Source organism: Colias eurytheme, chromosome 16 (genome assembly GCF_061535395.1).
Source record: "Colias eurytheme isolate Ceu_HAF_F1 chromosome 16, ilColEury1 Martin Lab GWU primary, whole genome shotgun sequence".
Lineage (NCBI taxonomy): Eukaryota > Metazoa > Arthropoda > Insecta > Lepidoptera > Pieridae > Colias > Colias eurytheme.
In genome coordinates, this window is record NC_142995.1 from 969,092 (window position 1) to 1,113,270 (window position 144,179).

The window sequence follows — 144,179 nt, forward strand, 5'->3', positions numbered from 1 at the left end:
TAATCCATTGTTCTAATACAAAGCTATGCGTAGCAGCATTGTTGCTATGCCCTTTCAGCATTTTACATGAACATTTTTATATAGGTACATCCAAAGATAAAAACATGTATGTAAATATTTATAATACTCATTCGTTGGATATAAACTCGTGTTTTTTCACTTAAGATAAAACCCAAAGGTTCGAACAACCACGACATATTAATTCAAGTTGGACCTGTCAATGTATAAAAAGAAACCGTTTTTTTGGTCCCTTTTTTGTTGGCTGAACATTGGGACCTACGTGAAAACATACGGGACGATATTTGGAACGTCACTGATACGTTTAACATAGGTACTGTTTCTGAGAGAAATTTGAAAGAAAGAAAAGGAAGATGATTTCAATGACTATCAATTTTAGCCTGTAAGAACAAATTGTGTTTATTTTATTAAAACGTTTTAACACATAATTTCGTAATAGCTCTGCTACACTATCAGTTCTATCCATAAACATAATATTCTATATTTAGTAATGGGCTCAAGAAAAGTTTCAGTATATTAGATACTAGCTTTCCGCCTGCGGCTTCGCCCGCGTTTTCAAAAAAAAACCCGCATAGTTCCCGTTCCCGTGGGATTTCCGGGATAAAACCTAGCCTATGTCACTCAGAAATGATGTAGCTTTCCAACAGTGAAATAATTTTTCAAATCTGCCAAGTAGTTTCGGAGCCTATTCAATTCATACAAACAAACAAACAAACAAAAAATCAAACCTTTCCTCTTTATAATATTTGTATAGACTAAGCATAACTATACGAGTAACCTACAGCCATAAAGCATTCTGTAATCTGTATAATATTATCTGTTACTATCAAACTGTACTGTACCGACCACGATGCGACTCTGTATATCACCAACTCGTTCTCACATTCAGCTCGCGTACACTACAATAGCGGCACGCGGAGATATGCGCACGCGACTGCTCATCACATTTACTAGCTTCTGCCTGACTTGGGCTAAATACTAGTTGTAAAAGAAGCTAGGTAAATATATTTGACAGTTTTACATTCCACTAATAAAACGTGAACGTGAGTAAGTATATCCGTCTTTGCTGAATTTATTGAAAAAAAAGTAGGTAATTAAATATTCAGTGGGTACACCCGAAATGAAGAGGACATTGCTGCTAATAATATTAGTAAGTATCCAACGTAGTTTTGAAAGTAACCATAGATAAGTTACGATAGCGTAGGCCTGCTTCCCATCATGTCGTCGTATGATTTGTTCTACGTGGCAGGGACTAGTAGGTAGAGTATTGTGATATTATATGTGGCAGGGAGCTCCCTGGTTAATCTATACTTATAATAAATCTGTAGAGAGGCCAATTCTGTACATGAAATATATTTAAAAAAAAACTATGAAGGGGTAATAAGGGATCGCTACTGATGCCAAAAATGCAATCAGTAAAATTTTTGTCTGTCTGTCTGTCTGTCTGTCTGTCTGTCTGTCTGTATATTCGTTATAGAAACAAAAACTACCCGACGGATTTTAACTAAATTTGGCACAATTATTCTTCATACTCCTGGGCAGGTTATAGTAAAAGAATCATGTAAATCGGTGTAGAAACACCAAAGTTATACATGAAATACGTTATAAGTCATCGCGCGTGAATACAGAATCATGCCATAAGGATTATTTTTGTGTATCAGTTGCCGCGTTCGACGCGCTGCGCGGCGGGAGCTATAAAAATTAAAAAGGCGGCGGGTCTGCACCCGTTTCGCGTTGTCACGGCATCACGTGTGAATGGCTGAACCGATTTCGATTATTATTTTCTATTATATTCCTTGAAGTACGAGGATGGTTCTTATGTAGAGAAAACGTAAATATGTACCACGGGCGAAGCCGGGGCGGACCGCTAGTAGTTAATAATATGGTTAATAGTTAATAGTTATGCTTAGTATCTAATAAAGTAGCTACTTTAAAATGCAGGTTGATGCAGTCATGTTAGAAATGTATGAAAGACCTTGAGAGAATTATGAATTTATTGAAATTATTGATTTTCCTTACTTTAATTTTATTATTAAATTTTACTTTCAACCTTTTTTAGAAACAAATATTGGAAACCTAGTATTGTGCCTATTATATTAAAGCTAAAGTAAATGATGTCCTACGACTGAAATTATGAGGCAATTAAGCTGCTACACTGTCATATTACAATTATTTATTATTTTATATGGTGATATAGAAATACAATAATTATAATTCCTAAAATGATGTGAAACGTATGCAAAAATGCACAATTGAAAAGCATTCATAAAAACAATAGTTTTCAACTGTTTCGTAAAGCAAAATTATTTTATAGTTAGGTAAATGATGGTTAAATGATTCACTGAGTAACTACCAAATTAGTACAAATTTATATTTACGTACAAAGGCACTAATTTAAAAATAATTTGGAAAATCCAAAAGTGCACGCCTCATAATTTTTTTTAATAAATATTTATTAATTATTATTTTTGTTTATTTAATAACAATTAAACCACATCGAATCAGACCCTGAAAAATGAAAGGGTTCTATTCCTGAGCATACTCAAGCGTAAGAGAAAAAAAAAAAGACTCGATTAGTAAAGTATTTCGGTCGCTATCGTGTTAACAAGAAAAAGGATCCGCACATACAGACACACGGACGTCCAAGACAGAACTTTTTTAAACTGTTTTTTAACTAGTTTAAATAACAAAAATGACATCAAAAATATCATGAACGGTAAAAATAGTGTTTTTTCTTAATATGTGTGTGTATGTATTATCTTACAAGTGCAATGTATGATACATAAAGACATTTTAAGTTTGAAAAATCAGATGTTTTGCGCGAAGTGACAGTAGTACCCACCTCAACGCTTCGCTTATGAGGCGTGCAATAAAGCTTTTTAATGTGGTTTGTTTATATAGCTTTCAGTAAACTTAAGTCGGTTAAGTTACTCATTAAAATGCAGTTAATAGTGTAAAGAAGGCGTATTCTAATTAATTGAGTGAATCATCTCGTTACATCATCCATTCATCTGTGGCGCCCACTGCCCTTTCGACATAGTTACTGCTAATTTTCTGCTAATACCACGATTAATTATAATTATTAATAATATAAAATCTGATAAGTAAATACCTACATAGGTACCTAGCACGTGCACTACGAAAAAGGCGATATAAAAAAAAACGTCAATAGACAATACCTATTACCTATGCTCTATTGTGGCTCTACGGGCTATGAAGTACGAAGTATGATGTACGAAGACGAAGAATAAAATTTGAATTTTGAAAATGGAAGTTTACATTTTACAGTTGACTAGTAGATGAAGTTTAAATGGTACATAAGATAAAATATTATATAGTATCTTCACCGTGTGTGACGCGCTTTAAACTTTAAACAACGTATACCTAACTTCATCATCACTTGTACGGTACCACCTTGTACATAGGAACTTTCCATTATAATTCTTGAAACCTATTAAACCTAATATGAGGTGAACATTAGTTCCCATCATAATAATAATTAATGTAACTCGTAAAATTGCAATGTGTTAACTGCTAAACCATGAATGTTAAAATTATGAAACATATTTATCGAGATTTAAAATTTGACAGCTGTAAATCTTTTGAACAGATCTGAAATTAATAGAGGTTAGAGGATAGAGGTTATTTTATATGTTGATTGCAAATTTTAAGTGCCTGCTATATATAGGCAGTATGTATATTGTAGGGTATAGGCAGACATATATACCTGCCCATAACCTATCTACTGGTACCTACTGTTTAGTTATTGATCCTGCGTGAATATAAATTTTATGCACAAAAAGTAGATTTAAATCATAGTTTTACTACTGCTGCTCTCGAGGACAGCCAAATGGACATTAGCGATAGGCACAGGAATGAGCACAAGATGAAGATGAAGTGTTACTACTGGGTACATTCTATTGTAATGTAATCTCAATCCGCTTAGCTAAGTGTCTTTCATCCAGGCATATTAACTATTTTTATATATTTAAAAAAGCTTTAGAATACAAAAGGCCTAACCGTTAAAACGAAAATAGAATACGGAAATCGCGCAACTTAAATTTGAATCACGCATTTCCGCAATGAACCAAAACTTCACCGGAAACTAACCAGGATGTCCCGTGTTTATGGCCGCTGTCTCTTGCATCCAGGTAGACGCTTTATATATGGCAACTCACTTCGTAGTTGCTGCGCGTGCGACGTTTCCTGCGTGGAAAGGAGCGCTACCAGCCTATTGTTTGTACAAGGGATGTATGCGCATTGCATACAAATGGTATATCGAAATGGTGATTGTCCCATAGTAAAGGCTTTGAGCTACGTTTTGCTGCCTTAAGTATTGGAGTTTTCCAGAAATTATTTGACTACTTACTATAGCGACTATGACGGTTCCTACTTCCTATATCGTCTCGTCGTGTCTTCCTTTATAGACACCAATGATATGCAGATGTAAAGGTAGTACATACGACACGTAAAAAACAACTGTTTTTATAAAGGTTATTGAGTATTAGATATATTTTATTTTCTACACATTCTTGGATCTGACCTGAAAACATATATGCAGCATGGCCTGAAAGCAGACTTAAAATAATAAATTTATGTAATAATAAAATTGACTTTATTCCTTAGCTTTATTCCTCGTTCTTCCTTCGTTGCACCGCATGCGATGTTCAACAAGGAATAAAATGTGTACCTAAATAATAAAAATATGTAAGCAGACATGCAAATTCTATGATTACAGTAATTACAGTTTGAGTTGAAGTTCTCAATTCATGATTTTTTTTAGTCTTTAAAGCGCGTATACCCTCTAAAAAATTTTTAATACTGTAAACATGCAGGATATAAGATATTATGTTTACTTTTGTAGAGGAAACGCATCCTTGGGGTGCGGATAAAGAAGTTAGAACCGATGAAGGGAAGTTTGTTTTATTCGTGAGAAAGTCTTATCTTTTAAATTAACGTATAAAGGTGATATTGTTTTACTTCATCATTGTTTGATCAAAATATTAGGTACCTATATAATATTATAGTTGGATTGGAAATATCTATGTTTGACGATTTCTATGGTAGATGGTGGTTAATTTTGCAAATTTTAGGAATACCTTTATTTTTTCTAACTTCATTGCTTGCCTACTGAAAACTGATATCATCCTGAATTATTTATCTCGCCTGAAATAGCTACATAACTTCAGAATTTCGATGAGAACTGTTTTGTATGTTATTTTTTGTGATACATATAATTTATGAGAGCCAAAATGGTATCCTGAGTCTTTCCTTCCTTCTTTTCTATTACAGGATAGCTACTTTTTTACTCAAAGCTTTTTTTAAAGCAGTACCAAAAAGTCAACCCATTCTCTTCTTTATTGGAAGGTGAATTATGTTCATACATCCATATCTTCCAAAAAACATGTCTTTTATTTTTCCTTTAATGATTTTTATTTTATTTAAATATTATCTCGAGAACGAAGGAACCAAGAATCGCCGCGTCGGTTATATTTGAAATAGACCGTTACAATTAGCTTCCTACAAAGTACTTAGTTACAAATGAAAAACAATGTACACTTTAGTTGTATGTATATAGATTTCCATAGCTACACATAATTATACATAATTTTCAGGGATTACATTTTACGTACATATTTATTATTTAACATGCTAAAAAATTCTATATAATTTATCGGTATAAAAATTTCAGCCGCGTAGTTTTTTCGTGAAAGGTCAGTTCCACCGTAAAATGTGAAAACTGAAATTCGAAAATATTATATGTAAGTAAGTATCATGCAAATAGTATGTTGTTTGTTTTCTCCATAAAATGTCGAGAAATTTAATACAAATTGTGGTTCGTAGATTTCAAAAATCTTGTTCTCCATCCAATAAGACTACACTTCATACAACCACATTGTTTGTACTACATAATAATAAAATCTTATTTAATGTTATTCTATAAGTAAGCAGTAGCATTTTAAACATGTTTAAATAGTATAAAACCTGTATTAAGTACATATTATAGTCAGGCACGGAGCAACGAATACAAGCGATTATGCGTCACCCGTTATGAGTTGGGTGTGACGGTAGCCAGTTTTATAATTCAAAATAGGCTTCACGTGGAAGTTGGTGGAAAAGTACTTCATGGGTTAGGGAGTACCTTACTCCATAAGACACCATCTAATGACAAATACCTACGGTGCGGCTAATTGGTATTCATCTTGCGCGCGTAGACCATGCCGCGGTGGGGAAGGGTTATTAGCCAGCGCCGCCTCCGCGCCCAGGCATATTGTACCGAGTTCTGCCCGCGAGCGCCGCACGCTCGCCCGTCAAACGATAATTTACTCTGTCAATATTTGAACTAATCTAGTGACCGGACCGACGATTTCACTACTCTACAAGCCGGTGGCTGGGAAGGCAAGATGTCGGCATAGCTGATTGAATATTATATACGGCTGTGTCACATCGAGCCAGCTCAATCCATCGGCGTTCTACTAAAGAAGATCGAAGAAGGCAACCGGCAAACGCTCCCGTAATAAATTCGCGTACGATTTTCCGATCGCTCCCGCACCGCGGGGCGGAGGGTGTCTGACAGCTGTCATTGCGTCGCTCTGCACTTTCTCGTGGATGAAACGAAGGAAAACTTTATTTATATCACACACGAATATGTTCCCGTAGAGTGCGACCGGCTCTGTGCGTGAATAACGATACGAAAACACGACGAGATAATGGCGAACGACGAGGTGTTAGGTCCGCGAAAGACGATGTTCGTTTTAGTGATTGTTGTGGGATGTTTCGCAGTGTTGTGGCCCAGAATCCTGTCTCCTCTGATCCTGGGCCACACGCAGGAGCAGCTAAAGCCGAACAAGTTCGACCGGGAGGCAGGTAAATAGGTATTTTTAACTCTAGCTCAATGTCAATATCGCTGCACTGCGACCTAGTGCTAGTGAAGCGTTAGTAAGTCTAATTATACGTCCGTAATTTCGTATTAGAGGCGTAAATTAGACAATAAATTAGCGAAGTTATCGTAATTTTTAGAATAAAATACGTATGTTGAAAATTTCCGAAGCGTTTGTTTACGTATGAAAAGACATAGCTATGCAAATAAGAGTTGCGGTCCAGTTGTTGACTGAGAATTAATGTTTACACGAGATCTGATTGGAATGTGCTAGATAATTGTGTAACTAGGAAAAATCGCACACATAGGTCTTATTCATGTACTTGCCAATGTTTAAAATCACTTTTTATGGTTATTATTATCTAATTAGCTATCCGAACTTGTGAAAAAATTACAACTGCTATGAAATATTTTAAATGATCCATTTGTGGACATTGTTAATGTATGAAATATGATTATACAAGGAAAATAAATTGTAAATTTAAAATTTTAATGACATTAAGCTGTATAGTAGGTTTTAATTAATAGACCACAATTTGTAATGTTATAATTAATAATGTCTTCAATCTGGTTTACTATTAAGTATAGTAATTTTTATTGCATGTTTCATTGCTGAAAAATTGCAAATTTAGGTTTTTCTGTTTTGTGTGCAACAAAATGTTTTATTTATTTAATGAATATAGCTATAAATAACTCAATTACTATAAAAAATAATTGTTAATGAAATATTTAAAAACTTCTTATTCCGTGGATTTTATACCAATTTTAATTTGAATATACAAACATTGTTTTAATATTTACAAAAACAATAGCAATTAGTTATATAAAATAATTTAATTAATAGTCTTTTCACTATAATGTTCAAATCTTAAAGCTATGAACATTTGAAGTTTTAAGTTTTAATAATAATTTTAACATTCATGAAAAACATTTCTATGAGGAATAATGTGTATTTATTTAAGCTAACACCTTCTAATCACGCAATTTAGGCTGCTGTGAAGTGATATTTCAAACGGACGTTGCCATACTCGAGCTAGTGAATGAAGTCTGCAACTCTGCGCTGGGAGTTAGCAAGCCGACACCACAATCTGCTGCGGAATGTCGTAAAGCAGTCAATGAGAGCTGCGGTGTGGATATCGCAGCTTTTCTAAAGAGGGATGAAAACGTCGGCAAGAGTACAAAGAAACTAGTGGAAGCGTTAAAGAATACAAATAGTTCATGCTTGCGGGAACACTTTGGAGTTCCTATCTACAGCCTGAGTCCGCATTCGCCGGTCAACTCATGGACCCTGCAAGACTGTTAGTGGTTTGATTGTATTGAATCGGCATGGTGTTTTGTGACTAATATTTTGTTTGTGATTAACATTTGTGGGAGGGGACGTAACTTCATTTTAAATAATTTATTACTAACATTTGTGTGAAGTATTTTGAGTAGTAAAGGAATATAAGTAACCTATCGCATAAGGTGACAAATTACTTAAAAGGTTTAAAACTTTTCAATACATAATAATATACTTTTTTTCATGAATGAAGAATTCACTCAATTTCGTAATTTAACATTTTGGACCGAATAGATTAATTTGAAAGATAATATCAACATTTAAAATATGAACTTCATTCTTAAAATAAATACATACATGCAAAGGTATTAAAAATTTAAAACGAGCAACCAGTTCGCTCAAGATAACAAAATATGATGCACATAATGATAATGTGTTGTCATGTGATTGTTTTTTGTTTGTGCAGTTTTTAACTCACAAATAAAGATTAAGACTTGGAAAACGGAACTAAATATTGTAGATTTTTAATATAAAAACACACTATTTACATTTTTTAATACACATTTTTTATAAAATTAGGTAGGTATATTGAGATAATTTTTATTTAAAATGTCCCTAAGAATACTAATGAATAAATATAAGGTATAATCTATCTTAGTAGGAACTCATTTAGTGTGCGTTACCCAGGCAAAATGTTTTGCTTTAGAGAGATGAGACTTAAACAAATAATTAGTGTATCATGAGGAGCAATTTGTTTACTAATAGCAAAATTTGTTTGAATTGTAGTTTTTAAGTTATTTAAGAAAAACAAATTTTGCTGGAGTAACGTTTGAAACGTTACCCAGGCAAAATCGTCTTTCAAAAATTAGTTTCAGCACGGAACCAAATACATGAATAGATAGCTTTTGTTGAGTAGTAAATGTTTATAAATAGCAAAATTTGTGTGTGGTATAGTTCTTTAGTTATTTAAGATTTTGCTGCGGTAACGTTTTGGGATTTCCCAGATCTCGAAAACGGCTCAACGCAGAAGTTTGAAAAAAATACCAATAAAAGACCTTAATTTGTTTAAATTTGTTTAATCATTAGTTTTTGATTTGGTTGACGTAAACCAATGTAATTAAATGGTTTCAAAAATCAGAAGAAGCGGGTTTACATGTAAACCAATACACTTATAACCAAATAAACAGCTGTAAAAAATACCCGTGGTTCGACGCTTGTTTACAGCAGACATTTTAGATTTCATACTTTACACGTTAAGAAGATAAAAACAAATTTGATTTATTTTAGACTGGTCGTACTTTAGCGATCGAATACGCAGTTCCCATAACATTAAGAAACATGGCATACTTTAAACAAATTAAAATGATTCATGAAAATTCTTCCCTGTTAATTTCAGCCTTGAATTACGGCTCTAATGAAAGTTATCTCAAAAACAAGAATATGTCAGCAATTCTCTAATAAGCCGACCAAATTGAAAAGGTCACGTAAAAGCGACTGCACCGTACGTACGGGTAATCTTCGCAAATTAGCAGCTTGGTAACCGATGTTTTGTACAGTTAAGCAGAAAAACGTTATTCGTGAAGCCGATTTTTTAATATTTTTTAAGTGCAGTACCATATTACACAATTTTTACTAGTTAATAAAAGTGTAATATCATAGTGTATAATTTATAGTGTGATTTAAAACAATACAAACATATATACATGTAGCTATATTTTTAGTACTTAATTTGTTGTTTCTGTTAAACCAAATGTTTTATTTTGATACCACAACGCAAAGCCACGCTAAAAACGTTTTAACGTTCTTGATGCTAGTCAGAGCAGCGCGCATCGCTGTGTGCAATGCAACGCAACAGCTATATGCCTTGTCTTACTTACTCTTTAGCTGTGAGTAGTTGAGTACGCTCTATCTATGGGTACGCTAGCTCCGACCGAACCAATGAAACAATCAGTCGTGAACCAAGTGTTTTGGAGAGAAGTGCTTGTGGTTTATGTGTGTGTGTACGACAACGTCTTTGAACGATGTGAGTATTAAATGTTTTTATTTTACAGTACAGTTGTGTTTCAGTATGAAGTAAAAATAATTAAAAATCATTAAAAAATAAACGATTTATTTTCAAAATTAAAATAAATTAAAATATTCAAGTAAGACCATAGGAAACGTTATATTCCAATTAGACCTTTTACCCTTACTGTACTATACTGTGGTATTGAAATATGAGCTTTATGTCGTGTTACTTAGAGTGGATATTTCAACATTAAGTTAAAAGAAGGTTACGACGCTTTGACAATGATTGGTTCACGGGTTATCCACCTGTGGCAGTCACATGTAATGTTAAAATATTCACTCTAAGTAACACGTAACAAAACTCAAAAATGTTGATGCTAAGGCAAAGCAATACATATAATTTGTATGAGACTGATTTTTTAAATAAAAATAATGAATCTTAACCATTTTATTATTTTAACTAACCTGACCAGAAAACTTTTGTATTCAACTGTACTAACAAAACATCTATATTATCCTGTTCATTTCAGATGGTTGCGCTTATGTATGGTGCGGTCGCTTTTATGTGACCTTTTCAATTTGGTCGGCTCATTAGAGAATTGCTGACATAATCTTGTTTTTGAGATAACTTTCATTAGAGCCGTAATTCAAAGCTGCAATTAACAGGAAGGAATTTTCAGGAATCATTTTAATTTGTTTAAAGTATGCCATGTTTCTTAATGTTATGGGAACTGCGTATTTGATCGCTAAAGTACGACCAGTCTAAAATAAATCAAATTTGTTTTTATCTTCTTAATGTGTAAAGTATGAAATCTAATATTTCTGATGTAAACAAGCGTCGAACCACGGGTATTTTTTACAGCTGTTTATTTGGTTATAAGTGTATTGGTTTACTTGCAAACCCGTTTCTTCTGATTTTTGAAACCATTTAATTACATTGGTTTACGTCAACCAAATCAAAAACTAATGATTAAACAAATTTAAACAAATTGAGGTCTTTTATTGGTATTTTTTTCAAACTTCTGCGTTGAGCCGTTTTCGAGATCTGGGAAATCCCAAAACGTTACCGCAGCAAAATCTTAAATAACTAAAGAACTATACCACACACAAATTTTGCTATTTATAAACATTTACTACGCAACAAAAGCTATCTATTCATGTATTTGGTTCCGTGCTGAAACTAATTTTTGAAAGACGATTTTGCCTGGGTAACGTTTCAAACGTTACTCCAGCAAAATTTGTTTTTCTTAAATAACTTAAAAACTACAATTCAAACAAATTTTGCTATTAGTAAACAAATTGCTCCTCATGATACACTAATTATTTGTTTAAGTCTCATCTCTCTAAAGCAAAACATTTTGCCTGGGTAACGCACACACTCATTTATTAATCATAAATAGAAACCAAACAGCTTTACAAGTAAATATTTTTATAATAAACATGTTCAAGTTTATCTTAGACATATAATTATATTCTAAGGACATGTTTATATTGTATTATTTAGGTCTCTGTAAATATGTTTGTGAAACGGTGAATTCTTTGGCAACATGTGGGTAAAATCTGTTCAAATAAATACATTAGTTTATTACATTTCACTGTACGTTCAGTTATATAATTAAGCTCAATTATCAGCTGATATATATTGTGTAAACCATACTTGTTACATGCAAATGAAGGTACAAAATAATGTATTTTCAATCGCCTTCTGTTATAAAATAATTACTCAATTAGCAATTTACTACTGCTTGACTTTGCTTCATCTACTGCTTAGCAATGATTAAACTCTCTTTTTATGTAAGGTCTGTATCATTCAGACCTTGTGGTGAAGCTGGGCTTTCAATTTTTAAACTATTACAATGAAAGGTTATGAATAAGTCATTTTTTTGTAATTTCTTGTAATTTCTTAACACGATTTTATTGTAAAACATCGAGATATATTACTAGAGGGGTTATTCCAAACAAAAACATTGCGCGCGGCCGATGTGGTGGGGTACGTGTGGAACGAGCGAGGCGTGGCTTCAAGTTCAAAGATTAAGCAATGCGTGCAGATGCGACACATTGTGCAATCTGTTTACTCGGTACTATCTGGTGGTACTGATACTAGGGAATTAATAAAACGAGGATTTTATATTAAACTATGTATTTTAATTTCCTTTAAATAATATCAATTTATTAAGCTTTTGTCGTTTTGTGTAGTAATCAATAGTTTTATCAGTTTTTGCTTCATGATGTAATTTAAATGGATACGATGATTCAATGTTGATGGCGTTTACGTATAAGAAACTCACATTTTGAAAAATCTCACGCGAGATTCGAGGATGGGGGAGGGGTTGAATAAATTCTCACGACATCTCACCAGGGGGGGAGGGAGGTGCAGAAAATTTAAAAAAACACCTCACGTAATTTATGGACGCCCCCTTACTCGATCACAATTTTTGTAACTTTACTATAAACGGAACTACATTTAAAAATATACTTTATTTATTGAGTTATAAGGTTGCTTCCATTCTGTTTATTTACATTCTCAAAAACATCAATCGCTGCAGAGGTGGCTTGCGACAAAGGCGGCTTGTGTCAAAGGCCTCGGCGATATCATTTAAGAACATAATATTATGTACTTTAGGCAAACTTGTTATAAGATCTATTTTACTTTCTTATTAGTCCATTTGACAAGGATATTGGGTAAGATACCTATTGGAATAATTTTATTATTATGTATGTACTTATTAAATCCGCGAATAAAAAAAATTTTTAGTCGTGAATATAGAAATTGGGTCGCATTTTTTTAATCCGCGAATAGTAAAAACACGAATAAAGGAAGCGCGATTAAGGAACTTTTACTGTATTAGTTTCTGTGAATGTTGTGTTTATTTGTAATTGTTGTGCATAATAATTTATAAATCCTATTGGAACAACTATTGATTAGGCTTTTTTTAATAAATAAAAATAGGTAAATAAATAAATATTACTTAATATAACCTAGTTAAACTTTGCGGGAGCGAGTTGACTTTTTTAAAAAAAATAAAATAAAATTAAAATTAAACTTATTTAATTATTAACTATAACAAGTGGACGATTTGGAGTCACAAATGTTAATGCCAGAATTACATGCAATGATACAATCGATACCTTATTGCGAAATAAATGTTTTTCAATAACTGCAACGCTTATGCTAAATTGCAAGAACTCTCCGGTGGTCTTGCTGAGGCCAGCGGAAGGCTATTGCTCAACCTAATACAGAGGGTTGGGGTGGATGCGTAACTCCTCCCTCCTTAAGTGCGAAATTATCGGTTTGTTCATTTTTAATAACTATCCGATGATTTCGCAGACATGTTACATTTAATATCTTATAACGAAGTAAGTAAAGTAAAAATAGAATTACAAGTACAAAGATTAAAAATAGAGACGTATAGCCTAAAGTAGCACTGAATCTAAAATTTCTTTCACTGTTAACCATTTCACTATCACTGAACACTGATTGCTTTAATATCGTTGACATATATTTAACTTCGTCCAAGTTGATGCCTCGCATTGAGTACACGTGTACTGGATAATATTGGAGTTCTATTCACAGGTAATTGCGGCAAAACTATAATTTTTGTTGGTTCTACAGGATCATTCTCAGTGATTACTTGGTGAGGGCGAATCGTTATATTCTGGATCTCGATGCTACATGGTTCGTCGATGGTCATTATGTATGTGCCCACGACAGGATATTTGCTGACATCACCATTGCAAATTTGAGTCAGAGTATTTCTGTATTTTGAGAAAAGTATCCAACTTATAGGTGTGATTCTTGAAATTCTCGCATTCTCTATATTGATTAGCTGTTGTTCGCAGTGCATTGGGTTTCCTTCAAATTTAAGCAGTTGTTCTATGCAAGTAGTTTCAGGATATGGCGTTTGATTTTGTTCATCGCATAGAAATTGTTCTCCAGCAGCGAGCGATCGGCACGGTTTTACGACCGGTAAGTATTTCATCCCCTTTGCCAACAGGTAAGGATATTTAGGAAAAATGGAAACGGTATTACTATCGGATTCACGGTACATAGGTATAGAGTATAATTTGTAATAGTTATAAGTATAATTATCTGTAATTGGAACCTCCATTATGAACGTAATCTGGTTTTGTTTAATATACGATTTAACATTAATAGTTTCTTCTAGTTTTACTAAATTTGCCTCACTCGCTTTAAACACTAAATTTTCAGTTTGAGATATAAGAATTAAATGTTGCAACAACTCAGTAGAATTAATAATACTTTGATGTAATATGGATACTTTACTAAATGCTAGAGCAGTCTCTATTTCTCCTAATTTTATAAAAATAGAACGAAAATTACTAACAAATAAATTTAAAAGGCTTACAACATAAGTAGTATAAACCCAATGATTATCCTTAGATGCTAATTCCTTAATCATAGATTCTACAATTTTTAAACGCTTATCTAATATATTAGAATTTTGATTTAAGACTTCAGTAGAATTGATAAAACTATCGAGCATTTTAGATATTAAGGTAATTTTATTTCTAATGATAGTCTGATCGTTTTCAAGTTTAGCTGTAAGTTTATCGTATCTAATTGCGTCACTATAGTCTAAATTTCCCGTTATAATTTTAATTAAGGAACCCAGAGGGTTGAGGATACCTCTCTTGACACGTTTGTGTGGAACTAACTGTTCGTATTTCTGAACCGTTATGTCGCGAATATATTCAGCGTGATATTTTGCCACTTGAAAATCGTGTAAGTATGAAATATTCTTATTAATTAAACTATCGAATTCTCTGTATTTGCTAATAATAAAATTTAAATCATCATTTATCTTATCTAAATTTAAAACCTTAATTATAGTCCAATAGTCTGTTTGGAGATATGCTTGCCCTTCTTTCACAGGATAAATCAAGCTCAGAACCTCATAGCCTCATACCTGCATGATAGGATACAAACTGTAGTTGTTAATGGAGAACGTTCTAGCGGTGCGTCAATTAACATTGGTGTTCCACAGGGATCTATTTTAGGACCCTTCTTGTTCTTGGTATATATCAATGATCTACCTTATTATTTACAGGATAGGTGTGAAATAGTTCTGTTTGCAGATGATACCTCATTAATATTTAATGTGGATAGGCATGACCCAAATGTTGACGAAGTGAACAGTGCTCTTTTACACATATCCGACTGGTTTACTGCTAATAATTTATTATTAAATGCCAAAAAAACAACTTGTGTTGAATTTTTACTACCAAACGTTAAAAAGTTAAGCAGAAATATTACCTTGAACGGGGAGGTATTACACCCTACAGAATCGACTGTATTTCTTGGGTTAACATTGGACGAGAAACTACAGTGGGGAGCCCATGTCAACACCGCTGCAGGTAAGCTCAGTTCAGCAGCATATGCAGTCCGAAAGGTAAGACATCTCACCGATGAAGATACAGCTAGATTGGTTTATTTCAGCTACTTTCATAGTATTATGTCCTATGGAATTCTACTATGGGGCAGGGCAGCAGATATAGAAACTATATTTATCTTACAGAAAAGAGCCATTCGTTCTATATATAATTTACGTGCTCGGGACTCACTAAGAGATCTCTTTAAGAATACTGGTATCCTTACTGTACCATCACAGTATATATTTAATAATATTTTGCATGTACACAAAAACGCCGACTTACACACAAGAGTAGGAGATAGACACTGTTATGGCACAAGGAACAGAAATAGAATTGAAATGCCATTTTTCCGATTAGCTAAAGTTAAAAATTCATTTATGGGTCAAGGTATACGCTTTTACAATAGAATTCCTCATAATATTAAAGAGTTTAGTAGTTCTAAATTTAAAACTTATATAAAAAATGTACTAGTTCAGAGAGCGTACTACAGTATTCAGGAATATATGGACGATAAAAACCCATGGAGGGTTGTCGCGTAAAAACCACAGGACAGTTCTTTGGCATGTTATTACAATACTTATATGTTGTTACATATGTATTTTGTAAAATTGTAAAACTGACATGATTTAAAAGAGCAACTATGGAGTTTCTTGCCGGTTCTTCTCCGTAGATACTGCTTTCCGAATCGGTGGTAAATTTTAAAATATGTAATGACGTTTCAAAAGTGCTTCTATATGAAGTCTAATTGAATAAATAAATGTTTGAGTTTGAGTTTGAGTTTGAGTTTGAGTTTGAGTTTGAAATTCCCGGGTTATGTTGAAGAAGTTGTAGTTGAAGGGCCAGCGCGGACTTCATCACTATCAGCCAACACCACAACGCGGAAGGCGTTTTACATTTTTAATAGGGACCATAGTCTTCCTTTTACCAATCTTTATCGATATAACGTTCCTTGAACCTTGACCTATAACCTTAGCTTTATGGAATCGCGGCTTATCCTTGCTTTTTCGCTTATTAACGTCTTTCGCAAATATAATTTTTCCCGAAGGGAGACTGATTTGATCTTCACCACCTCTCCTATCCTTTACTTTTTGCTTTTCACGTGAAAGGTCGTGAACTTGCATTTCGTTCTTAAACCACGTATATACTAAAATTTGATTTGGTTTCGTATCTATTGCTTCATGTAATATAGGTATACCGGACGATTCTACTATATTAGCTGAATGAACTGTATCCGATTTTGACGTTACAGATGGTGACCTGACTGGGTAGTCACATGTTCTAGGAGAACTTAGCGCCGATAGAGTTTCAGAGTCGGGAATAGATATCGTTTCACTAGAATCGCGTTCTGGTATAGTAATTGTACTAGAGTCGTTACGCGCTCTTGGCCTATTGTCTTTATCGCCTATATTAACAACCATAGATTCGTTTTCATTATCGGAATGCGTAGCGTTAACTCTAATTCTAGATAAAGCGTCCGCGTTAAAATTTTGCTTCCCAGTATCAATCATAAATTTGGAATTAGTTTCAGGAATATAATTGTGTGGAAATTTCAGATTTGGATCGCAATTTAATTCTATGATTTTTTCCTTGTAGAGGCTTTCGTTTGAAAATTTTCTTCATCAGACGGAAGCACATTAACGTCTTGATTATCGTCAGTGGGTGTATAAATCTTATTCGCGACGTATTCGTAATTCGTATCGTAAGGATTACAGCCATAATAATTCGTATAGTCGTAAGGATTATAGCCATAGTAATAATTATCATATAGTGAATTGTCATTATGTAAGTCGGTTTCATTCACTCTAAAACCTGGCTGAGTTATATTTTGTGGTCGAGGGGGTGCCGTCCTCATGGAAACGTCAGTAGACTCAAAGCGGTTATTTTGAGGAGGTCTTTGACCGAAATTCTGTGGCGTCATACCAAAAGTTTCAGGAGGCCTATAACCAAATTGTGGGTTTTGATTAAATGTTGGCCTGTAACCAAATTGTGGATTTTGATTTAATGTTGGTCTATAACCAAATTGTGGATTTTGATTGAATGAAGGCCTATACCCGAACTGTGGGTTTTTATTAAACGGTGGCTTATAACCAAATTGTGGATTTTTATTAAACGGTTGCTGGGGTGTGAATTTAAAACCAAATTTTTGAGGTACATTTGGTGTCCCAAAATTAAATCTTTGTTGAGGATTTTGTAAAAATTGGGGCACCGTTGTATTATTATGGGTACGATTGCGCGACTGATATTGTTCGTGAAAATTAACTTCTTCTAACACAACTTCTAGAGCCTGTTCTAATGTATTAGGCGATTTTAGTCTAACAATTCGCACCATGTTTTCGGGCAAATTATACAAGAAAACGTTCAGGGCTGTATGATTATAAATCGCAATTTTCGCGCGTTTAATTTCCGTATCTACCGATAAATTAACCTTCGATATTAGTAACGATCTAATATTCTGTATCCTATTACAAAATTCAAGATAACTTTCCCCGGATTTTATTTTGCAGGACTCGAGCGAGATTTTTATGCAATCCTCACTGCGCGGATCCCCAAAATGTTGTTCTAGTAATTCTTTTAGCGCGGGCCAAGTATTAATATCTTCGCGCTCCGATAATAACGCGGCGGCATCGCCTATTAATCTACTAGTTATTGCATGTAAAACGTAAATATTCTGCTCTTCATGCCCTCTAAATTTATTAATTATATATTCGCATTTTCGAAAGAATAAATTCAAAATTCTTTTGTCTCCACCAAAAAGAGGAATAAGCTTTAACATATCACTCGGAATTGTTATTACGTTTACGCTTTCCATGTTAAATAAGTACAGAGTAATTAAAGTTCTGAAGTCTTTAACCAATTACAATAATTTCGAATTATAAAAATCACACACACAGAAATCAATTTAAAACACAATATAAGTAATAAAAATTCTTAAAATATAGCACAATAAAAGAAATATATGTTATCAATTACTATAAAAATTAAAACTTGAAATAAGTTATAAAATCACATATAAAATATAAAAATCATTAATTGAATTACGATCGATTTTGAGATCAATTAAATCAATTAATATTAATATTTCTTTATGCAAAAATCATTTAATTTTCTAATTTAAAACTTTTAATTAAGTTACACTCTATAGTTAATTAGTCTGTGCAGAGTTTTATGCAAGACAATTCTTAGAATTAAATACGATATTTCTTACGTATAACTAACTAATTACTGATTTAATAGAATTTCATATTAAAACCAGGGGCCTTAGACAAAGTAACAATTACAAAACGATAACGAAGTTAGAAATCGCAAAAATGTATGGGATTGACATTAGATAGACCACGTGATCTAACGCGGCGTATGTCAATCCCATACATTTTTGCGATTTCTAACTTCGTTATCGTTTTGTAATTGTTACTTTGTCTACTGGGCCAGATCCGTTATAATGCGAGACGTTCAATCCCAAAATAACAGTTAAAAATAGTTAAAAGTCAAAATTACACTCTCGTGAAAAGGATATAGGAATATATCAGAAAGGATGGCAAAAAGTTTTACTCACCAACCGATCGTCGATCCCATTATTCCTCGTCGTGGTCGTTTAACAAATTTATTTTTCGGTTCTTTCAGGATAGCACGGCCTTTATAGCAATGTTCTAGGGCTAATTTTGAAGACCTCTAGACATGCAGACCTTATGTGGCTATCCTACCGGCTGCGCCAGTTAAACTTTGCGGGAGCGAGTTGACTTTTTTAAAAAAAAAAAAATAAAATTAAAATTAAACTTATTTAATTATTAACTATAACAAGTGGACGATTTGGAGTCACAAATGTTAATGCCAGAATTACATGCAATGATACAATCGATACCTTATTGCGAAATAAATGTTTTTCAATAACTGCAACGCTTATGCTAAATTGCAAGAACTCTCCGGTGGTCTTGCTGAGGCCAGCGGAAGGCTATTGCTCAACCTAATACAGAGGGTTGGGGTGGATGCGTAACTACCTACCGTTTTACTTTGCGTAGTCGGGTAAAAGTATAAATATTTAGGTACTACACCACGGTAATCTTTCCTAGTAGATATTGTATATACATAGTTAAAAAAATCCAGTTACATTTTTTTAACAGACTCATCGATAGTGTCACGTCTGTGCTGTTAGTCTATGAAAAATGGCGCGAAACGCAGAACGCGTGGTGATTTTTCGCAAAATGATAACAATATTAGTAAAATGCATGACTTACTCATAATAAGGAAACTTACTGGTGAAAAGTCACTCCTCGGGCTTTGTTTGTATTATGGGAACTGTTAAAACAATATCTAAGCAAACACGAAGGCATTTTGAACAGAGCAATAACACGTGTTGACGCGGCAAGCGGGGGGCACAGTCCGACACAGACTAAAGAGACTTGTGATTCTTACCTCTAGCTCGTGTTAAAGAGAGTGTAGTAGCGATCGCCTCTCTAGTACGTAGTACCTTCTATCTCGATGTTGTAAAACAGATTTTTACTTTCGCATTTATAAATTGGATAGACGACTTTAAATGGTATTCACGCTTATGTGATGTTTTTAATAGTTAGATTTAATTATAGTACGCGTTAGCAGATGGTCATGTTACGCAAATCGTTGCTATTACAGATGATCCTCTGAAGTTCTGCGAATTTAATGCCGACATGGTTTCTAGAAAAATCCACATGTGGAAGTAATCTGATTATCAAGCTGGTAGGACTATAGGAATAGATTGAATCTGTTTTAGTTTTATATACTTTTCAAATGTAAAAATATAAATTTTTAAAGAATAGAAAAACATCGATCACGAGGGGGATTCGAACTCGCGTCTTCTGTCTTAACGTTAATAAGTTGTTGCTGGCCACCAGTACCAGTAGGCTGTAGTCTGTGGTCCGTATGCGCCGACCCTAAAAATTCCCGATTTTAGACGTGGACAAAATTTAACTGTATGGCATTTGGGAAGTTATAAAAATAAATAGGATACGTACGGCGTACCTAGATTGTTAGAGACGGTATCATATTAGGTTTAGGTTTCAAATACTGTAGGGTAGGAATTAAAACATTAACTAGTTACCGTTTTTTTTTCAATTTATTTATAGCTTAGTTGAACTTTTGAAAGTCTTTTATAAAATCTTAAACATATTTTGCCCCTTGACGGTGAATCTCCGGTTTTTACTTACATTTCTCAATTGCCATATGCCAGTTTACTTTTTCATTTATTCTAGATTTCATTACCAATTTAATAAAGAGTTTGTCAACATTACAAAACACAATAAACATTGCATATATTTGATAATTTAATTCGTCATTGACGATCCCCGAAGCGTTGCGTAAAGACGCTTGTTAGCTTAGAAACTAGTTTTTAGCGGATTGTTTAATTTAGCCTATTGAATGTATATTTTAAAACAAATACCACTGAAATATTTGATTATATACATCATGCCATAAAGAATAATACGGTCATGAATTTTGTGCGCCTCTATAGCAAATTTCATTGAATTTAGGCAGCGTTTCCATCTGCAAGAAACAGATGGACAGATGGACTTGGCCTTAGAATTTTTTCAACGGTAACGAATTCCATATCAATGGCTATTGCACATTCCTAACTTCTTAGTTCTTACATGATGATGGAATTTTGATGACACTTTGCAGCATAGAATATTATAGGGATTGTAATTTGTATTGACTTTATTAGAAAGCGATTTGGTAAGGAGACTGCATTTAGGCAATACAAACTGTCTTAAATGCCCTAGAACTTTCTCCTGTGAGACAATGGTTTATTTTCTATAGGTATTAACATTCGGGTTCGTCATTCGGCAAAACATTCGTATACGAATGTCGTCGCTGTTCACACATTCATCTTCCCTTTGATTATGCCCGAAAAATTGCACCTTATACGAATAGGTACACAAATTTCAACGCATAAGAAATAACTAATCAGTGCACTGTTTACATTATATGCGTGTTAGTTATTCGCATCGCTTTTCGCACGAGTGTAAAAATGCACCATAAGATGCACAAGTACCACAATTTCTAAAACTTCTAGTGCATTTACAGTATAGACTAAATTGCTATCATCGTGTTATATCAAAGAGCTTTTAGTTGTCGTGTTGTTTGCAAGACCTATGATTGTTGGCGGTCACCCATTGTCACCAAATAAGGTCGTCTAACGGTAAGCGTATGCGACATAGAGCTTGCATGTTATGGTGACACCGTGTCACATTGTTGGAAATGATGGGTGCAGGGTGTGCTTCGTACGGAAGTCAGCTGGTGTAAACGCGCTTTTAATTTTATTAGGTAGTCTGGTCTGGGAGGTAATTATTGAGATTGAAAATTGATAGTTCCTATCGGATATATCGTTAAATCAGATAAACTAGGTTGTGGGACATATCAGGGATTGCTGATTCAAAGCTATATCTTATACAATGATATTTGAAAATGAATACAATTCAGCAGTACAGGATTTGGTAGGTTTCATTTGGGGATTATGTACCTAAGTTCGTTATTAGTGTGGATAATCTTGATTTTTATATATTTATACAAGCTGATATCACTTTTATTTTCTAGGATTATGTGTATAAGTCTCATGAAATTCTACCTGAAATAAAAAAAACCACTATCTAGTTTAGTCCCGTGATTCTGATAAGCACAAATCCCAAGTCGGGTACATCTGAATGTTTCCGACATATTTCTTTTTAAAATCTTCACATGTTCTTTACAGTTTCAGAGATATTTCAGTTAAAATCTTTACATTTTATACTTTAAGTTGTCAAGCACAGTGTGCCAGTTATAGCTGATGTGCTAATGGGTCTAAGTATTCTAAGTGATGTGACACTCGTTTTACCGTGACGAAACCATGAACAGTAAAGCTGGGTATCGACTTCGCGCTCCTGGCGCGCGCGCCATGAATGACCGCGCCGAGAGTGCGTTCCGCGGAGCGCGTTCCAAATAATTGAAGTATAACAACTAAGCGCGCCTGGCGCGCGTGGCAACTGTTCCAGTGTTTGACCGTTCATCATGGAAGCTAGTCGTGTACGAGCAGCAGCAGCATTTTTTTCTTTAACTCCGGCACAGGGACTCCCATTTCACTACTGATTTCTCTCCAACCATTAAATCGCTTAGAGAAGATCTCTAAGCAAATTATTATGATACGAAGAAATTTTACTGTTCCACAAAACTTCTTTCGTACCATATAGCTGAATTAATTTACGGTAACTTTGGTTATTTATATATTATATCCATAATTATTACTCGGAGCGCAACAAACACAAAAAATACGACAAACCCGTCTCCATTGGCGCGCGCGCCACGTTTGATGCGCGGTAAAAAACCGACACCCGACGGAACGGACCGCTCCGTGTTCGACCGCTCCAACGAACATTTTGGCGCGCGTTCCAAACTGGTATCCATTTCACGCGGCTGGAGCGCGCGCCAATGTTCGATCTCTTGGAGCGCGAAGTCGATACTCACCTTTAGATGTTACTAAGTCTTCAAGACTAGCTTTTCTGCAGTGTAATGTCTGATAGAATGCTTTATTTGTACAATCTTTATACGTAGTAATTTAACCAAATATGGCAAATTATTGCTAAAAAGCAATAGTTTCCAACCTTATCTCATTCCTATATTATTGATTGATTTGCATTCAATGTTCAGAATCACATTAAGACGATGGATGTTATCAAAAATTATGGAGATTTTTAATTCGTAGCGTATTGTTTAATTCAATTTTTTGCTGGTATCTTCTCTTTGCACAAATATTATAATTGGGGAAATAGTATTTTTTTATCAGTCTGGTCAGGTCTATTTCAAGGCCTATTCGTTCATCATTATACAGATCTACCTTAGTTCTAAGTTTTTGTTTTCCGTTTCTTTAATTTCTTCTTCCTGTCTTCCTTCAAACATTCTCGTTGTTACTATTTTACTAGCCATCTTCGTTGGTTTGGTAACAGTAATTTTAGAAAGTGTAAATAAAAAAACGAATAAATTGATTGAAATCTTTAAACCTAATTTGTTTAATTCCAAACATCAAAAACCCACGACAATTATTAAAGAGTCACTATAAACTTAAGGCTGCAGTCTAGCAAAATTGCGTTTTCAACAAGTTATTTGACAATTTTTTCCCGGCTAAAGAAATGATAAACTGAATTTTTTTTTCTTGTTTATCAATTAGTGTTATATACGCAATGCGCGTGAATTTTTTCACATTTATAAAGTTACTTTATGTTACCTTAATCAGGCCTTCAAGATAAGTCTCTTTCCCCCAAAATCATTTCGAGCTAAGTTTGTGCACTCACTACGTTGCAACCGATTACAATTTACACAATCTGATCAGCGCATTATTATCCTTATATAGTCGTTATTAAAAACTGCTGAATACAATTGCCGAAAAACTTATGATTTTCTTAATTAGAACGTTATAAATTCATTAAATTTCCCATTTTTTGCCTCACAAAATCGATTGATAAATACTGCTAAAAGTTATTTTTTCCATTAATTTATTCGAGTTGGTTGAAGACCAATGAGTATTAATCCTTTAAAAAAATTTTTTTTTGAATTTTGATAATTCTTTAAATATTAAAAAAATATTTAAAATAATAAGGAAAAATCCTAGCGAATTTCTTTAGTCGCGCTCCTTGGGCCGGAGCGTTCTGACGTGTGCTCTACGCTCGATTTTCCTTCATACCGAAGTGAAAGTTGCTCTACTTCATTAAATTTAATATTTTTGTTAATTGATTATTTTTATCTTAGTTTTGTGCAAATATTCGTATTTTTAAACATTTGATTTCGATATGGAAAATAAACGAAAAAAATACCCGTGTAACTACTAGAAAAAAAATTATCTTCGAACATAAAGTTAATGAAACCAAATAGATTGCAAAGGTGATTGGCAACAATTTCTTTATTTTACGGGGTATCAGTAAAGGGATGTATATTTCTTTAAAACTAAAGTAAGCTCATAAATTTTCTTATAATATAATTTTTTTGAAGTTCCAAAAATGTTTATTTTTCGTTTGAGAAATACGAAATATAATATAAACTTGTATTGAGAACTTGAACTTCCCAAGTTCATCCGGGGAAATCCCCATACGGGGAAAATGATTTGTTTACTCCAAAATTGATCCGAGGTGTTCTTCTAGTCATTTTCAACGTAGCGGCATGTTGTTTGATTATTAATTTTATAACTTAAATACAGGATGTTGGTTTTATATTCTGATCTTACAGACGCGCTGACAAATTTTGTCCACCATTTCTAGTTTAGTCTACCAACTCTAAGTACCAATATTAAAACGAATGGATTATCATCACATCATCAAAATTCAGTGGGGTTGAGAACTAAACAAACAGAAGTAACAGAGACGCGAAGAATAAAAAAAGAGGACGAGAACGATAATTCGTTGATGCTTTCCCTTTTCGACGTATTATTAGGGTACATCACCAATCTGCAAAAAACAAAACTGATGATTCCCAATTGCTGATTAAAAATGAAAAACAAATAATCGACAACAGTGGTGAAAATTTGCTGATCACAATGAAACATCCTTCAGTGGTAGCAGATTTACTCATTTAAAATGTATCGGTGAACAGCGTAAAGGAGAGGAGGACAGGAAATCATTATGAATGTGGATGGTGGATTGTATACAGGGTGTAATCGATAAGTATGTGCAGGCGATTATGACGTTATTATTGCAGGTATCAAAAAACTTAAAACTGATATCGAAATTACTTTACCTAATGAGCAAAATGACAATAATAACTTTTTAAAAGTATAACGAGAAATATCTAAAAAATTTACTTTATACACTCCCGTATCAAAAAGGGAAAATGGAACTAGTAGAAGTTAAATGTCTAATTCCGGCAAAAGACATGAATGCGGTAGATGCAGTTAAAAATAAAAAATTTAATATTTGAAATACAATGCAAAAAATAACACTTTTTTCATAGATAAGAATCATGACTATTTTTTCCAAATTCAGGGACAACTAAACGTTGCAGAAGTCTGCTTATTTGCTGTTTGGACTGGAGTGAATCATTCGTTAAAAATAGAATATATAAAAAAGTATGTAACGTTTAGGCAAAATAAAATGATGGAACATTATCAAGATTTTACATAAATTGCCTACTGTCAGAATTGATTGATTCGAGACTTCAGCATTCGATGCCCATCAAGGACCCATCCTATATCATTCAAGCGATTGAAAAAAAAGAGATAAATCCAGTGCAACCGATAAAGCATCAGAATGCTAGCAAAAGATTTATTAGGTTTATCAATATAAATCTATATATTATACATAATATAATAAATCTGTAGAAGACGCGAAGACTGACATCCGCGCGGACGGAGTCGCGGGCGGAAGCTAGTCAGAAATAAATATCTTTTGTTTTCATTTGCGTATTTTTCTATTTTATAATTTTTTAACACAAACATTACATTTTTTTTATTAAATACAAAATTTGTTTATCCGTTTTATTAGTTAAACTGAACAACTTTCACTAAGAAACTTAGGTCGAAAAAAATGTATAGAGATATGCATTTTGTATGGAAAGCTTATTTTTTTTTATATTTCGTTCAAATTTCTTTGTAAAAGTTGATCAGTTATATAAACATGAAGTTGAAGATATCAATAGAAAGTATTCGCAAATTTTGTGTACTGATAAAACAAAATCACCCGGTGTAATTTTCACGAAAATTGTTTCAAATTGTCATTTTTGGTACTTATTACGAATATTAAATTATACGAATGATTTAATTTTTAAAAATTAAGTGGAGCAACTTTCCCTTAGTACATTTGTATTATTTACATATAGGATGACAGGATGCATTTGTTTGCACTACTAGACCAAGCCCTTAAGGATTTATATTTCTTCCCTTACATTTTACCTACAGTTATCTGCAGGTTCGCTTAAACTACGATAATTTCTTATCTTCACACAGCAATTCATCTCAAACCGTAGCTCTATTTAGACATGAAAGAAGGACATACACACATGAATATTAACGTCTGCTAGGATCTAGGGCGATGAACCGACGAGTGCTCTCAGGCGTTTTGTTATCTCTTCTTTGTGGGAAATGTATTTTTGGCTACGTACAGTACCTACAAAACAAGAGCATGAGTAATGTAAACAGTATTTAGGTACTAATCTGTGGCGTAGTTTGATGAACCACAGATTATGTCAATGACGTTTTATGAATATTGTCTATATGTTTTTCATTGGGACGAAAGGTCTTTTGATGATTAAATATTATTTTTATCTATATTTAGATAACCTTTAAGCCTTAATACCTACATAATTAATGAAGCTTTACTTAATTATTCTTGACTAGCTGTGCCCTGCGGTTTTACCTGCATTGCTTAACTTCCTCGATAAATGGGCTACCTATCTAACATCGAAAGAATTTTTCAAATCGGACCAGTAGTTTCTGAGATTAGCGCGTTCAAACAAACAAACTCTTCAGCTTTATAATATTAGTATAGTATTTTTCACTCATATGGAAGTGATGTCGTTTTGAATCATGATTGGCACTTTTTTGAATCTTTGTAATATGTATTTGGAACTAAGTTTTATTGCTAAAGGAATGGTTATTTAGGCAATACATGTTTAATAGATTATAAATTCATAGGAATATCTAGTAGCTAATACATTTAATATACTCTGTATTGACTTTAAGTATGATTGGAAAAGCTCTTTCATAACATAAAATGGTTATTTAACTAATTTTGTGTACACATTTTAACACATAAAGAATCTATTTTATCACATCTGTTTTATGATTAAAACAAGTGTCTTCAGGACCGCTTATCAAAAGTTTGCTCGAAGTTAAATTTACAATATTCTAAAATCATATTTAATACATACATGATTTCATACTAAGTAACACAATGGAATGAAATAAAAATGGACAAAATATGCTCTTTATCTTATCAGTATGTCTGCATCTACAACGGGTAATTAAAATTTACAATACATATAGATTACATATGCAAGTCGAAATCATAGGAATTTCAGTGTTATTCAGGCAGCTGATGTATGATAATATTTCTTCGAGAATCTTCTAAATTCAAATTGTAGAATCTAGACTTGTATGCGATGCAACTTAGAATAGGATCGACTTAGCGCCATGTTGTGACGTCATAATTGAAAATTCGAATAAATGAATAATGTAAGTTATACATTACTATATAGATAACGCTTGTATTTGATGATTAATTGAAAAAATGCATAGATTTTCTAACGGATCTTTGTTTCCTACTGAATATTACGTAAAAATATATTGACTTTAATTTCGTTCAGGGCATAATCCGGTAATCTATTTACTGGATAATAACTTTAATCTACTTCAATATTATAGTGTTCTCACACTACACATTGGCGTCATGACGTCACAAGTATTAAAATAGATATACAAACATGTGCGTAATGAAAAAATATATTGGCATACAAGGGTATGGTGATGTTTTAACGTGCGAACCTTGGAATCCCATATGGTTTATACACAAATTAGGTAATACGGCAATTGACGAAGTGGGTCAAATTGTGCGCTATGTGGCTTCAAGTCATGAGCGGTAGCGGTTTTAAAAGGCGTTGGCGCATATTATATCTCCTACCTATATTATGGATACTAAATTAGGTTAGCGGTGAAGTTACCTTCCTTTTCTGTATGTAATGCAGGTACTGATATGTACTTTTTCATTATAATTAAATATGGCAGAGGCAGTAAATTTTTACTTTAACTATTGACTGAATAAGCTAATTATTATTGTTGTGAATTTAACATGTACTGTAGTTTGAAATAAATCATGAAATGTTTATATATTGTTATGTATTTGTGTCTACTAATATTGTGTGTGAGATTTTATGTTTATGAAATAACCATGATTTGGTTTTTATGACTAAAACTAGTGTATTATTTTTGAATTGTTATTTTCTAGAAGACGATTAGACGAACCTCTACTAACACTTTCTGTAAATGATATAGATGAATTGAAAATAATAAGCGCTTTAAATTCAAATAACATATAAGCCATTAATATGCAAGACGAGGTTCAGGCGTTAGATTTTATTGTTATATACCTTTGTTCCTATAATTTATTCAGTCCTTCTAGTCTATTGATGCTATTAATCTTCTTAAATGTTCTAGTAGCTTCAATCTGTCTTCAAGTGTTATAAAAAGTTATATATGTACACATACAGACTATAATTTATCTTTGTGCCAAATTTCATTCGGATCGGCTGATTGCAAGTAACAGATATACATCTACCTTCTTAAATTTTCGCATTTGTAAAAGTTGTAAGAATGCATTACAATGCGTGTATGGAAAAATTATACAGCTGAAGATTTAATTTATTTAATGAAAACGCTCATATTAAAAAAGTAATAATTAAAATTTATTTTTGTATTGGATATTGGATACATATATTTATTATGGTCTTAATTAGGTTACCCACGCTACTTAATTTGCTCTAAAAAATATTTTCTTGGTTTAATCTCAATCTAATACTCACTCTTATTATAACAAGACTAAGTATAGACATTTATAATAACTATTATCACACAGCACTAAAACAAGAGCGGCCGCTCCGCGCGATGTCGCCGCACCCAGCGCTGCGCGAGCGGGGCCGCGCGATCCCGCCCACCGCGCCGGCCCGGCAGCAGATGCCGCCGCACGTGCGGGTACGCTCACCACTCTCTGTGTATCTGGAGATCGAGGTCAGTGATGCTGTGTGCTGGTCGAGCTGGTGGTGCTGGTCGTGCTGGTGGAGATGTAGGGGGAGTCCGTTATATCATAGAATATATACTCAAACGCAATAAGAAGTTGGTTATATAGAAAGAAAGATAGGAACCGTTTATTTCAACACATAATATAGGGATGTAAATTCTAAAGCCTCGTTTGTTGAGCAACAGTTGAGATTTTGAGAAACATGTTGCTGGAAATGTTGTGTTACGTTCGTTCATGAGAGACATCTGTTGAGCATTTGATCACCCTTGTTGATAAACTGTTTACAGAGATGATGGGACTGGGACAATTGATCAACAATGTTGCCCTCAACTGTAAATGCTTTTAGGCGAGAAGTTTTTAAGATGGTGTTGTAATCTCTGCAACAGTGTTGCAAGCAATTCCGCAACATGTTTCAACTTTGTTGCTTATTATCAAATGCATTACTGATGCAGCTCTTTGTTCGTGTGAGTTATTTTTTATGATTGTAATGCGGAGTCAATGTTTTATATGTTTTAGTTGAGATCTAGTTCGTAAATAAACATGTAGGTAATAAACCTAATGTAGACTATACAATAGGGAGATCTTTATTAGAAGTACCATTGATATAAAATATTATGTCCGTCTTTTGATTCTTTTTTTTTTGTATATTTCTTGGGTTTCATTTTACAAATAACCTCTAGCTGCAGGCTGTTACGCGTTCAAACAGTTACGATAACCAGAAAGATGTCTTCAATTCAAAGTGAATTCTTAAATCATATCAAGTAGGTACCTACGCTGCTTTAGACTATACTGATATTTAAATGTACACAATGCAAACATAAATTTACTTTCACTAATAGTTAGCTTAATCGGAGACGATTAGGCACTCTGTGTGTGTGTGTGTGTGTGTGTGTGTGTGTGTGTGTGTGTGTGTGTGTGTGTGTGTGTGTGTGTGTGTGTGTGTGTGTGTGTATGTACTTGCTAATTGTACTTGACCGACTTGCCTAAATCGGTGTGTACTCGCTTTAAGCCTACATGAAGATGTGTAAGGTAGCCACTGCGAATAAGCGAAGCGATTAGCGGGTTTATGAGTGGAGCGGATTAGACTACGATCTCGCTATGCCATTTAACTTGGTGATTGGTTTTCATTATGAAAGTATAAAATCGAACTTTGTTTAAATTTCTTAGCGTAACAACGGTGGTAATAATGTTACGCTAAGAAATTAATATTTTCTTATTAGATAAAATCGAGTATATTGACTTTATTTTGTCGTTTCAAACAGCAGTAATTCTTAATATTTTATTAGAAAACATTCACTTTTTATATGTTCTCCAATTGAACATAAAATATTTTTTTCAACAAATTATAAAATTATTGTTTTCATGCGCTGCATATTTTTCAATGAAACTTGTAATATCGTCAAGCGCGATATATTCATCGTGTCTATGACCGTAACCTAAATTAGTTTGTCTGTGGGATGTACTCCTACTTTTATCTAGTCTGTGTTTATATTTGCACAATACACGCTTGGCCAATATATAATTTACGATGATTATTTGATAAGCGATTTTAGTCAACCACTTACTGTATTTAGAAATGAGTTTATAAATGAATAAAAATTAAAATATATATTAGTTTTCCATTGCCCTGTATCCTATCTTATGTCTCTCTTATACTGTGCCCCGCGGTTTTACCCGCAGCTGCAGTGCTCCGTTCTTGTTGATCTAAGCGTGATGATATTATATAGCCTATAGTCTTCGGCCTTCCTCGATATTTTTTTCAAATTGGACCAGTAGTTCCTGAGATTAGCGCGTTCAAACAAACAAACAATCTCTTCAGCTTTATTATATTAAGTATAGATGTATCAAGGCCCGATTTTATCGTTAGCTACTCTTATTTCTTCAAAACAATTACGAATAAGGTTTTTGTTATTATATTCAACAGACACATCAATTTACTTGATTTGTAGGTAATTAATTCTTGATTTTGACATTGACTCTTGCATTATTAAAATAATAATAGTTAAAAAAAAACTAAAAAACACGCTTTTTATAGAAAACCTTAACCTTAAAAAATAGAAAATTTTATCAAATTAGTGTATTGTCATCGGTCCTCAATAAATCTACAAAGTTTGAACGAAATCTGGCCGTTTAAAGTGGGTCAAAATTGCGCCCAAAGAAGTCGGTTACAAACAAACATACAAACATACAGGTGAAGCTAATACAAAGCGTGTAATTAGACATTCCATATAAATTTATTACATTGATATAATATTATAACGGACTCCCGGCATTTTATTAACTCCAGTTCAAGCTTCGCAAATAATGGATAACAACTGAGTGAGTAAAGAATAGATTAAATTAAAAATAAATTTAAATGTGGTGGAAGATGTTCAAAGAAGTCTTAAAAAAGATGAAGATACTCTTGTAAAAAATGGTAAAGGCTAACAATTTTTCCAATTTTTTAGGAACTTGCTAATGTAACCTATATGCTGAGGTTGTAAAGTGAATTGCAACCTCAGCATATAGGTTAGGCCAAATTTAATCTGAATTTGTGCAGCCCTTTATTAGTAACCGACTTTTTTTATTATAAAAATTTATGTTGCGTTGCTAAAAATGGCAATGCTTTGAGTACATTCTATCACAATGTAAAAATGATAAAGCTTATAATTAAATTAAAATATTATAATATTCTAATCATAGCTTTTTAAATTTTTTGACACTGCTCGTAACTCGCAGAAATAAATGTTATTTGTTGTATTTAACTGGCGAAAACAGGTAAGTTACTATTAATTTTTAGTTATTATTTTAAGGAACTCTAAAGGTATTTCAAAATTATTCGTCTTAAGATCTCCGTTATTAGTATAAAATATTCCGACGAAACTGCGTTAAAATTCTGCAGTTACAAAAAATAATAGAAATTGCTTTGCATATTCCTGTATTCCTGTATTCTGTCTGCTAAGGAAGTCGAACTGAAATAAATATTTAATGTTTCAATTTATTTATTAGTTTTTTTAGTCTGTGATTTACAAAGTAGTACTGTCTATAATATTACAACTGTGATTGTGATGGAAAATAACCACCAAAAATAAAAATAAAATAAAACCGGCCAAGTGCGAGTCGGGCTCGCGCACAAAGGGTTCCGTAGCAGCAAATATAATAAATTACAGTTAAATCAACCTATCTCAAAAACTATAAGAGATACTTTGATCAAACCAAAAATCGTTGAAAGAGTTAATTAGCATGCATCACCTCTATTTTTTTTAGAATTTTATACCCCGTAGTTATAAAAATAGAGGGGGGGGGACATACTTTTTACGACTTTGAGAGCTGATATCTCAAAAACCGTTCACTTTAAGAAAAATGTTTTTTAGAAAACTTTATATCATTTTAAAAGACCTTTCCATTGATACCCCACACGGGTATGTACATCGAAAAAAAAAATTTCATCCCTCAGTTACATGTATGGGGGGCCCCACCCCCAATTCTTTTTTTTACTATTTAGTGTCATATTTTTGTAGCGGTTCATACAACACATATTCCCATCAAATTTCATCACTGTAGTACTTATAGTTTCCGAGTAAATCGGCTGTGACAGACGGACAGACGGACAGACGGACAGACGGACATGACGAAACTATAAGGGTTCCGTTTTTGCCATTTTGGCTACGGAACCCTAAAAACGAACCAATAAGACGCTTGTATAAGCAATTTTGCAGATTGGCAATGTCATTTATATAAACGAACGTTACATTTCTAAATTATGCTATAATTCAGTTTAAAATATGATCCCTATAAAGATCTATTTGTCGTCTAATTAGATAAAATTGCAAAAATGTTGAGCATATTAAATCAATCCTCTCGATTCATCAATAGGAACTGGGCCATTACAGATAATCAACAATTGCTTCGATAAATCTTCAGTAATTTTTATTTTTATTTATTTAAATGGTGCACACTACAACTGACAATATTGTCCAAAAAACACTATTTTACTACTACTACTGTGCCTAGCCTTATCCCAGTTCATTTGGGGTCGGCTCTCCTCGTCATTCTTCGCCAGAGACATCGATTCCGGGTCGTCGAATCATTTACTTGAGCTTTCTTCAGGTCTTTGTTGATAACAGACATCCAAGTTTGTAGAGGTCTACCGCGCTTTTTCGGTCCAGAATTTATGGCCAAGACTCGCTTGGTCATGTGCTCTTCAGGTCTTCTCATCACGTGGCCATACCATTGGAGACGTCTTTCCGACAGCTTCTCTTCAATTGGTCTAATCTTGAAGCTTCCACGGATATGAGTGTTTCTCACTTTGTCGGCAAGGGTAACACCTCCAGCCCATCTGAGCATTCTCATTTCCGCTGCGTGTATTTTTGTCGCATGGGCCTGTTTTATGGGCCAGCATTCACTACCATAAATGAGAGCTGGGCGGATCGCTGTTTTATATGCCTTCCCTTTCACACGCACTGGCATCCTGATGTCACAGAGTACGCCGGACAGTTCCCTCCACTTCATCCAGCCAGTGTTGATGCGGTTGGTCACGTCTGCGTCAATGGTACCGTTGTTAGATATAACAGAGCCTAGGTATTTAAACAAAAACACTATTTTACAAAAAACACTATTTTACATAAATTTAAACATATGTTGCGATAAAATGCCAACCTAATTGTATACACGCAGCAAGGCTCGTTGAGAAAAAAAAATAAAATGAAAAATGACCTGTTTTTCAACTGAATTTCCGTAGATTTCATGATTTTTGGGAACAAGCGTTTATTTCATTAACAGATTAGATCTTGCAAAATGATGCTTATGTGATATCGATAAAGTTAGCTCTACAGATCTTGAAGAATTGCTCCTTTCATAGTCCTAACGATCTCTTGACGTCGATTAAGTTGTCCTCCTTGTTGCCCATGAAGTATATTTGTACAAGTTCATGCTCTGCTTCTTCGAGAGGTTGCAAAGATCCAATTCGATGGTGAATCTGTCCTTGTATGTATGAAATTAGAATCACGGTAGAATCATTATTCGCATTATTTCAAAGTATAACTTTTAACGCATGAATTGAGGGAAAAATCATGCATTATTTTCAAGAGGTGATTACATATCTGTCGGGCCACAGTTTCGCGTAGAAAAAGAAAATTATTTAATCATTTAGATAAGATCAGTTCGCATTGTTATTAACAAAAATACCAAAACCTATAATAATTACATACAAAAAATTATTCATTGATAAACATGCAATTCTAAGGTTAGGACTCGAAATGTAACCCAGTTTATGTGCTACCATATATGGATGTACACTAAGATCTAGATTAAGAATTGCTAGTTTATCTGACGGCCGTTTGTTATACCTACATATCCCGAGTTTGATTTTTTTTGTGCAGAAAGATGTATAAATACTTGGTCAGGAGACCTTGATTTGATATGATGATATTGAGTCTTAATAATTAATATTTTACCCAAAATGTTTTTTTTTTGCGAGAAATATTTTTTACTTAAAATACCATAATAGTGTCTTCTTATTCTAGATTCGCACTAATCAGTATTTCTCTGCAGAGTTTTGGAATAAACCATACCAAATTATCTTTCGTCTTTCTTACAGAAAAGGTTTCTTCAGCATAACTTTAAGAACATATCGCCCTATCGAGTATTATTAGAACAGTGGATGTAGAACCCCAGATCCGTAATCTAAGAGCAGAACAAAAAAAATACTAAATAATTGTCTCCAAATATTAAAAAATAAATACATAAAAAAATTTACATATGTAGGAAAAAGACACATAATGTTACACTCAAGTCAATTTTATATAGATGCATCTTGGAGTGTTATAAAATATACGGTTTACGGTTATTATATATAACAGGTCATATAGCTCAATTTCCGCCCTATTTATGAATTTTTAGACACTGCACGTGTGTACTTTCACTGGTTGTATTTTTCTTTTCATAACGTATTTTGATTTTTTCATTATTTTTCCCTTATCAGGAATTATGCGATAAAGTCGATCTTTTTTGGCCTCAATATCCTCATTTTGTTTATCCACTTTTCTCTGAAGAATAGATAGAAAATATAATTAAAGAAATACTGATTCTTTAATTATGTTTTCTATAACGTTAGTTTCTAGGTGAATATTGAACAAGTTACCCTAAATGCATGCCTCTAGCATATCGTGTGTCCACAAATAATTTTTGTTGGTTTATCCAGAACATTGTCACAGGTGGGATAAAAAATATCTCCGGAAAGGTTTCAAGGAATCTACTGCGAATCACTAATGGAGTATTCATTTTGATTGTAGGCATCGGTGCAAATACCTACTTTATCCATAACATACAGACGTGCTTGTCAAAGATGTTAAGTTGAAAAATGTTTTAGGTTGACAAAAAAAAAATCGAATTCATTTGAAACCTACCAACTGGGTGTGTTTCAAATGAAATGTAAAAACAATATCCGTAATGTAAAAACAGAACAAAAAAATACTAAATAATTTTCTCCTAATAATAAAAAACTAAATACATAAAAATATATGTACATATTATGTAGGAAAATATCCACTTAATATTTCACTCCAGTCCTTTTCAACTGAGAAGCTTTGTATTGCTGGAGCTCAAACAGTATGGTCGGTTTCGTCAAATGCCTTACCACTGACATTCGAATTTAACACTTGTCTCGCCTAGGTACAACAAATTTTTGATTGTGCGAGTGTTGATAAACCTCTACAGCCAATTTGGTCTGTTTTTTGCTATAACTACTCCTTATAAATTTGTTCTATCTTCTGTGCCAAAAACTATTCCTCGCGTTGCTGCATTTCGCGATTTATAATCGAGAGATTTAAAAAGCCTTTATTGATTCCAATAGCCTTTACAGGATACAGGTTATGGATAATTTAATTTTGACATTTATGCTAAATATATCAAAAGATTTTCTACAATGCAATTGGCCAAAATTCGAATTTATCAAAGTTTCCTTTTTCCTCCGTATCATAGATGTTCACAACACGGGCAAGGGCATACCTACTTTTTCTGCGCTTGTCTAAAATTTTAAAGCAGCACATACTTATTTTTCCATTAGCAGGAAGTGCGCGATGAAGCCGATCTTTTTTGGCCTCAATATCCTCATTTTGTTTATCCACTTTTCTCTAAAATTCAGTATTTCTTTAATTATATTTTCAATAACTTGTAACTTGGAAGGATCCGTTCATCAGCTATATGCAGTCCCTGATTTCTATCGCTTTCCCAATAGCTTCGTCGTTCTCAAAATAGGTTTCTTGGAATTCATGAATTTGTGTAAAAACTTTTGGGCATTTGAAGATAACACAAGTGAACACAGTGCTTCAGGTTGTTGGGGCTCGACTTTTACCAGTGGCAACGAATATTTTTTTTCAACAGGCGGATAACAGCGGCCCAATAATGAAAGTATTATAGCCATGTATCCTGTCTAGTATGTCTCTGATAAATGAAGTTATTGAACGGAGTAACACTTGAAAAACGATTGGCTTATTTATTTATTTATACATATATGTGCTCTGTACAATTTTCATTGATGTAATTTTATATAGGTGCATCTTGGAGTGTTATAAAATATACGGTTATAATATAACAGCTCATATAGTCATCGGCGTTGTGCACGTAGTTGTGCATGCCTTGCATATTCACAATTTCCGCCCTATCTATGAATTTTTGTACACTTTGCACATGTGTACTTTCACTGGGTGTATTTTTCTTTTCATTACGTATTTTGATTTTTTTCATTATTTTTCCTTTATCAGGAAGTGCGCGATGAAGCCTTTTTCTTTTGGCCTCAATATCCTCATTTTGTTTATAACCTTTTCTCTAAAGTTCAGTATTTCTTTAATTATATTTTCAATCACTTTATGAGTTTCTAGCTGACTATTGAACAGGTTATCCTAAATGCATGTCTCTAGAATATCGTGTGTCCACAAAAATTTGTTGTTGGTTCATCCAGAACATTGTCACGGATAAAAAAATATTTCCGGAAAGGTTTCGAGTAATCTACTGCGAATCACCAATGGAGGATGCATTTTGATTGTATGTGCCTACTTTATCCTTAACAAACAAACGTGCTTGTCATGGAAGTTAGGTTGAAAAATGTCTTAGGTTGACAAAAAATTCGAATTCATTTGAAATCTGCCATCTGGGTAGCCAAATATGGCTTATGCCCTGAACCATTATAGGAGAACTGTATCTCTGTAGAACAAGTATGGGTTGATGATGATGATTATATGTCAGAAAAGCTGATTTGTCCCTAAGACACAGAAAACCGAAAATAGTAGAATACATTCGATTGCTCTGACGGGATCACGGGTGGATGAGTCGTCGAGGCGTCGCGTCGCGTCGCCCGGTAAGACGAAAGATGCGGGTTCGAAACCCGCTTCGTGATCGAATTTTTACTATTCTTTAAAAATATTAGATCTTAATATATTAAATAATACAATGGATATGAATGTACGCCACGCTCGATACATACGTATGTACGGTGGGATTTCAAAATAAAGCGAAGACGTTTGACGGTGCGCCTGTTGTTTAATGTTGGTGGTTTGTGTGGTTCAAATTATAAACTTTGGAGGATTTGTAAACGGATTGTCGAAATTTGATCGAAGGAAGTGTATGGGATAAGTGTGAAAGAATGGTTTGGTGTTATACCTTGAGGCCTTGAAGTATAATGGAAAATTATATATTTGGAAATTTATGGTTCGACCGTTCAGAGACAAATATCGTTTCGAGATTAAATTTAAAATTCCTTTTGTTTGTGTTTCGATTGAAGAAGAAAATTCTTATGGAGGGGGTATTGAAATAATAATTTTCACATAACACCATAAACAAAAAAGTTCATGAATACATATAGGTGCAATGCGTTATGTGTTACTTTACTCGAGGTTTTAATATTGATTTCGTTTCTTTCAAATCGCTCATCTCTCAAGCCTTGTGGACTGGCCACACGAAGAATCCGCTGTACATAATATGATGTCATGCTCATTATTTTTGGACCACGATATTGTGTTAGTACAATTTAACATTGTGACTTTGTGTCATTCCATTCAACTGAGTGTTTAGTTACTTTATTTTATGTACATTTCTTATTTTTTAAAGTAAGTGGTAATTTGTAGTAGACTTTGTTAGGAATCGAATTTCTCATTACCTGGTACTTGGTAAATATCTTCTTCCTCATTCGTCATCTTATTGTGGTTATTATTACGTAAATTTCTTTTCGAATTTATCTGTGCTTAGGATATTATTAGTTTATTTATTCTAACTTCTATAGTTAACACTAAAAGTTGAAGATCGTTTACATTTACACAGATTATCGTCATAAAATTCACAAGCGTTACCTATCATACTTAAATTGCGAAAGTCAGATTACATGCAAACATACAAAATTTCTCATTTTCTCTCAAACTCTTGAGACACTTCAGAAATGGGATTGGCTCGGAAAATTTGTTTTCACCGACCTGTCATGTGTAACTCAGTGGATTCGCAAACAGAAATACTGCAGTTAAATCAATACTTAAAGACAAACAATAAACAATTTAAATAAGGTAGTGAGTTGTAATGATCGATGGAATTAGGGTTGTTTTCTGATGTTGAATTTGGTAAACTATAGTTTGTACATATTTACTATCAGAAATAATCATACTAAAAATTCTTAAGTCGTTTGGTATTTTGATAATATTGGCATTAGGCTTCTGTGGATATACGGTACTATAGGTATACGTTGCAGGTTGCTTGATGAACAATTAACTAAGAATCTTGATTGCCATCCCACATATATATTAAAATTTGTATGCGAAATTTCATTGCAAACGTAACGTTTTGGCTACAATGTGGTATGCAACACCTGAATAATATATGGTCACGAGGAGAATTCTGACAAAATGATGGACTGTTCCTAGGGTTGGGCATATCGAATTGTCTTCAGCCAAGTTTATAGATGCGCTAGTTAACATTCTAAGCCCTGCTGGTGTTCATGACTCAATCAAGTGTAACATGCAGTTGGCAGTTATTCAAAGGGCGATAGTAAATCGATTAGGTGACGCAAGCGGTGTGTGCAGCATTGTTAAGTTGACGCCGCTGACTTAATGGGGACGGCGTTCGGCTGAAGGACCGCCTGCACATTCGCGATTGCATTGTTTGACCTGATTAGAGAAGATTGGCAGGGTTAAACATATGTCTAGAAACTGTGTAAGGCTTTCGCGTAATTGTAGGCAAAGATAGTAGAGTTATCTAGTGAGACATTGTATGCTTAATTGGATCACTATTATTATCGATCTGGATTGTTCTAGTCAGAAATGGTTTACCAAAATTTTTGATAGATTAGGTGATTGTTGGAATGTTGATTGAATCATCGAATGAAATATTTGATTACTAGTTTAGAAGTACTAATTAGATTAGAAGTACGGATTACAGTATTAGAAGGAGGATACAATTGGTAGCTCCATAAAGTTGTCTTTCACAGTATAGACTATATTTTGTGCGTCAGTTATGATTTACTCCTTAAATACAACTACAAAAAGCAACCATACAGGTGGCTTAATCTAATAGACCAACCGAGAAAGAAGATACTTTATTATTCCGTTTTCTACAATAACCAAAACCAAACAAAACTAGACATTCAAGGCATACACCGGTTCATGTTTTTACATAACATTAGCCGACTCAAATCCCATTACGGAGGTTAAGTGTAACACAAGATGGTCATTTGCTTGACATGTCGAATTAGCATGAGAACGGTGTGGACAGATAACGGTACACGGGTTTACTCGTCTTTTGTGATGCTATGTGACTATTTGGTACGTTATAGAGCTTTTGTCTTAGGTCGGATGGGTTTTAGCCAAATTAGTAATGTACGCTTTCTTTGTACATATTCTTTCTCAGAAATGCTTTTCTAAATGTGAGTTATTTTTATAGTTTAAGAAGGCGAACTACATTATGCTATACTATTCTATCAAGTCTTAAGGTGTTATAAAATATAAAGTCCCATGAACTCAATTGATGAACTTAATTAAAATATGAACTCCAATATAGCATGATTCGTTTCAGAAATGTAACCTGAAACACATAGTTTACACGAGCTTTCGTGAGCTTTTTAATAGACTCGGAGATACATTTGATTGATTCCACACCTGTTTCTTATTTATTTTGTCCTATACACTACATGAAGATATGAGTGGCAATAACGTGAACAATGCGTCAGTTTAATGTTTCGTTTTATAGGTGGTAGTTAGTGTGTTTGAAGTTAATGAGTTTCTTCTACATAAGTACTTATTTGTTTTTTACAAAGCAAAAGCCATCCATTTTTATGCAATAGGCATTTACCGACAAATACAGGTTCTACTGGTTTCAGTTACCACTTTCACCCTCAAACCCAAAAAGACCAGTAGCAAAAATCTTGATACTCAATCTGAAAGGCTTAACACTTAATGTTGTAACCAGCGCGACTAATCTTGATCGTTGACATTGGTAACGACCCACATTGCCGGCCTAGACACACATGACTCAAATAGACACTCCCGCGCATCACTCTAAATAGATGACGTTATGTAATGTTGTTGTTTCGATTGTGGCCTTTTTTCCTTTTGCAGTAGGGGTGAAAGTCCTTTGGTGGAGTGATGGAAATTGTTAAATGGTAATAAAGGAGATCTGTGCTGGGATGTTTTAAATTCTCCCTAGTTTAATGGGATAAGTAATGATTTTAATTATGTATTTAGTAATTTAATTCGTTCAAACTCAAAGATTTATTTATTCAATTAGACTTCTTCTAGAAGCGCTTTTGAATCGTCATTACAATATATTTTTAACATTTATATTTTACCACCGATTCTTTGTTCATTGCAAAATGTTCAGCAATTGAATAATGAAGGAATAAATAATTATTTATATTATAATAATAATAACATGGTATGAAAGTGGGCATTCTAAATATTTACATATTTGGTCATGGTATTCAATCGCGACTGAGACTAGCCAACTGTGTATAAGATAGGTAATAGGTATACAAGTACTCTCCATATACCTCCCTATGTCATTAAAGTCATAAAAGCACTCGTGGAGAGAAATCAATAGGTGATCAAATCAAATCTCCTTAATGTACAGAATTAAGTAAAACAATCTGACATCAGAAGGGCACAACAGGCAGCCCCATCGATCAACCAGCGATCTCTTCCAGACAACTGGATCCTGGAATTCTTTTGTAGTATGGAAAAAAAGAAAATATTTTGTATTATCCCACATTCGAATCTTGATCTTCAGAAGTGTAGTCGAGCACCTCACTAGTACGCCTCTTAAATATATGCTTGTATAAGCTGGGTTGAAGTGAGTGCTAAAACCGAACACTCAAATAAATATTTCTTTGAATATTTCAAGCCGGTACTAATGGAGTCTCACCGGCTCGTCCAAACAGATCCGCATTGCACTGAAGCTTCTTCGAATTATGTAAATCTTAGATCTGGCAATGGTAGACGTGCGACTTTTTCAGGAGTTGAAATAGACAATGTACCTATTATCGGTCGTTGGGGACGTTAGGTACATGTGGTGCTGTTGTAATATGTTTTTTATAAGAACATAATAAATATTACCTGATGCAAACTTTCAGATGTTTACGTTTGTTAACGTATGTGTACACTGCATGAGATGCTGCTTCCTGTTGTGATATGCAGCTGCTACACCATCGATCCCATTATATTAATATAAATATTTATGTGCATTTCATATTAAAAAATATCAGGTATATTTTCCGAGTTTTCTTATGAAATCACTCATAATGTTTTCCTCATAAAAGTATAAAAATTCACACTAATTCCCATAAATCTATAAGGTCTCATTTAATTCTGTCTCAGTTTCATTTAATTTTTTTCACAATAGGATTCTCTGACAGATATAGTTGATAAAATCATTCACTGTTCAATGTTTAGTTCTTGCGACTAAAAGTCGCATACTTATCGCGCGTCTGCGCTACCCCCAAAACCGGAAAGCATAAACCGCGACGTCGTAAACAACTACCGGTGTTTATTAATCCAATTCAGTTCGATCTTCGTCATTTCGACCGGCGCGCGTAAAATATAATCATTTTATCTTATCACTACGGAGTTGAAAATCGCCCGTTTGCAATTGTTGTTAGTTATGGATAAATCGAAAGCTATGGTATGTAATAAATATAAGTGAAAATATCGATAAATAAACAGTAATGAATATGAGTTGTTTCGTAAGTTTAGTTAATCTCGGCAAGAGATTAAATCACTTCTACATTGGATTATGATAGTAATCATTTTTTAATTTCAATATCATACGGTTTGCTTAATATTTCTCAGCGATTTTATCTTTATTACCGATACGGTGTTGAGATGTGCGGTAGAGTGTTATTAAGATTAAGACTAATTCGTACTATTTGATTTGATGAAAATCGCCATTTTGTTCAATTAAAACTATGTTATATTCATTTTATATCCTTTATGAACTAAACCTTTTATAGTCCGTTTCTACATTGATTGCGGGTAGTCTAAACACCATCAATACCTTATACTGTTACTCAATACCTTTATTTATCTATCTATTTTCTACTCTATTAATATGAACACTATCAACACTATATTTAATTACCCTTATTTATATATATTTATGTATATATTTTCAGCCTCCACCAATCCCCGGCATGCGTCCACCGCTAGGCTCTCCCGGCGGTCCGGTGGCTGCACCGAAATCGTCCATGGGCTTCGTCATGCCAATCTACACTATATGCATTATTGTCTTCTTCGTGTATACGCTTAGTAAGGTGAGTCTGGGTTGATCTGTTTAAAAAATTATGGGTGTATAGTAATTGGTCTATTACATGATAGGAGGTTTATTATAAATGTTTGTAAAATGAATCAAGAGAAAACAGAAAAGGTATAAAATATTACGAGGAAATCATATACCATCAAACAAGCTTGAAACTACAATTATTATAGTGCCTTTAATGTCCACTTAAAAGTGTTGTTCAATGAAGAAAAATACACATTGTGCACTTTATTAAATATCTGGGTTAAAATTCACCAATTCACAATGAAACATATTTACCCCTATTGAAAAGGGGCATCTACTTTAAATACATGAAAAATACATCAAGTCAACAATCCAATATATGCCTCTTGAAGATACATAAAGTAGAAGACAACTAAAAATTAAATAGACATTTAAAAACATCAAAACGTATTAAGACACCCTGATACTCCTTGCAGATCTTATTCAAACGCACGGGCGTACCCTACGAGCCGGTGACTCCGGACCCTCAGTTCAGACGACGAGTGTTCCGAGATGACTCCAGAACTACCCCGGATAAACTTGGTAAGTTAATAAAAAAATGTTGTGTGGTTTTATGAAACCACGGTAAAAGTGAAACTGTTCGAACGGTTCCGAACACTGCTTTGTGTAGCGCATGTCGCGTGACGGTCGGCTGCCGAGTAGGTATACCTACTCGGCAGCCGCGATACACGCGACATGCGCTACACAGACCAAAAAGTTTGAGACGATGTAATAAAAGTTTCACTTTAATAATAATATAATATTTTGCATAATGTGTGTACAAAGGTATCAATCAGTAAAACAGTTGGTAAAGCTAAGCTGGATCATATCACTATGCAGTGGTGTTGCCTAAAATTTTGGATGATCTGACTATCGAGATAGAACTTCTTTCATAGATAGAGAAATTGTTTTCTCTTCCTTTCGTATTTCGTTCATCATTGGGACAAAATCTGGTCATATCATAGCATAGATTCTCATCATGATAAATGTAAAAGGGTGTAAAATTTGAATTTTGTAAAAGTGTGTTGGATGTATTTTCTAGAATTCATCATCATGTCAATCAAGCGATTAGATACACTCTGAAAATATTTTTTGGAGACGATATGCGCTTATAAATAGCGGTAATTCCAATAAATAAATTCCTATTCGATCACACACGAAGCAAAAATTGGTTCGAAATCCATATATCGTGTATTGTATTCTCAAATAGCTTAGCTCTGGTAATCAGTCTAATTAAATTTACACGATCTTTCCGTTAACACGCAAACAGGACACAAAGAGGCCGACACAAGTGAGTATATCGGTATATTTCATATTTTTATGTTTATGGCGAATGACGTAAACAGGAAGACCTCGATAATGGACGGAAAAGTTAATTAGTTTGTTAGAAGTTGATTAATGTAGACCTATTTAATGAAGCTATTAATACTGATAACGAACCAATTCTTAAATGTGAGCTTAATCGCGGCCGTTATTAATATTGTGACAATAATTGGACAGTAAATAATACAATTCGATCGATGATAGGATATTTTTAGAATTATTTTTTAAGGCGTCAGTTTAAGTATAAAGTACCTAATGAATATTATTTTAGCTCATAGTATCCCTGACCCTAGATTTTGCAATTAGCGATCTGCTATCCTATTTTTTTCCCTGGAGTGCCTTATCAAAGTTTGCTATGTATCTCTTATACCCGGATGAATTTGGTCCTATGTAGTGGCGTTTTGCTACGTAATATTATTCCCTGGATTGCTTTGCCTCCTAAGAAGTGGCGTTACATTGTCAATGTCCAGGGGATGTCGAGATCGCGGCACTGCGAGCGCGTTTAGAGGAGACGGAGCGCGCGATGCAACGTATCGTCGGTCAGCTCGCGCAACGCGATGCGGTACTTGTCTCCCATTGGTCAGACCGCGGGACGACCAATGGAATGCGTGGATTTGAATGGCGCGTTCCTATTGGTCGGATTCGCTTGACGTGGAAGTGTTAGATGCGATGGGCTAGGGGTTGATGAAGAAGAGATACATTTTGTCGTATCGGGATTCTTAATGCATAAGATGATTTGTTAAATTAAAAGACAGTCGTTATAGAATAGCAAACATAAAATAATGTTCTTCCTCATAAAAATCATCAATCGAGATTCAATTACCTGTACTCATAAACGTTGTAAAATGGTATATGTTCCATTTCAACATCGCTCTGCCACCTATTTCATTGAAACTTTGTAACTAAAACTCTATCAAAGAGATAGTTTTCTTAAATGATGTACATTAAGCATTATTGGCTTAATATATCGATTGCTAAGCATCTTGAATCATCTCTAAATAGATCTGTTGCAATGCGCCAAGTTACAACATTGCCCTATTTGTAACTATTAATAGCCATCTGTTATTGTAAATACAAATTAATAGGCCGATCATCGCATCTAATATTTTCATGCTTCAAAATTCGGCAAGGATTCTCTGTCTCTTTCATATTTGATGAGGTCAATTGAGACAGTTGATCCGATTGTGGTTAGATTTAATTTGCGTGGTCCTTTAGTTATTAGGCGTTTGGTATAGATGCTTGCGGCATGGTGACGGTATTTTTGATGCTTGAAGGACAGAAGGGTGTTAAGAAGGGATTTGGAGCGCTATAAAATGATAAAAATGAACCAAATTGGAAACATTGAGAGAATTGACCTTGACTAAAAGTTATAGGAAATTTAAAAGTTACGCTTTTGTTAAAAAGTTGAGTTGAGTTGTTTGAACAAAAGATATGCTTTTCGTCGCAATGTCCATATTTAATTTATCGGCTTATAATTGTTTTCTATACCCATTTCTAGCGTTATAGTTAAACAAAAACCGATCAATAATTCCAAAAATGAAAATAGACATTTTATACCTTCTTCACTCTTCTGTTTCGTCTTACACAACAATGTGTTATGACGATGTTGCATTTGGTTTCAGCAATAAAATTATAAATGTATTTGTACCCAAACCAATTAATACGTACGTATCCTTAGTTGTAACCTATTTTATTAGACACCCGCTCAACCCGACTCTACAATGACGTCACGAATTTGTCCATACTACAGAAACATATGCAAACAAATGCTTGGTCCAAAATTATATTCTGATGCTAAAATTAAAGATGGTAACGTTGTTAACAAAACAGCTGAATTAGTTCATACGACAAGTGATTTTTTTATATAGCGAGGAATATGATCTATGATACAAAATGTTTATAAAGATAATTGGAATATAAAGTAAACTGATGTTTTGGCCGCATTCCAGGATGCAAGCGTGGTCGATCGTCTGTACGAACTATTTTAGACGCGTCCTTCACAATTATTTGTTTGATTATAGTTTATTTTTAATGAACTAAATTTTGCATTTGCGTACTTGGAGAATCATTCATGAATTTTCGAAGTGCTTTCGAACCGGAATACAATCAAATACACTACTGCTGACATAAGATCTTATTTTTAAACAAAAACACGCATATTCAATAATACTTGCCAGATATGTTACAATAATTGAAATAGTTATTAACTGCTTGGATTGTTTTTGTTTTGGGATGAATTATTATCTTTCCCAAACAATGTAACAAACGCAAGCATGACCCATTAAATATTATTGGTTTTAATAATTATGTCGAATGTTAATTCGAATAATTAAGTATTGTGTGCTAATTATGTCTTATTTCGTATAATTGTATAGAATTAACGTTTAAATTAATGAAATAGATGCAATTGAAGCTATAAGCACACATAACGATTGTCTATAATCTGTATTATGATATACGAGAGATACAAAATGAACTGTGGTTCAAAAGATTATAATGATGACAAATAATACAAAGGCTGATGTTAAAATTATTGGTCACAGTTGTCACGGCCATATCTGGCCTGGTAGCGGAGGTGCAACAACAGATGGAGGCGAGCCAGCAGAGACAGGTCTTGCATGATGTGCATATGTGTATCGGAAGTTTTGTTTTGTTCCCCTTCATTGCCATTGATTCGCTTTTCTTTTGCGTTCTAGTTTGAGATTTGAGATTCAATGTTTAGTGAATTTTTTTTTTATAATTTTGATAGTAAATGTCAATCATGTATATATTATATAGCATTGGCCCAAGAACAGTGCCCGGGGCACTCCTTTTTTGTTCAATTTAATCCATCAATTATATTATTTCTCTTTATTTATAGTACATCTATATTTTGGGTTTTTTTGAACTCATCTCATCTTTTCTTTTGCCACCACTATATTACTTCAATTGTTTCATCGCCTTTCAGTCTATCACTTTTACCATTCGATGTTTTAATCATTTATTCATTCCGTCTACCATCTGTCTGTTTACCAAGCTACCTCGCCCGAAATAACCCAAACGTCTTAAAGTGATTTATGTAACATTAACGAAAACCATCAGACTTCCTAATAATGATTTATTTTCCTTAGCTTGGCTTTAACCTATATTATTGTTAGTATCTGCTTGATTTCGGTAATCGTTTTTATAGTTAGATGTAGTATTTTTGATTAATAATAGTTATTTTATCGTGAGAGTTATTGACGTTTTACTACTTGCTTTTCAGGATTTTGTTTGAAATGCTTCGAATTTTGTAGTAGGCATTAGATAGATTGATTACCTATGCGTTTTATTGAATGTAGTGTTATTTTTATAAACCTGACAGTTTGCGTAGTGATTGTTTTCTATGCTCTAAAAATATTGTTGTAGTTGATTGACATCTAATTATAATTTTTATTAAAATTACATTACTCAATTCCAGGAATCCCAAGATAATCACACCCGTCCGTACACAAATGGAACAATATTAGTTAACTCTGGTCCAGTTCAAATCGTGACTAGTGAGTACCAGGAGCCAAAGCCAAACGCAGAATTGGCGAAATCTAAGGAAAATTTGTCTGAACGTAAGGAATCATCCTCTGAAAATGAATTACCTGACGATAAAGAGTCAATTCATAATGTGCATGATCATACAAAACAGACAGAACTAACACCTATTCACGAAGAAACAGTTCAAACAAAAGAATCTACTCAATCAAATAACGTTGAAATACAAAGCGATACACAAAAACCACAAGACACAACGGACATTAACCTTTCTCAGTTAGAACAAACACAATCTTCTAAAGAGCAAGAGGAGTCTTCCACTGAACTTAAAGAACACAATGGAGATGAAATCTCATCACAATTCATTCAAAAAGAGTCCTCGTTAGAAAAAGAACAGTTATCTGACGATCAAGCGCAACCTCCATCTCCATCGTCCATAGAAAATAAAGAACCTTTGTCAAAACCAAAGGAATCTTCTATTGAGCAAGAAGATATTCCATCAAAACTAACATCCAATTTACAGGATCAGTTGTCATCAGATGCATGTGTAGATGACAAAACTGATTCTGAAAGTACTTTACAACAAAAAGAATCCTCAATAGAACAAGATGGATTAATTAATAAGCATGGAGATTCTCCACAACCCTTGTTAACAGAAAATTACTCTTTGATACTTAAAGAGGCATCCATAGAGCATGATTCATCTGAATCACCCATAGAACATATTGAACTACCTACAGAATCAAAAGAGTTAGAATCTATCGAAAAAGAAACCTCTGTTGAGCCAAAAGAACCTAGTGAAGAAAAAGAATTGTCCTCTGATGCACCTTTAGTAAAACAAAAGGAATCTGAATCTAAAGAAGCATCTATTGAAAAAGAATTAACTCCAGATCCTAATACATCTTTGCCAATCCAAAAAGAAACATCCTTAGAACAGGAATCTATTTTGGAACCAAAAGACGTTTCTACGGAGGAAATCTCAATGAAAGATAACTTAGAATCGAACGAAACTTCACTACCAAAAACACGTTCCTCACCAGAGCATAAATCATTAGTTATTAAAGATGACTCTGATTTTGAAACAGATGACGCAGACAAAGAATTTACAAAAGAACCTACACCAGTAACATCTGAAGAAGAATTAGATGATATTTCAGATAAAGAAGACAAACCAGTAAAAGCTAAAGAAGCAGTGATCAAAGAAAATGACGAACCTAAAGAATCAAAGCCGGTTGAAGAAATTACGCCCAAAAAGCCAGAAAGCATAGATATAAAACAAGATGCAATAGTAAAAACAGAAGAATTTCTAAAGGAAGAGAGAGACGTTGCGACGAAAGATGGTCCAACAACACCGGAGCTGTTGGCTGAGGCGCTGAAAGAAGATTCTCCTGCAGAAACAATTGATAATGAGAACTCTAGTGTTAAGGTAAGTACACTTTTATGTTATTTTTTTCTAATGTAAATGATAACATATGAGTTTCTTTAAACAAACATAGAGAGTAAAACAAAAAATATGTGGAATTCATATTCATTGGTCTACAACTGCTAATATCTTTTTTGTAAATTCTCCGGAAATATATTATCTTCAGTTTCATATTAGTTTACAGCTAAATTAAGGTTCACCGATTCTCCTAAGCTTATTTTTATAATAATTTATTTTCCTTGAACACACACATTAAAAAAAATTGGTTGTCTGTAAAGTCGGTTTACTGACGATAGTTGAACGTGACAACGTCCGATTGTGCTTCTTTGTCGCTCGTTCCGCGCTCTCGCTTGCACTTCAAGCCTTACATGGAACGCCTCAGAGCGAGGTAACGCCGCATGAGTCATGTTTTTTCGTGCGTGCAGACGGCTTTATCGAATTATAAGACGTTGTCACGTCAATAAATACAATTATAATTTAACAGATAATGGGTATGGAGGTAACAGCGCACCCGGCGGATGGCAGCACGATGCCCGCGCGGCCGCCGCTCGCGAGCCACCCGCCTGCTCAACCTGCGGTGAGATTTGATATTAGACACTACATATGTATGATACACTTACCATATATTACTTACCAATAAACAATGCTTATTAAGAGGAGGCTCCCTAAATTTTATGTGAATTTGCATTAATATTCTGAAACAAAACATACAATCAAAATGGAACTTTAGTATATGATTTATTGGGTCTTTTTCTTTCCATGTACAAGACAGTTATGTAATTGTAACATTTTCGCTCGATTCGTTTTTTATTCAAAAATTATGCCTTTTTTAAAGATTATTACATTTTTTTAAAGATTTACTTGGACTTTATGTCTAAAATAAATGTTAATAGTAAGAAAATATAGTTTACTATCCAATCCCAAGATATTTTTTCTCTAGATCAATTATTACTTTAGTTATAAACGAAATAAGAATTGAGACTTGCGAGATTTAGTTTCGAGCTCGAACGCGATCAAAGAGCGCACGCGATATTCAACTTTATTACGGCTGTGTTAGCGTCTAGCACCGTAGCGGTCTAACCGGTCTCTCAGTGACAGAAATTATGTTAGGGAGCCTCCTCTTTACGTTTTATCATTTACACACTATCCGGCTAATCATACTGGTCAAATTGGAAAAGGTCCTAATGAATTATCTGCCCTTAATGTTTGTTAATAAAAGTAGATAACAAGATTTCTTGTATAAGTTAATCAGTTATTCACAACTTGTTACATCTTACCACAATTTACTTATGACCTACTATTGGTTACTTATCATCTTATTATAATATTTATATTATCATTTGTTAACAGTAACATTATTTAGTGCAAATATGTTAAATTCAAGAACGGCTCGACCAATTCGGCAATTTTTTCAACGTTTTTGTTAATACACTGGCAGATTCTTATGGAGAGAAAACGCGAAATAGGGCCAATAGGGCAGAACAACGTCTGCTGGGGCAGCTAGTTTCTAATATATTTATCACTAGCCGCTCCGCGCGGTTTCACCCCCGTGGCTCCTCTCCTGTTGGTCGTAGCGTGATGATATATAGCCTATAGCCTTCCTCGATAAATGAGCTATCTAACACCGAAAGAATTTTTTAAATCGGACCAGTAGTTCCCGAGATTAGCGCGTTCTAACAAACAAACAAACTCTTCAGCTTTATAATATTAGTATAAATTAAATCCACCTTAAAACAGGCCATTTTGACTTACACCAACATTACTACATAATACAATTCTATATTTTCTGATATAATGACCATAAATTCCAGCATAAAGCAGAGGACGTGAAGTCGATATTCCTAGAGACGGAGATCCCGCAGCAGTCCCGCGTGCTCGTCGCCGACTTCCAGGATAGCGCTGATGTGCAGAAACCCACCAAGAATGCGCCGGTATTTATTTATTTATTAACTATGTAAACAGATATATTGTTGGATGTGTAGATAATTTTCAAAAAAAATTGATAATTTTTGTTCCATTCCCATATCTAAACATAAATTTCAATGTTTTCTTGTCTCTATTTTTTTAAGAAATTGAATTTATTGTTAAAAAACTATAACAAATACAGTTTTAAAAATATTAATAAAAGAAATTGGTGTGAAAGGCTAAGCCAACTTACCAATCGAAAAATCGAATAATCGATCATCGAAATGCACAAGATTTCATCATATTAATAACTAGTGGTCCGCCTCGGCTTCGCCCGTGGTACCTACATGTTTAAACTATCCTATCTCTCAAGTTGGATCGAACTGCACATGGTGTGCGAATTTTATTATAATCGGTTAAGTGGTTTAGGAGTCCATTGAGGACAAACATTGTGACACGAGATTTATATATATTAAGATTTACGTAATATGAACTAGGTACTTATTTTATTATTTCAGTTGGTGGTGAGCGGTAAGATGACGCTGTCTCTGATACAAGATGCGCCGCGAGACTCGCCTGAACGAGATCCAGGTAATAACATTAGTATGAATTATTTGTTCTTTTGTTATATAGAAAAATATTGCCATAAGACGGATGTCTATTGAATTTAAATTGTACTGCATTTATTTTTGGTAACATATTATATCTCTGAATGTTTTAATGCGGCCAGCAAGCGGTAAGAGAGATGTCCTAGGTAAGATTTCCAGTAATAAAAAATCACTCTACTTTTTAACAAGTCAATAACTGCGTTAAAAACAACCGACTTCAAACTTGCACTTGCAACATTTACAAATACAGACAAAAATGCTCATAAAATAAAAACTACTGGGCCTATCCGAATAAAATTTTTATGGGACCAATTCGACACCATCCCGCATCGAACAAAAAAAGAATCACGTAAATCGGTTCAGAAACCTCGGAGTAATCGGTGTACATACATAAAAAAAAAAAAACATACCGGCCGAATTGATAACCTCCTCCTTTTTTTGAAGTCGGTTAAAAATCATAATGTATGTCTTTACTAGCTTTGAACCTTTGAACTTTTAAGTAGAAAAATCCCATGGGAATGAGATGTTTCACTGCGGTAAAAAAGTATCCTAAATTACTTTCTAGTTCACACATACATAAAAATAAATATCATAAAATTGCATTTTAATGTGAAAGAAGGTCAAGCAAACACACATTCACATTATAATATTAGTATAAATAGATTAAAATAAGGATTGAATATAATTGAAATGTTTCAGAATCTACAATAACCGAGTATACGACAGCGAGTGCCATGACACAACCAGCAGCCGGGGTATGATTTCTCTTACTTATATTAAAACTATTAATTTCAATATATTATGTAGTTGCGTATTTTATGAATGAAAAAAGCAGCAAAAATATGATGTTGCAAAGTTTAAAATATATCCTGGTCATCGATTAATTGTCGAAAAATTGAATTTCTCAGGACAAAGCAACAAATTCTTCAAATTTTGATTCAAATTATTAAAACGACTACTGGCAATATAAAAAGTTGACATTTTATTTAAAGAGTTCATCATATCAGCATATAAAATCAATTTTATTGACAATAATTTAACCCACTTTTACAGAAGGACGACGATCTCTCCGAAGATGAAATCGAAGAAGAGATAGAAGAAGAAGAGGAAGAGATAGAAGAGTTGGAAGAAGAGGAAGAAGAAATAGAGTTAGGCGGGAACAAGACAGGTTTAAAGTGATAATCGATAGTATTAGACGTGCTAAGGACCCTTAAGTAGATTTCATACAATTTTCAATCTAAACCTATTTTAACACATTTCTTCGTAGATATTATAATAATTTAATAAAGCATTTTAAACAAATTCGAGTATTTTTCGTCCTTAGCACATTAAGTATTAATTGTGGATATTTTTTATCTGTATCATTCGTCTATCGTCTATGGTTCATTTTAAAGAGATCTGTGAATTATTAATTTTATGTGTTACTAGTTTGTTTTTGTTCCAAAGATATTTATTAAATAATACGAAAAAGGGGCTGAAATTTGCTAAACTTTCTTTCTTAGGCTCTGCTCACTTTTAAATATCTTTGGTTCATGCAAAAGTATTATATTGTAGAATATTTTTCAATGATACATTTGTAATTTTGTAAACGATTGGTGTTCGTATTTATGTGCCAAATTTTCTTAAAGCGTATCATAATTTTATTTGGTAAAATTTTACAACCATTATACAGTATATTTTGAATTTATTGTATTAATTTTCGCGTAAATGTATTTGATTTTCGCGAATATACGAAAATAAATTGCCAAATTTTAAACATTAGTTTTGTATCTATATTGTACTTCAATTGACCCTTTTTGTTTGTTTCGTAATTTACATCTAGAATCGAATTATTTATTGATTAAATTGTTATTTAATATTTAATTATACAGTTGTATGCACCGGCGTGTTGTATGAAATTGTTTGCATTTATGCGGTTTTTGTTGTCTGTGGTCACTGCTTTTTATGCTTTACAGATTATAAATTATTGACGTTTTAAAATAAATATCAAGTTGCGTGTTTTTAATGAATTATTTGCAATACAATCTATTTTTGAGCTCGCCATCTCGTCTATTTAAATGAAAAGGGAGGACATTTTATTACACTCTAACATTCCTTTTCAAATATATTTATTTATAGAGAAATTTATTTTTATTTGCACAGTTGATACATATTATAACTAATTTACTAAGTTAGCATTTTAATGTAGATTGCTTGTGGAGTTTTGTTGATTTGATAGTTGTAACAATAAATGATTGAAATTATGCCTCGTTTTATTTATTATCCTGATGTTCTTTTTTTACACGTACCATTACCATATGGTAAAACATACAATGTTAAATATTATAAGTCCGCCTGCCTCCGAAACTTCAATGATTCGTCACTTATTACACGTAACCAGATACTACCATATTTTAGTGTAAATATTAAATACTTATTGAAAAAATAGTCAATAGAGACATTTTCTTTTATACAAATGTAAAAAAAAATTAATGGAAACACATTTAATCTGTTTATATTATTAACTAGCGGTCCGCCCCGGCTTCGCCCGTGGTACATATTTACGTTTTCTCTACATAAAAACCATCCTCGTACTTCAAGAAATATAATAAAAAAAGAATTATCGAAATCGGTTCAGCCGTTCTCGAGTTATGCGCTTACCAACACATTTTGCGATTCATTTTTATATATAAGATTACTAAATGTGCACAATTTTTTATGCAGCGCCATCTATCGGAATTTATAAATTTCAAATGCGCAACATAAATAGATCTTCCCAAGGGAATGAGATGTTCATGGCATGGCGGTATAAAGTATTTCTTTGGCCTCCCAACTTACCCAAACATCATACCATAAAATAGCACTATTTTAGCGATACTATATTATTAGTAAAGATATTTATTAGTTAAAATCAAAAGATACTTTACGAATTTTCTTAGTTTTCAACTTTCATTTTCATCAACAAGTGATTATAACCGCTCATATGCTTTGCGCAACTACAGTTGCAAAAATAAAATACGCTAAATAGCTTGCAAAAAAAATAAAGGTAGCCTACTTTGCTAGTGCTCTGGAACGTGCGCCGCGCGTTCGACGCACCGCTATTAAAACTTAATTTATGACTGCCGCGAGAGGAGTACTTCAAATATATTGACTGTAATCGATTGCTATTGTAATAATACTATACAAAACTGTGTTATTTTTACAATATATGATTACCGTATACCTTAAAAAGTTATGAAATCGTCTAAAGTCTACTAACTTTTAAAGTCGTCTTTATTACATATTTATTACAACGGTCACTAAAATATTACTTTATAACAATAAAACACATGTTAGAGAATAATCTGGTAAGTAAACACGAGTAGAAATCAATAAAATACAACAATTACGGCATATTTTAACACTTCCTTGTAAGACACGTAAGATACAAACTAAGATATTCCCAAAATTCTGTTTGAAAGGTTGGTACAGGTAAATTAGCTTGGAGAAATTTTTGCGTTTGTAGTAGTGTATGGTCAGCAAATAAAATAAAACAACATTTTATTTTTAGTTTTTATTTTATACAGGGTTACTTGTAAAACACCAGCAACCTCGCAGGACAAGATAGCTAACATCATAAATAACAACATTTGTTCTACGACTTTTGGCATAACGCAATAAATTATTTTTAAATGATTTTTTAAACTTTTATTGTACTCTCCTTACATTTGTAAGTCTATGTTCTATTAATTATCGGATGGACGACGCGACGCCCCCTTCCCCCTCTCGTTCGCTTTTTGTTTACGTAATTTTTGGGAGGCGTAGAGTTTATAATATTCAGACGGAAAATTAAATGAATATTTATTTTTGTATGAAAATAAAATCTAACAAATTATCAAAAGTCGAAATGTTGTTACTTATGATGTTAGCTATCTTCTCCTGCGAGGTTGCCGGTGTTTTACAAGTAACCCTGTATATATAAGGGATTTTAAATTAAACTATATGTGTTTCTCCTCTGAAAAAGATGAGACTTTATTTTAATATTTGCACATTTAACATACATATAACTTTTACATTAACAATGTTACTAAAATGAAAAATTTACTAACCTGAAAAAGAAACGACATTTAAAGTTTAATTCTTTAGTTTGAGAAGTCAAAGGCTTGCCTCGACCATGTTTTAACACTGGAGCCATATTGAATTAACAATATAAAGTTACAACACTTACACACAAATTAAACACTAGTTATGGCCCTGCCTTCATACAAAACTGCTGAATACGCCGTTCGCACGGGAATAGAATGTGGATGCGATTTCCCTTATAGCATCCAAGCTTACGTCTTTATAATTATTAAACTGTATAAATTCATTCTTTAACTCCGGTCTGCATCGTGCAGACATGGGTGTAAAAGTCTCATTTTAGCTATTAAATGTAGTTTTTAAGTACATCTGAGTTTTCATTTGGGGCCTCCGGCTGCGGGACATGTAATTCACTTCAACAAATATTATAACAATAATAACAAATAATAACAACAATCAACAAATACAAAATTTATCAATTAAACTACGTACATAATAATTATAATTTTTGAATGAAATGTGCTTTATGTTCTAACGCTACCAAACGACTGCACGTGGCACCTGCGGACAGCGTAAACTGGTTTATTCTGGTTTTGTGCGTGTTTCCACTTTCCACTATCAAGTGACGATTTATTTATTTGTTTTGTTTCGTAATTATTATGGTCAAATATTAATTATGAAACAAATTATTATGGACACGATATTTTATTGTTTCACGGTAGTCGCCTTGTCGTTTGCTCAAGGACGTAAAATTGAATGATATATTTTTTTTTATAAAGTCAAAACCATTTTCTTTCAAATAAAAACTTGTTTTTATTGAAAACAAAAGTGTTGCTAGGAATAAGTATAAAGTTAAATAGTAATGTTAGGATATCGAAACATTTTTGTATAGGCCAGAACGATATAGTGGAAACGCGCTCTAAGATCTGAGTAATATACACACCACTACATATGCAAAAATTTCTCCAAGCTAATTTACCTGTAGTACTGGGGAGAAATAGACGAATCAATTAGTTGTCTTTGGTTTAAATACGTAAAAATTAGACTCTGAGAGTATGAAATAGAGTTTATAATCAATTGAAATAAGAAAGTCGCTTTGCAACCACAGTTGCGCGAAACAAGATTCTCGATCGTGTTTTTGCAACTGTGGTTGCGCGTAGCTAAGTAAGGGGTCATTTTTTTTTTCTCAAGCATATGAGCGGCTAAGGAAGGTGTTATATTTTTCTTTCTTTCATATTTATGTATTACGAAGTGTTGGCCCATGTGTGATGTACTTAAAGGCTAAAGCTAAAAGCATTATAATATTATGTTCTAAGGTTATGTACGAAGCTATTTAAGATTTGTATCACTACATTTGTATGTAGGTATATATGTATAATCACAAGCACGAAAACTATCGTCAAAGTCATGTCAAAGTATTCGTATCGGATTGGTATCAACATCGAGAGCATGACGTCATCTATACTTATAATAAATCTGTAGAGAGGCCAATTCTGTACATGAAATATATTTAAAAAAAAACTATGAAGGGGTGATAAGGGATCGCTACTGATGCCAAAAATGCAATCAGTAAAATTTTTGTCTGTCTGTCTGTATATTCGTTATAGAAACAAAAACTACAGGACGGATTTTAACCAAATTTGACACAATTATTCTTCATACTCCTGGGCAGGTTATAGTAAAAGAATCATGTAAATCGGTGTAGAAACACCAAAGTTATACATGAAATACGCTATAAGTCATCGCGCGTGAATACAGAATCATGCAGCCATAAGGATTATTTTTGTGTATCAGTTGCCGCGTTCGACGCGCTTCGCGGCGGGAGCTATAAAAAGGCGGCGGGTCTGCACCCGTTTCGCGTTGTCATGGCATCACGTGTGAACGGCTGAACCGATTTCGATAATTCTTTTCTATTATATTCCTTGAAGTACGAGGATGGTTTTTATGTAGAGAAAACGTAAATATGTACCACGGGCGAAGCCGGTCGGACCGCTAGTTAGTACATATAAAAATATGTAGTTTCTTTTTCGCACGGCAGGGGCGCTTTTCACATTCCCATATGTATGCGCTTGTCTTGACGATAGTAGTTCTCATGCCATTGCGGTTCTGAATCACTACATAGTCGTTATAATTCAAGATACAATGGGCTGTTTTGTATTATGTTTCGGAATTTATCATGCAAGTTGGGAAATAAAACTATGGTAGTTTCCCCGGGCTGTGTTGTTACACATTTATTATACCTACTTAGCCATTTACTTCTTAAAAATATACATATTGTAGGTAATGATTGTTTATAATACATAATTGTTGTTACTTTTACTACTGTTTACTGTTTAATATTTGTTGTGAAGATATTTTGTTCCAAGTTCCTAACTGTAAACATGAAACTTTTGTATCTTGACAGAGGGAGCGAGGGCTAAATAAAAGTACTACATTTAGTAATTATGATTTATTACTCTTAAATAATATTGATTTTTATTTACACTACTTCCATTTCAATTTTCTTTCACGCGAAATCTAGTTGGAACCTGGAAAGAAAAAGAATGATTTAAAAATATTTAATGAAAAATGTAATTTTCAAGAGATTTCAGAGAATTTCTCTATTAACTTGATTTTAAAAATAAAAAAACATAGTAGGAGCATCAATTAATTTGTAAAGAAATTAAGATATTTTAAGTAGTTGGTGTGATATGCATTAGATTTGGTGTTTAGATGATATGCTTTAAATGTATATAAATTTATAAAGAATATAAAAAATTCGATCACGAGTCCCGCCTCTCGACTCGTGATCGAATTTTTCACCCCAATCCAGGGCCGGATGCCTGACCAACTCAGCCACCCGTGACCCGCCAGGACAATCGAATTTATTCTATTCTTTTAATTTTATGTGTCTAAGGGATACACCGCGCGCCATCTATTGTGATGATTAAAATGTTTATCTCAGAAATTGCGCATAATATTTCATATTCTATTTATATTATGCTAATGGTTAGGCAAAAACAAAGCAAAATTTAACAATATACACTGTACATTGTTACAAACAAGTACTTATTGAATTATATCACACTACGCATTCCACTAAACATTTTCAATTTTTATTCTTTTACTAGCTGTGCCTGCGGTTTTACCCGCAGTGCTCCGCTCCTGTTGGTCTTAGCATGATGATATATAGCCTATAGCACTCCTCGATAAATGGACTATCTAACACTGAAATAATTTTTCAAATCAGACCATTAGTTCCTGAGATTACCGTGTTCAAACAAATAAACCAACTCTTCAGCTTTATAATATTATTAGTGTGAAAATATAACACAGTAAGAGTTTGTTTCAAGTTATTTCTCTCACCCAATATAAAAAGAAAATAAATTAAGCTTTACTAAGAATTAAGAAATAATGTAGCTTTCTACTGGGGAACTTATTTTACAAATCAGTCCAGTAGTTTTTGATTCATTTCTAATAAACAAACACATTAAAATCTCACATTATTATACTATAACACATTACCAGTTGTCCATGTTTTCAATTCTTCAATATCCTTGGCGATAGACCAATCGTTCCTTGCTGACCAGGCGTTTTTGGTTGCCATCTGAATTTTAGGGAAGAAAATGTGGCCTTCATCAATACCCTCTTTCTTTGCTACCGCTGCACATCCCAGGACTATGCTCATCGGTAAAGTTAACAGAGGTATTTTGCGCAATGCTGAGAACACCATACCAGCTGCTGCGCCACCCATGAAGTAGTTTAATCTGTCGTTTTTGCCTGAAAATTTATAGATATAATTTTTAGGTTGTCATGATTGGGTGATGAGATGATAAAAATTGACACATTTTTAATTATGTTCTTAACTGACCAAATAAAATAAAATTTATTTATGTTTCAGATAAGAATTAAGAACTTAGATGATTTTTTCATTTTTATTATCATATTCAAAAGGCTAACATTATTAATGTTAGCCTTTTGAATATGATTTTTTTTCCATATTTTAATAGAATCAAACATTTGTGATGCTGATGCTAGTAGGTAAATTGCTTAAGAATTAGTGAAGTGAACTGCAATACTAAGCAATAGGCTATCATTCGGTTTATTCTCCTGTTAGATATAAACTTGATAATAAAACTACTCCTTGATCCTTATTTTCCTTACCATGTCGAAATATGGAAGGAATATGTGGAAATAAGGATCAAGGAGTAGTTGCTGCAGAACAAAAAGCACATGACTGATTGAATTAAGGTGAAACCAAAATGTAAATATGTATAAATTGGATAGAATTGAATGAATGGTGTGGGAAGTTTACAAGAAATTTAAGTATACCTCGAACGTTCTGGGCAATATTGGTAGTAAGGGTAAAAGCCGTTGCCATCCCTACGGCTGTGCCGAAGTAGGATCCATAACGTAAAGCCGTGTTGAAGAAGCCCTTGGGATGAGAATACAACAGCACGTCAAACGTAGCTAGTGGGATACTAGCTAAGACAGCATTTTTGGATGTTGCAATTGTTTTCTTAAAAATGTCCTGCCCCTCAGGAGTGTCGTAATATTTATATGTCAACAACGAAGACATTGTAGACATTGTTAATATATTATAACGCCGAAATATTAAATTTTAATCGGTCTTCAGAGTTACACAACCAGGGCTACATTTGATTTTGTAAAAATGACATTAGTTTTGACAACTGACATTGACTGTTGGTTAGATCATTTTACAGACTCTACAAATATAAAGATAAAAAATAATATTAAAAATGTATGAATTTCATTTTCAATAATAAAATAAAAATGTTTCACACACATCTCCACAGATTGATGATTAAGGATGATTAGACTGTTGTGTTGAATATTATCCAAATGATGAAAAAACGGCCGAAATTCATCCATAAATAAGATATTATATTATATTTCAAAATCTTCTAGTTATCTTCTAGTTTGATTGAATGTAGCACGATATGTTTATTGTATGTGTACTTTAATATGTATTTCTATACTAGTAGATGAACATTTCTATATTATTATCTCGAATAATTGCACGCCTCATAAGCGAAGCGTTGAGGTGGGCCGTGGGTACTACTGTCACTTCGTGTTTTGTAATGTTGACAAAATCTTTATTAAATTGGTAATGAAATCTAGAATAGATGAAAAAGTAAACTGGCATACGGCAATTGAGAAAATATGTAAGTTTAAAAACCGGAGATTCACCGACAGGGTCAAAATATGTTTAGATTTGAAAAAAGACTTAAAATAAGTTCAAGCTATAAATAAATTGAAAAAACGGTAGTTAATGTTTTCATTCCTACCCAGTATTTGAATTTGAAACCTAAACCTAATATGATACCGTCTCTAACAATCTAGGTACGCCGTAGCCCGTACGTATCCTATTGCACGCCTCATAAGCGAAGCGTTGAGGTGGGTACTACTGTCACTTTGCGCAAAACATCTGATTTTTCAAACTTAAAATGTCTTTATGTATCATACATTGCACTTGTAAGATAATACATACACACACATATTAAGAAAAAACACTATTTTTAACGTTCATGATATTTTTGATGTCATTTTTGTTATTTAAACTAGTTAAAAAACAGTTTAAAAAAGTTCTGTCTTGGACGTCCGTGTGTCTGTATGTGCGGATCCTTTTTCTTGTTAACACGATAGCGACCGAAATACTTTACTAATCGAGTCTTTTTTTTTCTCTTACGCTTGAGTATGCTCAGGAATAGAACCCTTTCATTTTTCAGGGTCTGATTCGATGTGGTTTAATTGTTATTAAATAAACCTCGGACCAATTATCAAGCCTGGAGAAGTAACAATTAATTGAACAATAAAGCACTAGTTTGGCCTTTTTGGCTTATGGCAAAATGTCATGCGAAAAAAGAGGACAGATATATGTCAGTTCGACAGTTTGAAATGACATGTAGCCATTTCAATTTGTTTTAGTGACCAGTCTGGTCACTAACGCATGGTGATTTTAATTATTGTTTTTGAAGTGAAAAACGTGTTTTCTAGTTTCATATGTTATTTTTTGAAAAGATAATTTACTAAAGATTACATGGCTTGTGTTGTTCACGGCTGTAAAAGCCGTAGTACTGGAAAATCGGATGAAGATTGGAATTTGTCTTTTCACAGGTTAGTGTTTTGATCAATTTTTTTGTTAATTGTATTATAAATAAGTTAATTTACGTTATTTTCATAATCATCTATGTATTATCTAACCGTAATCATTGAAATGAAATCATAATCAGCTTAGTTTTTAGAAAAAATGCAAAATATAACTTCCATAGTGTTGTGCAATTATCGATACTTGAGTAGGTACGAAGTACTTCATTGATAATGACTGCTTTAGGTTAGGAGAAAAAAAAATGTATTTAAGTATGGGTTTTATTGTTATTTGCAGGTTTCTGGCTTGAGAAAAATTAAAAGATGTTTGGGTTAAAGCTATAGCGCAGGGAAAATTGGAAGCCTTCAAAACATTCTCGGCCTTGTTCAAATCATTTCGAATCAGACGGGAAGAAAAGTACAGTGCTTTGCAGAGATGCTGTGCCACAAGTTTAAGGTGGCATCTATTTTAAATAATAAATATTGTAATTTGTTAATTAAGTATCGAAATAAAATGTTGTAAAAAAAAATTAAATTTTATTTGTTTTATTTGAAGCAATTTATTTTAAACTTTTACCAATTTTTTCCTGTGGGAATGAGTTATTTTCCCGCGGTAAATTGAAGCCTATATGTTATTCTGATGTTTAATCTATAATATGTATAATTGTAAAGTTCCATAAAAACTCATTCAGTAGTTTTTTCGTGAAAGAATATCAAATGTCCATTCTTATATATTTTTGCTTTTATAATATTAGTAGGATACGATTATTGATTTGTAAAAAGATCAACCAGGTGGAAGTCAGAATCGCGCACGAAGGGTTCCGTATAATTCTATGAATTGATCTATGAAAACAGGAAAAAATACGTACCTTTTTACGAAACCATAAAAAACAACCTAAACCGAAATACCTAATAATATTTTTTTATAAATACCACTACCATACAATGCAAGGCAGTCAATACGCATCGTAAATGAATTATTCCAAATTAAACGAATCTTAAAATTTGGAATTACCTATCCATAATTCAAAATTAAAAGAATCTTAAATTATCTTCAAGCAATTTTATAACTTAATTTTTTTATTTATCGATATTTTAGTACTCGATAAAGTGGCAAGCACTACCTTTTTAGAACAAAAAGTGGCTACACTTGGCTACATGTGGATTTGAATGCCAAGCCGATAACAGTGTGTTGTCTCTTTCTATCGCATTAATTAGGGTATTGAATAAAAGAGAGCCACTATATAAGAAACGTTCAATTAATTGTTACTTCTCCAGGCTTGTTAATTGCTCCGAGAAATAAACAAAAATAATTATTAAAAAAAAATTATGAGGCGTGCACTTTTGAATTTTCCAAACTATTTTTATCTGTACCGTACTGTCAAATAATATGACAGTGCTGTCATAGCTGTGTCGAGCTTTTTTTATTATCTGCAATAGTGTCAAAAGTATCAAAATCAAAAATGGCGGCGGACGGTGACGAAGTGATTAGTGATCAGGAAAAAGTTAGAATTGTTTCAGATTTTATTCTACATTCACCCCCAGGTGAATTTAATGAAGTGTTTAATGATGTGAGAGTACTTTTGAACAACGATAATTTACTTAAAGAGGGTGCTAGCGGAGCTTTCGCGCAATACAACAAGGATCAGCTCACACCCGTGCGTCTTGAAGGCTCCGAGCTCCATACGCTAATTACAGACCATAATGAGCTCGGTGGAGGCAGATTTTTCGACCCACGTTCAAAACACTCTTTTAAATACGACCATCTACGTAAGGAAGCCTCCGAATATGAACCTTACGAACCCGATAGAGTGGCGGAGCCCTGGCGGGCCGCGTTGGACGTGGAGCTGACTAATTATGTGGCCGAGCACTACAAACACGGGGCCAGTTTAGTGGTCGGCCGGGCGATGGAATCCGGTGCCGTATCCCTCGTGGCGTGTATCGAAGACCATCAATTTCAGCCGAAGAACTATTGGAACGGCCGGTGGCGTTCCGTCTGGTCGCTGACGGTCGGCAGCGGCGCCGCAGAGCTGCGGGGCATGCTGCGAGTACAAGTGCATTATTACGAGGATGGAAACGTACAACTGGTTAGTTCTAAGGAAGTCCGCGCGCCGCTGATCGCGACGGGCGAGGTGGCCACGGCGAAAGAGTTTGTGAAACTGGTGTGCGACGCGGAGAACGCGTACCAGACCGCGATATCAGACAACTACAAGACGATGAGCGACACGACGTTCAAGGCGCTGCGGCGGCAGCTGCCCGTGACGCGCAGCAAGATCGACTGGGCGCGCCTGGTCTCCTACACGATCGGTAAGGAGCTCAAGAGCCAATGATGTCCCGCCGCTGCACTATGAGCTGCAGCGTGCTCCATGCCTCTGTACATATTCACATAAGAAAAGTCTTGTTCAAATGTTTACTGGCACCGAGGGACGCGGCCCCGGCGCATATTTATCTATGAGTATATAGAGAAATCGCTATTGTAAACTGTTAAATTTTATCGCATTTTGTTACTCTCATTATGGAAGGATATTGATTATTACATAAATTATTGCCCGCTTGGAAGTGGTGTTCCCGATAGTGTCCATGACAATCACGTTGTCTGAGTATAATAGCAGAGATTATAGAACATTGTAAATGTAATTAGGACCTTAGAGTATGTAGGTCCATAGCACAGCCTTAAATTCAATCAAATTCAGTTGTTTCCGTTTACAGCAGGTGGATGTTGTGTAAGCAATATATATTCCTTTCAAATCATGTCAATTACCAAGAGATAACTCCAAATAGCATTTTATTCATTGCATCAAATTTTTAAATTCCATCCATCTAAAAGACAGTATTATTTGTATATTAGTTTTAAATATTGCTTGCATAATATATGTGCGCTGTCAGCTAAACATGGAAAGATTTCTAATGGTGCATTTAATTATAGTTAATTTAATTGTCCATGTAGCTTTAGTGCGAGTTTATGGGCAGAGAGCACAATATATTGTCTTGGAAATTGAAGCCTACAACAGTTGCTCAAATGATGCTGTGGGTCAAATTTAGTTGTCCATAAATTATGTCATTGAGAGTGATCGAAAGCATTTTTTTATATGTAACAATATAACTCCAGTAAGAATTATTTTATAATTATTATAATTTAAAAAACGTACATTAAATTCAAGTATTCTGTAACGTATGATTTAATTCATTTGAATAAAAATATATATTAAAATGTTGCTAACACTTTGGTTTTATTTCTTCTGAAATTTTCAGTGATTTCATAAACACAAATTGCTAGAAATTTGATAAGATTATGAATCTAATGAACACTGGTTTAAAGTTTGAGTTTTATATTGAGTAATAATATTTAACAACAAACTCATTTTATACAATAGAAGGAAGCATTTCCTGTGATATATTGACTTTTTACTGATTTTCCTGTTAGCATTCAGTTCAATAAAAACCTCTTCTAAAATTACCTACAGATTGATTCTAGGTCATGGTACCTTTAATTGCTCATAAATATTAATTTTAATGTAATCATTAGTAACTCTATAATCAGGATCGAAAACTTATACTCCTCAACACAGAATTTTTCAGCTAAGCTATGAAATACAGTGGTTTTTAATTATTCAATACAAATGAGCCATCAATTTCTTTCTAAAAAAGTAGGCATATGAACTATGATAGCGTAGCCTATTAACCATTAACCATAGACTATAAAATAAGTAATGGATATAAATTCGATCGGCTTATAATTTGGTCATTCGATGCTCGATGCATCGCGTGATTCAATCCCATTGCGAATGACTCATGCGTCGCTCTACACGTCCACCGGACATCAACCCATTTAAATTTTATATCAATTTGTTCTCTTTCGTATTATATAATTTATTATCATCTACACTAATATTATAAAGGAAATATTTGTGTTTGTTTGTTTGAAATGAATAAGCTCCGAAACTGCTGGACCGATTGAGGAAGTTGAAAGCTATATTTTACTGAGTGACACAGTATAAGCACATTATACGCTTATACCACAGTATTACAATATTTATTATACGCATTACAATATTTATTATTGTAATACTGTGGTATAAGCCTATTTTATTTTATCCCGGGCGGAGTCGGAATAAGCTGCTTGTATAATATAAGTACCTACAGGGTCATATCAAGAATGTTTCAGAAATGTAACTTGAAGTTTAAATGGAACCACTTTTTCTTGCGCCCATCAGGTTTGTCTCTGTTGATATTATCAGAAGTGCTTTTTAAATTGCATTTGTTTTTGCATGGTAATAACTTGTGAGTCGTTCAAAATATAAACATGAAGACAGGCATTGAATACTCTTTCGTTTGTTGAATTTAGTATATTATCTAGTTTATTTTCGTAAAAAATACGTGTTGGGTTCAGATTTTGTTAATTTACAATATTAGACCTTAATTTTTTAAACTACGTTCATTTTAACAATAAAGATATTTTTTTATGTTCGACACCGATTAGCTATCATATTTTGATACGACCCATTTTTAATCGACTTAAAAAAAAAACGACGAGGTTATCAATTCGGCCGGTATAATTTTTTTTGTATACATGTATGTACAATATTACTCCTAGGTTTCTTAACCGATTTACGTGATTCTTTTTTGTTCGATGCGGGATGGTATCGAATTGGTCCCATAAGATTTTATTCGGATAGGCCCAGTAGTTTTTATTTTATGAGCATTTTTGTCTGTTAATTATTGAAATGTAGCAAGCTGTGGTAGCAAGTAAATTTGATTCACTTCCCGCCTCCCGGTAACCGATTCAGCTGAAATTTTGTACCTATACCTACGTATGTAAATTGGATAGCGATGAAACATTATCATGACATAGAGCTGATTTGATGATGGAATCGGAAGGTGGCCATAGGAACTCAGTAATATATTGACTCAATTTTATCGAGATTGGGCTCGTTTGATTCGTGTTGAAAAATACACAAAGTATTAAATAAAAATAACTGCGTTAAAAAGTTAAAAACAACCGACTTCAAAAACAGAAAAGTTATTTTTATTATTTTTATTCCGGACTAGCGGTCCGCCCCGGCTTCGCCCGTGGTACATATTTCGCAATTAAAGGTAGCCTATGTTCTTTCTCAGGGTCTAAACTCTAAAGATTATCTGTGCCAAATTTCATCAAAATCGGTCCAGTAGTTTATGCGTGAAAACCATACATACATACAAACCTTTCCTCTTTATAATATTAGTACTATAGATACATTCAGTAGAATGCAATTGTACCTAGCGCTAATGTACCTGCGCTAGTAAATCAAACTTTTGCTTGAACGGTTCAAATAAATTAAATTGAACTAGGTAGTTAATACATAGCTAAAGCACAGAATATAGGTATAATTATTATCTTTGTGCCAAATTTCATACGAATCGGTTCAGTAGTGCATAAATTCATACACATTTATTTATTTTGCCACTCAATATTACTAAAAAAATTCTTCTAAAAGATTATTCGAGAAAATAAAACACATTTTAGATTAGCAACATTTATTCACAGCCAACCTGTGCTGTTTCTTATAAATAAATAAATATTCCATAATATTAATGAATTTCAGTCTTTATTAGCTTAAATTAGAGATTTCTACTGCTATAATATTTTTGATTATAATATGGATTGATAAAATATGCGTTCGTAGGCGTTATGTGTAGTTTCGGTTCCGGCCGTTGATAAAAGGGTTCTCCTGGAAATAAAAGTTTTGTAGATAAGATTATAAATATTTAGGACTAATAAAAATGAAAGGGTTACAGATTTAGGAGTAGGTATATCTTAGGATACAGTTTATTACTCTGTCCAAAATTATAGATAAATCGTTTGAGAATGTTGTTACCATTGTTTTAATTTAAATTGAAGAGATTCCTATTATATATATGTTTTGGGCATATTTAAAAACACATCGTCTCAATATAATAAAAGAGTTTAGGTGTCCGACTGAAAATTACCCCAAATAAACAAAAAATTACCCCAATTAACTAAAAAAATACCTGATCGTCCGTTAAAAACGAAATTCTCAGGCGGCAGAGCATACGATGGTACCGGCCCTTCTACACCAGTCGGTACTTCTAGATCTTTCTCTGAGTCTATCACGTGGAAGTTAGGGAACGCATCCGTCGCTACTCGTTGTTCTTCCTTTAAATCTGTCTGTTTGTTTGCATCCATGTACATTACGGTTATGTCTTGTTTGTTGTTTTCTTTGTTAAGTAAAACTACCTCACCTTCTTGATTATCAACTTCTTTGTCTTTAGTTTCAGTATTTTTAATTGTGTTGTTAATATTGTTACTTGTATCGTTATTAAGTATTTCTTTTGCTATATCTATATTTACGTCTGAAAGTTGAGCGTCACGTTTATTTTCTTCGTGTTGATCAATTATCTTTTGATCATTTGCATCAATACTATTTTTTTTAAGCTCTTGTTGTTCTTCTGGTTGAGTTATATTGTCGTCTATAGCATACACCTCATTATTATCTATTTTCCTATTTCTATCCTTTCTAATATATTTAATTTCTTCGTTACTTAGTATTTCGTTTTCATAATCAACGGGTTTAGTATCAGATGTAGAATGATCAATTTTATCATCTTTTCTCTCTGTAAGATTATCATATAGAGGGTCTTCTAAAGGAATTCCTTCAGGAATATCTTCAAAGGAGAAATCGTGAGTAATAATGATATCTCCATTGAGGGATTTTGCTTTATTGAATATATTATCCGATGTTATGTAATCGTTACTTTCGTGACTGATTCGTGGAGGACATTCTTCGGGTATTGTATACATCTGGGACAGAAATAAATATTAATAACTAGGATTAGTAATAACTAACAATGAATAGCAATTAAATGAATACTGGTATTACGTAAGTAATCATTAGTATTTCATTATATGTATCAAATCGATTGAATTATTCGTAGAGATGACTTGATGTTGATGATGCAATAATTATTATCTATTAATACTTAACTATTTTAATATTATCTAAGAATCGGTCTATGTAACCGTCAGTCTAATTAGTCAGGTCTTCATTTTCAAGCTAAATAATATCTTTTATACACACTATATTTTAATTTTAAATGCCTAAATGATGAACTTTTAGTCTTCAATTATAGTTTTTAGCATTCATCTCAACGACATCACAATTTCTATCTTTCTTTCCTGCCTCTTTCAACCCACTTACCTGTATATCATTAACCTCAGGTCTATAATAATCCAGTATTTTCGCATATGCCGGTTTGGTCCTAACTTTAGGTCCAACTGCGTGTATTTTATAACATTCGTGTGACGTCTCTGGGGGTGTGTGTGCGCCGAGGTAGAGAACGATTCGTGCATTGGTTGATGTTACTTCTATACGACGGACCACTGGTAATTGGAGATATTTACTTACTTTATCTTTTAATAACCTTTATTGAATACACACATAGACAACAATGCAGAAAAATGATAAAATAGAGACATATTTATTGGTGAGGATAAATATACAAGTACCTAATTAAAGTATGTACATAGAAAAAAAATAAAAAGGGTAGGTAAGTAATATAATAAATAGTTGAGGGACAAAAAAGTAAGTCATCTTTGCATCTATAGGTATAGGGCATAAGTACACATAATTGGTATCAAACACAAATTTCTAGATACAAATGAAGAGTCAGGAAATACATTGCACTCCATAAAAACATTTATAACTAACTACTTAGAACGGATATTTAACCTTTAAAATTATCTTGTTACATACGAGCAACATTCTAGCCAAATTCTAAAACTGAAATAGCACCACCCAATGATTAATTACGAATTCAGATGTTTCTAAAATGCCACAACTTTATCATCTCACTAAAAACTAACTAAATTTACAAAAAAAAAGCTGAAATGCAAAAAGAAACATTTTCTCATACGAATGTCTATTTCTAAGGATGCAGACCGCAGTCGAGTCACGTCACGAGTACCGAGGGAGTACCCTCATATAGAAATCGGTGTCAAGCACTGCACGTATGACGCTGTTTCTTAAATCTTAATTAATAAACTGGTGAATGGCTAATTTTCCTATAAATAGCGTGGTTTTGATGTGGTTTACTATCAAATTTTGTTTGCTCGAAATATCGGAATTTAGGAAAATGTTTTGATTTTGATTTTTTAGACATGACCTTTTGTCAATGCTAAAATAGATTAAATAAAATATTAGGAGAACTTTCTATTGGAAGTTTTATCTTAAGAATTTGAGGATCCATTTGTTCTCTTTTGTTAACAGATTGTTTGTATTTGTACTTATTTCCGTGGTGCACAATAAAGGAACTTTTGATTTGGAAGACCGAGCCACATTTTAGTTCAGACAGATCCTCCATAGAACTTAGTGCTCTATCAACCTAGAAAGTTCCAAAGCTAGACTGAAATAGAAACCGCGAAGCTATTCAGGTTAATGTGACACAGTATGACGTCACATCGTCCTGTGCGTCACTATCGAGCAATTAGTTGAGATTCAATAGTGTACGTAAATAGTGATATGGAGTCTAAATGAAACTTGCGACCTTCGGGCCTTTTATGTGGAATTGTATGAAAAAAAAAGCGGAAACTGAATTTCGGTGAATACGATCGTGACAGTAAATTCATTCATTATCATTCATTAAATTATATGAATGGGAAAGTGTTTGTTTATCTTTCTTTCACGTTGTAACGGAGCGATTTTAGAGTAAGGAAGTATTTTGGAAGATCTATACCTAGATAGATAAGGGACACTTTTTCATTCCCATAGGAATTCCCTTTGAATATGCGAGCGAAGCCGGGGGTAAAAGGTAATATTAGGTACATGGCAATAGTAATTTTTGGGTCACGAACAAATAGGGTAGTTGATTATGTTTATACAAATGTACCATCAGGTACACATTTGCCAGTGACAGAAAAAAGTTCCTAGCCTGATTGAAAGATTAGAAGCTAGTATTAACTTCCTTTAGGAAATGAGCTTTCTTTACCAATTATAAATTCCTACGAACCTCTTACCATAGATGGAAAAAATCCAAAATTATATAAAGAATCCAGATAAAAAATTCCATCCCCTAATTATATATAAGCTAACGAATCAACAAAATGCCATATTCTAGTCCATTTGAAAGAGTGCATCAGGGTCCGTCAGGCTATCGGGTCAGTGGGTCAGGGCTGCGACACCGCTGGGCTAATTACGCTTTTGTTTCATTGCAAATGACTTGTAGGCTTTCAGACGTACATGACTGAAAAGCTTGCGCTCTAGATGCTTAATTACTTGAATTTTAAGTTTTTATAGCAAATTTGTTTTTTTTTATTCATTAGCAGGAGTAGTTACTCTAAAGTGAAATAATCAAAGGGAAGGTGATAGAAGGGTATGTTTGTTTGGCATGACAAAACAAACGAAACTGATTTTTATGATAAAAATATACTCCGAGTGGAGACGTGGGGACAGGCTAGTATGGATACTAAAGAACTAGATTTCTGACCTGCGGCTTTTCCAGTACACATGCATTTTCATCATGCGCGCGTTTCAAATATCCAAAAATTCAAGATTGCTGAGTAAAATAGGGCAGTCTCTTTGATTTCGTGAGAATATCAAAATACTATGGTCTTCTTTAACATCTCAATATATTTAAATCTATTCGATGTTTCAAATATGATAAGGTAAATAGCAGCCATTTATAAAGAAGGTAGGTACTGGTAAGGATTTTTAATTAAATTCAATAGTAGTTTACTTAAAAAAAGAAGCAAAGAATAAAAGAGAAAGAACTTCGAGCTTCGGACAGATTTGAATTTCAATTGGGACAAACATGGGCTAAACATTAGCAAAGCTTTATGCAGGGTTACGATTTAGCATAAATTTCGGGTAGACTGAATAAACAGTCACTTTAAAAACCATTGTCATGTTTGGGGATACCTACAGCTTTAATGAGACTTTAAGCAGACTTTTGAAAAACGCATTAAATTGGTTTTGTTTTTATTGAGACAGAAAGTCAAATAGATGAAAAGGAATAAGGAGGATATTCAGATAAATTCAATTGTGGGTAATCAATTAAAATGAGATTTGTGAAAAATGAAAATAAATCTATTAAAACAAATGTTGTTTAGCGAAAACTCATAAACGACTCGACCAATTCGGATAATTTTTAACGTGTTTGCTCAAAGAAAGGTTCATAAGGATGAAATAACGAAAAATGTGCAAATAGGGTAAAACAACTTTTGCCGGGGCAGCTAGTAAGAATAAATTTTAGATGAAAGATATAAAAGTTTATCGAAAATAATAAAGATGTCTCTAAATCGACCACTGTATCCCATATTTTTACAAGTACACATCAAAAAATATCTCCATTATTTCCTTTCAAGCCACAGAGCGTGGTCCACTAAAATATTTGTTGTTTCTGTGTCACGCTGTATTCCCGCTAGCTCACAATGTGGTATTGACGACATTGTTACGAATTGTCCCTTTGTTGGAATACAATGCAACTGTTTCGTTATGCATTTTAATGCACGAATTATTTTAAGGGCTAATTAGTTTTTTGTATATTCGGTTGATATTTCACCGATATTTGAAAATGAGCATTAATTGATTGCGATCATTACTTCGATGATATAATATAAATGCTAAGGTTTTTTGATATTCCATCTCTTTGTGAACTAAATCTGTGTTGGGAAAACATAAGATCATGTTTCTGTAAAGATACATTTTTTTCGTGATATTTCGATAATTCAGATTTTTTCGTTAAATTTACTTCCTTTGGAATTTTCCTACTAGTATTTATACTTGTTTTAGAGCCGATTTTTCAATCCTTAGTTATTTATCCGTCCAATAAAGTATTACACGATAATATTAAAATGTCACGTAAACTGTCAAATACGGGCAATTAGAATACGTTTTTAAAATGGTAGTTTTATACATTATTCGACGAATAAGTTTTAACCAAGGATTGAAAAAATCATTAACCTAATTGTTATAGCGTATGTAGTAGATGTATATATTTCAATACTGTCTTCTGATGACAGCACATATTTTGACTCAACATATATTTTTTAATTCGGTAAAAATGAATACTCACATGTATTTGTATTAAGATGCATTTTATATAGCAATGTAGTATCAGCGCCATAACCACCGGGTAGAGATACTTCGAGTAGCGCCATTTCGGGGAACTGGTCACTCCAGTGGGCACATACCTAGTTGATGAGTGAGGGTAGTTGTAAATATGTTGTTTATTTGTTTGTTTGTAAATGTAAATAGTTTTGATACATTTCTGAAGAAGATGTCATTTTTATATGAGTATAACAACATGCTTAAAATATCTAACTTATAATCACACCAACTAACGTCCTCAATCAAAAATCAATTTCCTTTTTTAAAATCTATTTTACGATCTAAAATATTCCTGTCATACCAAACATCAAAATAACACACATATCAAACCCCCAAAAAATAAATAAATAATAAATAAATATAATATAAATATTATAGGACATTATTACACAAATCGACCTAGTCCCACAGTAAGCTCAATTAAGGCTTGTGTTGTGGGTACTAGGCGACGATAAATATAATATTTAATAAATACATATATAGATAATAACACCCAGACCCAAGAACAAATAATTGAGTTCATCACACAAATATTTGCCCTGACCGGGGATCGAACCCGGGACCGTCGGCTCAGTAGGCAGTTACTTAAGGCTTATACATGCGCTAATAACCTTGACCATACTTGACGGATCTCAAACCTCTCCCGCTGCACCTTCTTTTTTCCTCGCATTTTGTATTTAAAAAGATACTAATCAGTGAAACAAAAAATCCTCGTCAGGGACTGTTGTGTAACTGATAATTTATTAAACATAAAATTTTCAGAGCTCTAAGTCAGCAGGTTACGAAGTTTATAGAGTATTTGCGGAAAAATCGATGACCACGGCACATTTTTTTTCTAGAAATCTATTAATTTTGGAAAAAAGTCCTCGCGAGCAATTAAAGATCAAAGACCATCCTATTTTATATATTTTTTTCGGTATTGTGCTTTATGTTGTACCAGACTTTATAGAGGTTGAACATAGTCGAAATTGCCGGGTAACGCCTTAAAAACAAGTAATACTAGAAATACCTCAACAACGGCTGCACAGAAACAGGTGGTGTTTCCATCGCAATTGAAAGGCCCGTCCGTGTGCACGCTCACTTGCACTTTGAGCAATTTGTCGCGTTTTTCGTCGACTGTCAGTGTGTTGTATAGTCGTGTCGCTTGGATTAGAGAACATCCTGTACCTAGAATTTTGAGGGTAGTTTGGAAATTTCAAATTTATTTATTTGTTAGTAAACACAGTAACAAAATATTTGATGGTGGTGATGATTAAAGAACTGTTAGAGACACAATCAAAATAAGAATCAATTAACGAGGAGAAAATAGAAATGAATATAATATAAGTCATATCTTCGTGAAGTATGTAATACCGCACAAATAACACCTAAATAAAAATAGTGGTAAAAAAAATGAACATAATGACTTTAAGGGTCAGTTTCACCCAGATGTAGGAATATGTGTTATGCTTAGGTTTTTACCGGTTGCTGATATTTTTAATATTTTTTGAGGAAATAAATGTTCATACGTTGTATTTAATTGTAAATTTAAAAGACCGATACGCATCATCAAGAAGTTATAAAATTAGCCTTTTATCAAAACTTTAAAGCACGTATTTTTTTAGTTAAATCATCAAACACCACAATTATCATCATCATCATCATCAGCCTACATTTGTCCACTGCTGGACATAGGCCTATAAGTCCATGGGACATATAAAATAAAGGAATGTTTCTTTTTATCAAAATTTGCTATCTCCAATATTTCAAGTACTTTCCCTTCAGGGCCCATCGAAAATTTTCACCCTGTATAATTCCCTAAATCCAACAAAAGTATTATCTTACCATCAGCACTAACACTAACATCGCCAACCGGCATCTTCACCACCTCCGGCAGTTTATTCGATGATGAGACTTGCAGTGACTTGGTGATGACTCCGCTCCTGATGATGAGCGTCAGGTTGGTGGAAGGTGGGACCATGGAGGACCAGCGGGCGAGACCTTCTAGAGCTACTAGAGTATCCTGGAGATGAGAATTGTATCGATTTGTGACTTTGAGAATGTGCGGTAAAATAAATTCAGAAATATCTACCATAAGAAATAAATGAATTCTAAAACTAAATTATAAAAATATATACCTAGGGAATTGTGACTGGGTATCTTATACCCAGTAGAATTGAAAATTCGTTTTCTTTAGTAATACGTGGGCTTTGCGCTTCTTTTATTTACTTCTATTATTTCGGAATGTATTAATTATTTCATAGGTATTAAAAGTGCCCGGGTAAGGGATACCCAGTTAAAATGGCCGCGTAACATATTTAATGTAATTTGTGTAACTACATAACTTGGATACTGTTTAATTAATAACATCAACATTAACATTCAGGAAATTTATAAGATTACTAGTTTTAGGAAAAAAAAATGTATTTTTATAATTAGACCAATCAATTTTTCAATAACTGGAATTGATTTAGCATGTATTTTGTTCGTGGGTCAAATTTACCCAGCCACACTGTTGGTGTTCTGTTTAGCAGTTAGCTACCACAATGTTGTTGAGCTTTATCGTAGCGGCACATATACCTATCTCACTAGATGTACTATACATACGAGAGGATATATTCAAATTCATTTATTATCAGAACATCATAGGTCCATTTGGTAGTAATTTTTTTAATTACTATTAGCTTATTATTTCTTAATGACCTATGCGAATAAGTTTTTCTGGGGGTCAGCGTATCATAGTAAGGTGGCGGTAGAAGTCCGCTTTTGGTTGGGAAAGGCTGACGTGAGGCATTGTTGTCTCACCTGTGTGGACACAAACCCGCCCGCCGGGTTGGCGTGTGCCGCCAGCCATCTTGTGGCTCGCAGCGCGTCCGACGCACACGCGGTGCGCACTGACAGTAGGCACTCGCTGAGGGACAGGAGTGCATAGCCTGTCGCTTCTATTGAGGTGCTCAGACTGCCTGTGTGTGGATAGTGACTTGATAACAAAAAAACACACAAAAATAACATTTACATTTATACTAATATTATAAAGCTGATGAGTTCAATCACATGAAGTTCGATTTGAAAAGTTTTTTCGGTCTTAGAAAGCCCATTCATCGAGGAAGGCTATAGGCTATATCATTATCAAAGCGCTTTATCAAGGCTTTATCATCCGCAAAGCGCAACTAGTAGAATAGAAAATAATTTGGAAAATCCAAAAGTGCACGCCTCATAATTTTTTTTTAATAAATATTTATTAATTATTATTTTAGTTTATTTAATAACAATTAAACCACATCGAATCAGACCCTGAAAAATGAAAGGGTTCTATTCCTGAGCATACTCAAGCGTAAGAGAAAAAAAAAGACTCGATTAGTAAAGTATTTCGGTCGCTATCGTGTTAACAAGAAAAAGGATCCGCACATACAGACACACGGACGTCCAAGACAGAACTTTTTTAAACTGTTTTTTAACTAGTTAAAATAACAAAAATGACATCAAAAATATCATGAACGTTAAAAATAGTGTTTTTTCTTAATATGTGTGTGTATGTATTATCTTACAAGTGCAATGTATGATACATAAAGACATTTTAAGTTTGAAAAATCAAATGTTTTGCGCGAAGTGACAGTAGTACCCACCTCAACGCTTCGCTTATGAGGCGTGCAATACTGTACTGTATGTACAATAAAATAACATTTACATAAATAATAACTTAAAATAAATGTAAAATTTTCCGGCCTTATCGCTTCAGGTATTTGTAATAAAAGGGAAGCGAATTTATATCCTTATAGCGATTTATGTTTGCTAACAACGGTAACATACTTATTATTGACAGTGTAATTTGCTTACGGACAACCGCATAATATTTATGCTGACGACGGAGTAATATGTTTGCTGACAACGGAGTAATGTGATTGCTGACAACGAAGTAAAATGTTTGCTAACAATGGAGTAAATATGATTGCTGACAGCGGAGTAATATTTTTACTGACAATGGAGTAATGTTTGCTGACAACGGTGTGCTGACAACAAACAGTAAATAAAAAACAATTTCCGATTTACGAACATAAGCAATTAAAAAAATTAAAATATCGGCGATTCAAACATCAAGAATAAAAACATGACCGGAGATTTAATATTTAAGTTGTACACTGTTGTTTCAATCAAATAAGAAGTACTGAAATTAATTTAAACCTTTTACACACACACAAAAAAAAGACGGCACTCCGCGAGTGCCGGCAGAAGTGAAAACTTGATTATTAACGTTGAGCATGTTTGATATTTTGGAATGGTATCCGTCTTACGCTTTTTCGATCAGGTCACGTGTCCTGACGCGAGTTTAAGATTTTATACCCATTACAGAAAAAGTGCTCAACGCCGCTAAAGAAGTTTTCACTTCAAAAATTTCAAAAATATCGGCTATTCAAATATCTAGAATAAAAACATAACCGGAGATATAATATTTAAGTTTTACACTATTGTTTCAAGCAAATTAGTAGTAATTTTTTTTAAACTGATATATCAAGCAAATCAGTAATAAATTTAATTTAAATCTTCCACACACACAAAAAAAAACTCACCACTCTCCCACCAAACGAAATCCCCTTTCCTCCTCGCCATCTTCAACAGCCCGACCAACTCTCTCATTTCCTCATCTACTAACAAATTCTCTCCCGCCTCATTACTCTCTCTCAACTCTCTCTCATATCGTCTTATTCTAGAATACGCATATGTAACAAGGCTATACGTGTATAATTTGGATTTCTTGGGTGGTAGAGCTCGGAGACACGAGAGAGAGTTCTGTATCACTGAGTGAGAGAGAGAAACGGATTGTATGAGTGAGGTGATGACGTACGCTGTGAGAGCTACGTTCGCTATGTCGCCGTCTTCGTTGAGGCCTCCCTGGAAATTGAAGTTCAATTTTTTCTTTTCCCGTATATTTTTACAAATAATTTTATTAGGTATTTAATCGAATTGGGACTACTACAATGTATTTTAATTAAGTCAAATTAATTTTGTAAAATCAATATGTTATAAACTACTCGATTGCATACCAGTTCAGATGGCGAACACTGTTACGCAATACTTTGTAATACAAAACATCTAATGTACGTGTTCAAGCAATTACTAAATGAATATGAATTTGAATTTGAATTTGACAAGTATTAATAATTATGAATAGCAATTTTTGAAGTGAAACTTCTTTATCGGGGTTGGAAAAAAATTTAGTGTAACATTTTTTCGTTACGCGTGACATTTTTCCGTTACGCGCCATCTTTTTCTTATCCCTACCACGCGTGATTCGACGTATTTCTGTAAAGTTGCATATAGTAAATTATTTTTTGAAAAATAAGGTCGTAAAGAAGTTTCACTTCTTACGTGTGTACACTAGTACACGCACACATTTTTTTTACACTACCGTCAAATCGCAATGTCCGTTTCTTCGAAGAATCGGAAAAAAACGTGATACAAATGATATTCATATGTGACATGTGACTCTCATACATTCAATAATCAATTTCTATTAATGCAAATATGTGCAGTCTAATATAACATTGATAACCTCCACTGAGATTCGAACCCCGAACGTTACAAATATATTTTTTACTTGTGACACATAGTTTCATGAAAATGAAGTATTTTATCGGAATATATTGACCTGTAAAGTTCCATCGAAATCCGTCCAGCAGTTTTCACGTACAAGAGTAACATACATACATATGAATATGACTAGTAAGATAACTTCCCTACCTTGAGTTCTCTATGAAACACCTGTCCTTCATTCCTGAAGCAGCCATTTTCCATTTGCTGAGAGAGGAGCCATCTTTCCGCTCTTTCTACTACACTTGGGATTGGCTCATTGGGAGATATTATCTGTAAATAAATAATAGTCAATATTAATAGAGATAATATATATATAAGATAACTAGCTTTCCGCCCGTGGCTTCGCCCGCTTTGACTAAAACCTAATAAATTATATACTAAAACCTTCCTCTTGAATCACTCCATCTATTACAAAAAACCGCATCAAAATCCGTTGCGTAGTTTTAAAGATTTAAGCATACATAGGGACATAGGGACAGAAAAAGCGACTTTGTTTTATACTATGTAGTGATTAAAACGATCACGGTTGTTTAATCATCTCAATAGGTGTTCCTTAGACACATAAAACCGAAAGAGTAGAATAAAAAGATTGCTCTGGCGAGATCACGGCTGGCCGAGTTGAGCAAGGATTGGCGGAAGACGCCAGTTCGAATCCCGCCCCGTGATTAAATAAATAGATCTATACTAATATTATAAAGAGGAAAGGTTTGTATATTGTATGTATGTATGTATGGTTTTCACGCATAAACTTCTGGACCGATTTTGATGAAATTTGGCACAGATAATCTTTAGACCCTGAGAAAGAACATAGGCTACACTTTATTGCGAAATATCGTGCCTCATACCACGGGCGAAGCCGGGACGGACCGCTAGTAATAAATAAATAATCATTTATTTTCTAATAAAAAAAAACTTAAAACTACATCAAAATTTGCACATAAACATTGCATTTTTTCTACACGATTGCATTTTTTCTATTTACTTTAAAAATTATATTAAATAAAAGTTTGCAGACATAATCAATATTATTAAATTTTTCAATTCTACATACCTGATGAGCTTTTCTCAAATATCGCACACAGAACGCGGTGAGCCAAGTGGAAGGTTTCGGGTCTGAAGGGCCAAATGCGCTGAAACCGCCCTGCGGGTGCGAATATTGCAGTTGACGAGCAAATCCTGGGGATTAGATATGTAAATGCTTGTATATTTATAAAACTTTATTATTATTATACAAACGAATGCAAAAATAATAAAATTAATGAATAGCTGTGTTTTTATTACTCTATGAAATTTCATTACTCTGTCAAAAGTCATGTTTACAATATGTCAAAAATTCCAAACGCGCGTTTTTGAAATGATGCTTTAGGTACTCTGTGTGTTTTAAGTACACTGTGAAATTTCATTACTCTGTGAGTCTGTGGTTAAATTCTGTCAAAAATGATGTTTCCATTTATAGTAGAGCCATATAGGCAACATTTGACAGTTCAACAAAATTCAACAACGTAACCTAGTAACGACGACATAGAATATGATATTTCGTTTTGTTAGAACTGCACATCTGCTTAACTTTTTTCAATTACGATTACATATTTATAATAATAATGACCGATACAAGTAATTTTAAGATTTCATTTTACTGATAAACCATTCTAAACATAATAAACAATTTCTGAATTGAAGAACTGACGTTGCTACAATTTTGTGTCAATAAACCTCTTTTCTTTTTAAATACCAGAGAAATTACTCTAAAAATCTAAATCTGACATCTAGAATCGAATGTATTGAATACTTGTGAATAAAAATCATCATAAATTTAATAATTCGATTGACAAATGTTTCAAATACGTATCGATTAATTCACTTTAATCGATGTTTTTAAGCAGGTTTAACCTCTCTTCGAAGATAAAATTGATAGACGTCAAGTGTTGCCTATTAAATTGGCTCTATAATAAGATGTCAATAAAAATTCGGATTAATACCTACTGATTGAGAAAAACTAATGACTAACATTATAAATAATAGATAATACCAATTTTTATCTGAAAAAAAAAACAAAATTGTTCGTTTTCTATTTAACTTAAAATGAAATTAAACATACCTCTAGCCACATGATCCTTCGCGATGTAAGCAGCAGACGAGTCCGGGTGTAACAGCGATAGCGCGAGCAAGTTGGTCGCGAGACGCGCCATGTTCTGTTCCCCGCAACCTCGCGGTAATTGTGTTAATGCGTCTGCATCCTGGGATTTAATATTAATTTATTATATTAAAGTTTTTAATCCTTGTGAGAGAGATAAAAAATAGTTTTAATTAAGATTTTTTTGTTTTGTGTGGGTTCTGATGGGGAGGTAGGATCCGATGGGATGGAGATGGGATCCGGCGGGATCCGGATAAAATTCGTGTGTTGAAAGTTATACATTTTGAAGTTGAAAGTTGTAAGCCACTTTACTAAAAAAAATATCTGTCATCCAATTTAAATAATTAAAAAAATTACACTCATTTGTAACATCGGAGTAATATTATAACATAAAAGTAATTTTTAATCACTCAAACACATTGTTAAGCCATCATATTATGTTTGTAAAAAATCGTGGAGGTGAAGCTAGCTAGAAGTAATAAATAAAGAATTGATATTATTACTTGAATATTTTATTATTACAACTTATAAACATAAAAAATGCATTATGATGTTTTACAGAATCCCTTAAATTATACTTACAGCAAGCAAGGGCCCAGTGAGATCGCTCGCAGCCCAAAGGGTCACAGATTCGGTTCCCGGCACAATGTCTGCTTTCGACCAATTCCATTTTACTTCAGATTCTGTGGAACCAGGGACCCCTGGAAAATATATTTAAACGTATTTTTGTTTATACAGTACAGTTTTAATTAAAAAATAATAAATACTTAAGGATTCAAACCCAAGTTTGTTTAAACGCGCTAATCTCAGGAACTACTGGTCCGATTTGAAAAATTATTTCGGTGTTAGATAGCCCATACATCGAGGAAGGGTATAGACTATAGGCTATATATCATCACGCTAAGACCAACAGGAGCGGAGCCACGCGGGTGAAACCGCGGAGCGCAGCTAGTCCATCGATAATTCTATGTGTCGTTTGAATTCAGAAACATTTAAATTAGAGGTGAATTTATTTCACTTCACTAGTTATATATAATACTTTTATGCTCACTTACACTTGACATTTAATATAATCCCTATCTTCTCTGACCTTCAGGTTCCATTTAAAAAATTCAACTTAACCATTCAAAATATCAAAAGAGCTCGCTTCAATAGAATTTTTATTTAAAAGTTCAAACATAAACGAAAAGTGTCAAGGACGGTTAAATAAAATTTCTAAATATGTATCGACAAAAAATGATAAAGTTTCAAGGACAATTAATACAAAAGCATAGAAATTAAAATAATAATTTTGTAGAAAAATAATATCTAATATGTTATATGTGAACTCCTTACTGTACTGGCTGGTTTGGTGATATAGGTATATATATATGTTTCAAATAATAAAACATGTTAGTTCTGTTCTGCACTTCATTCTGTTGTTTTATTATAGGTTATGGGCCCAGAGAATCAGTAAAAAAGCAGTTTTTTTTTAACAAGAATTTCGTTTTGGTACGAGTGTTAAAAAGCTTTTTTCAACACGTTTTTTCATTGTGTTGTTGGATATTCGTGAAATAAAATTTTTATTTGGAATTACGATGGCGGCCAACTACTTGATAAATGTACCTAAATTACGTGGACGGGAAAATTACAGCGAGTGGTGCTTCGCGGCAGAGAATTTCCTAATCCTTGAGGGCATGAAACATTGTGTAAAGCCAGAAGGAGCGAGCGTAGGAGCTGCAGATGACGAAAAAAACCCGGGCAAAGCTGATTATGACAATCGATCCGTCTTTGTTTGTACATGTAAAAAGTGTAAGAACATCAAAAGAACTCTGGGAAAAATTACAACAGTTATTCGATGACAACGGTTTTTCAAGAAGGATAAATCTGTTACGGAATCTAATTTCGATAAGACTGGAAAACTGCAGTTCAATGACGTCCTATGTGACTCAAATAATTGACACGGCTCAAAAATTAAGTGGCACAGGTTTTGAAATAAATGACCAGTGGACAGGCTCATTGTTATTAGCAGGATTACCAGAGCGGTTTTCACCGATGATCATGGCAATAGAGCATTCAGGCATTAACATAACGGCTGATTCTATAAAGTCGAAATTGTTAGACATGGAGTCAACCATAGAGGAACATGATGAAGTTGGCGGAGCATTCGCAGCTCGTTCGAAGTACATGAAAAATAAAATGGCGTCAAGAAAAAATGTCAATGTTGGTAACATTGTCGATCCGTCAAAATCAAACGTCAAGGTGAAGACAGTGACACTTCAGTGACATGTCTTACGTAGTAATTGACTGTATACTCTTTGGTGACATGTTACCGATGTAAACAAAAAGGACACTATCGAAATCAATGTACAAATAACGAAAACGCGTCGAACTCCAAAGAAAAACCCCGAATGCAGTCTAATGCTTTTAGTGCTGTGTTCCTAAGCGGGAATTTCAATAAAAATGCATGGTATATTGACTCTGGAGCCAGTGTACACCTTACGGCAAATGAAAGTTGGGTTATGAATGCGTCTTATGATCAGAAACAGGAAATTATCGTTGCAAACAGTGAAAAGTTGTCAGTTTTATGTTCTGGCGATGTGAAGATTACAATTACAACTGGGGGTTCAGCATATTTATGTTATTGTACACTTATCAATATAACATTGTTAGATATAGTGGGGGTGTAGAAAAATAATATCTAATATGTTATATGTGAACTCCTTACTGTACTGGCTGGTTTGGTGATATAGGTATATATATATGTTTCAAATAATAAAACATGTTAGTTCTGTTCTGCACTTCATTCTGTTGTTTTATTATAAATTTAATGAACCGTCTTCGCAATGGGTAGTGTTGGCCCAACAAACGATTGTCGATATTTGCATCTACAATGACGGCCGATCACAATATGTTGGCTCTACACTATCGTGATTGCCTTTCGCCCAACACTGCCTATTGTGAAGAGCGCCTATTAAGAAAACTAACCTCTTCCACATAACATAATAGATTTATGTTCTTGTATTGGCACGCCTTCTGGGTCCACTTGTATTTGTACTATAACTTCATCACTGCGAAAAATAATTCAATTTAGATTTAAATCAATATTGCATATCACTGAATGAAATGTTTTTGAAGTGAAACTTCTTAAGGCACGTTGAGAGTAAAATTTCAAGGTCGCGTCATGGCAATACCGTCACGTCATGGAGTAAGGCGATGATTTAGGTATCTTTAAATGTTGCCAAAGAAGTTTCACTTTCAACACGTATGCTGCTTTTTTCATCTTTCGCTTATTAATACGGAACCCGCGTCACGTATCCGACTCATGCTTGACCGTTTATCATTTTTTCCCTTTAATCCATAATCATATCTGTTTTTGACGTGACGTCTTATAATTTGATAGAGCCGGCTGCACGCACGAAAAAACATGACTCATGCGGCGTTACCTCGCTCTGAGGCGTTCCATGTAAGGCTTGAAGTGCAAGCGAGAGCGCGGAACGAGCGACAAAGAAGCACAATCGGACGTTGTCACGTTCAACTATCGTCAGTAAACCGACTTTACAGACAACCAATTTATTTTTCATTAACTTTTATCCATTACCTGTTTTTCTCAGCACTAGTATCATTACACCCCCCAGTCGCAGTGGCTCTAATACTGAGTCTCGCGTTCCCAGCAACCCGCGCTGAGACCTGTATTCTACCGGACAGCGAGGATCGTGCTGAGACACAGCCTTGCTGAGAACTCGATCCTGATAAGTGCGGGTCGGAGAGGATTTGGATTTGTACCTGGAATTTTTAAATGATATTTTATTTTTAAATACACATATTACACACTATAGGTTGCCAAATTTTTATATTTTTATTTATAACATTAAAATAACTATTTTGTGGTGTGTTGTGTGTACTTAAAAAAATTACATTGTAGCAGCGTGACTATAAAGAGGTTATGCTACTTGTGATGGGATCCTGTAGGTTGCAGGATCCCAGCACATGTTCATATTTTAAGTAAAATAGTTAAAATAGGTCATTAACTCATCTGGAAGTGGTACGTTTAAATTTGGCTAATTAGCCATATTTCATTGATGTCTCTTTTTTGCTTACGGTAGTCGAATAATGACATATTATCATCATTATTGTGCCCTTTTTGAACATCGAATGTTGTGTTGGTAAGCTATCTACACGTTTTTACTTATAAAATCATTTATAATGTGTGCGGGTAGTTTGTTATTCAATACTTACGCTTAATGGCTGGTACAGATAGTTGAACAGTCTATATCGTACTACGGCTTCGTCTCCGCGCCGCAACCTGCGGGGTCCGTCAGCATGGAGGAAGAATTCGCGGAATACCTGCGGAGTTTTTTGGTTTTTTGAGGGTAGTTTCTTTAAAAAGAAAGAAAAAGATGTGATAGGTAGGTAGATAGAGAATTTAATAATTGTAGGTAAAGAAAGACTGTAAAGAAATTGCATATAGTATATTGGCAAGTGCGTAATGTAAGGATTTGTGTAGAATTTTTGTATTACAGGCAAATCTGTTATAACCATTGGAAACTGCAAAAAAAAAAAACGATTTAAACAAGAAAAATTAGTATTTTACAAGAATTTGTCAAATATTTCGTCTATCTACTTTTCATTCGTCTTCTACATATTATAATTATATCAGTATCAATTTCACATAAAAGAACAAAAAGTATAATTACTTGCAACACAGCAGGTTGCGATACAGCAACACCGGTTTTGGCCAAGCAAAGTGCGGAGGCCTCGAACCGGGTGATAGAGTCTGGAGTCCGAGCGCTGGCCACCACTGAGCCGTTGGAACCCACTGCTATGAGACGCCAAAGCCAAGCCTGGGAATATTTATTATTTAAACTTAAAAATAACCATTTATTAATAAATAAATGTTTCTGATTGTATGTAGGTATGTCTCGCGCCAATAATCGCAGTGTGAAACATTACACTGTGTTGTTTGCTTATTCCTTTCCTTAACAGTCAAATATTTAACGATTACTTTCTTTAAATTACACATAAATACTTGAATCACCTTGAATGAAAAACAAAGAAAAAAAACATTGACTAAAATTTGACAAATAAGGGTATGAATCGACGTGTAATATTTAACATTGTACTAAAAAAATAAACTATATTTCTTACATAGTTAGTACAAAAAAAAATCACAAAACATACAAAAAATCTCAAAAAATCTATTTATTTTTTTTATTTTCATTTCTATTCCAATACACAAACCTCAGAGAAATCACTCCTGGGCACAGTCTCCCCCGCCACAAGGGTGGCAGGTCCACATTTCCCCCGCACCCCCCCAGCCAGTCTCACCCCCGCACCCGCTAGCCACAACTCTGCAAGCGATGATGCGCTGGGGCTGTCTTCCGCTAAATGAAATAATTATTTATAGATTAAGAGAATTATTGATACACACACACATACAGAGTACATGTATACGAAAATACAGAGAAATCTAAATGTCGCCGTAAGATTGTAAAAGCCGTTATAATAATTATAATAATTTTTTAATAATATTATAATTAAACATGTGAGATTTTAAATTGTTGTGGATGACATTTACAGTGATATCAATGAGTGATGAGTGATGAATAAAATTTGCAGTTAACTAACTATGTACTATATCGAAAATATACTTTTCTCAAACGTCCATCAAAGTGAGCATTTTCCGCAGTTTTCACATCTGTTTTACAAAATGTTAATGCAATTAATACCTACTCTAAAGAAATAGCAATTCTTTGAAAAGGTGTATATTCATACTTACAAAAGAAACACTCTCCCGCCGCATCATACTCCGTCATATTCCTATGTCCATCGACCAGTTTCCTCAAATTCCTCAATATTAGGTCCTTTATATTCTCTCCCGGCTGAACCCATTTTGATGCGGTATCTATCACTGATAGGGCACAGAGCGCTGGTCCTGGGGTAGTAATGTGCAAGTTGGCGATTGACCCGGGAAGGGCTTGCCGGGTTGCCCAGGATAATTCCACCTGGAAAGATTTAGGAAGAAAATAAAAGTTGGTATAAAGGATCTTCCTAAAAGAGGATGATAAAACAAGTTAGTTTAAAATGTACACACGTACGACCAATTTTATTTATCTTAGATACTTATAATAAATCTGTACATGAAATATATTTAAAAAAAAACTATGAAGGGGTGATAAGGGATCGCTACTGATGCCAAAAATGAAATCAGTAAAATTTTTGTCTGTCTGTCTGTCTGTCTGTCTGTCTGTATATTCGTTATAGAAACAAAAACTACACGACGCATTTTAACGAAATTTGGCACAATTATTCTTCATACTCCTGGGCAGGTTATAGTAAAAGAATCATGTAAATCGGTGTAGAAACACCAAAGTTATACATGAAATACGCTATAAGTCATCGCGCGTGAATACAGAATCATACCATAAGGATTATTTTTGTGTATCAGTTGCCGCGTTCGACGCGCTTCGCGGCGGGAGCTATAAAAAGGCGGCGGGTCTGCACCCGTTTCGCGTTGTCACGGCATCACGTGTGAACGGCTGAACCGATTTCGATAATTCTTTTCTATTATATTCCTTGAAGTACGAGGATGGTTCTTATGTAGAGAAAACGTAAATATTATGTACCACGGGCGAAGCCGGGGCGGACCGCTAGTATTAAATAAACATGTACATTTGCGATATAACAGGTATAGGCCCTGATACCTTATTTAATACTTTTTGACAAGTAATTTTCATACATTATTTGTAATGGAAATCATTTAAGTTTTATAGAAAACTAGCTTTCCACCCGCAGCTTCGCCCGCGCATTCAAAGAAAAACCCGCATAGTTCCCGTTCCCGTGGGATTTCCGGGATAAAACCTATCCTATTTCCTTTCTCGGTTATCAAAATATCTCTACGGACGTCCAAGACAGAACTTTTTTAAACTGTTTTTAACTAGTTTAAATAACAAAAATGACATCAAAAATATCATGAACGTTAAAAATAGTGTTTTTTCTTAATATGTGTGTGTATGTATTATCTTACAAGTGCAATGTATGATACATAAAGACATTTTAAGTTTGAAAAATCAGATGTTTTGCGCGAAGTGACAGTAGTACCCACCTCAACGCTTCGCTTATGAGGCGTGCAAAATGGCTTAAATTTAGATTAATTTACCTTATTAACAAAACATTCATCCATTTCAAAGTGCTTACTCGCACTGATTAGCTCATCGCCATGATAGAAATACGCCACTAAATGACTGTCTGGGCACATTTGGTGCGTCACTTTTATTGGCAGCATTATCTTCAACAATTGGCCATCAAGTAAGGAATCCAGAACATCACTATTGGAAGCATTTGTCGCATAATTCGGGAAGCTGCCAAACTTGCCCATGTTGGCCCAATGTTCATTGGATACATTGGATGTCTTGGCCATATTGGCCCAATGTTCATTAAATATATTGGAAGTATTGGCCATATTGGGCCACGACTTGGTGATTTGGCCAGGTTGGTGGCGAATGTTACTTTGGCATATAGAGTCTCTAGAAGCGGTTAGAATTTGGTCTGTGCTGGTTGGACATTGGGTAGTGGCTCCCCAACGATAGATTATACCACCTCGGGTTATTACCTGGAAATAAGGCCATTAGTATCATATAAATTTAATCTGATAATTTTTATTTTAGGACATCTAGAAAATATTAAAGTAATCAATGGAGTTTCTCGTCGGTTCTTCTCTGTATAAACTGCTTTCTAAACCGATGGTAAATTATTATTTTTCTTTGTTTTCACGATTCAAAAGCGCTTCTCAACGAAGTCTAATAAAGAAATGTTTGAGTTTGAATGCTGTTACACACAAAGAAGAACAGAATCTCAAAATAGCGTTTTAAAGTGAAGTTTTACATAGTCACTATTTTAAGACAAAGGCATGAATTACTAGCGTAAAATAATTACATCTCAAGCATGGGTTTAAAAACTGACTATTTTAATTGTGAAAACGAGCAAATAATCTCTAATCTAAAAACAACCAAAATGCACACACCCAAAATGACCAAAACATCCCCATAAACTCAAAAATCCATATTTACCAAGTCTACCGAAAATTTTCCTCATAAATATACAGAACTCACCACAAAATGCACAGTAAGTGGTCTGCTAACATCAGGTATATTAACATACAAAGGAACTAGTGTCCTACTCCGGGTTGGAGCCCGTAAAGGTCCTAAAGCTGCTTTACCAGACCCTACTGTGAGGTGTAGGGTCGCTGATGTGCTATTGGTACTTGCCTAGAAAGGAAAAGTATGAATATGATTGATTTTTAGGATTTTAGCATTCAAATGTTTTATAAATATATTTTTAAGCTATTGCATAGCTTCTATCGCGGGCCTTGAGCGCGGGGACCGAATCGAGAAATTCCGTAACGAAAAAACCTCACGCTCCCCACGGGCGGGGACGGGCACGGAGGTGTGGCTTGAAGGCATAGCATGCAATAGCTTTACCGTGGCAGTCCCCGAGTGCCACACGTCTTTTTTTTTAAAGAATAGAAAAAAATAACATGAAAAAGTATCCTAAATGCCCATCAACCCACCAAAACAATAATAACGTTGTAATTTACGTCGTCTACAAAAATAACGTTGAAATTATTTTCACTTATCGATTTCCCTTAAGAACTACTTAATTGATCTGTATTCTGTACCTTATTTTAAACACTATCAGCTAAAATATTTAATGAACCTCCTGGTTTTCAAGTTGTAACAAAACTTTTGAAACAGTCAAGACAGGATACCTGTTACAGCCATTATATAAAAAAAACTAGCTGTGCCGCGCGGTTTCACCCGCATTACACCGCTCCTGTTGGTCTTAGCATGATGATATATAGCCTATATTACTCGTGGATAATGTAGCTTTCGAATGGTGAAAGAGTTTTTAAAATCGGTCCAGTAGTTTATGAGCCTATTCATTACAATCAAACAAAGTTTTCCTCTTTATAATATTAGTGTAGACTTACCCGAAACACATAAAAAGGACTTCCATCAGCTGTAAACATGACTCTAGCGATCCCCTTTTCATCAGTAAGGGAGTCGATACAAGAGGAATTACCAACATTTATGGTATCTATAGATTTGGATGGAGACTTGCAAATACGAACCGTTTCGTTGGACGCTGGTTTATCGTCCCAACGAGTAGCTTTTACCTGGGTATAAGACAAGTAGATTGAAGAATTCGTAGAATTGATTAGAAAAAAATAAGAGCACATGTGTCAGAAGTGAAACTTGTTTGGCAAGATTCAAAGATACCAAATTCGTCGCTTTACTCTAGAAATCATTCAAATTTAAGACCGCTACAGAAAACTATGTGATAACAATCTTTTGAATGCGAAAAGCGTAATTATTGCATTTTTATTTATTTGCAATAGATTTATAACACGGTATTCTTCTTTAGTTCTTGTATCTAAAGAAAAATTTAAGACGATTTTTTACGCATAAGTATAATACTATTAATTCATACTATTAATGTTACGTATTTCAGTAATAAAAGAGATTTAAAGATGGAGATAATGTTTCTTTAAAACTTACCTTCAATTTATAAGGCAAACCAGAAGACACAACAGTTCCCTGTTTGGTTAGAAACTCTAAAGTGATTGGATTGTCTACAACTTGTGATATTACGGTAGTATTCTGCCATACTCTTGTACCTTCCTCCTGCAATTTTGTAAATAGCATTACCAATTATAATAATTATTAAATAACTAGCAGTCCGCCCCGGCTTCGCCCGTGGTACACATATTTACGTTTTCTCTACATAAGAACCATCCTCGTACTTCAAGGAATATAATAAAAAAAGAATTAACGAAATCGGTTCAGCCGTTCTCAAGTTATGCGCTTACCAACACATTTTGCGATTCATTTTTATATACAGGGTGTCCCACTGTTGGTATACTAAGCTCAAAGGAGGTTATAGTTTTGCATACGCTGAGTACGTAAAAAATACTTAAAAAATTCCAGACGCATTTTTTTTTCAAATAGATGAAATCTTAAAACTCTATGTGTACACCCATAGCAAGCAACCCGCCCATTTTTGCCACTAGAACGTGAGCTATCGTTTAAGATTATGTTTTCATAGACAAAATGCTCACATTAGAGAAGCGGTATATGATGGCTGCGCGAAGCTAGAGAAGAAAACATGGATTTTCAGGAAAAAAATATCAAAAAAATTTTAACGTAATTTTGTTGTTTATGTATTTTTTACGTGATCAGTGTATGCAAAACTACACGTTCCTTCGCGCTTAGTATACCAATAGTGTGACACCCTGTATAAGAAGAAGAAGATGTATGATAGAAAGAGTACCTAATTCAAATAACAAAACTTTCACAGCGAAAACAAACAGGGTTTTTGTTCAAAAATTAATTATCGACACGTAATAATCGTAAACGAAAATATTGCATAATTTGCTTTCCTTTTTCAAACAAAACACAGAATAATATTGATGATCACATATTCAAATGCTTCTTTATAATAGCAAATACATATTCTATGTAATGAAAAACAGTAAATCAAATTGTACAATTACTACCAAAATTACCTGAAAAGAGAAATCAGCAATAACAACATCAGGCGGAGTATCCCCCATAAGGCCTATACGTCTTGCTGCTGCAGCATGCCTATGACAGGCTCTAGCCCTCAATTTTGTGGCCGTTCGGATCCCACCCGCGGATCCCGCACCCCGGATCCTGATCACTAACATGCCCTCTACTGCTTCTGACCATGGGTACCTATATGGGAAAATTAACAATAAAATCAACAGGCAGCTTATAGTGTCAGTTGTATCCCACCCTAGGATCCCGCACCCCGGATCCTGATCACTAACATGCCTTCTACTGCTTCTGACCATGGGTACCTATATGGGAAAATTAACAATAAAATCATCAGGCAGCTTATAGTGTCAGTTGTATCCCACCCTAGGATCCCGCACCCCGGATCCTGATCACTAACATGCCTTCTACTGCTTCTGACCATGGGTACCTATACTATGGTTAAATAAACAATTAAAACATCAGGCGACGTATAACGTGTCAGTGGGATCCCACCCTCGGATCCCGCACCCCGGAACCGAATCACTAACATGTCCTCTACTGCTTAATATATGCTAATAAATTAACTCATGAAATTTTTTTATTGGTACAGAATGATGATTGTCTATAAAGCTAAACTTAAAACTTCTCGTCTTACAAACAACAACAAGTTTTTATAGGTGAAAGTTCAACATAGTAAATACATGTACTTAGTTACTACAATTAATTATTATTAGGTACACCGCAATTTTTATACAGATAATTTACTTTAACCTCAATCATTAATGAAAGATGTTGGAAAAAGTACAAATATACTGAATTAAATAAATAAATATATTCCTATATTTTCAATATAAAGTTCTCACCTCACACATACTGTCCAAACAAGCCTTTCACTAGATCTTAAAATTCGTGGCGCGTGTCGTACCGTCAGCTGAAATGGCGGTAACTCGTAATTGGCTACTGAAAATAGCGCTGAACCCTAAAAATTCAAAAATGTTTAAAAATTACGAAAAGCAAATTTATCTACATAATAAAGAATCCGTTATTATTTAAAAATCTATTAATATTTTTCTTTCGTATAAGTTTCAAACAATTGTTATGAATAATAATTAATAGTGAAAATAAATACCTATAAAATTATGTCGAAACAAAATACAATAACAGACAATAACAATGTAAAAATTTCAAATCGGCGTTCCAAATTTTTTTCTGTAGCATTTTTTTTTAATGTTTGCGGCCAGTGTTTGTGAATTATTAAAAATACATTGATATTTTTTTACTTTAAATTTTCAAGAAACAGTAATTAGTTATAACGAAAAAACAAAATTATAAATTCAGTAATGTTTAACATTGAAAGAACACCATTCTTTTTTCTGAAACTTTTTAAATTGAAATGTTTATGGCCAGTGCTAGCGAAACCTCATTGTAGTTAGCGCAATAAATCATAGATGGCGCTGATATCAATCTATCACATTTCCAATTTAATTTATAATAATTGTTATTTAAGTTTTTTTTATGTTTCTTTAAAATAAATAAATACGCTAAATATATAATCTCATTTATTTAAATTTATAACTTCGTGTTTGTATATTTATATGCAAGTAGTTCCTGTATATAAATATAGATGGCGCTGAAACAAACCTGCGTTCCATCAGCCAGCTTAGCTCGGATCGTCCATTTGCCGACTGGCGCGAGTTCGTCCAACTGATATTGCTGTTGAGCGATACCGAAGCGGGTTCGAACCCGCGACCACTGTGAGAGTCTAGTGCCCTCCCAAGCGCCTCGAGGACCTTCTAGCCAGATTTCGTCTATCTGAAAATTTTTAAATCGAATATATTTTAGCAAGCGATTGATAATACACATTGAAATACCTGCAAGAAAATAGTAGGTTTGATAGAAAAAGCTGAGTATACAAATAATATATTTAAATTTTCAATAATATAGGCAACAGGATAAAATAATACATAATTTATAGCACCTCGTTACTAGGATAATAATTTTTCATATGTATTTTAATGAAATATCGCGCATAAGCAGCATATTATACCTAGTAATAAATTTAAATTTATAAATATATAGATAGATATAACTCCTCATATTATTATGAACAAATTAACAACTTAGGTATAATCCAAACAAATAACACTTATGAATTGATTCTAATCCTAAATTATCGTTTAGCACTTCATTGATAAATGGAGATTATCAAATATCTAACGAAAAAAATAAACAACGGAAATACAAAGAGAAATGTATCCGTAGCTATAAAACGGCTGATCAATAATGTAAACAACATATTTGCATACCACAACTCGTCGCAACCGTGTCAGTGTTACGCTGACTTTTAGTAAACATGCTGCAGTTTAGTGTGATTAACAGGATAATGAGTAAATGGCTAGTTTTGAACATCCCAATACCTGTAGGTATATGTGACATAATGTAAAAATAAAAAAATTCTGCCTATAGCATAACTGTGTGTACTTGTGTGAAATATATTTGTAAAAAACATACTACAGTCCATAGCTATAAGCTAGAACTAAATAATTTTTTCGAAGTATTATAATATTTGTGCAGATATTTCTAAGATTCTATTAATTAATATTGGTATTTAGTTGTTTGCGTCTAATTGAATAAGTAAGTTCCGTTCTTTTACTAATTATGTAAAAAGTACAGGAAACCTGTATAATGTCAATTGTATCATTTTGTGTTTCTCGAGTGTCTTATTCTAAAGTAGAACTTTAATGTTTTATGATTTAGCCCTTCACCAGTACGCCACTGCTTATAAAAAATTTTCTATACAACTTTTTCAAGAATATTCTAGCCATTCCACTAATTGTCAGTTTTTTTTACCGACAACATGAACCCGACCACAAGACCGGTTGCTATCTCAAATAATGGATACACGTCGCGAATTATGATGAACAGTTATTTGTATTTAATTTTAGTCGACTCATTGATTACTTGCAGCTTTTCGGTGAAAGGGATAAGAAAAAGTGTCCTGCATAAATATTTTAAGAATAAACTAAACCACTTTCAAATTCTAGAAGTAAACTAAACTAGGATTTTAATTAAAAAAGAATTATCAAAATCGGTTCCCAGTCAAAAATTAAGATAATAATAATAGTTTAAAAAAACTAAAAAACACGCTTTTTATAGAGAACCGAACTAAAAATAGAAAATTTTTATCAAATTAGTGTATTGTCATCGGTCCTCAATAAATCTACAAAGTTTGAACGAAATCTGGCCGTTTAAAGTGGGTCAAAATCGCGCCCAAAGAAGTCGGTTACAAACATACAAACATACAGGTGAAGCTAATATAAAGCGTGTAAAAACCGGACCTGAGTTCCTGTAGTTCCTGAGATTAGCGCGTCCAAACAAACAAACAAACTCTTCAGCTTTATAATATTAGTAAGTATAGATGTGCACAATTGAATTTGATTTGATTTAAGTAATCATTATTTAATGATTGCAGTTTTAACTTTATCTCACAAAAAATATTAGTTTTTAGAAGGTGACAAGGCTTCTATATACGCAATAACATCCTAAAGGGATATTATTGCAATAAAAACTGGATTCTAACCTCCCTCGTTAGACGGCATTCCGTTCGCATCCTGTGCTTATAAAAGCTCAAGTAGTATTTACACAGCTGAACTTAGGGAATACAAGTTACGTTTAAGTTAATGCTTAGTTGAACTAAGTTAAAATTGGGAACGTAACAACACAACGATAGAAAATAATGGAAACTTAACAAATATAAAATCATAAAAGCATGCCTAAAAATCGGGGGATTTTGTTTGCTCAATTTTAATTTTATAATTCATATGGACTGTCTACAAAACAAGGGAATGCATTCGTTCAGAAGTAAAAATATTTTAAGAACAATTATTGTCTTGAGGTAAGAACTTATTTCGTTATTTTGTAGATAACTACCCTCTTTATATTATTATTATTATATATAAATAAAATCTGTAGATACATTAAAGAAAGTTAGTTTTGCTACATATTTTGTCTAAGGTAATAATTCCTACTGTTTACAAAGAACCCAAACGGGACAGAATGCGAGCAAGAAGAGTGTTTAATAAAATGAATATAATGTTATCACTTATCACATAATCTTATATATAAAAATGAATCGCAAAATGTGTTGGTAAGCGCATAACTCGAGAACGGCTGAACCGATTTCGATAATTCTTTTTTTATTATATTCCTTGAAGTACGAGGATGGCTTTTATGTAGAGAAAACGTAAATATGTACCACGGGCGAAGCCGGGGCGAACCGCTAGTCTATAATATAAAAATGAATCGCAAAATGTGTTGGTAAGCGCATAACTCGAGAACGGCTGAACCGATTTCGATAATTCTTTTTTTATTATATTCCTGGAAGTACGAGGATGGTTCTTATGTAGAGAAAACGTAAACATGTACCACGGGCGAAGCCGGGGCGGACCGCTAGTACAATATAATATCATATCTTTTCTCACATTAGTATGTGCAGGAGTCAGATCAGCTTTCAGAGCAATCAGGCGGAATCGCACCAGGTCGCCAGGTCGATACTTGGCGCGTTCCGTGTGGATGATGAGCAGCCTCCCGCTGGAGATCCGGAGGGGAACTCGACGCTCCCAGGTGCAAGATGCTTCTGGGTATCTGGTAATGTTAGTGTTATAAATATATACAGCCTAAAGCACAAAACACATTTATAAAATAAACTCCATGTCAACACATTTATAAATAAAAACATATCTTGTTGTTATATTGATTAGTGTACAAAGATTGTATTAAATCTGTCCGTTTAAAGTGGGTCCAAAACGTGTGAAGGATCATTTGCCGCTTTATAAGAGGCCTTTCTCGGTATTGAAAAAAAACATTATGAAAAAGTAAGACAAAATTGCCTTAAGATTTAGTCAGGTCTCCGAAGTAAGAAAACAAATGAAGTAAGAACGCATGATGATGATCAATTAATGTGTCATATTAGCTTACCGTACATTCACAACTAATTCTGCTTTAGAATTTGGTTGAAGTGGCACCGATATGTCCAAACAACCGCCATCACCTAAAAATAGAAGAAACATAATTTACGATTTTTCTTCAAATACCTACGTTTAACGTTACGTTCGTTTGTTACGTTCTCGGAAACATTTTACTAATTCATCATTCTCATAAAAAAGCATTTGGTTTAGCGATAAATATTTATCTGAAAAAACGTCGCCAAATCAATACAAAGCATCTCAATACTAATAATCTGAACAATAAATCTTTTTACCACTATTAAGCTGCCGCGACGCGCTCACAGACTCTCCATTCACCATCAATGTCAGCAGCATCCTCGCTGGACCCTCAGGGTGGAACCTGGAGAGACAGGCCCTGTTGGTGCCGCCAGCTGTTAACACCCCTGGCACCAGGAACAGGTGGTTCTTGTCTGTGCATGGCGAACTGGAAGGGAATTAAGTATAGATGATTTTGAAAGCTTTCGAAGATTTTTTTTTCAAATTATTAACTTTATTTTACAACTAGCTGTGCCTCGTGATATTACTCGCATTGTTCCGCTACTATTGGTCGAAATAATTTTTGTAAGGATAAAGAGGAAAACTTTGTTTGTTTGATTGATTGTAATGAATAGGCTCATAAACTACTGGACCGATTTAAAAAAATTCTTTCACCATTCGAAAGCTACATTATCCACGAGTAGGTAATATAGGCTATATATCATCATGCTAAGACCAACAGGAGCGGAATAATGCGGGTGAAATCGCGCGGCACAGCTAGTAATAGGAATAAGCGTAGATATGAAGTGATGAACTGTGTAAAAATATTCGTAACTATAGAACTGCTGGCTCGAATAGGCTGTGTTATTGTTTTTGTTTCTTTGTAAGATAGCCCATTTATCGAGGAAGGATATCTACACTAGTACAAGCAGATACTTTTTGTAGTTTTGCAAAGAATAATTTCATATCGATTACATTTCATGGTACGCTTTTTTCGCCACTACCACCAGAACGATGATGAAAAATGATGCAGTATTGTTTTCATTACGATTAAATCGAAATATCTCTGTATTTATTTCATATCTCTTTACAAATTGCAATTAGATTAATGGACTTTGTTATTGAAATGTCTATACACAAAGTCACGTTTATTATAATGTCGGAAACATTATAGATGACTCTTCTTTACCATAAGGAAATGTGTTTGTAGGTCAAGTATGCAAGTCGCAAGGTTGGCTCTGCAGTTTTTGAAGAGAAATATTGTTTTTTTTATGAAATGTGAAAATGATTTGTGTAAATAAACATTGGTAAAAGGTCATTTTGTGGGAGGTTATTGACTTTTTAAATAACCAAATCGTTTATATTTGTGTTTGTTTTTACTTTTTACTTTTTAGGGGTGAAACTTTATAGATATGAAAATGTGACAAATGAAAAATCATAGGTGCACTATGATTTTTGTCTATTTCAAATACCCATGTATATTTCAAATTTACGAAGTGATTAGGCAATAACTATTTTTCATTAACTATATATAGGTACTAGGTATAAGTAATCTTCCCCACAGCTTTTTATTAATGGTATCTTTAAATCAAAACTGAACACGTGTGAATAGCTTATAATATTTATGTACTCTAGTACCTAGTATGTAATTAACTCAGATTATCTTCACAAAAACAGTGACGTTATTGTACTATTATTATATGGAGAATGCCAGGAAACGTTGAATTAATTAAATGACAACCATTCATTATTTTATATATTGCAAGGATACGTATTTATATATTTTCTCTAATGGTTTTAGACATTTTATTATTTCGTTTAGAATTTAGATGAAAGAGTGTCGTGTCTATGGAAGATCTATCTTAAAGTCTGATTAAAAAAACAAATAAATGTTTCTTTCTTTCTTTCTTTCTTTCTTTCTAAAATGTATTTTTTATTACAAATCAACAACGAGGTAGGTAACTAGCTTGGTAACTTAGTTATATTTGAATATATCAGTCTTATTTTCCTGCATTTCCTGGGGTTTTTAGCAAAATTGTTATATTTTCAAACAAAAACGAATGTTTGTTTATGACTGTGTAGGATCCAAAGGATCTCTCACAATAAAAAGCTCGTCATTTCTATAACAGAGATAATAATGACGATACTCCATAATAAAAACCAAATTTGGTTCGGGTCGGATACTAATTATCATTTAATAAAATTATTACAAGCAAATTTCGGTTCATCTTTTTTACCCTTGCCTTGATACGAACATGAATCACCAATCCTTATTTGAATTGAAAACTAAATCTTTTTAATAACACCGTAATTATTGGTTTCCTGAGAATTGATTCATCAACAAAAAATTGCTTTGTAGGTAATGGTTACCTAGTCTATCCATACTAATATTATAAATGCGAAAGTAACTCAATCACGCCTGAACTACTGAATCAACTTGCATGAAATTTGGTATAGATATATTTTGATACCCGAGAAAGGACATATAGTATAGGTTTTATCCTGGAAATCCTACGGGAACGGGTTTTTCTCTGAAAATGCGGGCGAAGCCGCGGGCGGAAAGCTAGTACTCTATAACAAAACATATTAAGGTGCATTGGGGTAATTCCGGCCACGGGGTAAATACGTATATGTTAAATACGTAACTATCGATAGATTAAGCAAATATGTATGCTAATAATATCAAACCTTTATATCTTCATGCCCTTCCTTCACGATACTTATGATAAAGCGATGCTCTAAAGTGGTATTCATCATTTTCTGAAATTACCCCTCATCCGAAATTCCCCCAATGCACTATATACCTGTAACACCTGTACCACCTTTAAAAATGCTGATTTTAATGAGAGAGATGAAATCATAGTCATTTATGTAAGGAACGTTTTATGTAGGTATCAATGACCTGTTGAGATAATTTATATCTATTATTAATTTAAAACATACCTTGTAATATTCTGTGGTAATTCACTCACATTGGCTAAAACCGGGGTCAACAATAACAAAAGATTTGACCACTTCATTGTAAAATCCTTAACAATCTAACAAAATTGAACGCTCACAGAACACACCATAATTGTAACAATACGAAGCACTTAGTACTGAATGTAAACAAAAACTTGATTAGCATACAATAACAAAGTTACATCAATTTTATGTAAAAAATAATTATCTATGGTTATTGGATAGTATTGACCTTAGTCTAAATTCAAGTGCACATAAAAAAATTAAAACGTCAAAATTTAAATTAAATTCTTTTTCTTTAGCGATGCGCGCGCTCGACTAGCCGCCGGTCGTCGCGAGCGCGGTTTCAACTGCGAATGTGTGAGATCAGACATCTTCAACATTTTTTGCGCTTTTGATACTTACAGCTATAAAGTTTAATTGTTTCGCGAACAGTGATGGCCCAGTTTTAAACAAAAGCTTCGTTTGATTCTGTTTGTACTGGCGAAACGCAAAAAATTTGAATCGGAACCGTTAGGCATTGTCGATTCATGAAAATATCACAATTCAATGAAATGATAAAGATTGATGATAGCAATATGAATCATCGTTAATTACAATTAGCTGTTTAGTGTTTGTACCACAGGTTGGAAACATTTTTTACAGTTGTAAAGTGAGTACCTACTTCAGTATCTATTTTTTTCGATCAAAGTTTGTGATTCTTTTTGATTGAAAAACAAATGATTACTTATAATAATCTTTTTACAGCATCCATACTAATATTATAAATGCGAAAGTAACTCTGTCTGTCTGTCTGTTACTCAATCACGCCTAAACTACTGAACCAATTTGCATGAAATTTTGTATGGAGATATTTTGATACCCGAGAAAGGACATAGGATAGGTTTTATCCCGGAAATCCTACGGGAACGGGTTTTTCTTTGAAAACGCGGGCGAAGCTGCGGGCGGAAAGCTGGTTCAATATAAATATGTTTTATGCACCGTAATCGCTCAACAAATAAAAGGTCGTTAAAAGGGTTTATTGAAAATATTATACAGTTAGGTTGTTAACAGTTAGGGTAAACAAATCACATTACGGCTTTGAACACCAATTATTATCCATAAATCGATCATTACAATGCAAATGTGGGATTTGTATTTCATATTCATATTTATTAAATATTCAAACAATTATGCCTTTTTATTACTAGTTATTGGAATGACCTAGATTCCTAAAAAGAAGAAAATTAAGGTAAGTTTTCTAACTTTTAGAAAATATTACACATTACGAACCTACCATATTAGCTTAAAACTTACATGATACAATGTTTGAAAGAATTTCGTATTTAAAATAGACATGTTAATATATAAAAAAAATATTCAACATCATTACTTAGATACTGTTTATTGTAATTAATAAATTAACTTAACTTTTAAAACTGTTGCGTTCCTCTGTTTAGGTCAATAGGTCGAGCGTTGACCGAGAGAACACATGGTGATTAGTTTAAATAAAACAAACTTATAAACAATTTAAAAACATTCACAATAATTAATCTGTTTTTAATAAGCAACATATTTTTTTATTATATTTTCAAAATATGTATTTAAGAGTATTTTGAACAATTTTTTTTAATATTGGTGCTAAATCTATAGTTAGTTGATTGTTATTTTTATTAAAAAAGCCTGTCATAATATTATATATATGTCGGAGACGGTCAATAGCGCGGATGTAAAACGACTCTAAGCACGAGTTCCGGAAGGTGGCAGCACAGTGAAGTTGGCGGCTTACTTCATGCTTGTACCGGGTCGAGCCCGTGAAGGCTCGCCCTCGGGACGGCACTTCACATTCGAACATCGAAGAGTTCGGATCTTCCACTACTAGGAACTGTTAACCTTTTCTTTGCTAGTGTTTAATTTAAATGTGTAACGTAACGGTTATTAAAAGTGATTGTATTAAAATGACTGTATTGTAAAACTGACATGATTAAAAAGAGCAACTATGGAGTTTCTTGCCGGTTCTTCTCTGTAGATACTGCTTTCCGAATCGGTGGTAAATAAAGAAATGATTGAGTTTGAGGTGTTTCTTTGCTCGATTACCCAACGCAACGCCCACAGCTTGAAAATAGATTCACAATCTACATCTTGCTCCGACATCAGAATTGGGATCAAATCGAGCAAATGAGAAAACACGTGGCGATAACCTCGATACGATATACGATAACCTGATTAAAAGTCAAAGCGCCGCAACCACGTGGCACTTCGATCCAGTTTCAACGGGAAGAAGCATCCTACAGATCTACGAGCATACGTGTCACTGAGCAGCCAGTGACAAAGGGAGAGCTCGTTATGTGCGGGCAGGGTGGCAACTTCGCCTCGCGCTGCACGGATGACACTGCCGCTCGCATCACCGCGTCGGAAGCCGTATCATCGAGAGCAGCGCCATGTCATCATGTCGTGCACCGTGCCATTGCGTCGAGCGTCCGGCTTCGAGCATCATGCGTCGATCGTCGAGCATCATGCGTCGAGCGTCGAGCGTCATGCGTGGCGCCATGTGGTGCATTACGCATCCATACTGAGCACCGCGGCACCAAGCTGGGCTCCGCGACACCACGCCAGGCGTTGCACATCCACGCCAGGCACCGCAATACCACGCCGGGCGTCGCGCTACCATCACTACCATCAACACGTCGGGCCTGAGATCACCAGAACCAGAGCGATGTATCGACGTGTCGTCATTCAATCTCATACCAAATCGGTCAGTAGATAACATTTCACTTTGAGTGTACAGTTAGATAAAGTTTCAAAATGTAGTAACTTTTTTGAAAGATAAAGAAATTTATTGCCAAAAACATTAGTTACAAAATTTATTTTAAAATTAATTGAGGAAAATGGTCACAGCCTCGGCAAAATGCTGCACAAAAACTGCGCTGATTTACAGGTTGTACCAAATGTAACGATTAGATTTTGTTTAAAGTTGTAGCCTACAAGACCAGTGTATAGTTAAATCTTATTGCATTACATTAAACTCAACTTATTTACGCAGTGATGTTATTATTAGGTCGTGCGATATGGCTTTAAGGTTTTGTAGTTAGTTAAAACTTATTCCATTACATTCAGCCCATCTTAGTTACGCAGTGGTAAATTATCAGTACCTAGGTCGTGTGACTTGTATTTCACTTATTCAGGGACGCGTTTACTTTAGTAGGTAATTCGTGTTATTTTAAAAATGCTTCGCGGCCTAAGTACTGCCTTCAAGATGAAATTAAGTAACGACTTGTTTTAATGTTTGTAACTTTGCGAATTAACGCTAACAAAGAAAACACATTAATTTGTACACTGCATCCAGATTCTTCAATCGAACGTAAACAATAAACATTCACTTGTCAGTGTATCAGAACAAAAACAGTATGCGAATTGCTTTTAAATTAGTTTCTTAACTACCCGCGTTAGTTTTTTGACTACCCGCATAAATTTTTTAAACTACCTGCGTTAGTTTTTATTTAGGCTATAACCCTTGACAAATAGCAATTAATTGCTACACAAAGACAGCCTTATTGCTATTCGATTAAAAACGAAAAGTAATGCGTTAACTAGTGCATTAGAGGTTTATAAACTTTTCGTAGGTTTTATTTAAGGTGATATTTGAGGTTAATTACTTAAAATAATGTTGTGAACAATTCACAGTATGCAGTTTTTACAATATGCAGTTTTATGAAATGTTACAGATTTACTTTGATCGAATAAAAGGTAAATCGAGGCATTTAATTTTGAATTTTTACAGAGAATTTATTAGGTCCTTATTTAGGCAGTTCATAATACAATGTCGCAGATAATTAGCGTGTTCAAATAAACAGCTGGCCTAAGATAAATGTTATGATTGGAATACGGGTCTAGATTTAGTTTGAGTACGTAACTTGATTGCTTTAAAATTATTTTAACTATCTCATCGACGTTTGGGTCCGTTCAATGTTAAGATATTAAGACTGTTGAAAATAATCTTAAGGTTAATAGCGCCTTTACAGTTTACATACTGTCGTCAGATAATGTCTGTTTAATTGCATAGAGAAAAGAAAAACCCATCCAGGTTTTCTGAAGGTTTTTGAAGTGAAACTTCTTTATCGGGGTTGAAAGAAAATTTAGCGTGACATTTTTCCGTTACGCACCATTTTTTTTCTTATCCCTATCACGCGTGATTCGACATATTTCTGTAAAGTTGCATATAGTAAATTATTTTTTTGAAAAATAAGGTCATAAAGAAGTTTCATTTCGTGCGTAGTACACGCACATATTTTTCTTTTTTTAGCTTCAAATAAGTCCTAAACGTGGAGTATTCGATAGTACCTAATCGATTTACATCGATGGTACCTAATCGATTTACATCGATGGTACCTAATCGATTTACATCGATGGTACCTAATCGATTTACATCGATAGTACCTAATCGATTTACATCGATAGTACCTAATCGATTTACATCGATGGTACCTAATCGATTTACATTGATAGTACCTAATCGATTTACATCGATAGTACCTAATCGATTTTAACATTGTGTGCATTTAATGTAATTTCTTGATAATAGTTTTTGTGACTAGCTGCAGTTTGACATCAACTGAATACATCAATTAGGTAACTACCTACAGTACAGTGTACAACTGTACAGTAGTTGTTGAGCAGTTCATTCTTATAACGTTGAAACTAAAATTTAGCTCAGCCCTTTTGCCGTTCGATATTAGATTCACAGATGAGTTTAAGCCTACACTTAATAATTGTTTTAAGTTGAGTTTTCAAATTTGCCGATAAAAAAAATTTGAAGGGTTTCTCGCGATTTTTTGTAGGCAGATATGTTATCACATGATTACTTTAAATTCAAGTTGGTAAATATTCAGTTGAGAATAAGCTTTCACCACTTTGAGTGTTTTCTGCGGTTCAGTTACGAATTATTCGTTTTAAACTTTTTAAGATGTTATTTTTGTGCTGTTGTCACATTTGTTTGTCAATGATCATGACAACAAAATAAAACTGCTGTTAAAATTTGAGCAAGCTGCACAGGCTCTATGGTAGACTTGAGAGGTATAGTTCAGTAGAGTTGTAGTGGAGTATAGTTGTAGCATACTGATGGTTGTGTTGTCTCGTACGTTGTGAAGTAAATGTGTGTTGCGTGAAATAATATTGTGATGGTAATGTAGTTCATCGAAGGATTGTGGTGTTCTATCTGGCATGAGGTCCAGGATAGTAGATGTGTGTTCTGACCGGTCAGGAGGACCGGGGCAGTATGGTTACCCTGTAAGGTCAGTGTGGGCTGAGGCAGGATGGTAGTTATTTTGGTATCCCGAGATGAATTACCGTAGTAATGTAGTGTGAGAAATGGCGTACGGGGACGCATGATTGTCAGTATGGCTGTATAGGAGATAACTTGAGTTAATTAAAACGAAAAACGATTAAGAATATTGATTCTGTTGGATGAGTAATATTCAGTTCAGATAAGATTTCACTTTTTTTAACTGTTGAGCTATTGAATCCTGTAAACACCAATAATCACTCTGAAAAGATGGATTTTGTTTAAATACTATGTTCGGGTAACTTCACCTTGTTAATATATTGAGGATGCCTGAGGGCCAAGTACCACTTGAAGTTGATTAGTGTTTGAAATTTGAGTTTGAGTTGAGTGATAGCGATGAATCTTAGTTCGGTTGGTCAGAGTGTGCCAGTAGTCATTTCGTAGCCGTAGTCCGTTGAAATCGGTGTCTGCTATTAGGAGTTATGGTTGCTTATAGTAAACCGTGGATACGCGGTATTACCGTAGTCCGTTTGAAATCGGCGTCTGCTATTAGGAGTACAGATAGCTGCTTGTAGTAAACCGTGGATACGCGGTGGGCGAGTGACGCTGGCGGAGGTTGGGTCTTGTAGAGACCATTGGAATATGGGAGTCCGTGGGACTCGGCATTCGGAGGAATGCGTGTGGAACAAACATGAGGTTTGTTGTGGGGCTTAGTGAAAAGCCAGAGTTTGCATTCGGAGGAATGCGTGTGTGTTGTTGGGCTTAGTGAAAAGCCATAGTTGGCATTCGGTGGAATGCGTGTGTGATGGGCTTAGTGAAAAGCCACAGGCCTCGGATAAGATTCATGCTCTAGTTTTTTTGTGATACTTTAATAATGATCTGCTGATGACAATGGCAGTGAAAGTGGTATTTGGTCGCTTATGCGTTATTTTCTTTTAGTAGTAGTTCATAAATTTAATTGAAATGATCAGAATTCAATGTTTCATTATTTTAATCAAAATGGTTAATTTCAAAGGGTTGAAGTTGGAAATTATTTTAGGATATTCAAATTAAGAAAAAAACCTGTTTTCATATGAACTTAAATTTTGTATTATGAGATTCTTTGCTATAGGACGTTTCTTGTACAAATTTCATGATTCTGTGTTCACAAGAAATATCCTGAAGGTATTGATTCCTCGTGTCCCCTGCGAATGTCGAAAACTGCTATCTTTTGATCGACTGTTATAACTTTTCAAAGCTTAACGGGACGATGGTATGCGATTTGAATTTCAAAGGTCTTGATAGATAGACTGATTAGACTTACGGACAACTAAGTGATCTTAAGGATTTAGTTTTTTTCAGTTTTGTGGTTTAAAAGCCTAAAAATTAAATATCAGAGTTTAATCGTAAAAATTTGTCAGGATTGGCCGAAGAGCATGTACTGTGCGAGATGTTTTCTGTGTTACAGCACCCACAAACACGAGGACGTGTTCAGCGCAGGATGGCCGTGTCGGAGACGGTCAATAGCGCGGATGTAAAACGACTCTAAGCACGAGTTCCGGAAGGTGGCAGCACAGTGAAGTTGGCGGCTTACTTCATGCTTGTACCGGGTCGAGCCCGTGAAGGCTCGCCCTCGGGACGGCACTTCACATTCGAACATCGAAGAGTTCGGATCTTCCACTACTAGGAACTGTTAACCTTTTCTTTGCTAGTGTTTAATTTAAATGTGTAACGTAACGGTTATTAAAAGTGATTGTATTAAAATGACTGTATTGTAAAACTGACATGATTAAAAAGAGCAACTATGGAGTTTCTTGCCGGTTCTTCTCTGTAGATACTGCTTTCCGAATCGGTGGTAAATAAAGAAATGATTGAGTTTGAGGTGTTTCTTTGCTCGATTACCCAACGCAACGCCCACAGCTTGAAAATAGATTCACAATCTACATCTTGCTCCGACATATATTATTGTGTAAACGATGATATTGTAAAATTTAACATATTTTTTTTAAATAATACTATAGCAAACCTGGCGAACTCCGTTTCTTCACCAGAGACACCTTTTCTTTGCTATAAACCTCACGGAGCCCGAGACCTTTCCAACGAATGCAAAACCGTGGAAATCGGTTCGTGCGTTCTGGAGTTATAGCGTCAGGAAGGAAAACCCGACTTATTTTTATATAGTAGATTTTTTAGAATAAAATACATAGGAATACAGATACCTACGTCATTCCGAAATTCATAGATTTGGTTAAGCGGATTATAACATTTTTGACTGTTAAGTACATCTGAGATTCCAACAGTCACATATTTAATTTATATTCGGAGTTAGAAAGCTGAGATTTTTTTTCATAATTCCAATATGTAGGTTTGAAGAGTGTGAAGAGTCTATTCTTGATAAAAGTCACCTAACAGAATATTTTTTATGTGTATTATTACGTTCAACATAAATAAACATTTTTATTATACTGAAAACTTTCGATGTTATCAGAGCCATCTTTATTAAAAATCCTGTACTAAAACATCATATTACCAAAATGAAAAACTACCTAGTAAGTTACCTATTAATACAAGCAGGTGATAATAGATGGCGTTGTTATAAATATGGCAATAAATTGTTAAATTATCTGTTTACATCACAGACATGTATCAAATGTCTGTGGTTTACATAAAAAAAAAAATCAGAAAAATAATAAAACATAATTTGTTGATTATCGAAAAGGGTAGTACTTTAATAATAATTGTGCCTACACATAATATATTCATATTATTTTATTTCTTATAAAAAACTTATTATTATACAAAATTATTGTGCTAAAATTATGACATAAAAAGAAATAAATACCCTCTATATATAAAATATAGTAAGGGCGCGTTCCCACTATGTCGTAACAACTAATTTATCGTTCGACGACTGTCGTCTCTACCTGTTCCCATTATAACGTTTGTTTGTCGTCAACATTTTTTATCGTTTAGCGACTGTCGTATCTAGCTGTTCCCATTGGATCGCGACGACATTTTATCGTTTCCTGGCAGTCGCTTTGTCGTTTACACATCATCAGCAAGCTACAAATCTAGTCGCCTCCGCGTTCGCTTGGTGATTACTAGTGCGTTTACTCTCCTGAGTTCAATGGACGTCATAGAGTTGCCGTCCACGATTTTTTATCGTTTTACGACTGTCGTGTTTGCCGTTCCCACTGTCACGACAAAGTGTCGTTACTGCAAAAACTGTCGTAGACGACAGTAAATTGTGTCGTTCTAAATGTGAACACCTCCATTTAAACATATAAGCCACGACACTTAAAACTACACGATTATCTGTCGTCACGACACGGTGGGAACGCGCCCTAAAACAAACAGTGAATAAGTTGAAAATAAGGTGTTGGTTAATACAAGCTTTCCACCCGCGGCTTCGCCCGCTATGTCTAAAACATAATCCATACTAATATTATAAATGCGAAAGTAACTCTGTCTGTCTGTCTGTTACTCAATCACGCCTAAACTACTGAACTAATTTTCATTAAATTTGGTATGGAGATATTTTGATACCCGAGAAAGGACATAGGCTACTTTTTATCCCGGGAAAATGACGCAATCCCGGAAATCCCACGGGAACGGGAACTATGCGGGTTTTTCTTTGACTGCGCGGGCGAAGCCGCGGGCGGAAACCTAGTAAATTATAATATACTAAAATAAAACCTTCCTCTTGAATCACTCTATCTATTAAAAAAAACCGCATCAAAATCCGTTGCGTAGTTTTAAAGATTTAAGCATACATAGGGACATAGGGACAGAGAAAGCGACTTTGTTTTATACTATGTAGTGAAGTGAAGTCAATACTTCAAATATGTTTTTTATAATTTGAAAGAATTTGGGAAGGAAATATTTCCATTGCTCCACAACGATATCCCATTTGGCTTATAAATCTACCGTTCCATTTATTTAAAGACAGGCACATCCGCATACGTCGGCGGTTGCGGTTGGAGATTTTTATCAGACATTCAAGATAGCTTCAGATACATTCGTAGTTTGCCATGAAAGAAAAAACATAATATAGGTACCTACAGGGTGTAATCGATATTCCGTAACTATTACAGCCCCCCTAGTCAAGTGGCTTTCTGTTAGCGTAGCGTTCAATAGAATATACTACGAATGTATGAGATTGACGTAACCTGTAGATACGTTTATCTACAGCCTACGTCAATCTCATACATTCGTAGTCTATTCTATTGAACGCTACGCTAACAGAAAACCTGCACTTGACTAGGGGGGCAGGTATCAAAACTTTAAACCTGATATAACAGATAACATAATTATGTTATCTGAGCTTAGATATTTTATATAATGAAATATTTATAGAATAAAAAATATAAATCAATATATTTTTATTGATTAGAGCTTATCTAATTAGATACCAACGGTAGTTATAGACTCGTAGCCAAAGGAAGCTAATTAATTATTACTATCATGCTGCATCATGCATGATGGATTAGGTAAGCTATACTAGTTTTGTATACTTAAGATTTCAAGCTATACGTCTTATTATAGGAAGAGTTTATAATGCATAAACTTAGAAATCGGAAGATCTAGATATATATATTTTATCATCATGAAACTTAGGGTATTTTTAGGTACTATAAGAATAAAACGCATGAATCTTCTACAAGTGCAAAATTTCAGTTATTTGTTAACAAGGGGAAAGATTTAGGTAAGTACTACTAAAATCAACCCTTTTCCCATTCACCCTTAAACGTGTCTTCGATGCCGTATTATTATAGTACTCTTTGCTTCGATGGCAGTAAAAAATTCAAATTTTCACCTGGCAACACTCCAAGCGACTCGCGCCGTCGAATAAAAATTAATTATTATTGCCCGCTTTTCACTCCATTGTGTATACGTGAAAATAAAATTCGTTTACCAGCTATTTCGGTGTCAATTGGGTTTTACTCGAGTGTAAATCTAATTCCGATTGTTTGTTGTTTTAATGTAAGGGTTGTGAAAGGACCAATGTTTGTTAAAATCCCTTTTTGCGAATGTTTGTGCTATAAATGTAACTGAAATTAAATTCACATTTGTTTGCGCGGAACAATTAATAATGAAATACAGCAGTGTGCTTGTTTGACTTAAAATACTTTGAATTGCTGACAGTCAGCTCGCGTTTTCGCCGTAAATTTTAGAAACGTTTTGTATAGTAATAATAAATAACTAATTTTAAAACATTTTTCGTAACTATAGTTCTAAGTTGTGTATGTGTTTATGACGCGTATTGCTCATAAAATTGTAACAAATGTGATTTATCATGGCTTGCCATTGTTCGTATTTTTCTGGAAGTTTTATAATAATTAAGCCTAATAGGTAAGAGCAGTATCAATAATATGTTACACTGCATACATCCATACTAATATTATAAATGCGAAAGTAACTCTGTCTGTCTGTCTGTCTGTTACTCAATCACGCCTACTGAACCAATTTGCATGAAATTTGGTATGGAGATATTTTGATACCCGAGAAAGGACATAGGCTACATTTTATTGCGAAATATGTACCACGGGCTAAGCGGGGCGGACCGGAGCTTACCGGCGGTAAGCTTATAAAATGAAAATTATATTCAACATATTGAAATAATTTCAGAACACGTGAATATGACAAATCGGGACAGTGAAACCTCCAGAACTTTTCAAGACGGACCAAGCCGCAGAACTTATATTCAAATAACTCATTGGAGCCTAAAATTAGATAGTTTGAGTGGAAATGTTGTGCGCTTCGTTAGTGTTAGCGGAAGTTATATCGACAAACAATTCAGTAAGTGAAGACTGGAGTACGGTCAGCAGATGCAGGATTTTGATTTAGGCATTTAGGCATGGGCGTAGCTAGCCATGGGCACAGGGTGGGGCAAAAAAAACCGGCCAAGTGCGAGTCGGAGTTGCGCACCGAGGGCTTCGAACAAACCTACTTTTTATTATGTTGTAACTCTAAAATGTATGTTTTAGCAATTTTTCCTTTATCTGTGCTATAATACATTGCTTTTAACCATAGAAAAAAACATAGTATGACTATATTTCCGTGCTTTGAACCAAATTTCAAGACTTAATTGTGTTCACGGTAAGTACAATGTAGGTTGATTCCCTTGCGAATGTCGAAATTTTCGATAATTTTTCAAGAACGCGTGGCGGTATCAAGCTGAAATAATAATTAATAAATCAACACAAAAGATACAGCCGTTTATGTTGCAAATTTCATCCCTATATTATATAGTTTATCTTTCTAATACAATAATATGATTCCTTTTTATCTGAAACATGTCTATGTAAATGGAAAAATAAACCATTTCAAATTGAAATGGTTTATTTTTCCATGCATAGAGCATTAAAATGCTCTAAGTTTCAAATGGTAGACATAACTCAGTAAATAAAGCATTTAACCTCGCACTTCCGATTCAATTTCATTTTTGTTTTAGGTTAAGGGTCACTTATTGACCATAAAAACACAAAATGCTGATAGATCCAGGTGGAGCTTTGCTCGCAATCTTATACCTACTTTTTGACCGATATCTCGAAAACTATCCACTTTAGGGCAAAAGTTACAAGGACTTTTTTGTAGAAAGTCAAATTTCGCATCTTTTATATTCTGTAAACTTTTTTGTAAAACTTACTGCTTACGGTTTATGGACTATTTAATGAATCGGTTTATCGTTTTTGGCTAATCACTCGTAAAATATTGGATTAATCAATAAAATGCATGTGTGTAGTTTTTAGATAGACAACTTTTGTTTGAAATTTTTTCTAGTGCCCATATTTTTTGAGTTGTACGTTCAATGTAGAAATACGCCAACGTGGTGGTGACGTGGCAGGCCAAGTTTTTTTACTTATATATGTAATGAAAACGAAGAAGAAATTTCCAATGCAAGTGGATTTTCGCCGTTTTCGAAACGGCAAAATTTTTGATTTTTTTTTTTACTTATAGAAATTTTTTAATACATTTTTTTAAATATTTTCTTTGATTTTCTTTTATTTTATTCTTGAATCCGAATATAAAATAAGTACTCAATATTATTTAGTTGTACGAAATATATACGAAACATACATACCTTGAAATTTTCTATTTTTCGCCCGGTAATCCAAAATTAAACGTTAAAACTCAAAAAAGCATTAGAAAAAAAGTTTCAAATAAAGTAATCTTAAAAAATTAACAACTTATAAAAGATGTAAAATTTTACAAAATAGTTTCATATAAAGTGTTCTTAAAAAATGGATATATGCATTTCATTGATTAATCCAATATTTAAAGAGTTACTTGCCAAAATCGTAAACGGAAAGTTTTACAAAAAATTTTACAACGTATAAAAGATGTAAAATTTTACTATCTTCAAAAAAATCCAACTATTTTTGACGTGACAACGTCTTATTATTCGATAGAGCCGGCTGCACCCACGAAAAAACATGTCTCATGCGGCGTTACCTCGCTCTGAGGCGTTCCATGTAAGGCTTGAAGTGCAAGCGAGAGCGCGGAACGAGCGACAAAGAAGCACAATCGTTGTCACGTTCAACTATCGTCAGTAAACCGACTTTACATACAACCAATTTTTTGCCTTAAAGTGGATAGTTTCCGAGATATCGGCCAAAAACTTTTATTAAAGATTGCGAGCGAAGCTCCACCTGGATCTGTCAGCTTTTTGTGCTTTTATGGTAAGTAAGTGACCCTTAACCTAAAACAAAAGTGAAATTGGATGGGAAATTTAGTGCGTATTTGGCTAAATAAAAACAGCTTGATTTAATGGGGTAACAGTACTACTTGTATACGTAGGTAGTATATTATTATTAGTCTGTGGTACTACACTACTTTTTCTGTCACCAAAGGTGGTTTAAATCATGCAACATAGAAGCGCAAGCTTTTTGTGTCGACTGACAACTTTCGAGTGAGAATTTTTTAACGGACATTAAGTTTTGTAGTCGGTAGTTACCAGCTAGATAATTAAGTTTTTTAGATTTGGTTAGGTACCTTCCAGGTCAGAGCCAGGGTGGGGCAAGTGCCCCACCCTGCCCCACCGTGGCTACGCCCATGCATTTAGGTAGGTAATTTATTTATTTATTTATTCAAACTTTATTGCTCTGACATAACATATCTAGGAACTTGATATAATTATAAATTAAAACAATATCTAGTAACTTAATCTAATTATAATTTAGGTAGGTACCTAATGAATTTACAAGGAGAAAAATTTAAAGGAATTTAGTAATTATTGTAACGTGTGTGGTTGTAGTTGCAAGTACTGAAACAGAAACTAGGGTTGAGTTTTATTATCTACTGTGTAATATGGTTTGGCTATTACATATTTATTGTGTACCACAAAGTGTCATATAATTCTTAAAATCTAGTACTTAGGTACAATTAATCACAGCCTGAATCATTTAAGCACTAGTCAGCTTACTTTTATTTACATAATGCCTTTTCATATTAGTCTATACACAGTTTGATTGCAGAATTATAAAAAAAAATATATTGTGTTGAATATTCATTACATCACGCCCGATTTCCCATAAAAGGAAAAAAACCCGTAACATTCTGACGGTACACTGTTTAGTTCTGTTAATTACAGCTGAGTGCAGCCAAATCTGCGGCGAGGCAAGTTTCCAATTTAACTGCACTGCATCTCACCGTGGACGGACAGTCACTTGATTTCTACTGATTACTAATGAACCCACATGACTTATGTTATGGGCCCTCTTAACAATGGGCAGCGTTGGGCGAGTTGAGCCAATAACGATAATGTAGAGGGCCTATGTCTATGATCGGCCGTCATTGTAGATGTTTATTCGTAACTAGTGGTCCGCCCCGGCTTCGCCCGTGGTACATATTTCGCAATAAAATGTAGCCTATGTCCTTTCTCGGGTATCAAAATATCTCCATACCAAATTTCATGCAAATTGGTTCAGTGGTTTAGGCGTGATTGAGTAACAGACAGACAGACAGAGTTACTTTCACATTTATAATATTAGTATGGATTGCCGTAACGGCGGCAAACATCGACGATCATTTGTTGGGCCAACGCTCTCGATTATGAAGAGGCCCCATTAAACTTAGAGTCATTCTCGCTTCTTTAGCTTAGCATGGAGTTATTTTATCGGTGGCCACAACTCTTTTGGCTGTTAATTTTTGAAGTGATTACTACTAATTTTTGTATCTGTGGTCGCTATGAGTGGTTGGTAGGGGAACGTCATATGGATTGGATTGAAATGATAATGTTATGAAATTTAACATTTTAATATACTTAATTTCTATATTCTACTAGCGGTCCGCCCCGGCTTCGCCCGTGGTACATATGAAAAATAGATGTTGGCCGATTCTCAGACTTACCCGATATGCACAGAAAATTTCATGAGAATCGGTCCACCCGTTTCGGAGGAGTATGCAGACTAACATTGTGACACGAGAATTTTATATACAGTAGCACCTCTATAAGTCGAATATCAAGGGAGACGCCAAAAAATTCGAGTTATAGAGTTTTCAACTTATGGAGGATTTCGACTTAGGCGGATTTTGATTCGACATAAAGAGTTTGAGGTTTATTCTTATAAATTTTGAGTTAGAGAGGTAAAATAAATTGAAATTCAACTTGTAGAGGTGACAAATATGTTTTTATTTATTATAAACCAACATTATTTCAAATCATTAATTTAAAATAAAAAATACTGATGACTTTTTTAATGCCAATTAAAAAAGTCAGTATGTATTTTTTTTGCTTTAGATAATTTGGTTGTTCTCTAGCATTTTATAATCTATAAAGAGCAGAAAATTATTCTTCTTTTTCAAAGATACTGGTTTGCTTTATAAAATTTCGTAAGGTATTCAATGCGGTTCTTGCCTCTTTAATGGAAACCCATGGAGCGCATGTACTATTTACGTCTTCTATGTCATCTTAATCATTAGTATCGGTTTTCTGAGCTACTGAATCGATAATTTCGTCATCAGATACTTAACGCAAACACGTGTTTCGTGAGCCATAAATTAATTATCGTATACTCCGAAAATGTTTTCTAAGAAACAATAGTGTACTTGCACAAGTTCTTAAAGTCGGTAACTTATTTTTGTTCGAACAATAGAGGTAATAAATTCCAAATCATCAAGTTATAAAGGTTGTAAAATAAAACGTTGCTATGTTTGAGATACAGAGGTCAAATTTGATTTTTTCGAGTTATAGAGTGAAAATATGTACCAAAATGGCTTGGAGGGACTCTGTGATTATTTCGACTAGCAGAGGGTCAAAATTTCAAGTAATAGAGGTTTTCGTGTTTGAAGGGAAGGGAACAAAACATTTTTTCGAGATTTGGAGGTTTTTGACTTATCGAGGTTCGACTTAACGAGGTGCTACTGTATAAGATAAGGTACTGCTTGCTTTTCTTTTTTTATGAAAAACATACATTATTTGGTAATGACAGTAATTATACTTAGGTAATTATAGACCCCATTTTAGAATGTGGTGCAGAGGACATTGAAACTGTTGATGCACGATTCATATTGCTTTTTAGTGTACTTTGTTCGCAAAAATCACTTCAAATAATAAAAAAATAGATTCAGTTCAATCGATTGATAAAAAACCTTATTAAAAAAATTCAAAAGGGTATAATTTCAATTTTCCTTCTTATTGCGTTTTTACTTTGAAGGGGTTTATGGAAAACGCGATGGGATTTCTCATGGATTTGGCTATTGATCCTTTTTAGGGTGAAACTTCTAAAGTTACTTGACTCTAATCCAAAAAGCCCGTATATAAATTAACTCTACAAAATATTTTCTACTACTACTACTGTCTATTAAAAATTTTATTTCTTTTATTGGAGAAGCATGAAGTCGAAACCATGTTTTAATGCTTTAGATAATATTATATATATAATAAGTTAGTATTTACGAGTTGATTTTATTGAAAAAGCATGAAGTTGAAGCCACATTTTATTGAGTGATATAGAGAGTTCGCAAAGAAAAATAAATTAATATTGTTTATAGCAATAAATACTTACATTATTTCTTCTAAAACGAGATGAAAGTGAATCCAGCAGTTTTTACAGTCGCTTTATCCAAAAAGGTGTTTAACACACATTTGAAGCAGTTTTTTTCGTTTGCTCTGCGTGGAGAAAAATACCAGTTTGCGTCTTTCAAATTTGCATTTGTGAAACCGCTTTGTAGAGAAATGTTCAAAAATACCTTTTACTTATTTGAAAATTTAAGTACATTTAAGCGAAATATGCGGGTTCGATCGAATTATTCCTATTTGTTACATTTGAAACAGTTATAAATAGCATTTTATAAAAATGAAAATTAAAAACACCTTAGTAGAGTTAGGTTAAAAAGGGAACCTACCTTTTAATTCCTTAATTATTCGGTGACCTAAGCGAGTATTTCTATACACATTTTAGTTCTATCTATAGTTAAAATTTTATTTTATATTTAAATTTTAAAATTCATTCAATAAAAATAAAAATGTTGTGTGGTTTTATGAAACCACGGTAAAAGTGAAACTGTTCGAACGGTTCCGAACTCTGCTTTGTGTAGCGCATGTCGCGTGTCGGTCGGCTGCCGAGTAGGTATACCTACTCGGCAGCCGCGATACACGCGACATGCGCTACACAGACCAAAAAGTTTGAGACGATGTAATAAAAGTTTCACTTTAAAAATTAAAAACATCATCGTAGAATTACCAACCTAGCTCAACCTTTCTTACCAAGTTCTAGACAGAATTCACTAGAAGTTTCTAGAATGTTCTATAGCAGATAAGGCGTAGTTAAGTGGATATTAAAATTCCGCCATTTCAACGTTCTAGGATGTGGGAGCGCTGTCGTATGAAATGAAATCGCAACATTCAAGACGAGTTCCGAATGCTTGAAATGTATTTGATATTGTTATGTTACAAGGTGATGTTTAACGCGTGTTTCTTGTATGGATAAAACAAAAATGTATAAAATATTAAACGTTAAAAGGTAGAATTTTCAAGTATCTATTTCATCATCATCATCAGGTAGCAATGAAGGAAAAAAAGACCAATATAAGATAGTTAAAATTATTTGAAATACAGTTTCCAAAATAGGTATACAATACTAAGCTTTCCGCCCGCAGCTTCAAAGAAAAACCCGCATAGTTCCCGTTCCTGTGGCATTTCCGGGATAAAACCTATCCTATGTGTTAATGCAAGTTACCTTCTATATGTGTGCTAAATTTCATTGTAATCGGTTCAGTAGTATTTGCGTGAAAGAGTAAAAAACATACATACATACATCCATCCTCACAAACTTTCGCATTTATAATATTAGTAGGATAGGATAGGAAGGATAGATGAATTAACAATCGATGCTTTTTTAAATGATCTTTTAAATACGAGCTGATGTCACCAATTTTATGTAGGTTAATTATTTTCTTTTGTATTTATAAGTTGCCTCGTCAATATTCATGTGTATACACATTAACATTACCAAGATACTTTAATTTTAATAGTTTCAAAGTACTTCAAAGACCTGAATACATAATAATATCAATGATGGTGATAAAGAAGCTTCTAGATCGTTTCTATTATCTCGTAAACGCCAAGTAAACGTCCACAGGCTAAACTAACAAACTAACAACAGTGGCTATCCTTACTATAAGTACTTAAATGCAATTAATAATATTTTATATGCGAAAGTGTGTCTTTCTTTCACGTCGCCACAAAGCAATCTTATGGTACCTATGATTTTTGTGTCTAGTGATAGTTCAAAGGCTAGATAGTGTCATAGGCAATTTTTTATGCGAAAATCATTCTCATAAGAATTTTCATTTTATACACCACAACCAACACAGACGAAGTCGCAGGCGTTTACTAGCCTCTATATATCGTAGTTCTTCACAGCTGTATTACTCAAAATTGTCCAAGCGAACACCCGCATACCTGCGCCACGAGATACTACAGGAATTGAGGAAGATTGCTGTCGGCCCGTCACGTCACATTTATTCAGTGTTTTAGTTTTGAATTTATTTCGCGTCTTCGGTTGCCGGAGATAAGTTGGTTGGTGCATTGAAATTCAAGATTCTGCATACTTTTGTCTATTTGGAGCTATTTTTAGGATAGAAGACTGTCAGTTCTATTTTATAGTAGTTAGTATCTATCAGAAACAGATAAATTAGATACTTACTTATAAATGTAGTACTTTGTCAGTGTACTTATATTCTTTTTTGCTATACTTAAGATATTATACCTAGGTTATAAGTTTTGTAACTATTATTTACATTAAACACCACAATTGATGATAATTCAATGATTTGAATTGTCTGTCTGTCACAGCATAATTAAGTACCTAATATAACTTACGAAATTTTAACCGTTAATTTGCAGATCTATTTCACCAGTTATCTATTCATGTACACACAAAACAATCGTAAACCATAAGCAAAACGCTACCAAATCGAAAAGTCAAACGCATCTCAAGTCAATGCATGTCCAAATGCACTCAGAAATCCCAAGGTATAGCTATAAAATATAAAGTTGGGTGTGTGCCACACAAAACGTGTACCGTTGAATATGGTCAGTATTTAGTACACGGTCTGGGAAACAATAAATTGTTAGTGAAATCGAAGTCACAGCGAGGTGGACTATAAAGGGTTCACAAGCCAGCGCTTTGGTGGAAGATAGGCTACTTTTATAGGACGCTTTTGTATTCTTATTTCTTTGTGAATGTGATCCTAGCTGGATTTTTATACGAGCTTGTCTTTTTTATTAGTTTTGGCTTAGTTTTATGTATGTTAGACTTACTTTTCAATACTTTGTTCAGTATCTATATTTGTTATATTAACATGCTAAATATGTGAAATTATTTTTGAAATCGGGTCAGTAGTTTTGATAAAAACATTACAAACATACGTTTCGTCTTTTTAACTTTAGTATACATACGTGGAATCTTTCTGTATTACAAATTACAATATTAACGTTTAAAATATGCCTTTACTAAATAAATGTACACCGACAATATTAACGCATACAACATTAAACTTAAGCGTTCCTCTACGTGTAATTTAGTGTTATATTTACATACATTAATGTAGAATCTTAGCAATAACTGGTTATACCCCTAAAGCCTTGCCTCAACGTTAAATCATAACCGAATCTGGGGCTTACATTGCAGCGCAGATACATGCATGAATTTTCAGCCTGTACCAAATTTTAGTACCAAATATCTAGTGGTTATAACATTTATTCAATTTAGTAACAATATACGAAATAGGTGGTAATTTTATAGGTGGATATTGCATTTTTATTAGGTAGGTACTGATATTTTTGTAATGTTTGTCGTGATTAAATTTTGTATATTTAAAATGTGTTTGTTATTTTGTTCATGTCAACTATTTGTTATTAATAATTAATTTATACTTTTTGTTATAAAAGTAGCATTCATTTTATAAAGATGTAAACATAATGGATAAGTGAATTCTTTTAATTATTAACATCTTTCTGTACATGAAACACTACAGAGTTATTTTATCGTGATTTTTTCAAGCAAACATTACACATTCAGGCTCTTAAGAAAAAAACCTTGGCTTTTCAATAATTTCTATAATAATAAGAGTGTTAATTAGCGAAGTTCTTTTTAACTGCTTTTTATATGAAATATATTTTATGCCTCTAAAACGTATATCTCAACAAATCTCATTATAATTTATTATTTTATTCTTTACTTAAAGATACTTGAAGTAGTAGTATAAGTAGAACGTAGTCTTTTTCATAATGAATAGGATCATTTCTTTAACCCATTGACCACCGTAAGGCCCGATCGGGGCGCGACACAATAGATTTTCTATTGTGTCTGTGATTCCGAGGACTGATGGATTAATTAATATAGACAGTAGACACGTATCTAACTATTAAGACCCAAGTATTTGAAAATATATGCAATTTTGTAGTATACAACTAACAACGTGTACACAAAAATCTATCGTTGAAATCTAATAGTGTGCATAAAAAATATGAAATGTCACAGCCCGGAATCTGTGACAAATTCGCCTAACCGTCTACTGTAGACTTATTGTGATCCTATCCTACTGTTAGGGGATAGATACATGGGCTAAAATTTTGTCAAGATATATTGAAATTTTGTTCAATACATTGGAAATATAAGATACTAGGTTTCCGCCCGGGGCTTCGCCCGCGCAGTCAAAGAAAAACCCGCATAGTTCCCGTTCCCGTGGGATTTCCGGGATCACATCATTTACCCGGGATAAAAAGTAGCCTATGTCCTTTCTCGGGTATCAAAATATCTCTATACCAAATTTCATGAAAATTGGTTCAGTAGTTTAGGCGTGATTGAGTAACAGACAGACAGACAGAGTTACTTTCGCATTTATAATATAAGTATGGATAATATCTAGGTATTTTACAAATAAGATTAACATTAATCTTCGTGTGACTACAATTATTATGATTCGTGTTTGTAATGCAAATATATGTCTCGTTCTTCTTTTAATACTGCCCGTTTATATGATTATATCGCATTGTAAAATATTAATATTTATATGACAGAACTAGTATGTATCAGCTCTATTTCAGTTTTTTTTTAATGTTATAACTTTCTGTCATATTACAACAGTAAAGATAAATGCAAAGAATAGTACTTGAACAATATTTTTTAGATGCTCTAATCACAAAAGACTTTGTTTCAAGGTAAAATGAGCAGCCAAGCAGAGACGAACAGCCACTTCCGTCTTCTTTTTTTATTTCAGTCCGTAAAAAATCATGAAAATCTTATATATAAAATTCTCGTGTCACAATGTTAGTCTGCATACTCCTCCGAAACGGGTGGACCGATTCTCATGAAATTTTCTGTGCATATCGGGTAAGTCTGAGAATCGGCCAACATCTATTTTTCATATGTACCACGGGCGAAGCCGGGGCGGACCGCTAGTTATATATATATCCTTACTTAATACATTCTATACTAGAATCCAAATCTATGTAATATCACCCTAATCTCCCCAAAAACCACAAATCATATGGTGTTGTTGTTCCAGAAATATGCATCGATATTTTCCCCGGAACACCAATAAATAACACATGTGTTGCCATCCTCGCGTTACGAAACCCTCTGATTGGTTATGAGCTGTGCATTTTTCAGTTTCCATCACAATAATACCAATATATTGTCGGAATTAAGAGCTCCGCTAAAATTGAACGCTTGAATATTTTAAAAATACATGAGCTTAGTTTGATAAAGTTTTATTGTGAAATTCGGGTGTGATTTTTCACTTGTTTTTGTAGTTCGCAGTTTTTATAGTTCATTTTGAGGTTACATTTTGTTGGTCTTATTTATTTATTAGAAATAGCAATATCTAGTAAGAGTTGCTTCTCTTTTACTTACCCATAATATTGCATATTCAAAGTTAAACATTACACACAACTAAAATATTTCTAATTAACAGAAAATTATGTAAAAGTTAGTAGCAGTACTTATAGTAAAGTAAGAAGAATAAACAAGCTTTTTAATACAATTTATTAGTGTACTAGAGGTCCGCCCTGGCTTCGCCCGTGGTACATATTTCGCAATAAAAGGTAGCCTATGTCCTTTCTCGGGTATCAAAATATCTCCATACCAAATTTCAAGCAAATTGGTTCAGTAGTTTCGGCGTGATTGAGTAACAGACAGACAGACAGAGTTACTTTCGCATTTATAATATTAGTATGGATTCTCTTAATAAATCAGTATTACCTGTAGAATATTTAAACTGATGCCTCTATCAAAGCTTAAATAAGCTCCCTGTCGACGTTTAATAAACATTTGTGGTCAGATTTAATTACAAAATCTAGAAATTTCCACGTTGGAGCCATGTTGGCGAACAAAATTTGGTTATAAACATATTAGAGCATTTTGAGCTGTTAACTCGGCGGATGTTAGTATGTAGGAGAGTGACAAGGTGAGTTAAGTTATTTAATAATTAATTTGATATTAAAATGTACAGACTTAAAAGTAAACTGTTACTAACACCATCTAAAGTCAAGAACAGCTGAATGTATTTTACTGATTTTGCTTAGTTGGATTTGTCCTCGTTTAAGTTATGAAAAAACTTACAAAAGTTCGATAAACTTACAAAAAAACTTCTACCCGGGTGGAACCGACCCGAACAGTTAGTGTATAATCAATATTTCATTGTGTTACGTGCAGATGCAGGTGAGAGGCCTGTAAACAGTGGGTAGAAATTTTAACGAAACCGTGACCCTGTATTGAATAAATTTCAGCACAATGTGAGGTAGAAGTTGCTGTGTGTGGGCATCTGTATTATAAAGTTGTAGAGTTGTATTGTCGAAATGATAAGTCCTTTTTGTGATGGATAGTCAATTTAAAGATGATGGTTATAGCACGCTACTGAGGAGCATCAAAGAAAAATGAAGCAAAATTGGGACAAATATGTTTCTTTTGACAGCAAACGATTGTGCGTAGGCCAGCTTGATATAAAATTCCTTTTTTTCTGATTTACATTCTTTTGTCTCTCCCATCCATATATTTGTAAACGCGAGGTGACTACACTTGTTTGATAATGACTGAGCTTGTAACGCTATTCGGGAGATAATTAGTTTGTTTACTGCTATTTAATAATTGGACAGCTAATACTATGTTGTTCCGACTGGCGCCAGTAATTGACTTGTATTTCATACTGTGACTGTGTTCTGAATTTCCTATATTGCGTTTGATTCTATGTTGTTTAATGCCATTCTAAATCAATGTTTGAACTTTGTTTAGCAGAACGTGAGCAGAACATAGCTGCATAAATAATGTTTCGAATGTATACTTTAGTATCGGTAGATTTATTTTAATAGTAACATTATAATAGTATTAGTTCATGCCAGGTTAATTTGAGCTTATTTTCAATTGTTCTTTGTCAGTAGTAGGGTCAGTGTACCACTAGCTGACCAAGCGCCAATACATGACCGAAATTCATATATACGCGCCAATTAAGAAAATACGGCAGCCCCAGATGATAGTTTATTGTTTTTTCTGTATAGCAACATCATCTATTAAAAAAAAACAAACCTTGCTGCCATTGGTCAGAAATATTGACATTTTTGATGGCGCCCCGTAAGTATATAATCACATTTTTTACTAAGAGCTAATATATTGGTGATCAGTGGTCAGGTAATGGTACTTTTAGCAGAAGTAACTTTCAGAGTAGTTTTCATAAAACCTTTAAAGGTTATCAAATTGATACTAAGAACAATAGTTGCAGTGAGTATTCAATTATCTGTGTCCCAAAAATAACATTGAACGTAAAACAAATAACCCGTTTTTTATATATAGCTAAAGATAAAACCGCTTAAATGGTCAACTAGTGGTACATCCACCCTACTATGTTTTTACTTTTTTTAATAAACTATTATAAATAAAATGTAACTCTGCCGTCCTTTAACTAAAAAGCCGTTAACCAACAAATGGTCAATTTTCAGTTTTAAATGTAGGGTGACAGAGTTCAAAATTCTCTATCTTTCTGTCTAAGAATCATTTCTCTAGCATTAATAGTTATAGAGATATAAAAATATTGTAAGCCGTTAAATAACACAATTTTCAGCGATTCCATAACTTGAAAGCGTCTAACCAACACTACTTCGCTAAATTTCCTTTAAAGTACCTTAACCGCCAGATTTAATAATTATTTTTTAGCTTTTTACTTGACTAAAAGTACGTTATCAGATTATACTTGACTATCGGGACGCAAAAGGACTATAACTGCTTTATGATAAGCTTTCATATAACTATTCCAATGGAAATCCTTACCTTATTTGCAGTTACTCGCCCTTAACGCTTTTTTAGTTAAGTAATTTTATTTAGGATAAATTCTAATAACACTTTTTTGCTTAGCTACAAAGCAGCTAACCCTCATTTTTTAGCTAAAAGGCAGTTATCCGATTCTGGTGATGCATCAGTTTTGGGGATGAGAGTGATGATGAAATAATGTCGCCCCCAAGCGGCGTACCGATTGCTTTTGATTTTCTTTTACAAGACGTATTATTTCTGATCAAGCTTACTAAGTTTTAAACAATCTAGCAGCTAAATTACGGAAAATATAACAAGTCAAAGTTACGAAAATTTGGTAGATAATGGTTACGACATTGCGAACTTTCAATCGTATTTCTCTGTCTAGACTCTGATTTGTCTCTGTAACCGAGAAAGAGGACATAGGCAGTCTATACTATTTAATTTTTAAAACTATTTATTAATAATGTAATTTACCCCTTGGGTGGAATTAGTAATCGACTGTCAAGCAATGTACTAGAGATGGTGATACAAAAATTGTTATGAGTACACTACCTTTGACCCGCTGACGGGGAGACCATTTTGCCACTATTGCTATTTTTTCTTTTCTTTATATTAGATTATTAAGATTTGTATTTTTTTACATGGTAGCAAATAAAAAGTTTTCTACCTCCTGCTATTTTCCACATATTCTGGTATATTATATTTTCTAAATGTGGATGAAAGAGTCTTCTAATCATTTGATAAGCGGTTCTACATTATTTATTAAGAGCATCCCACATGTAAGTCGAGCTTGAAGCCCTATTGAAACCAGGGTGTTTTTTTCAAAAACCTCGTGCACATCTTAATTTTTTTTTCAGGAAACGATTTATGTTTACATTGTTTGTGGTTATATATGTACTCACATATCCGTGACTCGTATGATGGCTTCGCAGAAGAGTATTTATAAAATAACGTTATAATTGCAATTCTAAATGAAAATACGGTTCCAAAAAGAAAAGCGAGAAGATTTATCTATAATCTTAACCCCTTAATGAGCCTCTGTAATGAAATAAACGTGAACATGACGAGAAATAAAGGTTAATTTTATCAACAACTTAAAAGAGTCATTTAGTAAAAGAGTTACAATACTTGTTACTCACAAACAGACGCAAGAACCATTAATTTAGATAGTGTTTAAATCCTTAATACTTAAACCTAAAAGCTTTTGATCCTTTTCCTTTCCATTGGTTGACCTAGAGGATGTAATTCCCGAGAGCAAAGCCTAAGACAGCAGCAAATTTTTAACATTAGTAAGATTAAAATTTAGTAACACTATATAGAATCATAGTACAAAAGCATCTAAAAGCCCTTAACCGTTGATTATAAAGTTTTTGAAATTTAAATTAAAGCGAAAGTCATAGCTTAAAAGTAGTTATAGTAGCTTAACGACGTTTTAGGTAAGCATTTTATTACTAAATAAAAAAAAATCCCACAATGAAAATAAAAATACTAAATTACTTAGCTAAAAAGTCACTATGGTATGTTAACGGCCGTCTTGTCCAGTAAATAGTTAAAATTTTCAGATTATATGCTGAACTAAACGAGAAAAATTGAATTTAAAAATAAATTATAACAGTTTATGGGTAAAAACTATTATTTATATATAATATAATTAAATTTCGATCGATGTATCTCACAATAATTATTCTAAGTGTCATAATTTTTAAGAAATAACGATTTCCGTGTTTTTTGCCATTTACTCGAAACTCACTTCGTGGGCTTAACGGCTTTCTAGTTAAAGGACGGCAGAACTATAATCTCTCTATATGTAAAATTCTCATTCTCACTTTGACAACGTGTGACTGCGGTTTTCCAAACATGAAAATTTATCTCTACATAGTGGAATATTGCACACTTTAGAATAGTATTGTATGACATTATTGTCAATTTACAACGAAGGCATCTTGGTAGAGTCTACTGTGTCCATTTACTTGCAACTACATTAGCAACTTTGTTCAGTTTAGTATTCTGAAAATCTTGTTTTATACTTTTTCTGCGCCGTTTTTTGTCAAAGTTAGGTTTTAGTTTTTTTACTTTTTATTATATGTATATGCATATTGTGTAGATCTGAGAATCGACCAACATTAATTTTTCTTACCCCTAAGTGATAAGAGTAAGGCAGAACAATGTTTGCCGGGACAGCTAGTATAATCTTCTTATCTTATATATAAAAATGAATCGCAAAATGTGTTGGTAAGCGCATAACTCGAGAACGGCTGAACCGATTTCGATAATTCTTTTTTTATTATATTCCTTGAAGTACGAGGATGGTTCTTATGTAGAGAAAACGTAAACATGTACCACGGGCGAAGCCGGGGCGGACCGCTAGTATATTATAAAAATGAATCGCAAAATGTGTTGGTAAGCGCATAACTCGAGAACGGCTGAACCGATTTCGATAATTCTTTTTTTATTATATTCCTTGAAGTACGAGGATGGTTCTTATGTAGAGAAAACGTAAACATGTGCCACGGGCGAAGCCGGGGCGGACCGCTAGTGTTAATATACAATGTATTTGTACAACGTTGTGAAACATATGCCGCGGTAAATTTTAATAAAACGGTGTGTGTCAAATGCGTATTTATTACTTTTGATACAGCCGTTATTAGGTTATGCAGCCTTTTATATGCCAAAGGTTACAAAGGAATAGAAGGCTGCCTTTATAGGTAAGTTTTAAAGTCTAATAGATTATGAGAAATAATTTAAGTGATTAGATACTTTGTTGTGCATTGATAAATCGGATTGTTGGAATTTCATTATTTAGGGGTAAACATTTTAGAAATCATATATAGGATTATATAGGATTTTTAAAATGGAAGAAGCCGCTAGCTTCTTTTATATGAAAATGATGGTGTGATGTGGTTTTAAGAGGGCGGCCGTACACGGATCGCTTCAAGCCGCGTTTGTAGCGAAGCCGCTCTGGAAGACAAAAGTAGTATTGCCAATACTTTTCTTTGCTGCTTTTTTATCTTTAGATGGAGTTGATTAAATATAATTTCCTATTTCTCGATTTTTGAATAACTATTCATAAAGATAGATCATAAATGTCTACCGACCGTGTCTCACAGTAAGTGGAAAGCTCTCATAAAGCTCGCATTATTAATTGATCTCAACCTTTGTAACAAGTTGGATAGAAGATAATTGCTCGAAATGGTACTGGAATTTAATCTAGCCTAAGTATATATGATTAAATTTAAATCTATAGAGGAATTAAGTAGTAATTATAAACTAGATTTTCGCCCGCGGCTTCGCCCGCGTTTTCAAAGGAAAACCCGCATAGTTCCCGTTCCCGTGGGATTTCCGGGATAAAACCTATCCTATGTGTTAATCCAAGTTAAAATAAATAAAAATAAAAATAAAAGTTACCCTCTATATGTGTGCTAAATTTCATTGTAATCGGTTCAGTAGTTTTTACGTGAAAGAGTAACAAACATCCATACATCCATACATCCATACATCCATACATCCATACATCCTTACAAACTTTCGCCTTTATAATAGTATTAAGATTAAGATATTAAGATAGTTTGCATGTACATAATGTTATATGAACACTGAAAGCATTTCCTGAAGACATAGGTAGTAAATGTAAAGAAATTGTCTCAGAAAATTACAAAAAGAAATCTGTGATGCTTAAAAGGTATTTTATTAAAAAAAAATATCAATGTTAATTTTTATACATAACTAGCGGTCCGCCCCGGCTTCGCCCGTGGTACATAATATTTACGTTTTCTCTACATAAAAACCATCCTCGTACTTCAAGGAACATAATAAAAAAAGAATTATCGAAATCGGTTCAGCCGTTCTCGAGTTATGCGCTTACCAACACATTTTGCGATTCATTTTTATATATAAGACTAGCGGTCCGCCCCGGCTTCGCCCGTGGTACATAATATTTACGTTTTCTCTACATAAAAACCATCCTCGTACTTCAAGGAACATAATAAAAAAAGAATTATCGAAATCGGTTCAGCCGTTCTCGAGTTATGCACTTACCAACACATTTTGCGATTCATTTTTATATATAAGATACATAATATAATTTTAAATATGATCTTAAGTTGTATGTAGGTAGGTATGTGTAACAGAAATAAGAAATATTCATTCCCATTTCCTTTTTTGAATTTTTAATAAATTATAATTTAATTAATAATTATTAGTTGTAGCGAATCTTATTTAATATATTATCTGTGGTCTCAGATGACCTTCGGATTATATTTCAGTCCATTCGTCAGCTCACCACAATTAAATTACGTAGAAAGTAAACCCGGAGAAATGTCAATTATTATAGTTTGGAGATTCGCACACGGAAGATTTTGAATGTAATTAAATTTGTTTACAAATCTATACTAATATCACTAATATTGTAATACTATGCTAATATTATAAAGCTGAAGAGTTTGTTCATTTGCTTGTTTGAACGCGCTAATTTCGGGAACTACTGGTCCGGTTTGAAAAATTATTTCGGTGTTAGATAGCCCATTTATTGAGGAAGGCTATACGTATATTACAATCTCGCTAAAACCAACAGGAGCGGAGCACTGCGGGTAAAACCGAGGAGCATAGCTAGTATATTATACAAATATACATAGAATTTAATGACCTGGAGATCTTTTTGGTTTAACATGCACTTATTTGATGTAAATTTGGGAAAACGACATTTTTATTTTAGTGTCATTAACTCATTACATACAGACACATTTTATAATTGTGTGTACAATCTTTAATAATATGAAAAAAAAAATATTGGTTATGGTGCGTATAATTACCCAGGGTCTCCAAGGAAAGGGCCTTGCCGGTAACAAAAGTGTCTCGCATGCGAAAGTACTAAAATTTTAATTTATATTTAAACTATTCATTCCTCTGGGAAAGGACCTCAGAAATTGGTTTGATAATAATTGTCTAAAGATAGAAGTATTAAAGTTTAATTATTTTTAACAATAATTACTATTCCTTTTACAATCTAATTGGAAAAATGGAAGAATTATCAGGCGAACTCGCCTTAAATTAAAATCTTGGAGACTACAGTTTCATTACAGTTTTTATTTTGAACGTTATTTGCTGGAGACGTTGTTACTTTGACAGTTTTTATTTTGAACGTTATTTGCAATGGATACAGTATAAAGCACTAAAGTGAGCATGTTTGTAAATTCCTATTCCTATTTAATAATCTATTGTTTTTTCAAAACAATAGATAATTATAATATAAGACAGAATATAAGAATAATAATATAAGACAATAATGTTCGACAAAAACCTCGTAACCCTTCTCAATATTTTTATTACTATTGTATTATAATTCAAGTAAATAATATTTTTATAATTGTCATTAATTTATTTTCAAACCTAAATTCGTTTTTTTGGCACTTTTACATAAATTAACTTTTAATATCACGATGTATTGTTAAATTTATAAAACAGATTCGATCAATGTGTTTCATCGTGATATTGTTTTTTTCGATTATTATATTTGAATGTTTTGATATAATACGTGAGTGTTATTGTTTGATAGTGATATTTCCAACACCGGCGTAAATAAAAATATTAAATTACTTGTACAAGCTGTGATTTATAATCTGTAGCTACAAAATGTTTCAAACCACAGAGTAAATATGTTAAAATGAAGCAGTGCTGATTTAATTCTAGTAGATTTTATCTCGGCAGTTTATTTAATTTATGATTATTTCAATAACGCGGGAACGTAGAACGATTTGGAGAGGTATGTTCTGTTTGTTACTGTTGATTAGTTCCAAAATATGTATTAACGGACTAAATTATGTAGAGCAATTTTCAATTGAAATTCAAAACTTTTTAATCGTGTTTACTTTGTTGTTTCCTTTTAATTAGACTAATAATAATCAGTAATTTATCATAAATTAATATCACTTTATACATTTGCCCGTATCAAAACATTTTGTAGAGCTCTGTTTAGGATTTTCTATAGACAGCTGCTGTAGCGTGTCAGACAAATAATTTGCTTTATTTTTGTGAATGCCTTTTTCAATCTCATGGTTACAAAATATAAATGGAGTTTAATTTATCATACATTAAAAAAATATATTATTTATATTTCAAATATTAAAGAGGGCATATATTTCTTACACAATGTTGAGTCTTGTCAAAGTATTTTAAGCTATATATACATTGTGGTGGATTTGTTCCAGAAACAACGATATAATTTGACAATAAAAATAACTGCGTTAAAAACAACCGACTTCATAAACAGAAAAGTAAAAAATAAAAAAGATTTGATATTATTAATTACTACATATTATTTAGATGTGCTATTTACTAAAAAGGTTTGATGTCGGTGCACGGGCTTAATACTAGTGTTTGGCACCGACTTCAAACCTATTTAATAAATAGCACATCTAAATAATATGTAGTAATTAATAATATCAAATCTTTTTTATTTTTTACTTTTCTGTTTATGAAGTCGGTTGTTTTTAACGCAGTTATTTTTATTTAATACTTTTTAGTGTATTTATCAACACGAATCAAACGAGCCCAATCTCGATATAATTGAGTCAATATATTACTGAGTTCCTAAGGCCACCTTCCGGTTCCATCATCAAATCAGCTCTATGTCATGATAATGTTTCATCGCTATCCAATTTACATAAGTATACAAAATTTCAGCTCAATCGGTTACCGGGAAGTGAATCAAAGTTACTTGCAACATTTCAATGAAGTCATCGAGTACAGACAAAAATGCTCATAAAATAAAAACTACTGGGTTTATCCGAATAAAATTTTTATGGGACCAATTCGACACCATCCCGCATCGAACAAAAAAAGAATCACGTAAATCGGTTAAGAAACCTAGGAGTAATCGGTGTACATACATCCAAAAAAAAAAAAAAAATTATACCGGCCGAATTGATAACCTCCTCGTTTTTTTGGAAGTCGGTTAAAAAGATACACTCATCGGGTACAAAGCCGCACGCACCTCCTACCGAGGCCATCTTAAAATTGAATTCGGAATTGGAATTTAGTATTGATAGTAGATTTCCGGGCCGTTAGCCCGACGAGGGGCACTTAATGCTTCCGATCGGCTGCCCGTGATTGAGTACTAGCTATTTTAAATTGAAATGTCTTAATTTGTATCTTTTTCGTTTCTTATAGATTTGGGGATCTATTGTGTTGTGTTCTTTAAATGATTTTTTTTTTAACTATGAGAAGCTTTTTTCTGAATTTATTTTACTAAAATAGTAGTACCTACGTGTAGAGCGAATAGGTAAGTAAACAATTTGATAATTCGCTGTAACTTGTTCAAGAATTATAGTTTTGTGTTTTGTGTTTTTTGTGTTTCATTTTCAGCACTAGAAAGATCAAATTATTTCTATCTAGGTACTTTTTCTTAAAACGAGCAACCATGAACATGTTTTTTACCTACATACATGTACAGTATTAAAAAATTCAAAATATTTGATATGTTTCATGTAATGATTACAATCAGTGAAAAATGTGTTTATCGAAACACTTCATTACAAATTTAATTTACATTTTATAATGACATGTACTTAATATTTACTGGTTACAAAATGGAATTAACGAAAGAGTTATTAATTTAAATTAATAGTACGTTCGGTAACATTACCCAAAATAATGTTTAAAATTGATGCTTATTTTCAACCGACATAAAAAAGGAGATTTGCAATTCTCCTGTTTTTATTTGGCTTTGTATGTGCAGAACTTTCGACTTGTTATATCAGTACTATCGACTGGGTAAATCGATTTTAATGATTCTTTATTGAGTAGAAAATCTTCCAGAAGGTCTTATTTAAATTTTGTCCAATTCTGACCATTTAAATTCGATACAGTTTTTTGTTAAAAATATTTGTGTTGTGTTAAATTACTCCATCCTTCACTTATATTATTCTGAATGCTCATTCAATCGGAAAAATAGCTTCTCATCCTTTGCAGTAATCACTGAATCATTTCGAATATAACTCTAAGAAGATAGTTTTCAATTAAATTCAATATTAATCCCGCTAAGTCCGAGTGATGTATGGCGAAGCGAAGCGAAGGCGTTATGGTAAGTATCCCGCATCAGAATGGCGAGCCCAGGATTAATTGCTGTCTCGAGTAATACTAGTTTTGCTTTATTAGATTTGAGGTATTTGAATGTGTTTGGTGGTATTTTGGTTGTAAGGTCAGAAGATTGGGATTAGCTAAATGGGTAGATTTTTCGTTAATATTGCTAAATGGCTAATAGAAATATAGGTGATGTTTTGGAGTGAATTCTGAAGATTAGGGCTCCATGTATAGATTTTTCAATAATATTGTAGTTTGTACAACGTAGTTAAAGTAGTTAGAAGTAGTAGAACACGTTAGTAAAATAGATGTTGCAAAAATGGATTTTTGTCTTTTGAAGTATCCTAAACTGTCTTCTGACTATGTACTACTAGTTTAGTATTATATAATTATTTGTACTTTAAATGAAAAATGCTAAATGATTTTTCATTAATATTGCTTGTAGTAGTTGTGATAATAAGTATTAAGTAGTAATAGAAGTAAGAAGATGTTAGTGAAAGAAATGTTGCAGAAATAGATTTTAAGCTATTGCTTAGCTTCTATCGCGGGCCTTGAGCGCGGGGACCGAATCGAGAAATCCCGTAACGAAAAAACCTCACGCTCCCCACTCCGACGGGCTCGGAGGTGTGGCTTGAAGGCATGCTATGCAATAGCTTTACCGCGGCAGTCCCCGAGTGCCACACGTCTTTTTTTGTGTTTTGAAGAGTATACGGTTATATTAATATATAATACGGTCTTATATATCTGATTCTGTGCTACTATAGTATAACTACTAGTATAGGTAGTAGGTATTACGTTATCTGTGCTTTAACTAAGTTAGTTGAGATTAAAAACTTTACTTGGATTCCATTCAGTTTACAATAAGGGGTTTGATTTAGATTATAGATACTTTATATAATTAAGGGCCGATTTTTCAATGCTTGGATAAAACTTATCCGTCAAATAAATAAATTATTACACGATAATATAAAAATGTCACGTAAACTGTCAAACGGGAAATTAGAATACGTTTTTAAAATGGTAGCTTTTGTACATTATTCGACGAATAAGTTTTATCCAAGCATTGAAAAATCGGCCCTAAAATGAACTAGTTTAGTAGAATATATAAACATAGCGTGACGCTGAATTATGCTAACGTAAACGATAATTAAAATCACATTATCTCAGATTAGTGGCCGTCGGGAGTGCAATATCTCACTAAGGATCACGCGACTTTTTGGGGATATTTCCTGTTGGAAACGGAATCCTGGCTACAGTGTCCACACTGTATGATGTTATGGGATATTTTTAACGGATATTTATGGTCAACAGTATAACATTTTTAATACTAGAAAGATCTTTTAGAATTTTATATTTAAGTGAGTTTTGTAGTTTAATAAGAGATATGTTAAAAGGTTCAAAAGAACCATAGATAAGCTGTAAGAACACATGTAATTATTGACATAAACTAATAAATGAAAGGCATGAACAAAGTATGCCCGTTAGTAAAGTACATAAATTAAACTTCAGGTTAAATTTTGTAAAAATAGATATACGTAGTATATTTCTTCTAAAGCAAAATGTGTGCTAAATTATAAATACAATGCACATTTCTAGTTAGTATGAGGTATCTACTTTGGACATCATCTTTCATAATATTATGATTTTACATCATAGAACGTAATGTTAAGCGTAGCTAAAACTTATTATAATGTACATTATTACAGAACGGTATTGAAACCAAAACAGTCGCAGTGAATAGCACCCGCCTTCAATGTAATTATGTACTAAATTGCGTCCAATCTTAATTTTAATCGTTCAAGTGCTAACGTTAATGTGACGTGTAGCTTAGTGGTCTGGTTAAAGCGCTTGATGGCGAAATTATTAAGGTATAGTAATGCTTATAATGCTTATGTGAGACTAAAAGTAATGCTTAAATGGGAATTATGGACTATGTGGTGTTAATATTAGGTAGCTACATCGTTAGTATCTATTATAGACCGGGAGATATTGACACAAAATTTCGAGTCATTTGTAACAGGATGGCGGTTCTACAGGGGTCTTAGTACGCAATGACAAAAAGAAAAATGATGGTGTGAACGCTGGTACCGGCGGCTTAGTCGCGTGGGCGTTAGTCGAACTCGTCGGAAAAATAGAGAAAGTCAAACGATTTGTAACACAAAAATTTTAGAATTTACCGATAGCCCATAAAAAGAAGTAGGCGGTAGTGTCATGCCATACTTTTCCGGTGTGACTTACAGCCCGCAATATCGACGCGAATGTGTTGATTTAAAAAAAAAAAACAATTCAATCATTTGTACCAGGCTAACTTTTGCACAGGTAACCATCGTCGTGCAGCAATTTACGAAAATCGTCATGCCATACTATTCGGACGAATCCAAATGGTCGCCATACCGTCGAAAATCTTTATTTTGACGACTCAAAAAAAAAGTCTTATAAAAATAAAAGGCATGGTGACCCTATTTGGATCTTTGTAGGAACAATCTCATTAGCCGCGAATTTTGTGGACTCCAGTCCATTGTGTGATATATAGCGTTATGCTTCAAGAGAATTATAAGTTGGAAGCGAATAGCGATTAAATTTTTTTAATTTATTCTTAGCCCCTTATAAAAATAAATATAAATAATTTCTGATTAGTGTAGCTTTCTGTTAGTAAAGGAATTTTAATGATCAGATCAGTACTTGCGAAGATTAAACTGTACTTGTATCTATGTATCTCTACAGTATAGAAATTGAAGATACCTGAATCAAGTTGTGCCAAGAATTAAGCGCGTCACACACGGTGAAGATACAATAATATTTTATTTTAAGATTCTCTAATATAAAATATTACAGTATCTTAAGGTATCCGAACACTGACACAAAATTTCAGGTCATTTGTAACAGGATGGCGGTTCTACAGGGGACGCAATGACAAAAAGAAAAATGATGGTCAGAACGCTGATACCGGATACCTTAAGATACTGATATAAGATTTTATATTAGAGAATCTTAACATAAAATAATTATAGTATCTTCACCGTGTGTGATGCGCTTTATGTTAATACGTCATGTCGTAAACGACGTATCATTTTCACTTTACGGCATCTATCAATAGTTTTGATGGACATTTTTATAAGCCTGATTTGCAACCTACATGATTTTTTTATGCAAGAAACATTTGACATCTAATATTTTCATGCTTACATTACCGTTTAGAGACTACTTAATACTTACCCTTATACAATTTGGCCATTGATTCTGTATTTCTTACTTCTGTATGTACTATTTATTACATTCTACGTATGATGTGTAATGTTAGTACAATACACATCATAGTACATGTACCTAATTTTTTATTAAAAAAAAATTGGTTGTCTGTAAAGTCGGTTTACTGACGGTAGTTGAACGTGATAACGTCCGATTGTGCTTCTTTGTCGCTCGTTCCGCGCTCTCGCTCGCACTTCAAGCCTTACATGGAACGCCTCAGATGAGTCAGAGCGAGGTAACGCCGCATTAGTCATTTTTTTTCGTGCGTGCAGCCGGCTTTATCGAATTATAGGACGTTGTCACGTCAAAAGCTTCATCAACAGTTGTTACATAAGCATCTTTCGCGTTGTACAATTACGGTAGGTTTTATAATTATGCACACCAATTAAATATGAACACATTCAGTTTGATGTAATTAAAAAGAAACAAATCTTCGGTCTACTCCTTGCACCTGTCATAAATTGTCCCTAATAATCACGTCGATCGGGCTAAAATCGCGATTCGCTATCAATTACACCCCACCGCCCGCATGGACATATTTTATTCCGCAACTTATCTTGTAGATATATTATCTGTACTTGTAGGAATCTATTAGCTGATTTTATCTGTGAGTTATGAGTTCAGATTGGTTTTATAGGTTGTGTGGTGAGATTGGTTGTGTTTGATATTTTTGGTTTTATGCCATTCAAATGCTTTATAAATATAAATTTAAAAAGAATAGAAAAAAATATTGGTTGTGTTTTGGTGATAGGTTTAAGGTTCAACATATTCGATAATATATTCAGTTTTTATAAGTAGGTAGAGGATTATGGGTAGACAGTTAAAATTTCAAGTCAAAAAGTTCAAGAACCAATTTTGAAATTTATTATAGTAAATCTATTTAAGAAATAACAAGACACTAAGTCACAGCTTTTATTAGTATATATTTGTGACTATTTATAAACTCTCTTTTAAAGCAAGTATACAGTAGGCATTAAATAATATTACATTTTGAAGCTACAGTTCCAAGTCTAATGTACTAGATACAGTAAGCAGAAAACATAGCCAGGGGAAACATTAGGATACCTCGAATTAGCTCGTTTGTACACTACAACTATTTCCAAGAATGGCAATTCTAGAACATTTTGTTTCTTATATTTACCACTAACAATCTCTATAATAGACGATATTATATATGTGGTATTATCCAATGTAATATCCAATCCTTATATTAATAAGATGTTTACCTAACATTCATGCTTCTCACAATAACTATTATGAACACGCTCTTATCACCTTCACTTGTATAATATGTATGTATGTATTTGTGTGTAACCGACTCATTTAAACTCGATTTTGACCCACTGTAAACGAACAGATTTAATTCAAATTTTGTACGCTTATCAAGCATCAGCGACGATACAATAATTTCATGAGTTTGAGCGTGTTTTTAGTTCCTTTATTTAACTAGGTATATTTTATATTGCACGCCTCATAAGCGAAGCGTTGAGGTGGGTACTACTGTCACTTCGCGCAAAACATCTGATTTTTCAAACTTAAAATGTCTTTATGTATCATACATTGCACTTGTAAGATAATACATACACACACATATTAAGAAAAAACACTATTTTTAACGTTCATGATATTTTTGATGTCATTTTTGTTATTTAAACTAGTTAAAAAACAGTTTAAAAAAGTTCTGTCTTGGACGTCCGTGTGTCTGTATGTGCGGATCCTTTTTCTTGTTAACACGATAGCGACCGAAATACTTTACTAATCGAGTCTTTTTTTTTCTCTTACGCTTGAGTATGCTCAGGAATAGAACCCTTTCATTTTTCAGGGTCTGATTCGATGTGGTTTAATTGTTATTAAATAAACAAAAATAATAATTAATAAATATTTATTAAAAAAAATTATGAGGCGTGCACTTTTGGATTTTCCAAATTATTCATTATAATATTATGTCCTCATTTAAATGTAAGTCGAATTGAAAGAATAATATATTACACTGTTGTTACGGTGTTACTAATGTAAGCCTTATAATCTTGTTTATCCAGTAGAATATGTCTCTAATTCAAATATTTATTTATTTCTGACTAGAGGTCCGCCCCGGCTTCGCCCGTGGTACATATTTCGCAATAAAAGGTAGCCTATGTCCTTTCTCGGGTATCAAAATATCTTCATACCAAATTTCATGCAAATTGGTTCAGTAGTTTAGGCGTGATTGAGTAACAGACAGACAGACAGAGTTACTTTCGCATTTATAATATTAGTATGGATCTCTTACAGCTATTCTTACAATAATTACATAATAATTGAACAATACGCGAATGAAAAAGGAATTCCACTAATAGAATTATTATAAAAACAATATTTCATATAATTCTGCGATATACATTGATTAATTACCGAAAGAACTTCATTCGCTAGCGTTGCTACAACATATTCAAACAGAGATCACGAATCATGTCGGTTAATTGTCGGAAAACCATATGAAAAACATCTAGGGTATATATCACGTAGTTTGGGCAACCTACACAAAGGGAACATACAGTCACTGGTCTCAAAATATAATCGTTAATTTGGAGCGTTCTTAACAGCGCTATATTATGTGGGCGAGTTAGAGGAATGAATTAATTAACAGGGGGTGTGTTATCGCTACCCTCGTGCGAGTACGCCATATTAATATGTGTAAAACACGCTATTATGGTGGCCATGATTTGTGGGAATGTGGGGACTTTTATTTTGTCGTTTTGGTTGTGAGCGGCGTTTGGTGCACTGGTATACTTTATGGATTAATAAATGAGTGTTGGTGTGAATTAGTTCCGAACTAAGCAGCATGGATACTGTGAAAAGTAGGCGACTATTAACTACTTTTATGTACAGGGGTCTAAGAAAACGTATTGTGAACATTGTGAATGAAATAGTAGAATAATTAGATGGTTAATGGTAGAATATTATGCTGTTATCTATTTGAGTAAGTAATTTAACTTAATATGATACTGCCTCTCAGGTTGGTAGTGTCAGGGATAGCAACTACATTTCTTAATAAATGTATTAATTATTTTTGCTTAAAATATATACTCCAGCTGAATAAATAGCACATTTTTAATTCCTATATACAATGAAACATATGGTGAACGTAGTACAGTGGTACGGTGGTCTTGAAGTGGCCGATATAAGCTATCTCTGTGTTAGATCTGACTACCTGCCTACCGTGGATCTGATTGAAATATACGGGGGATAACATGGAACTGTACTGATGCGTTTTAAAAAAGGTATATAGAGCAATCTTTGTGGTAGAGTCAACATTAAGGTGTTTCCTATAATAATTTGAAAGAAGATTTAATTAAAGAAACAGTCTGACGTATCACTAAATTATTGTAATATTGATATTTTTGAGGTTGCAGCTGGTGCAAGTTTCATTGAAGGCTTAAAGTTTTATGTCAGTAACTTTTCAGCCCGTAACTGCAAGGTCACAGAACTTCTTCAGGTTTAGGAGTACCTATAGTTTAGACTTCAGGCGATGGCCAAGTACTAGGCGGCAGATGCTACAATATAACTACATAGCTTAAATCTTTAATAGATAGAGTGATTCAAGAGGAAGGTTTTAGTATATAATTTATTAGGTTTTAGACAAAGCGGGTGAAGCCGCGGGCGGAAAGCTAGTAATATATAAATCGATATTATGAGAATTGCACTTATATAAGAAGCTATATGATTTTAACAAAAATATACTCCAGTATGTTTTCACTTCCTTTGACCTAAGTCCTCATTCATGCCAACCCATACAGATTAAGCGCACAGCTTAGCATTCCTATTTTAAGCAAATTTATTTCACTTTTTACAATTTAACGCGATAATGTCATTGAAAAATGTGAAAGGTTTTCGCGATAGTAATATAAACTAAATTTAATGGTACATGGTAAACTAAGTTTTATGTATAAAGTTTTAAGGTTTTATGAAATACGTCACGATTAGGTGATGTATGTCGCCAATAAATAATGGTCTTAAAATGTATTTGAGTTTAAAATAGTATCTGGGATTTAGATAGAATGATACATGCATATATGAACACTGACAGGTCACCCCGACTCCGCTCGGGTTGTCCTAGAATTATACAACAAACAAGATCTATGCCATTTTGGAATAATTTTCAGATCGATTCAGTAATATGAGGGTTTTGCTAAATAATAAAAAAAATCTGTATAAGTTTTAATTCCACTTACAATAATATAGTGGAATGTAGAGCAAAACCAGCAAAAGCAAATAATAATTTATGTAATGTCTCTTAACTTACTTTCATTATAATCGGTTCAGTATAGTGTCTGCGTGAAAGAGTAACTAACATCCATACATCCATCCTCACAAACTTTCGCATTTATAATATTAGTAGGATTAACTTCATAGTTTAACATAACCTCTAATAACTATGACATGCTAACGAACCTAAATAATGGAATATACATGTTCGGTGCAATGACCACCGAACAGCCTAGTCAGCAAATACTAGGTATCGCGGGCGGCGTTTAACATAAATTAACGCAGTCCACAAAATAACATATTAGCGTCGCGACGCGTTAAACATTAAACATATAACATAACATAACAGAATAATTAACATATAATATAACAATTATGAACAAATAGCATTAACAGTAAAACATTAGCAAGTAAAAGTATAACAGGGTTTTGTAACAAACAAGTAGAACAGTGATTTTAGTAATAAATTAATTAGTGTCAATTTTAGTTTAATTTTATTCAAATCCCTCCAACACTAGCCACGCAGCCCACCACTGGGTCTATCGCCCTACATTTTGGTCCTTCGAGCCGGATATGAACCAGCGACCTATGGATTTTTGGGAAAAATTTATTCGATTTCTACTGAATCATTGTTAACTATAAAAAATATAAATTAGATTAGCACGTTGAAGTTGCAATGGGCGGGGCACATAGCCCGTAGAACCGATGACCGTTGGGGCAAAAAGGTTCTGTAATGGAGGCCACGAAATGGACGACGAAGCGTGGGACGACCTCTCACAAGATGGACAGACGACCTGGTCCGAGTGGCAGGGAGCCGCTGGATGCAGGCCGCCGGTGACCGGTCGTACTGGAAATCCTTCAGGGATGCCTTTGTCCAGCAGTGGACGTCCCACGGCTGAAACGAACGAACGAACGATAACTTTAAATAATGTTTCAACTTTACAGAGTAACAAAAATCCTCCTAATTAATGTTACAAGTTTCCAACAAACATTTCGAGTTAAAAGCTCGTTACATAAAATACACATATTATTTTCGCTATATTTTTCATTGTTTTCACGAAAACATTTAATAATAAAGGTTTTTAAGTAATAAAAATATATTCAACCACTGTTTGGAAGATATTTTTCATATACAGAGCAAATTAATGGCTTTTAATAAAGGGAAAGATAATTAAAACGGTTGTAGATTAATCGACAAAAAAGATAAATATAATAATTGTTTTCAAATATATTGTTAGGTCACGACGGACGGTCGATTCTTCAACCAAAGTATGGTGCAAAGAGTAGACGTCTTTCATTTCAAAATTTCACAGAGTACTAGCTGCGCTTCGCGGTTTCACCCGCGTGGCTCCGCTCCTGTTGGTATTAGCGTAATGATATATAGCCTATAGCCTTCCTCGTTAAATGGGCTATCTAACACCGAAATAATTTTTCAAATCGGCACAGTAGTTCCTGAGATTAGCGCGTTCAAACAAACTCTTCAGCTTTATAATATTAGTAAAGATTTGTTGAGTAAATAATAAAGACCTGTCGTTGATGAACATAAATCACAATCTTAAAGAAAAGAGTGAGCTTTATAGCCTTTTAATATAAGAATAACACACATGTGAAACTTGCATAATATATTTTTAATTAAAACTAAAAAACATACCTACATGAAATTTAAAACCGGACTTCAATTTCTCCACACTTAAAAAGATGTAAATTAGTGAGAAATATTCAAAAATAGGGCATAATTAAAATCGTAACGGTGACATGGAAGCGTCTCATTAAAGAATAAAAAATAACTAGGACATGAAAACAAAGGTGTGACGAGAACTTTGTCTTAAGAGTTCTTACCGAAAAGAGGACGTTTGGGTCATTTGTGTAAAAGAATCCTCGTTTTAATAAGGATTCCTTTGAAAGCTAAGTTCTAAAAATTTTAACAAAACTGCTGGAGAGTTTATCTATACTAATATTATAAAGATGAAAAGTTTGTAATTATGTATGTATGTATGGTTTTCACGCATAAACTACTGGACCGATTTTGATGAAATTTGGCACAGATAATCTTTACACCCTGAGAAAGAACATAGCTACCTTTTATTGCGAAATATGTACCACGGGCGAAGCCGGGGCGGACCGCTAGTAGACAACACAGAACCTAACATTGCATCACAGAGTATGTTTGTACACTAATCTCAGGAACTATTGGGTCGATTTTAAAAATTGTTTCACCGTTTGATATTTACAACGCACGTGATTCCTAAGTGCTATTATCACTACATAGTATAAAACAAAGTCGCTTTCTCTGTCCCTTTGTATTCTTAAATATTTAAAATTACGTAACAGATTTTGATGCGGTTTTTTTTAATAGATAGAGTGATTCAAGAGAAAAATTTTAGTATATAATTTATTAGGTTTTAGACAAAGCGGGCGAAGCCGCGGGCGGTAAGCTAGTAGGCTATATAATATGAACCACGGGTGAAGCCGAATTGTAACCCTAAGACATAATACAGTCAACATAAAAAGGTTTTAAAAGAATTTCCCCAATAGATATTAGTCATTACGGAGTTAGGTAATTTGCAGAACCGTGAAGTTTAATGACTAAACTTTAAATTGCTAGAAACGAAAGAAACGACCATTTTATTTGTGGACTTGTTGAAGAAAGTTACTATTTATAATGCGTGTTCTTTATAGTTTTACTATCTTCCCGCCCGCGGCTTCGCCCGCGTTTTCAAAGAAAAACCCGCATAGTTCCCGTTCCCGTAGGATTTCCGGGATAAAACCTATCCTATGTGTTAATCTAAGCTACCCTCTATATGTGTGCCAAATTTCATTGTATTCGGTTCAGTAGAATTTGCGTGAAAGAGTAACAAACACACACACACACACACATGTGGAATAGTTACAAAAATATTTATTTATATACCAGCTGTTGTTTTGCCTGTCCATAAAAAAAAATATGAAATCATTAACATTCAACAAGAGTCGAAAATAAATAAATTGACAGTACATAAAATATACTCGCTCTGAGGTTCATAAAACAAAAAACAATAAATATCAAGTGTATCTTTAGTTCATTGAACTGTGTCAAAAACAATTTGTAAGAGAAATTAGAATTCTAATACTATTTCTATGAAAGAAATAATAATTTCATTGATTAGATAGATATTGTATTTTTGATAAATGAAAAAAATACCTACTGTCTCTATGTTCGTGTTGTTTTAACGACTGTAATTTTGTTTTATGAGAAAATAATATTTAAGTAGTTAACAAGAACAAGACCATAAAATTTTGTGTCGAAAGTGGGTCAAAATCGAATCTACAGGGGTCGGTTATATATTTATAAAAATACGATGAAGCTAATAAAATAATGTTGTGTGGTTTTATGAAACCACGGTAAAAGTGAAACTGTTCGAACGGTTCCGAACACTGCTTTGTGTAGCGCATGTCGCGTGTCGGTCGGCTGCCGAGTAGGTATACCTACTCGGCAGCCGCGATACACGCGACATGCGCTACACAGACCAAACAGTTTGAGACGATGTAATAAAAGTTTCACTATGTTTCACGTAAAGAAAATTAATGCTTATATAAAAATTACGAATATCTATACTTCAATACTAGGTAGTACTTAATAGAAGAGTTTATTTGTTTGTTTATTTGAACGCGTTAATCTCAGGAAATACTGCTCCGATTTAAAAAATTCTTTCGGTGTTAGATAGGCCATTTATCGAGTAAGGATATAGGCTATATATCATCACGCTAAGACAACAGGAGCGAAGCATTGCGGGTAAACCCGCGGGGCACAGCAAGTGTACTTATAAAGTTAGTTTGTTATAGTCTTTGGTACATACAAATTCAACCGAGTAAAGTCATGAATCTATTAGTATTCAATAATGATATAATAATATTATTAGAATCGATTGTTATTAGGTACTTCAAATATATTTGTAGGGATGAACTTGGATAGTTTCTTTGAAACCTGTCTTGTCTGGTTTATTACCCATTGGGTAAATAAGAAGATTTATTATTTATTTATTTGAAGTTTGATTGGTATTACCTCGATATTTATATATTTGTAATTTGTCTGGACAGTTAATAAAATAAAGTTTAAGGGTACATAAATATAAACTGCAAATACTGTGTTAATGCAGTCAAAAGAAAATTAATTAGGATAATATTTACAATAACTTAATTAGTTTCAGAAAGCGGTTTATGAACCTAAAGTTAAGGACTTTCACGTCGCGATAGAGCGATTTTATGATATGTTTTTTGTGTCTGGTCATAAGAGTTTTATTAGAAACTAGCAGTCCGCCCCGGCTTCGCCCGTGGTACATAATATTTCGCAATAAAAGGTAGCCTATGTTCTTTCTCAGGGTCTAAAGCTTATTATCTGTGCCAAATTTCATCAAAATCGGTCCAGTAGTTTATGCGTGAAAACCATACATACATACATACATACAAACCTTTCATCTTTATAATATTATATATTATATATAGTAAATACTAGCGGTCCGCCCTGGCTTCGCCCGTGGTACATGTTTACGTTTTCTCTCCATAACAACCATCCTCGTACTTCAAGGAATATTATAAAAAAAGAATTGATGAAATCGGTTCAGTCGTTCTCGAGTTATGCGCTTACCAACACATTTTGCGATTCATTTCTATATTATAGATTTAAGCACACTTTTAGACCTATTTTCTTTTTACAGTAAAAAAAAATGTTGTGTGGTTTTATGAAACCACGGTAAAAGTGAAACTGTTCGAACGGTTCCGAACACTGCTTTGTGTAGTGCATGTCGCGTGTATCGCGGCTGCCGAGTAGGTATACCTACTCGGCAGCCGCGATACACGCGACATGCGCTACACAGACCAAAAAGTTTGAGACGATGTAATAAAAGTTTCACTTTAATAAATAACATAAAATTCAAATGGCTTAAAAGCGTATAGGTATAATTTCTTGGTAATTATTATGGAGTAAAAAGTTGCACAATTAATCTTCGGCCGTTGGCGGACTGCGGAAAGCTTACGTCATTACTAGCCGATACAGTCATGGTATACGGTGTTTAAAATATGGACTTTCTGCTTTTGAATGCTAATCCATACTAATATTATAAATGCGAAAGTAACTCTGTCTGTCTCTCTGTTACTCAATCACGCCTTAATTACTGAACCAATTTGAATGAAATTCGGTATAGAGATATTTTGATACCCGAGAAAGGACATAGGATAGGTTTTATCCCGGAAATTCTACGGGAACGGGTTTTTCTTTGAAAACACGGGTGAAGCCGGGAATCGAACCCAGGACCCCTCGGTGAACCCCACTGAATCAAAGAGACGGTCAAAATACAATTAAATATTTACATTTTTCCCATATCACGTGATATAGAGTTACTTCAATTC

General features: G+C 33.7%; 4 protein-coding genes across 7 annotated transcripts; 2 read left to right on the forward strand and 2 right to left on the reverse strand.

The window, feature by feature from the left end:
* Positions 1 to 6,408: 6,408 nt before the first annotated feature.
* Positions 6,409 to 54,060, forward strand: RIC-3 (RIC3 acetylcholine receptor chaperone). Of its 4 annotated transcripts, none has more exons than XM_090111198.1 (12): positions 6,409 to 6,885; positions 7,888 to 8,196; positions 29,132 to 29,283; positions 42,915 to 43,052; positions 43,498 to 43,603; positions 46,927 to 46,994; positions 47,823 to 49,313; positions 49,795 to 49,887; positions 51,122 to 51,241; positions 51,734 to 51,806; positions 52,523 to 52,578; positions 52,877 to 54,060. In XM_090111198.1, exons 1-12 carry the CDS (start codon positions 6,729 to 6,731, stop codon positions 53,000 to 53,002), a joined length of 2,889 nt encoding a protein of 962 aa, XP_089967324.1. In that variant the 5' UTR covers positions 6,409 to 6,728; the 3' UTR covers positions 53,003 to 54,060. The 4 variants fall into 4 exon arrangements, with proteins under 4 accessions (XP_089967324.1, XP_089967325.1, XP_089967326.1 ...); XM_090111199.1 differs by having other exon boundaries at positions 6,410 to 6,885; positions 29,132 to 29,247; XM_090111200.1 differs by lacking the exon at positions 7,888 to 8,196 and having other exon boundaries at positions 6,411 to 6,885.
* A 4,235-nt stretch (positions 54,061 to 58,295) lies between these two features.
* ND-B14.7 (NADH dehydrogenase (ubiquinone) B14.7 subunit) lies at positions 58,296 to 60,511 on the reverse strand. Its single transcript, XM_090110893.1, has 3 exons — positions 60,173 to 60,511; positions 59,366 to 59,620; positions 58,296 to 58,389 (listed from the first exon to the last, which is right to left on the reverse strand). The coding sequence occupies exons 1-3, from the start codon at positions 60,426 to 60,428 to the stop codon at positions 58,379 to 58,381; spliced, it is 522 nt and encodes a 173-aa protein (XP_089967019.1). The 5' UTR covers positions 60,429 to 60,511; the 3' UTR covers positions 58,296 to 58,378.
* A 2,861-nt stretch (positions 60,512 to 63,372) lies between these two features.
* On the forward strand, positions 63,373 to 65,168 carry cpa (F-actin-capping protein subunit alpha). Its single transcript, XM_090111033.1, has one exon. The coding sequence runs from the start codon at positions 63,412 to 63,414 to the stop codon at positions 64,276 to 64,278; it is 867 nt and encodes a 288-aa protein (XP_089967159.1). The 5' UTR covers positions 63,373 to 63,411; the 3' UTR covers positions 64,279 to 65,168.
* Positions 65,169 to 67,452: 2,284 nt separating this feature from the next.
* On the reverse strand, positions 67,453 to 99,448 carry LOC149901551 (pregnancy zone protein-like). Its single transcript, XM_090110915.1, has 29 exons — positions 99,216 to 99,448; positions 96,551 to 96,720; positions 96,268 to 96,340; positions 95,772 to 95,934; positions 92,932 to 93,102; positions 92,154 to 92,269; positions 91,299 to 91,488; positions 90,292 to 90,417; positions 89,724 to 89,909; positions 88,846 to 89,001; positions 87,894 to 88,346; positions 86,514 to 86,739; positions 85,976 to 86,118; positions 85,432 to 85,578; positions 84,974 to 85,081; positions 84,336 to 84,520; positions 83,723 to 83,805; positions 81,338 to 81,456; positions 80,720 to 80,858; positions 79,673 to 79,797; positions 78,769 to 78,891; positions 77,598 to 77,919; positions 75,835 to 75,992; positions 74,875 to 75,052; positions 74,060 to 74,217; positions 73,016 to 73,133; positions 69,145 to 69,326; positions 67,958 to 68,747; positions 67,453 to 67,656 (listed from the first exon to the last, which is right to left on the reverse strand). The coding sequence occupies exons 1-29, from the start codon at positions 99,290 to 99,292 to the stop codon at positions 67,547 to 67,549; spliced, it is 5,295 nt and encodes a 1,764-aa protein (XP_089967041.1). The 5' UTR covers positions 99,293 to 99,448; the 3' UTR covers positions 67,453 to 67,546.
* Positions 99,449 to 144,179: the final 44,731 nt, after the last annotated feature.

What these genes read in the sequence shown, in the direction of transcription:
- RIC-3 (XM_090111198.1), top strand. Translation starts at nt 6,729, where the DNA reads ATGGCGAACGACGAGGTGTTAGGTCCGCGAAAGACGATGTTCGTTTTA. An exon ending in CAAGTTCGACCGGGAGGCAG is followed by an intron (nt 6,886 to 7,887) that starts GTAAATAGGTAT and finishes CACGCAATTTAG; the next exon opens with GCTGCTGTGAAGTGATATTT. An exon ending in ATGAGAACTCTAGTGTTAAG is followed by an intron (nt 49,314 to 49,794) that starts GTAAGTACACTT and finishes ATAATTTAACAG; the next exon opens with ATAATGGGTATGGAGGTAAC.
- ND-B14.7 (XM_090110893.1), bottom strand. Translation starts at nt 60,428, where the DNA reads ATGTCTACAATGTCTTCGTTGTTGACATATAAATATTACGACACTCCT. An exon ending in TATTGCCCAGAACGTTCGAG is followed by an intron (nt 59,621 to 60,172) that starts GTATACTTAAAT and finishes ATAAATTTTCAG; the next exon opens with GCAAAAACGACAGATTAAAC.
- cpa (XM_090111033.1), top strand. Translation starts at nt 63,412, where the DNA reads ATGGCGGCGGACGGTGACGAAGTGATTAGTGATCAGGAAAAAGTTAGA.
- LOC149901551 (XM_090110915.1), bottom strand. Translation starts at nt 99,292, where the DNA reads ATGAAGTGGTCAAATCTTTTGTTATTGTTGACCCCGGTTTTAGCCAAT. An exon ending in GTCCTTTTTATGTGTTTCGG is followed by an intron (nt 89,002 to 89,723) that starts GTAAGTCTACAC and finishes TTTCCTTTCTAG; the next exon opens with GCAAGTACCAATAGCACATC. An exon ending in ATGAATGTTTTGTTAATAAG is followed by an intron (nt 86,740 to 87,893) that starts GTAAATTAATCT and finishes AAATCTTTCCAG; the next exon opens with GTGGAATTATCCTGGGCAAC.